At 44.7% G+C, this 122,605-nt stretch overlaps 4 protein-coding genes across 13 annotated transcripts; 2 read left to right on the top strand and 2 right to left on the bottom strand.

Moving 5' to 3' along the window:
• The first annotated feature begins 60,507 nt into the window (after positions 1-60,507).
• lepb (leptin b) lies at positions 60,508-62,800 on the top strand. The gene is made up of 3 exons (XM_018755714.1): positions 60,508-60,883; positions 60,970-60,982; positions 61,097-62,800. Exons 1-3 carry the CDS (start codon positions 60,561-60,563, stop codon positions 61,451-61,453), a joined length of 693 nt encoding a protein of 230 aa, XP_018611230.1. The 5' UTR covers positions 60,508-60,560; the 3' UTR covers positions 61,454-62,800.
• Positions 62,801-62,811: 11 nt separating this feature from the next.
• On the bottom strand, positions 62,812-69,027 carry rbm28 (RNA binding motif protein 28). The gene is made up of 19 exons (XM_018756115.2): positions 68,660-69,027; positions 68,070-68,216; positions 67,372-67,466; positions 67,209-67,284; positions 66,968-67,060; positions 66,697-66,765; positions 66,511-66,559; positions 66,078-66,253; positions 65,932-65,995; positions 65,721-65,830; positions 65,350-65,423; positions 65,132-65,267; positions 64,740-64,804; positions 64,498-64,656; positions 64,021-64,170; positions 63,751-63,825; positions 63,370-63,560; positions 63,164-63,281; positions 62,812-63,056 (listed from the first exon to the last, which is right to left on the bottom strand). The coding sequence occupies exons 1-19, from the start codon at positions 68,775-68,777 to the stop codon at positions 62,916-62,918; spliced, it is 2,106 nt and encodes a 701-aa protein (XP_018611631.2). The 5' UTR covers positions 68,778-69,027; the 3' UTR covers positions 62,812-62,915.
• Positions 69,028-74,720: 5,693 nt separating this feature from the next.
• prrt4b (proline rich transmembrane protein 4b) lies at positions 74,721-94,676 on the top strand. Of its 3 annotated transcripts, none has more exons than XM_029248864.1 (4): positions 74,721-74,808; positions 80,045-81,042; positions 85,831-85,947; positions 92,313-94,676. In XM_029248864.1, the coding sequence occupies exons 2-4, from the start codon at positions 80,139-80,141 to the stop codon at positions 94,262-94,264; spliced, it is 2,973 nt and encodes a 990-aa protein (XP_029104697.1). In that variant the 5' UTR covers positions 74,721-74,808; positions 80,045-80,138; the 3' UTR covers positions 94,265-94,676. The 3 variants fall into 3 exon arrangements, with proteins under 3 accessions (XP_029104697.1, XP_029104695.1, XP_029104696.1); XM_029248862.1 differs by lacking the exon at positions 74,721-74,808 and adding an exon at positions 75,121-75,281; XM_029248863.1 differs by lacking the exon at positions 74,721-74,808 and adding an exon at positions 75,121-75,275.
• A 1,782-nt stretch (positions 94,677-96,458) lies between these two features.
• Positions 96,459-120,327, bottom strand: impdh1b (IMP (inosine 5'-monophosphate) dehydrogenase 1b). 8 transcript variants are annotated; one of them, XM_018756081.1, is made up of 17 exons: positions 119,749-120,327; positions 115,122-115,220; positions 114,963-115,037; positions 110,156-110,204; positions 105,702-105,803; positions 105,019-105,093; positions 104,685-104,891; positions 104,119-104,206; positions 102,326-102,525; positions 102,012-102,102; positions 101,790-101,885; positions 101,558-101,701; positions 101,060-101,204; positions 100,834-100,977; positions 100,215-100,298; positions 99,460-99,476; positions 96,459-98,417 (listed from the first exon to the last, which is right to left on the bottom strand). In XM_018756081.1, the coding sequence occupies exons 1-17, from the start codon at positions 119,979-119,981 to the stop codon at positions 98,311-98,313; spliced, it is 1,956 nt and encodes a 651-aa protein (XP_018611597.1). In that variant the 5' UTR covers positions 119,982-120,327; the 3' UTR covers positions 96,459-98,310. The 8 variants fall into 8 exon arrangements, with proteins under 8 accessions (XP_018611597.1, XP_018611596.1, XP_018611603.1 ...); XM_018756080.1 differs by having other exon boundaries at positions 114,963-115,040; XM_018756087.1 differs by lacking the exon at positions 119,749-120,327 and adding an exon at positions 116,304-116,472 and having other exon boundaries at positions 114,963-115,040.
• Between the last annotated feature and the right edge of the window lie 2,278 nt (positions 120,328-122,605).

Genomic DNA, 122,605 nt, shown 5'->3' on the forward strand with positions numbered 1-122,605 from the left:
GGTATACAAAGTGTCAATGAATATAAGGGTAAGTGGGTGAATAAAATAACTGTACGCATAGCAGACATCTTTTAAAGATTCAGAAGGGCGAAGAACTTTGTGTTTAACCGAATCGGTGTTTTCTTGCTCAGAAACCTTTGCAGCTCAGTTATCCAGACCGCACCTTAGTCAAAAAGACCGCATGCTGAGACAGGTGGGGTGGGGGCTGATATTTTCAAGCACGTTAACTTTTCTTCCTCACTCCCGACCCCGAAATTGTGAGCAGAAGCAAAGTCATATCATAGCATCTTCTCTTCTCCCATTTCCGCCTCCGAAACGAAACAAATAATTAATGTCACCAACAGTAATACCATGTGTTCACAAGTGTGGAACATGCAGTATTTATTGAAACCTCAAATGCCGGGTGCCCCCCCACGCACTTTAATGGTTCTCTTGTTGCTCCAAGGCAGGCTCTCAACTGCAAACTTATAACAAGCCCAGATGAGTGGACATGTAAGAAAGGAAAATATGAAGGAGATCCAGCCTGAAGCTGAGGTGTTCCACGTTACGTTCAAAGCCTCATCGATCACATTCATCTTCAGTTTCAAACAGCACAGTGTTACTAATCCTCAGTCCGTTCGCTTTCCTCGACTTCTGCCGTGTCTCACAATTACAATATTTATGAGGATGATTTCTGTGATAGAAAGCCTATTTTTCCATACCTATTTTTTGTTTCTTTTCAGTAGACTTCTTTTAATGAAACTGCACCAGAAGAATCATTCAAGCATTTGTCAGAGTAATTGTACGTGCGACGACTTGAATAAATATAAGCTGTGGATTCCGAAATGCTGACAGCCTTAGAATAAATACATTTATAAAGCATGGCATTAAAGAAAGTCTTTCTCCTTTAATCCGAAGCAATAAAACACACTTTAATTGATTGAGAAGAAAGTGTTTGCTGTATTGACCTCTCATGAAAAATAAGGCAAACTGAACAGAAAGGATCAGAAGGGGGAAAAAATATAATTATATATACAGTGATGTGAATATACAGTGTGTTTTGTGTGTATGTGTATATAGTAAAATGGGAGCTGGTACTGTAATGGGTGGAGCTGCCGCCTTTGGATGCAAAGGACACGGGTTCAAGTCTCCCCTCCAGCTGTAGTACTGTTGAGCAAGGTACTTACCCTGAAATTGCTCCAGTAAAAAAAAAAAAAAAAAAAAAAAAAAAAGTACCCAACTGTATAAATGGGTAAATAATTGTAAGTAGCTTAAGACTGTAAGACGCTTTAAAGAGAAGTCTTAGCTAAATAAAGAAATGTAGTAAACGAAGTACTGTAGATACCAAACAATTTCTGGTTTTGTTTGTGTTCGGATTATCCCTTTCCACGGCAGTATTGCTTCGTGAAAAGTAATCAAAAATAATTTCAGAGCTGCGTACAGCTGCATATTACTACTATGCAATATTCTAACCTTTCAATCATCTGCTAGTTGATTTAAGCTGGAGGCAAACCACTGTTTGAAGAACAAATGTGACCCCACGTTAAAAGTACGGTGTGTAATTCATCATTACAGAAAATCAGAGTTTGTCATTATGAGTTTCGAGTGGTAAAGCAAGATTATAATACAATTATGTTCACCTGATATTTGCAGTTGCTGTATTCCAGCGCGTTATGACTATATGTGCTGAAGACCGTACTTCTGTTAGGTTGTCAAGAGCGCGCTACTTTTGTGACAAATATCGTTGGCTTGCAGGCAGCCTCATTGTTTGCATCAGCAAAATTTTCAGTTGTCAACAGTTGTCTGATCGTTCGTTTCATTTTAATATTCCGTTAAGTCATCAAATCACCTGTGGAAGTAGTCTGTTCTACATTCCACTACATGAAGAAAGGTGTATAGGCCATCTGTTATATTTCACGTTGCGGTGTGATAAATTACCTCGATAACTCACGGTTTGCATTTACCTAGGTAAAGGGAACAATTTTCAGCCTGTGCTAATTTCCTGAGTTATTGAATTTTCTTTCCTGGTCTTTCAGCTTGAAGCAGTTAGATGAGCTTTATAAATATGAAAATACAGTAAATTTCTGTAGGAGAGTCCAAGATTTGTTATGAATATACAGATCTTTTACAAGTGCCTGGTGGATTTCCATAAGCAGTTACCGCAGAGTAATGCCACGGATGAATCAGATGCAACGGTGTTACCAGTTGCAAAGGAATATAATAAAAATTTAATGTGTTATAGGAGGGCAGTAAATCAGGTTCCAGCTTTGGGTGGAGATGACCCCGCTAAATCACTGAACATCAGATATTTCATTGCCTCCTTCTTTCATGGCTCAGAGTCCAGATTGATTAACATTATCTCTCCTTTTGATTGCTCTGGGTCTCAGTTTGTGATAGAGTTTGGAGTGTCCTTTTTACAAAGTGGAGGTTTTAGGTGCCTGATTGTAGTGAACGGTTCTTCATTAGAACTCCCTTGGCCTGGTTCCAGAAAACAGTCGTGTACGGCGCATAAGGTTCTTCTTCTTGGTGAACAGCCACAATCTTATTTTCAAAGCGCTCATCTTGGATCACCTGAAATTGCACTCATAGACAAAACAACTGTTTACAGTGATTTTTTTTTTTTGTGCTGATTTTTTTTTTAAAACACTGGGTTTTTCGGGAGGCCATAAAATTAAAAGTCAATGAAAGAGGTGCTGTACTCAACAAAAAGGATGCCCAGTGAAGTTACAGCAGGGACTCTGTCTTTTTTTGGTGGCATTATATTATCTTGGTACGGTTTGCTGCCAACTAATGGCCAGTTGAGGCAGCACAGAAAAACAGACAATTTCGGAAAACTGCTAAATAAATAAAATGCAATTAAAAATAAATATGGGAAATATTTTTACCTTTGTAAACTCGCAACTCAAATGACTGTACCATGAGCAGCCAGTGTACTCCGTTTCATCTTGCCAGGAATGCCATGCCAGGCATCTCATTGCTGTGATTGTAGGAGCTGCCTCCTGTTTTCCCTTCCTGTAATGTAGTTAGAGGAGCAGAGCCAAGTGGATTGTTTTCAGCATCGCTGTAATTTTGGGACATAAAAGGTGCATCAGCAATTCCATTAAACCTTGTGTGGCATTGGCACTTGAAGAATCGAGCCCTGGAGGCTGCAGATAAAAAAAAAAAAAAAAAAAAAAAAGTTTCCATCATACATCCTTGAATAAGGACTCTCCTTACTGCATACTGCTGTGGAATTGCCCGGGTCACAGCACCGTGGCCATACCAAGGGTGTGTACACCCCAGCCAGGCCCCTTCGCTCATCTATTTCTGCTCGCTTGGTGGTCCCGCACACGAAAGGCAAAGCTCGGAGGTTCTCGGTTCTGGGTTCGTTGTGGGGGAGTGACCTTCCCCTGTCACTCAGAACTGCGGAAACTCTGTCTGCTTTCAAGAAGGCTCTGAAAACCCACCTTTTCCAGATTCACTTGGCCCAAGATCTATTCAGATCATCTATGGTGTAACTTTTCACACATCGTAACTCCATAAGCATCCCCAGATACAACCTTTATTCAGCTATTACTCTGGTATTGTACTGCTCATTTGTGTATCTTATAATATTTAATAAAAAAAAAAAATTGGTGTGGGTATCGGGATTTGTCTATCCTGTGTCTTATGCACTTACTTGAACGATGAACCTACAGAAAGTGGTAGGGAACAAACTAAGTTTGCTTGAGACTTTCATGTCTCCTCCTCTCAATGTAATGTATAAATTGTACTTTTTGCTGAGATGTATGTCGCTTTGGACAAAAGCGTCTGCTAAATGAATAAATGTAAATGCGTAGTTATACAGCAAATGCGTTGGCTTGCACGTGATTGATTGCCATGTGTCTGCAAAGATACGTACATCCAAAAGGCTCCCAAAGATGGAGCTGATCCAATGATCTTTGCATTTGTACAATGTGTTTTAGCCACACATTCAGTGCTTGGTTGTTAAACCTATAAAAACTGAAACCTGCTGGAATAATTTATGTCAGTACTATATATAGCAGTTATGGAAGCCGAAATAGAGTATCCTGTGGGAGCATGTAAGAGCAAGGATATATTTCTTACATGTGGGAGGGTACAAAGCAACTTATTGTCAAACTATTTACAATGATTTACTCATTCATACAGCTGGATAATTTTAGGAAATCTTTTTTGCAAAATTTTGCCTTGTTCAAGGGTGCTGCAGGAGGAAGTGGGATTCAAACCTGGGTCCTCTGAGTGGAAGGTGACAGCTCTCACAGTGCGCCCCCCCCCCCCCCCCCCCCCCCGCTGTCTCTCTTTCTGAAAGGGTGTACCGCCAACATATCATTTCTACAGGCAGAGGTAATCAACAAATGGCACTCCCTGCGCAGCCGGCTGCTTCCAGCGCTCTGGCATGAGTATTCAGCAGCTTGTTAAAAGGAGCTGGCATTTGTTACTGTTCTCCAACGACTCTCCCATCACAGACAGGCCCCTCTGTGGTTTTTCAGTCCATCCTGAGAGTACCCTTCAGCCATCTAGAAGATGCCTCTCCACTGGAACTGTGCGCAGCTTTGCTAACATCTGCCAACCTCGTCTTCAAGGCAGGTCCTCTCGTTGACGTGAGCTTTGTGAATACCTGTCACTGACAATTTCACTGATTTACATGGCGAGTCACAGCAGCCCTCCAGTTGGGGCCATCCTTCCATTCCGTAGTTCAACTTCTTGCCTCTTGCATCTCTAAGGTGCAAAGACGGAGATCATCCTTTTTGGTTCTCCTCTTTGGAACCCTATCTCTTATGCAAAGTAAATGATGTGTACATATATGTAAATAGCTCTCTAGTTCCATTTTAATGGATACTGGAAAAACTTACTGATTCATCCTTGTCCAATAGTCCTGTGCAGCTGACCACATTACAACTATTTTAGTATCGTGCACTGGTTACCTGTGAGGGTTCAAGTCTACTTCTAAGTCCTCATGATTGCCTGTAAAGCTCTACCTGGCTTGACACATCTGCACTGAATCTCTTTGACCTTCTACCAGTCTACTGAGTGATTTTTCTTTAACTATTTTTATACAAGTGTATAGTGATTTTACTGTGTCTATCATTCTTTCTACCAGTATAGTGATTTTGCTCTGCCTTCCTCACCTTCTATCAGTCTTGGTGTTTGTACTGTATCTTTCTGTTCTGTGTATCACTCAGAGGTCACTTATTCCTGCTACACCCCTAAAACTGCTATTCCCTTGCCAAAAATGAGGAAATCTCCTGCTCTTTAAATCCAGGCTTAAGATCCATATGTTAAGAATTGTTTTCGGCAAACATATTTCTGTGCTTCCATTCTTTTCCCTTTTTCCTCATTCTTTGACTATTATCTTTATTAAAAACTTTGTGTTAGTTTGCTGTTAAATTTTGCTGATGTTTCATAGTTACTATTTTTAATTTAACATTTAATATAATTAAGGTTCTTATGGCTCAGCTTATTAGAACACACAGTGTATGGTTTTCATCAGTTTGCTTTTCTGCAATTTGGCTGCTGTGAAAACATAACCAAAGTGACTGTCCAATCACTTCCTGATTTAAAAGAAAAAAAAAAAATAAATAAGATAATAGAGTAACTTACACTCAGGTAAATAGTATGAAAACCATTTGACCTTGAGCTCATACTATAAAATAAAACTTTTTGTTGCCCTGTGCTTTAGGCAATCAGTGTCCTCTTGTGCTGCTCTTTTCCCTTCTTAAAATCATAACATTAGTAGATTGGTAAATCTGTTGTTGCTAATTGCAGGGTTTTTTTTTTTTATTTAATTTTTTTAAACAAAGGACAGTTAAAAGGACCGTTTCAGAACATAGTCCTCACTCCCATTGGGCACGTCTCCACGCAACATGAAAGATTTTTCCTGCTGCTTTGAGCACTACTCCTTTTCGCAGTTACTATCTGCAAGGCCCTTGTTCCCTTCTTCATTTAGCTCATAAATGTTTTTTCTTGTCTGAACAAACGAGCCGTGCAAAATTAATTATAAAATATGACTGCCTAACATTGTTTCAGTGCTCTAGTGCACTACTTTACCAAAATTATAAAACATTATTTGTTTTTGCTTAATCAGTTACACTATTTGACACAGTCCCAGGAAAGTCTGAGATAAATATATGAATTATTTTACGTCTTCCGAAGCAGGCTGCTGCGAGGTCTCAGCCATCTGAACCAAATCCAACAAAAATGAACTCGACTGTTGCGGTTCGCCTCACATGGGACTTGATACTTGCACCCTGGTGAGGTCAGTCGTGCTCTCGGTAAAATGTCCTAAACTGTTCAGCCCACACGTCAAACACAAAAGACTGGAGAGCATAGGTCTATAATCTCTGACACTTTCTGCGATATTCTCTTTCTCCTCGGGTAATCTAAGGTGGCTGCAAAAGGAAATGGAAATAAAAGTATGACGTGATGAGACCAGACAAGTGACTTCCCAAAGTCAAGGCCATCTTTTTTAATTAATCAAGTAAGTGTGTTAAATAATTAATTCCGTTACACTGTTGAACCTGATCTCTTTGAAAAATGACAGATTTTTTTGACATAATGGTGGATTTTTGACGTAAAAATGATATGCCACACTGTTTATCGTTTGTCTAAACATGTTAGGATATCTAGTTGCCACACAGTGGCGTAGTGGTTAGCACTGATGCATCACAGTGCCGGGGCTGTGCATTTGGATATGGGTTCTAGTTTTTATGTTGTTTCTCTGCGTGGCTTTCCTTTCTGTCCAGAAATCATGTTTCAGGTGAATTGATGATTCTAAGTTGCCCAGAAAATGTGTGTGTGTGTGTGTGCGCGCGTTTGTGTCGGTGAGTTGTATGGCTTTGTTGTATAAATGGGTGAATGATTTTTGGGAGTTCATGTATTTGGCATAGCAATTAAGTAAATAGTTAATATGTCACTTTGGAGAAAGACGTTTGCCTAATGAATAAATGTGAATATTGCAGAATGTCAAGCCAGTTTCTCAAATCGTTTTCTAAAATATTTTTCTGAAGCTTGTGATTTCCATTGATCTTGGCAGAAAAAGACATGTTTGTGTTTAATATTTCGGAACTGTGTGCAAGTGTACCCGAAAAAAGCAGTTACTCCCGAGTCTCATCCTTGAGAAAAGGAGAAACAACATCTTACCACTGCGGCGAGACTCTTCCTCTGCTCACGTCGCGATGAAAGACTAGAGGAGCTGACTGGCCTCCCAGGTGTCAGGATCATGCATGTTTACGCTTTGTGATGCAAGAATAATCTCCTCTTGCATATATGTGTTTGACTAAGACGCAAGCGGGCCTGCTGCAAACACGGCCACCGACGGAACAGATCCCCTTTATAATTACACGCAGCTCCGACTGCAGAGAATTTCCTTTGAGATCTGATCAAGTGTAGGCTTATCTCTCGCATGTCTGCTCATCTGTGACATGTCAATGTCCCCCAAGGAGAAGGAAGCTGGGATGCGGTTGGGGGGCAGGGTGGCGGCGGGGGGGGGTTGTCGGAGGGAGTTTACCAGTTCATAAGACCTTGCTCACCTGACCTCGGCCAAGCCAGGGAGAGCAAGAGGTACATCCAGAAGTGTTTTTTAAATCTCATTCGATTAACCGCCTCATGTGCAATAAATATTCATGCATGGATGGGGTATGCTTTTGTCTGAAAGCGGGGAAGGAAAGGTGGATGTGTGACTGTGAGCTGGAGGAGGGGGCTGGGTTTCACTCCCGAGCCCTGGTCCTGATGCTAACAAGGTCACCACAATGCATTCCTCCGCCGGGACCATTAATGTTAATGCGAGGCTTATGGGATATCGTTCATGTTTCCTACCACATTTCAAGGCAAGCCTGCTGAGCTGTTTTTCATTAGATGGGGGAGGGAGGAGATGGGGTGAAATACAGTATATAGTGCCCAAGGTGAAGGCTGTTTCTTTCTATGTTAAACCAGCCCCATGAATTTAAATTGTATACATTCAATGATCTAAATGCATAGACACACAAACTCGATTTAAATTATTTAAATGCCCGTTTTTTGCATGTCGCCTATTCATGCAGAGTTCATGTTGACATGGGTCATGCCAAGGCTACCTGTTCAGGTTATTTCAATGCATTCAGACACCTGCTAGTGTGTTGGGTTCAAAATACATGCACAAGCAGTCCCTCACGATCAGTCAGTCCATCTTCACCTGTTGACCCACCCTCACCTTCAGCGTTTATCATCTCCTTCTGGATGAATGGCCTCTTGATGCAAAACACAAAGTCAGTTGGGTGGACAATAATGGGCCCATGCAGGGATGGTGTGTCCACTTCCTGCTTTTCACCAGGCTGCTTGTGCCCTTTGATTAGTTCTTGCATGTCTCACACTTTCTTTTATACTGAGCTCCTCGTTGGACCTGCTCTTACACCCCATTGCACTGACCATTTGGTTTTCGCCGTTCAATTTCCTCGCTCTTCTAGAATCCATGTTCTCCAAAAAAAAGCTTTTCAAAAAGTATTTATCATATTATATTGGCAAATTAATGGACCTTAAAATTCTAAGTTCTTAAATACTTCGAGGTGCAGAACTGTTCTATTGGTTATATCCAGTCAATACAGTGAATCATGTTCAAAAGGTTTTTTAAGATTGTCAGAAACTGCTGTTTGCATGAGCTGTTATGCTGAACGTTGTAATATCCGAGCAGCTTTGTTTAGCCCTAAAATGATTATGCATCCCATTTGTATTCAACTAGGCTATAATAATAAAAGTCTCATCTTTGTTCCCCTGTGGAAAAAATGTTAGTCAGGCTGTGAAAATGCTGACTGGACTGCAATTGCTCATTAACAGCTTTTCACCTCCTGGGACTAAAACCGACAACCTTCGGGTTCATTGTCCTTAACCGCTGCGCTAAACGCTGCCTGACTGACACGGAGACGGAAAGCTGTAGCTCGCCTTTCTGCCAAGAGTTGATGCATGTCGGCGACGTGTTTGTTTGCTCTCCGAGTCGAGGGTAGGTGCTGTTGGCGGCACCGCATTGTTTCGGTGTTTGAGAAGGATCTCTGTGACAAAGCGAGTGATTCACACTCCTTCTGACATTGTTTAATTTTCACACAAAGCTGCTGAGGGTCTTAAACGGTTCATCATATTAGGGATGTCTCGCCATGGCAACGCCTTTGCCTTTTTTCATCCAGGGAGAGGTTCCGTTATGAATGTTCCCTGCGACGCGAGACGAATGTTAGGGGCCTAATGAGAGCTGCCAAGCTGGAAGGCTGGGAGGCGCCCTGTGGCCCTGGCTCTTGATGGATTCCTTTTGTTGTCGAGTCCATCTTCAGCAGCAGAAAGGAGGTGGGAGACAAAACGGTGCCTCTGATGGACAATTTGACAACCCGGGGTCACTTTATCAGAGGACAGACTTGCACAGCTGTCCACGGGGTCTCATCAATCTCAGATTATTTTTTTCTGGAGCAGTCCGGTGGAAATTACGAAGATTAAGTAAGATGCTTGCAGCGCGCATGCTGAAGTAGATGCAAAGATGGAGAACGCTTTTAGAGGCAACCCTTGCAGACGAGCTGCAGTATGCAGAAGTATGAAGTGCGTATAGTAATTACCCAACAGGCCTCGTATAATTATGAAATCATAAAAATAGACTGAAACTCAAATTATTGTCCCTTTTTCCCCCTTGAATATTTTGTTGGTGTCAGGTTTTCTTTCTTCATTCTTTCAAAATTCTTTGGTTTAACAAGGCTCTGTATTGCAGAGTTACTGTCATGTACTACGGTAGAATTGTCATGCAACACTGTGATGTTTGGGGGCGCAGCTTTACACAGTGTAAGGTTTGGAGAATACGTGAAGAGCTATGGGAGTCGTCGAAACACCTGAACTGATTTTCATACAGCTTGTCTGTGGTGTTGTAAGTACATGTAGAAAACTCTTTGCACTGGTTAAAATGAGCCAAAATTTTAAATTTTCAAATTAAAATGAGTGGACTTTGGATTTTTACCATTATTTTAAACCAAATTGTGCATCCTCGTTGAGTCGGACCACTTGCGGAAGTGCAGAGTAATTAAATTCATATGCAATGCTTGCTTGTCAGTATTCCCAGTGTTGTGTTTTTTGAAGAAGAAGAAGAAGAAAAAAAAGGTCCAAACTATTCAGAACTGTGTAGACATGAGTGGGTACTAAGCAAGCGTTTAGGAAAAAACATGTTCACATTAATTACTCGCACCGAGAAGACAAAGACAAGGATGATGCGCCAATATTTTTTGGAGTAGCAAGGCTGGATCTCACTCATTATAAGGGAATGGAAGCGTGACACACTCCGGCACATGCCAGCACCGCCGCAGAAAACACTTCCTCATGAACACTTTTCCCAGTGCATTTCCATTTACATTTATTTATCGGATGCTTTTCTCCAAAGAACGCGGGGGGGGGGAAACAAAAAGTGCCCCTCGCCAACAAACGGACAGAGAGATGTACTTACCCGCAATTCACGAAGTACAGTCACTTAGCCCAATGCCAGTGTTTAACCAGCGTACATTACACTAATAGCTGTAGTAGTAAAGGCCATGTTTTAATTATGAAATTGTTTGCCTTGTCATAGGCAGTTGTTGAACTGTAATATTGTGCAATATGCGCTTCATTTTTTTTTTCCCCCCAAATAGATCCACTCAACTCATTTGCTTGTGCCAAGTATTTATTTGTCTGATATGGCATTTGTTTTCCCTCCATGTTAATAACTGTTTTATTCATCCATCGGGAGTATAACAAATGTGAGCAAAGTTTCCGCTCACCGGAAATGGCAAAAGAAAAGGTCAATAGGTTAAAATAAGTTCAATACAAAAGCCTAAATTCTAAAAGGAAGCTTTTGGCGATTAAGGATGATGTCATTTCCTGTTGTGTCATTTCCTGTACTGTGACCTAAGAATTGTTTATATGCCGCTCGCTGCACGATACGTGGGTACTCTGATGAAGGCACCCAGCCGAAATGCGTTTGTCACGTTACAAGAAATACAACTTTTAAGAGAGAAAGTTTGGGTGTGTTCTCTCATTTTTGCTTTAATTTTGCTCTGTTGGTTCAAGGTAAATACTTTGCAGGACTCTTCAGAGCTTTTAAACAACGCTACACTAGTCTAAAGTGATTATGGACTCACTGTAACGGACCTCCTGAGTGTTCTTGGTGAAATTGGAAAAAGTACATGCTTGCTTCTAAAACTGTCTGCGATTAGTTTAACTCTGTCGTCTTTATCGTTGTCCAAGGTGACTTATGATTACATGAATTCAGTTATGCAGCTGAATAATTGTTCCTGTATCCGCTCAGGGTAAGGCCTTTATCGAAGGTACAACAGCAGGTGCAGGCCAAGATTTTATTGCAGCGTTTCTTTGTACGCTGATGGACACCATGGGGACGCATGCTACCGAAGGCTGTTGGCCGAACGGGGTTGAGACGTTAGCAAAGAGACTTCCTGTGCGGGGCCGAGCCGAGCGGTTAAAGTGCACATCATCACGCTTGAGAATCTGATCGACCGTTTGGCCTGAAGCTGCATTTTAGAGCGACTTTGGCAATCTTGCAATGTTTACCTTGTGGGAAAATGTCCCAGTTTGCTGTGCGAGGCTGAACGCATAATTCTCATTTCATCAACCCGACAACGTACCAAACCGGAGAGAAGCATTGTGTTGCTGAGCTGGAAAGGCGCTGTGGCCCCCATCATTTCAGAGCTCTTTGGACCAGTTTTGTGTGCGTTTTCAAGGTAGCGCTTTCAGCGATCGTATGTTGTGTCCTTCACTGCCTGCGGACTAAATAGAAAAATTCATTTTTCTGCAAAGCAGGACGCACGCAGCTCACAATGTAATTACAGCGTATTCACTGGGCCGCGCGTTTGGCATCCGGCAAGACCGAAGGTCAACTTGAGAAATTGAATCGGAGCCTCTTTAGCGACAGCTCCTCTCGCTCTGTTCTACACAGAAACACGCAAAGAACGCAGAGAGTGAAAGAAAAAGTAAATTACAGTTTTCTGTGCTTGTTTATTGGATAATTCGCAATAAGCACACAACTCCATCCTGAGCCATTGTTCTCCGTGTTGAGGTTTTCTTCGCCCGGAGACTGCGGAGCGCTGTGTAATTGCATGTGATGGGCGCGCCGTGGTCAACCGGCCCATCCGCCGAGTTATTTTAAAACAGCAGGGATTTCGTAAACAAATGTAAGTTTATCTAACACGGTTGCTCACTTCATGGAAGTTCTTGTTGAAGGTCCATCTGATGGGTGGAATTTCATCTGACTGGATTTAATCAACTTTGGCTGGATTGACCTTGTTAGGGTTGCTTTTGTATTCCTCGTTTTATTAATTTTCATCGCACTTAATAGCGTGAAGGCCATTAACAGAGCTCTCCAGCCACAAGTAACCTTCCTTAATACCCGCCATCACATACTGTAACTGTTTTATGTTTTTCTATTGAATTTAGCTTAAGTTTTCATTTAATTTTCACAAAATGTTTGCTTTACTCTTCCATTTATTTCACAATGGTTCATATCCCACCTCCCACCCTAGTACCTGTGAGCAAAATATTTACCCTAGGTTCCTCTCGTAATAATTACCCAACTTCATGGAAAAGTAAATCATTGTACACAGTGTGTAACACTAAGTCACTTTGAACAAAAGCATCAGCTAAATTAATAAATATAAAGCTATTAACAATTTAGGTCACTTATAAATTTGAATTTTGCTTTAAGTTTTTACTTTGTAGGCTGTATCTCTGCCAATTATTTATATTCCCTTTTGATTATTGCAGTTAATAGCGTATTTAGATTCGGGGGGGGGGGGTGATGGAGTGTATTCCCTTTTCATTAAGTACCTTGTATTATTTCATCATGCTGTACGTTGTATATGTATACAAATCTTTTTCTAATTTTACCTATTGCGCATATTGTTGTGACACTGCATTGTAGAAAGTTCTAGAATCACCGGGGCGAAGCCCCCTTTTTTTCCATGTAACTCGTGACTAGTGTGTGTTGGAAAGTGAGAGACCTTGACTGGAGTAAGTTAAGGGAATTAGACTGAGAGGAATGTGTATCAGGGTTTGCTGAGAAGGAGGAGGAGGGCACACACTTGTGACACACAGTTCAGAGGGCAGAAGAGAACCAGGCAGCTGCCTGATGGGCAACATCTGGAGAGAAACACTGGGCATACAAAACATCTTAAATCTTTACTGCGCGTCATCAATGAGTCTCCAAAGAAGCGGGGCGAAAAAGATCCGTTCCAACGCTGTGTACAACCACAGGTCCCACTCCGAGAGAATCCCTAAGTGGGAGCATCTTCTCTAAAAGCAGGGGTTGGTTTGGAAAGGGCAGAGGAAACGGCACGACTCTGATATAACCTAAAGTGCTGTAAGCGAGAGCAGAGGAACAGCGACAGGCATTACAGGTGACGACGGCAGGCCTTTAGAGAAATGGCACCCTCCTTTCACAGGTCCGCCCAGCTATTTGCTCCGGTGCGAAGAGCCCCGAGGGAGCGCAGGCATTTAGCGGGAAGTGGCAGAACGGGCGTCGAGCTCGGCACGTCATCGCACAGAAGGTCAGCGCGCAGTCAGTGTAACGAGGCCATTTCGTGCGTTCCTCTCGTCCTCGATCCCGAGGATGCTTTCAGTTTTATTTTTTTTTTTTTTTATTTCCCACCTCCCAGCAGCACCGTGCTGCATTTTGTCACACTTTTTTTTTTTTTGTTAAACATTTAGCAAACTCTTGTGTCCAGGAGGACTCACGGTGTTGAGCAGTTTGCAATAATATAGCCATTTATACAGCTGGCTAATTTTTACTGTGTGTAGAAAAAACAGAAGACCTGCCCAACTTGGCGTAAGAATCCGGTTAAGGACTCGCACCCTTTTGTGGTAGTATTAAGGATGATGTCATTTCCTGTTGCATCATTCCCTGTAATACGATCTTAGAATTGTGAACATACATCATTCTTTGCAAAATACGAGGTGCTCTGATGAAGGCATCTGACCGAGACATATCTGTTACAAGAAACAACTTTTTTTTCCCCCAAAGTTCACGTCTCCTCTCCCACCTTTCCTTTAATTTTACTCTATCAGTTGAGGGTAAATACCTTGATCAATGGTGCTACAGAAGGAGCTGGGATTACAGCCTGGGTCCTTCTAGTGTAAGGCAGCGGCTCTAACCATTGTGCCACATGCTGCCCCCATGAACTTAAATGGCAAAGCACTTTAAAATTACAAACAGTATTTTTTTGACTATGTAATTAATATTTACATATTTTTTACCTGGGAAACTGAAATTGGATGGTTGATTGGAGGCTGTCGGTTTGCTCCGTCTCCACCGAATCAGTGCTGAAGAGTTGGAATACAGCGCCGAGTTAACAATCTCAAGGCAGCAGACAAGAAGAATATAAGTGACGATTTCTTTAGAAAATCTGAAGAGACCTTTTTTTTTTTTTTCCTCATCTCCTTTTTTGGTTCTCAATTTTCAGTGTATGAATTTCCAGCTTACAGGAGATGCCCTGCGTGATTCAACACCACCACTTTACAGTAAACAGGCATTCGCTTTTGAATAAAATATCTTGATGTTACTAAGGAAATGATGCTTAGAGGCACAAGAGTAAATGACGTGTAATTGTTTTCCATGGCCGCAAGACAAGCGCTGCATTCGACTGGAAGACAGGATGACGTGCTCATTTCCTGCTCTAAAATGTGTGTGTGTTTGACAATAAGAGCAAATTGTTTTGTTCAGGGATAGGAAACAGCGGTGACACAGAGTAAAGGACCTGACACCACACACAGTCAGGACTTTCTTTTAAAGGATCGCCATTGATCGCTATGGTTACAAAGGATGAATGTTGCTCTGCCCCCCCCCATTTTGAATGTACCCTCTTACTCTCAGCGGACCATATCCTCATTATTAGAGTTTTGTGAAATGTAAATTCAGGACGTCCTCACTGGGAAGCGAATCCCCTCCACGCCCCTGGTGAGTACAGCCCTTTGTTTAAAGATGAAGGCAGCGTCATCCAATGAGATGACAGCAACCTGAGACATGACCTAGAAGCGAAGGAGGACACGTGGCCGGCGTCCCGCTTCCAACCATACGCTGCACGGTGCAGATCATTAGGATGCATCTGGTGGAGATTATCCCGGTGCTGCACGGCCTCCGGCCAGTAAACGCTCTTTTAATTAACTCATGAGGTGATAATCGGAGCTGGCCGCCGCTCTGGCCATTTTGTCACTAGGGGTGCCAATGCTGATACGGCCAAAAGAAGAAGAAGCTCTATGTGTGGCGATTATATCCGCATCTGTTTTTCGGCCTTTAGCAAGACGCAGAAATTAAATAAGAACATTGGTGTCTCTTTCCGTAGCGCGCGTGAATCGTGGAGCTCCAGGGCGCAGGTCCCACACACACTGCGGCCATAGTCTCTTTATGCGCCGAAACACGGGTGTGTCTCGGAAGTATAAACATTGTGTTGCTAGGCAACGACACACATTCCATACTAATGAGCAGCCACACAAACTCTGTATTCATAACTAAGTACAAGTCTTCGAAGTAGCTGACTGCAATATTCTGTATTCTGAAAGTGTTGGTTATATAAAAGATGAGTACCTATGAGAAGGCAAACAAAAGCGAAACACACCTTCCCACAAGACTCTGTGATTCAGCAGCGGGAGGGCATGGTGAAGGGAGCTGTATGGAAAGTGAATAGGGCACTTCTTTATTTAGAATAAAACAATTCACTCACGTAACTGCATTGCAACAGGGAGGTTTGGACAGAACGTAATGGAGTCAAGAAAACTTTTACTGTCTTCGCGAAGGTGAAAATGAAAACGAGGTTTTTTCGGGGGTTCTGACGCAGCCGCACGCAAAAAAAAGAAATGAATAATGTCGTCAAGGGAACGGCGCGCAATTAATTGTTAATGTTTTCTTTGTAATAGAGACACGTTCATGTGCACTTGCAAGGCCATGCGTTCATTCTCATGAAAACCATATGACACACCAGCAGGGCTCCTTAAGTCATGTTACTCGAGAAGAATATCGCACGATTGTTCAAAGACAAACGAAACCTCCTTTGGCTTGCACAGGTTTTAGAGCAAATGTGTATAGGCTTATTTCCACCGCAGGTTTCACTGTGGGATCAAGCCCAGCCAGTGTTTTGACAATGTAAGATATCTGGCAGCAAGTTTTGATTTATCCGCCTACTCCGTGTGCGATTCAGACAGTTAAATGACACGAGCGTTTAGAATTTCTTTACTGCCAAATGTAACCATTAGAGAACGCGTTCAAATGGCAGCCTGTTTTGAACCCCTGTGTTCAGACGGTAGGCTATTCTGACAACTTTGTCCTACCTGTAATTAGGACTTAATTTGAATTAGTGTTGGAGCGGAGGATATTTGAAACGTAAATTTGACAAGAAAATACAGCTCGGTGTAACTGACTATGAGGAAAGATGAAATGTCACAGCCTTTTAGAAACAGGTGGATCAAATCGGTTTGAGGTTATTCTCATCTGTCATAAATGCACTGTGCGTACACTCTCAGATTATGCCAGGTTTACATGCAAAGACCTGGAGACAGATTGTGAAATCAAATATGCGCATGATATAATTTGCATATTATGAGGCTGATTCTTTCCCTCGCTGCTGAAAAATGCTGAAATTCCCCTCCATGTAATTGCAGTGCTGGCTGGACGCCTTCAAATGCACCATGTGATCCTCGAGAAATGAGCGCCGCGATAGGGTCGGAGCATCTTTGTCTCGTCGCCATCCGGGTGAACACAGGCGACTCTCCGCCATAGCGTCAACTTGGTGCAGGCCGGACGGAATAAAATGCAAGGGAGTGCGTTTTCGCGAGCCTTCGGACAAGCGTCTTGAAATCATCTTGGAAATAAACAAGAAAAATGCTGGGGGAAGCATTCAGGCGGGAGTGTGGTAAATGGCTGCCTACCTGCTGCTAGCTAGTGCGTAAGCAGGGTGCAATTTCACGCCTGGTAAAGAAATATTTAGGGGAAAAAACAAGCATTGATCTCCAGCATGTATTAGCTGAGGTCAACTGTGCTTTTCACGAAGACGACACTCTTTGTCACCGTCTTATACGGGCTGCGAATATAAATAGGCGGAAAGTGTTATCGAGTGATGCAGGAAACGGCGTTTTACCGGCCTGTCGCTGCTCAGCAGTAAGCAGCCGTATTGTGGTTCTGATCCACGCTCAGGCAGGCTGGTCAGGGAGTCTGATATGATAAAATATGGAAAGGCCTGTGCAAAGTACAAAGATCTGATTTAGTTCCATAGGTGACCAGTTAAGTTGTTCTCTGCACTTTGTTTTTGTTTATTGGTGCATAAATAATGTCTAGGTCACCAACTGTCCATACATCTGTCTTCCATCCCCAGTGTCATATTCTATGTTTTACTTGGCTCCTCCGACAAGTAAAAGTTTTGACTTCTGTAAGTAGAGCTGGGCGTCAAGAAGTTCTGTCTGTGGTTGTATCCGTAGTCCAGCGCAGTGATTTGTTACGCAGTTCAAGTGTGTGAACATTCCAGCTATGCGCCGTGAGGTATTAAAAAGCTTCGAATGTTTAATTAGGCGATCTAATGGAACTTACTGCCTTGGAAGATCTTCATAGTGTTAGCTACGTAATAGCAAGGAGGAGCAGCAAGTGGCACGGTGGTTAATTTCCACCTTTCAACTTGAAGGACCCAGGTCCAGATCCCTATGGTTTTGCTGTAGTAACCTTGATGAAGATATTTTCTTGAACTTGAACTGAACTTGTCCAGTGAAAATGACCCGACTTTATAAATGGCTACATCAGTGTAAGAGAAAAGAATTGGATAAATGAGTAAATGCGGATGTAAGAACTGGAGTAGCAAATAATTGCAGAGCTTTTCCAGTTCATGAAGCCTTTTGTTTCATTCTTGCTCTCCACGACTGGCACGACTTTAACTTTTTCAAAATAAATTAAATGCTTTCTGCCTGCTAGACCTCTGCAGGATCCCTCAGAACTGCAGCAAGCAGGTTCCGAAGGCAATCGGACAGTAGGCTTCGTACAGCTGGGCCCGTCTCGCTTCGGTTTCGTCCTCGCGCCTCCTCCCTTTATCTCTCCCGTTTGCCCCCGCGTCGTGAAGCTTGCGAGCAGAATCGGTCGCGGGGCTTCAGAAACAGCGGATTAATGAAGACAAATGCTGGGAGTCGGGCCGCAACGCCTCGGTTCCATCTGGTGAGGGCGGCGCTTCTGCCTCAATTAACGCGCCAGCTGGGAGCTCTCGACTCCACATCCATCCAGCAGGTATTAGAGAAGCAATCAAAGGCCCCCTTGTCTCCGATCGGTGGGAAGGGGCAGCGCCGAGGTGGGAAACCAGCTCAATAGAGGAGGTCCTCGACTGTTCAAAGATCCCATTAATGCTTTCATTAGTACTTTTGGGCACCACTCCCCGCCACGCAACTGGTGTTGACCTCTAGATCTTGCTCTAAACTGAGTGTTGGTGTTTCCTAGGAGGTAGCCTCTTTTTCCTGTAGTACAGTCAAGTACGAACATTGGGTAGCTGGTAATGAAGTGATTAGACCTGCTGCTTGTGGAGCCAAAGGACCTGGGTTCGAATCTCACTTCCTGCTGCAATACCCTTGAAGGTACTCTCCTTGAACCGACACGGTAAAACTTACCTTGCTGTATGAATGGGTGAGTCACTTTGGAGAAAAGCTAAATGTAACCTCACCTGGATTGCGTAAACAGACAAAAGCATTGGCTTAGCAGTGAAAGGAACACACTTCCATATGTGTCTTTGCGGGTCCATTAGGAAGCCCAGTAGGAGCGACGGCGGGCCTGCTGATTCAGTAGATCTTGTGGAAGCAGGGTTTCCATAAGGAATTAGTCATGGCTCATTTCTGCAGAGAGAGCCAGATTGAACCTCCATATCCCCCTGCCTCCTCCACGCATTAATTGCTTATCAAGGACGACGTGTGGGAGTTTCTTTACTCAGCTAAGCGGCGCTTTTTACATCCGACGCTTCAAACCTATGGCTGTTCTTGGGGATTCCAGTATCCCGTACATGATTTCCTCCCATGTGTCAAGACTAAAATACCAAAATTATGCAACGCGGTTTATCTAGAAAAATTCCCCACAAGAGAGAGCAGAAGATTAACATGTTCAGAAGCTGAGCGAAAAAGATATTGTAACAACCCGCGTTACTGTGATTTTGAGCGGGAAAAGGTGTTTATTGTAAACAGTTGACGTATGGGGGAAAATGCAGTTAAGTGTTCGACCGCAGAGGGGACTTACGAGGAACATAAGGGGGCGACACTGTTTGCCAGTGGGAGAGAGGAAAAGCCTGGGTGGCGCTAAGCAGGCTGGGAAGGCTGGATTGAGGTAAAGGTCCTTGAGGAATAGGGGTTCTCGGACCGAGAGCATTTATTATTTATTTCCCTGTGTGCCGGTGTTCTAATAAACGTTCCTAATGAACGCTGCCCGTGCGTCCTCCTTCGCCCCATCCGAACCCGGAGCGCTGCACGCCACAATATTGTGTCCCGAAAGTCACGTCTTCAGTGGAAGGGAAACCAAATGGAAACAAATGGTCTGGATGGCAAAAACTTAAAAACCGAGCCTGGAATCGCTGAATCCATAAATGCACGAATTCTTGTTTAAAATCAGACGTAACCCCGAATCCCGTTGCTCTACCGTTGTCGTACATTGCCGACGCCCAGTTGCGTGCCACCTCGGATTGCTGCAGCTGACCTCCAGCTTAACAAGCAAACATACCGAAATAACATGGGCCTTAATCACTTAATCTGAAGTGTGACCATAAGTGATAAACAAATGCACTTAATTGGATGCATAAATGAATCAATGCGTTAATGTGCGGGTAAATCAAAAGCTGCGCGTCAATTAAAATGTGCATCTATTACCTAGGGGAAAGCATGCCTTATTTCATGTCTGCTTTTATTTTCTCTAATTTTTTTTATTATTTGGCATTGTCTCCCCACTGCAAAATGTTCTCAGTAAGTGGTTTCGCAGCGGAAGGCCACCTGCAGCTCTGGGTGAATTGGCTCGTAAACGGGAGGCCGAGCAGACTGCCAAGAACGAGCTTTCGCTAACTAAGGGATGAAATATGTTGGGACTACGTCGTAAATCATTAATTAATAAATATAAGTGAGCACACATAATAACGTGACTAATAAACACTGGAAGACCTCGATGCCCTGAGTCGTGTATAATCCCGGAGCTGCGAGCCAAGGAGGTGGCCGGCGACAGGCGACGTTCTTCTTTCTGATATACGGTGAAGTCCAAGGCGCCCGAACCTGTATCCCATCCTCAGTAACTAACCTGCGGGCACCTTTCAGAAACGTCGGCTAGAGGCACGTGTTCCCCGCACGTTCCCGTCTGCGGGACAGTGCAGGGATGCGGGTAGAGAGGAATTTAATTCTGTGCTGGTGACCGATATGAGCTGCGGTGCCTGGTCGCGGGAGAGATGCACTGGTGCTCCATTCAAATTCAATTCAAAAGTCAAAAAGTACAGGAATATTTATGAGCGGGTTGCCTTGCATCTTTGGTTTTGCGTGTCCATGGTAACAACGTTGAATGTAGGCCGTGTGCGAGTGTAACGCTGCTGTTGGGGTTTTTTTTTTTTTTTTTTTTTTTTTTTTTTTGGACATAAGATGTAGCCTTACGGCCTGGCTCGTCATAACTTTCACTACAATAAACTGATTTGGAAATGGATGGATTGGTGTGCAAAGACCCTTCACCGTAAATCATGCATGCTTTATAACGCAAAATATATGAAAGTGCAAGCGTCAGACGCCCCCCCCCTCCCCCACTTAATTACAAAACAATATTATCGAACGACTAGATCGGGCTCCACAGGGTTTCCTCATAATGGCATCATTATTTAAATTACCGTTACTCTTCACTGCTGGGGACATTTCTATTTAACACATTGTCGAGACTGAAAGAAAAGGACGCGAAGAACGAATTTACTGTTACCGGTGTCGGCGTTCAGCTTTCCGGTGCGGCTGTGTCGCCAGCTACTGTCGGAGACGCCTGACTGGAAACGGACTCGAGTGTCTCGAACTGTATCTTGGTGCCGAACACTGCTTAAAGAGTAGAAATCCTAAAGCCTCTATTAAAATGCGGTGTTCACACGAGGCGTTGCTGTTCGCTGGTAACGTGATCGTCGGCAAAACGGCTCGATGAAGCCTGAGCCCGTTTCTAATTGGAAGTTGTTTGGGTCATTGCTAATTATTCTTGCATTGATTTATTTTTAAAGGGATCGATTGATTAGTCGGGTTGATGATCGACTGGCCGCTCAACTCGGTCTCAGCGGTTATATATGAAGTCTTTAAAAATGCACGTTTGTTGTGGCTTTTGAAGGAAGGGGTGTTTCGCTCTCTAAGCATAGGCTTTACTTCCAGTGGGTGGGGGGTTAAGTGAGAGGTGACTTTTTTTTGACATCCCGTGTTAGCTCACAGCCCACGTTGCAGGTTGGCACCGGCCTCCATAGATTGGCGCTCGTGCAGATTGCGGTCCTGGCTCTTTAAATTTAGATTTTTGATGCATCCTTATTGGAGCGTGTCGGTGCTCGGCAAAGGTCAGGCGCTTTAAAAGTCATTCACCCCGCCGGTGGAAAAGAATTCCGGTTTGCTATCCTTTTTAATAAAAGTATTTATTTCATAACCCTTCCACACCCTCATCCCACACAAATCAGACCCTGACATTACCAAGCGGCACACTTGGGGCCAGTTGTCAGATTGTAATTGTGCTACACCTTCAGCGCGGGGTCATGGCGCTCGGAGATGAGCGCGTCCGTGTGCCGCGTGGGTGAGATGCGCTCCGTGTGCAGACCTGCCGGACCTTGCTTGTTTTGATGTTCAAAAGCTGGATGCTCTCCGAGTCCGCCGCCCCCTGCCCCGACTCTGATTCACCCTTGATTTTTAGATTGATTCGGTACTTGGAATTCAGCGCTGCAAATAAAACTGGAGAAAAGAAACACCCTGTTGCTAGATCTCCTTTGTTTAAGTCGGCTCCTATGCTCCGGGCAGCCCGAGACAACGGCAGTCATCAAAGGCAAACATGGTGGCCGCAAACAGCTGTATCTTTGACGCCCCTCTCAGGTCAAACGCCGCAACTGCAGGCAGACTCGGCAGAGCGCCGTCCCGCGCGTCGCTCTCTCTGTCGGTCTCCCATCGCTCATCCCGCAGCCCTTGCCGATCGCGCGAAGAGCCTCGGTTATGCGAGAAACGGAAGCGTCCGGCCTTTCGGAACGGCCACCTATGAGGTCCGCCTTCCCTGCACCGTGAAAACGGGGGGGGGGGGTCGCTGGTGGCGGGCCGTTGGGCTCCGATGCCGATTCTCAGCAGAGTCACCCTGGAGAGGTGAATCCGGAAGGGCGAGTTGTGGAACAGGGTTGAGGCCGCTCTCCGTCACGCAGGAAGGCTCAGGGAAAGCCGCCCGCCGTTGCCGAGGTGCCCGCTAATGAGACGTAAGCCTCTGCGGTTTAGGCCGAGAGCCGCCGATGGAGCAACGGAGCCCCCCCGAACGGAACGAATCATCTGGGAGGACGGGGTCGGGATGAGGAGAGAGGAGAACTGGCAAACAAAGCATTATTAGCACATTTCTCCAGCTGTCTCTGTCTGCGGCGGAAGAAAACGACGTAACGTAAATTATTAATTTAAAAAAATTGCCCTTGTAAACACAGCGTGTTTGTTCGCAGATTCCAGCGCAGCATCGCCGTAGCAGCACACGTTGCCCCACCCCAGGCTTCTTCTCTTTTTTTTTTTTTTTTTCCCCCCCTTTGCTTTTTTTCTGCTTACAAACCTATCGAGCATTTTGCAGTAACGGTTACATAATCCGTCGGGGGTCCGCCGCGCCCGTTCGAAAGTGCTGCGGAAAGCAGGCAGTCCGAGCGGATAATACGGCGAGCGTTATTTTGCTTTCATCCCATCTTTCTTCTGTTTTCAGGAGCTCCCGAAACGGCACGAGGGAGGCCGAGCTCAATTTGTTCTTGTTACGCCAAGCCTCTGCGCTTGGCAGCCGCGCCAGTATTTACCAGTGACACAGTTAGCGTATAGTTGCCGCTCTCGTTTCGGTTCGCGTCCCCGCGTGTCATCTTTCTTCATCTGCATAATGGCGGTATTTGTTAATTATACGCCATATGTAAATATTAGGCGGTTTAGTAATGCGCCGGACGCGTGGCCCGCGCATACGCCGTTTTGTTTATCTGGGGATGATGAGCGGGACTTGGGAATTAATAAGGACATTTCTATTCTGCGCGGCGAACGCCGTTTGGACGGTAGTTGCCGAGCGGAGGATGGGCGGAGGCTGTTCGGTCAACGAGGGACACGCGGTCTCCGGGAGAGCGGTCTAGCCGGATACCCGGGGCCTGCGCCGGCGCCTCCGAAAGAGATGCCGGTGCTGAGTTGCTGAGGTAATATTTCCCGCTGCGCAACGGGGTAAAATCGTAGATCCCCGAAATAGTAGATGCAAATAATGATGGTAATACTGGCGATATTTAGGAGCTGAGGTCCACAAAAACAGCCTTTGCTGGGACCACCCCGCTCTTGTAAGGGATTCTGCGTCACGCCAGCGTGCGGATACCCCCTCCTCCCGGATCGCTGGCCGCGCCTGAACGAGGGGCGAGGCTCAGGTGCGGCCACAGTATGCGAAGGGGCCGTCGGAGGAAAGGATGGAGCCGAGTGTTGATGCAAGACCGGAGAAAACCCGTTCGGTGTATTTATCCGTCTTTTCGAGGAATTTTAAGTCTCTCACACATTGTCTGAACTGCTTGTCCCAGTCGGGGTCGCGGGGAGCCAGAGCCCAACCCGGCAGTACAGGGCGTAAGGCCGAAGGGGGAGGGGACGCACCCAGGACGGGACGCCAGTCAGTCGCAAGGCACCCCAAAGGAGATTCGAACCCCAGACCCACTGGAGAGCAGGACCCGGTCCAACCCACTGTGCCACCGTGCCCCCCAGGGAATTTAAGTATTTTTTTTAAATTAATTTTAAAAAATGTAAGATTATATTTAATACTTGTAATACACGGCCCGCCATGTACCGCCTCATGCTCGGTCACTTCTCAAACCCGGCGTGGCTCAGTGTACCGAAGACAACCTGCTGCGTCACTCTAATGTGAAGGACGACAGTACGACGGCAGCCCGTGGTTCTCCATCACTGCTGAACCCGTGTTCCTTGTTACCCTGATTCATAACTAGATGAGAAGATTAGATGAGCGTCGTGCCCAGGCTCCATGAGACAACGGAGTCGGGGCGTGTTGCGCTGATTAAATGTTTTCTCTGCACCATTAGTCCTGTGTACACAGCGAGGATGTTTGACGTGTTTACACCTCCTTCTGGGCTTCCTTCCTTCTCCTTCGCGCCGTCTACCCTGCCGACCCACGCGGAGACCTGCCGCGTGCCATCGACCGGTTCGATTGGTCATTTTCAGCTGAGAGAATAATTTCCAGTTCCTCGGAGGTGGGGCAATAAAAAAAAATAACTAAGATGCTGACATTCCGCTCACCGCCGCGGCACGCAACAGGAACCCGCCGTGAAACCTGCTGCCTCGCAGGCGAATCGAGGCTCAGCCTCCTGGATATAATCTCATATTTAACTCGTAGTCCATGCGACTTTTATGATGAGAAATAAACCACCGAATCATATTTTGTCCAGCACCCAGCTACATGTATATAGTGAATATAGGAAAAGAGGAGATAACGATGAATAGCGAGGCGCTCGGCCACAGCCATCCACTCCGTTCTTTGTGCAGCCACAGGCCAACTTGTCACGATGGAGCAAAACGGCACGGCGTGGCACAGCAGGGGCCCGGAAGAGCCACAGAGAGCCGTGTTTTGGTCATTTATTAGGGTTTAGTTTTTTTTTTTTTAAAAAAAAAAAAAAAAAATCCATCCCAGAGAAAGCCGCCTCCAGCTTATCGGGCTCAGGGAGCAGGAGGGGGTCTGTCGGACAAGATGTACCAGCGGATATCCTGGATCCCACGGAGAAGGGGAAACCGGCGGTGCCTAATCGCAGTTCGCCAGGCGGGACCTTTTTTCAGGCAGAAATTTCAGCCTCGCTACCTGCAACGGGGCACGGCGGCGGCGCGTGACGTTCCCTGCTAGGCGACCGCGTCTCGCCGTGTTGGCCGCATTCAGGGCACGGTATCAATACATCTGCTGAGACCGGGCACCGCAAGCACAGACGCTGCAAGATACGGACGTCCTCTTGGGGAAAATGTGTTTTTCGCATCACGGTATAATACCTGCTGTAGTGTTGCCTGCTTGTTGCTTTTCTTGGCAAGCTCCAACACACAATGTGTGCATCAATTTGCACCCGTAGAGGGGGGGGGAGTTCATCCAAATGTCAAGATCTGTGTGCTATGAAATGATGAGTGTAAAAGCTACTGGCAAATTCACACTGCTGAGTATAATACAATACTGAGCGTGAAAATGAGTATAAAAACGGAGGGAAATTATTACTTCTAAAAAAAAAAATGAACTAATGGCGAATATAGAAACATTTGAATTCATTCGTCGAGCTGACACTTTGTCCCAGCAAGACTTAAAACGTTAAGGTACCTACAGTTATTTACCCACTTATACAGTAAGTTTTACTCAACCAGTTTAGAGTAAGTACCTTGCACCCAAAGGTAACAGAGCTGAACGTGGAATTCGAACCCGTGCCCTTTGGGCCCAAGGGCAGCAGCTCTAGCGACTACATTGCCAGCTAGTATACATGAATAATGATATTAAAATCATGCAATTTGGAGCGGTTGTCACGACAGCAGGATCTCCTCGGCAGCCTAGTTTTGGAAAACGGAAACGTGGCGAAAAGCAGCCAACTGGCCAGTGACGGTTTTATTTGACCCGCTGCTGCTCTCTTGTAACACAGCAGCAGAGACCAGGAAGCTGTGGTTTCCCAGCATTCCTCACTTTTGATCCCTCTCCCTGGGATGGCTGCACAGGAGTATTGATCTCGCATAGTAACGAAAATCCCAGCTGTGATAAATCAATATTTCAGCATGGTTTGCAGTGATTGCCTGCCAGTGCTCTTTTGAATGAGCATTATGTTAATGGTGATTTTTTTTTTTCTTTTTTTATTATTTAGATTTTAGATTTCCAAGCCATATATTTCAGTGGGCTTATGCAAATTTCTTATATATAGAAGAAAAGCCATTCAGCTGTGGAATGGGATTTGGAAAATGCATTAAACCGTATTATTGCTGACCATTTTGTGCTCTTGCTGGGTGCGTCTGAGCCTCTTACACGTACGATCGTGTGTTTTAATTCGACCGAACACGAGTGCCTTTACCGGGAGCGTTAGAACCGCATCTTCCTTGGCCCAGCTTAACTTGCTCAAAGATGTTTGCTTTTCCGTACGCGACGCATATTTCATCCCGGATGCGAACGCCGCCAGGAGCTGTAATTAGTACGAGGCTGTACCTTGTCGTGTCCTGCTTTCTCATGAATGATTCCGACTGCTTTGTGTAAAAAATGCATGTCTTCGGGCCTTTCCCCACAAGTGCGTGTAATGAGAAGTCAACTTGCAATGAGGTGTTGATTAATTAAGAAATATGACTTTTAAATGCCTAAATACCTTTCATTTAGGTTAACAAGCGCTGCCAGATTTTGGACTCCGTGGGTGGAGTTGGTAATCCGTTAGTTGCCATGACAACACACCCAGGCACCCCCCCTCCCCCCCCCACCCTGCGCCCCCAGCCATTGTTTACCAGTTGCGAACGTTCGACTCTGCAGCCCTGGTAATTTTTCCACAGGGCCTTAGATTGCCAGAAAGGTATCCATTAACCCAGATTGGTTGTTTGCATCTGAAAACATACTCCTTTGAACATAGTAATTTATTTCTGTTGTTAGCTTCTAGGGCTTTGCAATAAGGCCTCATCTTATTAGCTGCACCTGTATCCGTACAACTCTGCCGCGTATAACCAGGTTAAACGGCTCCTTAGATTGGGAGCGGAGTGCAAATTCTGTATGTGCCATGCGAGCTTTGCCATATGTACAGTAATTGCACTAAATGTCCCAACCACCATATGATGTGGGGAAAAAGTTTCTCACTTCCACGAACTGTCACACTCTGAATTTTGTTTATCGACAAAAAAAGTTCTACAAGCGGGTGCCGCACGCTTGCTCTTCCCAGCATCTTTGGCGGTTTTTTGTGGGGATGTTTTCATTTTTTCTGGGGATGCGGAGCTGTACCGGCGTGTCCTCTGGATGCAATCGGGGATAAATTTGCTCGGCAAGTTTCACGGAGAACAGAAAATAGCCACTTTTTGAAGAGTGCAAATACGATTATCGTATTAGCGAAGCAAAATGGTGTTGGCTGACAGCTCGGCAGGTCAATTTGACTGCATTTTCTTTATTATGGGAAGAGCTGATGTGGTTAGCGTTCGCACATAGTGTACACTGTACACATGTATAACGTGCTCGTGGGTGAGCGGATATAACTGTGCAAAACCGACTGAACAAATCAAATTTCTGAGAATGAAACTTGAAGAAAAAGAATGCAGGACGGTCCCTAGAAATACGGCCGTGCTAAAATCCTCTGCATAACAGACTGCGGGGAAACGGGAACATATTAAACATTTAATACACCAACTGTTTGCTTAGCTTTGTGCCAAATCTTACCTTGGGTGACCTATTCTGTATCGTGGGACAAATTGGGATTCGCTCTATGGCTATTAGCTCTTCTCAGAAATGGAGAACCTCATTTCCCCGCATTTGTCAAGATGTCAGGCCTTTTTCATTACCTGCGCCTTAATAACGCCATGATCGAAGCTGGCTCGAACCCATGAAAGCAATGGTTAAATCATAGGCAACCGTAAATTGCAAACGACTGTAATAAAGCGGGGATTGAAATCGGTTCTGAATTTAATTTTCCATTTTTCTAATATCAGTGTAATCGTTTCCAACTAACACTGATTGAACTTTCTTAATTCTCTGTTCTGCACAGATTTTATACGGAAATCTTCCGTAATGGCTTTTTTCCCCACTGAGAGTGAAACGGTAGTTCTAACCTCAGGTGTGTTATACAGTATGTTCTATTTCATTAACTTATGTACCAGTTTTTACAACGGCATTTTATCGTTACGGCGGCAATTAAATTCATATATAAATCTATTTTTTAAAATATATTTATATTTAGTGTAGCAATCAAAAGTTTCAGTGTACAGGACCAGCCTGGACAGCTGAGAAAAAGCAAAGCAGCCCACAAATGCCCCCCCGAGGAAACATCTCCAGGGAACTGATTTAGAAAATACGGGAAAGACATGTTGACTGGTTTCTTTTCGAAAGCAAAGGCCTCATTTGTCTGGTTTACAGCAAGCGCTCTCAAACTTTTGACTGGTAGTCCTTATATAATGTAGGTGGTAAAATTCAAATGGTTTATTCGCTATTGTGCGGCTAGTAGGTGCGATGCAGTTTGAGCGTGAGCCTCTTGTTTTATTGTTGCTTCGCGGATTCCGTGCCTTTGTATGGATCTTGTGCTTATAAATCACAAAACCGCAAATCCTCAGATATCTTCCCCTTCTCGCACGTTCATCGCTGCTTCGAAATTAACCTGACATCTCTGTCACGCGCTGCTGTTAACTATAGCCCTGAACCGTTCACATGTTAATTAACCACTGTTCTCCACTGGGAAATGCAGAAGTACCTTTCAAGCAAAAGAAAAGTGATTTTTTTTAAACACAGGCGATGCTGAAAACACATGGTGGGGTAAAAAGGCGATCCAGCAGCAGAACCTGTCAGATCAAATCCCAGATCCTGCTTTCTTATTCCCCCCCCTTTTAGGGAATGGGCATTGTGTTTATCATCTTGCAGTCACTGCTGAACATTTGCATTTATTTAGCTGATGTTTTCCCTCCACAGGGAATTAGTTACTTGCAGTGATTTACCAATTTATGCATCTGGGTAGTTTTCACTGTGTCAATTTGGGCTAAGTTCCTTGATCAAGGGTCCTGGAGCAGGAGGAGGGATTCAAACCTCGATCCTCTGAGCACACGCTGACAGCTCAGATGTTGCTGTGAGAGGCTCGGTTACCCAAACACCCCTGTTTCTCCCATTTTGGTACAAGGTGTGGTTCTGTGGTTAGGGACAGGATTTGACTCGTTTTTGACTGGATGTTGCAATAGGTGCCGTGCCTCTCCTGCTCACCCCATTGCTGTTATGGGTGTGTCGTGGTAACCATCTGGACGCTGCTTCGCACAAACACTCGTATCCCTCTGGGCTGCTGCGTTATTGACACCGGTTCTGTTACGGGACAGAATAACGTACACTGTACCAGTTTGCACTATTAATTAATGGATTCCGAAGAATTGGCGCTCGAGAGCATTTTGTAGTGCCTCCCAGCACTCTTGCTTACTCTATGTTCTCTTTAGTTATTTGGTACGTTATTTATGGTGAGGATATCGGATCTATTCGCTAACCTGTCGACGCACTGTTTCTGGGTGCCTTCTCCCTCCATCCCTCCCTCCTCCCCCAGCAGCAGCTGATCCACCTGACAGGTAGGCAGCGCACTGCTGCTCCTATGGGACCCCTCTGTGGCACTTCCCAAAACCAGATGTGAGTGTCATTCGGTATCAGTGACCTGGTCAGTGCGGCAGTGCCGCCGACACCAGATGATGCTTAATAAGGCAGTAGTTTATATGCAAGGAAGTTTCAGATTAATGAGCCAACAGTGAAACCGAGGCTGCGTTTTCCGAAAGGTCCCAGTGTCATTTCTGTAAATATTGAAAGAGCCGATTATATATACATAAACGTCACCTAAAGGAGAACTTGTACATATCGGTGAAGTGCGAGCAGATGTCTTTGGTCATGATTGTGTGGCTGGAGGAAGGAAGCTGTTCGGCCAAAAGAGGTTAAAAATGAGTTGTTTAATTTGCATATTAATAACATAGGTCATATTGAAATTTATGAGAGTAGCTGTTGTACCTTTGTTGCAAAAATGATGTTTGCTTTGACGACAGGACATGCACCTTGCGGTGAGACAGTCGGGGAGGAATGAGAATTAATGTTACTATGGAGGCGATCTGCACTGTCACCGCAGCACCGAGAGGAAACGTTCACGCTGTCCCAGCTCATCTATTCCGTTGACATGTTATTTATTGAATCAATATTCAAATGGCTAGAACCTTACAGTAAAGCATCTAATCAAAGTGTGAGCTGTGGACACACACAAGCACTCATGCGCACGCAAAGAGGTGTGGCTGGTTATGAGTTGAAATTCCCCGGTGGCAGCTTGAACGTACGGTTCGCGTACAGCTTGAAAGCGGTGCTTTGTGACATCTCCAGATGAAATAGAAGTTTAGGATACCTGAAAAGAAAGTGGGGAGATGATCTCTTCTTGCTCGAAGAGGCGGACACACAGCGGGGGGGAGGGCGTAATGTTGGTAGTGTTTGTCCTGCACGGGAAGGTGATGGGATTCAATCCGTTGACCTTGATTGACCTTCTCCCTCTAAAGCAGCTCCCATTGATTCCAGCACGGCTGGAGGTCCATGCAGGCAGAGAGGGGGGTCTCTCCTCCCCGTTCTTTCGAGAGGACCGGATTGAAATCCCTCTCCGAGAGCCGTCACACAATGGAAACGGCTGATGAAACACCGAAAGGTCACTCGGCGCTTGTGCTCCCTTTCTTTCTTCCAATCGCTTCGCCGTGATTGGCTGTGGGCAATGAGCGTGAGAAGATGGTGAAGTCTGTGTGTGAGGTACGGCGACGTTCTGAGTAGACGTGTCTCTCAAGTGCGCCGAACTTCACCCAAAAAGATTGAGTTTCACAAGTAATCTGTGGAGTAATATCACCTTCGGCAATGGGGTAAATCAAAGTCACGTGTGGCTGCTGTTGGTGTCATGATGGGGATGATGGGTTGGCCAAGCAGCCCCCATCCTGATTTCTCCACTGTCCCTCCAGCCTCGCCGGCTCCCTCAGCGCTTTGACCCGTCACATTACCGGCATCCGTCTACTTTGGGCAGCAGTAATCTAGATCTTGGCATCTCTGCAGTAAATGAGATTTACACACGGCCCATAAAATGCTGTGTCAAGGGAACGTTAACCGTTCTGGGCATTTACAGTTTCCCCAAGCAAATGGCTGCGCTCTTCTTTTTGAACGAGACGGTAATAGCACAGACTGACGTGTCCTACCACTCAGGCCCGGACTAATTTCACCAGTGTAACGAGTGCCCGTGTCTACTTCACCCATGGCTTTGGTAAAGCTGAAACAAGCGAGAAATACTTTGCGAGCGTGGCGAAATAGACCGTGTGCCAGCTTTCCGAGGACGCGAATAGTTTCCAGTGCGAGACTTGCATTTGCATGTATTTACATAGCGGATGCTTTCCTTCGAAGCGACTTAGACCGCTTTACCCCTTTCTGTGGCTGGGTAATTACCGGAGAAACTAAGGACAAATCCATTGCTCGAGGGAACGATAGTGGGAGGTGGGATTCGCACCTGGAGCGTTTGAGTGGAAGGTGGCAGCGCTGATGATAAAGCTACTAACCTCAGCCGGGTCTTGGGGAAGTGTTCTGTCTTCACCCGTTTCCCGGGTGGCAATTACCATCATTCCCAGGGTAAGGTACATCAACTAGAACTTGTACCTAAGTGAAGTGTGTGTTACCTACTTTACAAAGAGGCTGAAGGAGTCAAGGTGATGGCGGATTTTAAGACATTTTTTAGCACATACCCAGCGCTACAGGAAGCCCGATCCAGACCGCACACCTGAGCTGACAGTCAAGGTGTGGTGTCTTTGGTTTATTGCTTCACGCGGTTGGGTGTGCGCATGTCTCTCTCTGCCTCATCTCCCCCGTCAGGTTCCGTCCCCCTCTCGCTCTCCATCCTCTCCCGTTCCTCTCCACGCCTCTGAAACGAGCGGGCAGCATTTTTTTGCCCGTTGCCACGGCAACCACCGTGACGCTACGCGCCCTGCGTAATATACACTAATGCGGCGAGATCTATTTTACGGATGCATGAAATGGCAAGTGATTTAGAGTGCTCTCTGATTCCGGGCGCAGTCAGGCAATCACTCTTGCCGGTTTGACCCGTGTGCTGCACGTCGCCCTGCTGAGAGATTGTCGTAAAAAAAATATTGACTCTGCACCGCTGACCCTCCCGTGCTCGGCGTCGACTCGTGCCAGCGCTCCAGCCGTCTCTTCATCATCCAGAGCTGGGCCGCCGCTGCGCTGGGCCCTCGCTTTAGCACGCACCTTCCCCGCACCCCCAACCTTCGCCTTTTTTCCGGGGAGGGCGAAGCATCCAGCCCTGTCACTAATTCAGCCGTGAGCCAGCAGCCCCGGGGTGGCCAATATTTTCCAGCTGTAACTGACAACTCCTTCTTAATTCCACGCCGCAGTGCACCGTTTCATAAGCAGGAAATAACCTTTATGGAAATTGTGACAGGGTTGTGGTACTAAACCCAGTCTGCCAAAATGAGGAATCAATAGCCGCCCGACGGCTGCCATTATGTTTCTGATGATGGAGATAAATAAAAAGCTCTTTCCCTGGTAGGAAATGGCTTTTTTTGCTCGTTTAATTTTTGTGTTCGGTCCCCCCCCCCCCCCCCCCCCCCCCCCCCCCCTTGTTTTTATTTGTTACGTTCATTAAAAATAATTGACCAAAACTCTTGACCCTCAGAACTGTCCGGAACATCAAACTGGGTCGTGTTGGAGAGTGTATGAAAAGGGGGCAAACTGTGTGTCAGAAATGAACTGTTTAGGATCCACATATCGGTGCTGTGCTGCTGGCAAAAAAACACGCCGATGTGGTAAAACACCCGTCGTCCTCCAGTGCGAGTCGACGTTTAACGGAGCATAACGATTCCGTGAATGGCGGTTTTAAACAAATTACTATATCGTGTCAGACATTTAATTTTTATAGTTTCTTTTTCTGTACCTCTCGCTCTGGGAATCATGGCAGATCCCTTAGCCGAGATAATGTTAGTGAATCGTAGTACAGTAACGCGATGTATACCATGTGTTTGAGTCACACGTTAGCTGTTTATTCATTTGCCTCTTTCTCTAGAGCCACTTGCAACGTTAAAGTTGTCTGAACTACTTATAATTATTGATCACTTTATCTGGCTGGGTAATTTCTGCTGCGTTAATTCAGGGTTAGGCGCTGCTCAAGGGAACTGCAGAAGGAGTTGGGTGGCAAACCTGCAGCACCATATTCCGAGCTTGTTTTTTGGTTGCCTGCTTTGTTTTTCTATCGAGCGGTGAGCGCCATTTTTTTTCCCCCCTCTCACGCAAATCCTCGTGCTTGCTTGTACGCGCAATAAATCTGTTACGGAGGAGCGGCTTCGCTGTCGATGGGTTAAGCAGAGGAAAATTAACTGAGCGTGCAGGGTCTGACCCGCGGGGATCTCGATTAGGTCAGCCGGTGGTTTGGCTCAATGCCCCCTAAGTCCGCATGCATCAGAAACCCCCCTCGGCCATTACCGCGTCGTGACTCGGCTCCATCCCGCGAACCCCAACCCCCGGAATACGGCTATCCTCATCAGCCACTTAGCTGAGCCAAGCGAGTCCACGTTCTCAAAGGAATCCTTACTCACAGCTACCCCAGGTTGGCAAAGAGCCGCGGTACGAGGTGATGATGACCAAAATCTCTGCTACTCTCTGGGCCGATCCGCCGCAGCCATGCAGTATAATGTCTTCCTAAGACCTCCGAGTCGGCACTTTCTCTTGTGTCACTTAAGGAGACAGTTAATCAGATATAGGGAGACATCCTCATGTCTTTTGTTTGCTGCCGTTCTCCATCCCATATCCTTCTCATCAGTTGTTTGTATTGTGTAGCCACGCTGAATTGGCTGTAATCTGCTTCACATTTTCATGAGGAAATTACCGCCGGTGTGTGAGGGATGTATAAGAAAAGCTGTGAAATATCACGTGACGCAGCAGCACGTCTCCGGTTAGGGGTGTGAGGTTGCGGGGTTCACGTGGTTCTGTTCTTTCGTTCGTGTTCAGAAAACGAACGAAAGTTCAGAAACGTCATCGAACATAAAAAGCAAACGTTCATCTATAAGAGCAGCAACGCTTAGCCCTTTCAGCGGCTCCTTTGGCCGCACCTGGCCCTCATCTCTTACTCGTGTGTTGCAGACAAAGCAGGGCGTCGGGGGGTGATCCGAACTCCAGCAGGATGTGGCAGTTAAAAGGGCAACTGAGGCCCAGGGTAGACATTTCAAAGCTATTGGAAATTTGATGTTGGACTTTGAGAAGCTGAAAAATGAACTTTGGTTTATTTTTCTTTAATCTCCCAGCATGGTGCGCGTTTGCCAAAGCGGGGCCATGCAGTTTGGTGTTTTTGCAGAAACCGCGTGCGGCACATCACCGAGGACGGAGCACATCTCTCGCGAACGGCACCCACTGTGCTGAAACCCGTGCGCGAGTTATAATGAGAGTTGATATTGAAGACGTGCCACTTTCTGGGGCGGGGGGGGGGGGGGGGGGGACCGAAAATGCAAGGCGTACGTGGTTAGCCCACTGTGTTTACGGAGGGCCTTTATTGACACAGGTCACATTCAAATGTGCCTGCAAAGGCACCGCTGAAGCTCACGACATGTTTGTCACATGCGCCACTTTTCCCAGCTGACAGAGGAAATTAGCATTGAAATGATCCCTCTGACAGACTCAGATCTTTGTTATCCACAGCTTCCAAAAATACTTCATGAATCTTTAATAGTGTACGCGGGGGGGGGGGGGGAACACATTGTTGTATGAAAATGATACCGCATGCCATTCGCTCAATGAATGATACAAACATATTTACAGAATAGAGGTAGAGTGTGTCAGTGCTGCCGGTTGCCATAGAGACAACTAGTGTCAACTTTTCACTCTTACACAGACTGACAAGCTTGTAATTAAATTATCAATTATCACAAATGTGCTTTATGGATTGATCTCAAAATTCTGTACCTATTCTGTAAGGTTTTAATATTTCAGTAACAGCCCCAATGGCCTCAGTTTAAAAAAAAAAAAAAAAAAGTTCATTCTCCGCAAATTAACAGCGCATTAGTACGGGAGTTGCAGCGGGGAAATTAATGGTAAGGAGTGCGTAAATATGATGGAAATATGATAGAATTCCTGCGATCAACACCATCGGTCACTTAATTTTAAACCCCATCTTCACATTGAGTACCCTAATGCTTATTGATTGCAATCTCCTGCTCCCCCCCCCCCCCCCCCTTCTGCACTTTCTCATGCGATTCATCTATAGCGATGGGGCTCAGATTCTGCACTTTACCAAAGGTCCGCTCCCGCTGCTGCTTTAATCATTCATCGGAGAGTTCGTGTTCCAGGCCGCCTGATTCTGCCCACGCAGCATTTTCATATACGCGGACTGTTAATTTCTTGAATGATATTACCACTCCCTTTTATACCTTCATTTAAAGGAAAGCAGGAGCTAATTGAAAATGAAGTATGCTTTTTCTCCCCTCCTTGGCGCATTTAAATTTGCACATTAAAGAACAGGATAAAACAGTGCAACTACGAACGTGGAATATTATGTATGAACAGGCGCCGCTGACTTTCCTTCTCACATTGTCGTTTTTTGCAATGCTGCATCTAAGCATCCATTGTATTCAGACACTAACGGATGGGCTTTATCTAGAAAAAACATGACCATCCTGACCAGGCTGGATGCATCATATGAGAATGATGTTGATATGACATTGAAAGAAAGGGCAATTTTATCTGCTGGTTTGTATATATAAGCGTGAAGCCGCTGAGTGAATTAAGGCGATGGGGAAAATACTGAAAATGTATTCCTTAACTCTGTTTAGCCTCTGTGCTGCCACCAAATGACATGAAATCAGTGCGAGTGAAACATAAGGTTGTTTTATTATTGAATAAGTGGTCAGGCAGTGAAGTACAAATAAATGTGTTAGGTTAATAGTGATTCTTTGCTAGTGCGATTTCTTGGTAAGTGTTTTGTACTTTAATAGGAAAGAAATGAAGCTTTTGTTAATGTTTATGGATGACACCCAGCGGGGGCTGTTCCTGCATTTAGATGAGGTTCGGATAAGTCCGACTTACTTATTGCTGTTGGGGCTGTTTTTTTGGGCCACGTTTATTGTTAGCTGCAGCGAAGGCTTCCCTCCACATGTGCGTGAGCCGCAGTCCCGCTTCCCCTTCAGAAGCTTCGAACAGATGCTCTTTGCATTTTAACCATAAATATAAACTGTGGGAAATTAAGATGTGATTTTTTTTTTTTTTTTTTTTTGGGCCCCACAAGCTTTGATTCATAATGCGATCCTTATCTAAGTAAGGAAAATGAGTTCACAGAAATGAAATCCCACTTTGATCTGTGCGACGGTAGGGTGCCGCGGTATCCCATGGGGTAAGAGAATACTTTAGCTGTCATATTATTTTATGCAGCTATTGCTTTGACAACTCTCATCATATCAAATGTAATTAGAGCATTGTCACTCCGGACACAGCAGACGCACGGCAGGCATAGAGGTGTACGAAACATCACCTTTTTTTTGGAATGGTTTTTCACTGACGGCTCTATAAAAACGTTTAAAATTTATGAGAAATTGGTAATGAGGCAGTACAAGTAGCGTTGAGGAAACTTGGTTATTTCTTTTCCTGCAGATTAAAAGAAATCCCCAGCGGAAGGTTATATCCAGTACACTGATTTACCCTGACAAAGGAACATAAGACCTAAACTGGCAGTTAATTAAATTAAATGATTTTATTAGCCACAAATTTCCTTCGCTCGGCATTAGATATTCAGCATTTTGCAATAGGGGTCCAATTTAATATTCAAAATGACCTTCACATGACATCACGTTACGAGAGCAGCACAGGTGGGCTTGTCGGCACCAGAAACTGTGGATGGTTACGCATATTCGGCAGGTGACGCACATGAAATATACATGTGACAGCCCTGTTAAACACTGCACGTATGAGCTTAAAGGGGAATGACCGAGGCCCGATTGGAAAGGTGCCGTCCCCAAGTGCGGTATACGCAGAGGAAAACCCGCGGCACTGCCGTCTACCTGTTGGTCGTTGGACGGAAGTGTGCAAAGTGTCCCACCGTGACCTCTGTCGCTGTCCAAACTCGTGTGACCCCAAGATGAGCGGATGTACACACACACACACACACACACACACACACACACACAAACTCTGGTCGCTGTGGGTGTGTTTTTTTTTTTTTTTTTGAAAACCTTGACTCTCGTTTCAATGCAATAAACAGATTCCATCCCAGCAAGAGTCTCAAAGATATAAACGTTAATGAGTGAAAGCCTTTAAGGCATTCAATTAAGGATAAATTCTGAAGGAGGTATTTTTGTTTCTAGAGAAAGACCATCCAATGTACATTTTAAACTTGTGCTATTAGCCATTCTGATTTGTGTTGACAGCTCTACTGGTGAAACACACCCACCCACCCACCCCCACGCCCCCAGACGCCCCCATTCCACCCTGTATTTGTATGACTTTACAGCTCTGCATTTAGATTTATTGACAGGTTCATTCTGAGGCACTTGGGGCTTCAGTTGGCGTATTACTTGCAATCAATATGTTGTTTGCTGGCTGGACAGCATCCTTATCGGAAGACTGGTAGGAAGAGCGTTTGGGAATTCCTTATGTCCTGTGCGCACCGAAGCAGCTGCGAGGGGTCGCTGTGGAGAGCGAAGCAGCGAACAGGAAAAAATTAATTTTCTGGTTAACGTGCAGTGGAAATAAAACCCATCTGCAGTCCCCTTTTTCGCAGGGAGATGTTGTCTTATTCCTTTAATCGTGAAGACGTCAGAAGGCCGGGTTGGTTCTCAAGCCATTTAGCCTCTTGATCGAGGGTCCTTGGTCTATGAACGGCCTTTCAAGGTTTTGCACGCTGATTAGTTTAATTCTTTTAAGTGGCGTGCCGCATTTGTTTGTCAGGGGTGCTGCGTCTCTGGATTATAATCCGCAGTTTGAAGTTGTTGTTTTTCGATAATACGAGAAGGATGTTCAAAGATAGCTGCTATTTCCATCGCCCCGAGATGTCGCTTACTTATTATGGATGGCATGTGAGTCACTTCTCAATAAGGGCATTAGTCATTGGCACAAATTACCTTTCCAATTTTCCATCTCCATGGTACTTAAGCATTACGGACCATCACGTTCTGAAACTGAAAGGATACTTTGATCAAATGCATTTTTTTTTGTCTTGTGAACTACATGTAGAAAAAATGCCTGTTGCTGCTGTTTCACACTTCATTAATTTTCACCCAGCTGGCTTTTACAAATCACAATATTTGTTTGGTTTCTACGTACAACCACATTTAACGAAAACAAGTACTGCTTGCACAAAAAAAAAAGAAAAAAATTGCGATTAGCAGAGATTTGTTTGCCTTAGCGCGAATATAAAAGTGTTTAATAAAGTTTTAGGCACAGTGTGCAATCTGCACTTGGACATGCTGTAGTATTAGGGCTTGGGCTGTAATCAAAGCTCCCTCATGTTGTTGTTTTGAAAGGCTCCTTGCTTCCCTCTTTGGAGTCGAACTGCCCAGATCCAGCTCCCGCTTTACCGCTTCGCGAGCGACACATGGCCGAGCCCACAAGGGCATTGCCGAGTGCCAGGCTGCGGCTGCTTCGGGCCTGTGCGCGACACCGGGAGCCAGACGCGTGGAAAACGAGAACATTTGCCTCCCTCTTCATTTCACAGCCACATCTACGACGATTTTCGATTAAGTTCCTCTAATCCGAATTGGAAGTAGGAGTGGGAATAGCTGCCATTGGGAGGGACAGGTCCCCCAAGGAGGTACGGGCAGCTGGGTGTCCTGTCGGACTTTGACGCTAAAGAGACGAACTCGTTTCCTCCACCAGACCCTGTGCCAACATAAGTACGATGTAAGTAAGGTGCACGATTAACGGTCACCACGTGGAATACAGCTAGCACATATTAATACGGTGTTTGAACGGACTGTCGCCGGTTGTGAGTGGGTACCCGTGGCTGTCCGCACCGACCTAGTCACCAGGATGTAGGACCCTCCTCAGGCTGCGCGGGCACACAGATGCTCTCAGTCATCAATAAAGCATCAAGTGGCTGCTCAGAAGAGCGACGACTCGCAAGGTTAGCGGCTGGGTTGAGGTGCACCAACATTTTGCTCGGCCGCAGCGAACAAATTGCCCAGGACGGGCAAATAAAATGCCATAAGAAACGTCTCCAACGTAGCGGCCTCAACTTCATCGGTTTCTGATGTCGTTTAGTCCTCGCCGCCCCGAACGGGCTTGGACCCCTCTCTTTGCACTGCGGACACGCCAAGACTCTTCGCAAAGCTGCTGCGGAATTGATTGACCTTGATGTCAATCTCCATTCCCTGCCTCTATGTATTACTACACCCAAGGGCAGGCAGAGACGATCAAAAGGATTTCATCGATGTTTTATTCATATCACCCGCTGCGGCACCATACATTAGCTAAATGTGTCTAGAATGGGATGCAGTCGCGTTATGCGAAGGGACTGCGTTCAACTTCAGTTGCAAAACGGACTGCCTTTGCAGTGTTATCCGCAATTAAATGCGTCGTCTTGACTATAGCTCCTCAGCCAGGTCTCCTCCTCCTGCTCAATTCCAGGGTTTGGCCATAGGCACTGACACACGGTGACATCATTTCATGCTAATTCGTATTCTCCCAGTATTTCGGCAAAATACAACCGCTATGCAACCGGCAGATGGGCTGTCAGCGAGCAACGGAGTACATGTCATCTTTGAAATAATGTTGTCATGTTATTCTGCGGGGTCATATTCGTTTCCCCCCGGCCATGAGAATGAGCGGGAGAAAACAAGGCGCAAACTTGTTGAAGCAGAGCTACGTCAGACATGGGAAGAGCGATTAGTTTCCAGTCGAAGGGTTTGGGACTCTTGTGGAGTTGTGAAACGCGGCAGGCGTCACCACGGGTAGACGGACGGGCGCTACCCAGGGAGGCGGTGACCTGTGACTTAGATGCGGGGAGGGTGATCCCCCCCCAACCCCAGGGCCTGTCCATCACTGGCTCGTACGGTTGACAGCGAACGGAGACCCGTCATCTTCAAGTTACCTTTCATCACACAGTTAAGTTCGCCAAGCCCTTGCAGTCAGAAATGTTTCTCCATCCACAGCCCTATTTAGGGTGCTCAGCCAGTGCCAGGTGCGTGTCTGGTTGGACCTACAGTACTGCTTACAGCGTTCTACCCATTTATACAGCTTGGTATTTTTTTTTACCGTATCAGTTCAGGGTAATTACCTTGATTAAGGGTACTACAGCAGGAGGTGGGCATTCAAACCTGTGTTCAAGCACAAGGCAAGAGCTGTAACCACTATGCCCCCTCCTGCCTCCCTATACTACAGCAGGCAGTGGTTAGAGCTCTGCTCCACCCTAAAACCCCCACAGTCATTTACCCGTCCATACACCAGAGTTTACATACACACGCATACGTGCTCATTATGGATGGTTTAGTCATCCTTCCAGCTGAAAGCTGTCTTTGGGGAGGAGAGCACGAAGAAGAGCGTGCAGATTCCACACAGTGGAGTGGGCATCATATTCAGGTTCAATCACGCTACCCGCTGCTCCGTCGTACCACCCCCAGAAGCTCACCGAGAGAGCACGCTGCAATTCCAGCAGCGGAGGGTAGGGTGTCGCAACACACGCACACGCGTGTGCGCTGGTAGGTGCAGAAAACACGAAGCGCTGACGGCAGAGAGGCTCTCGTCTCCGAGTCACTGGAGGGATCAGCCTTAAAAGACGCAGGAAGGCGGAGTTGGGGAGAAATACAAAAGCTCTCAAAGCAGCACTTAGATGAGTGCCGCCATTCTCCCCCCAGCGCGAAGCGGACGCACTCCTGCTCCATGGCGGCCCGGCGCTAATGGCAGCGTGTCTGTTGACTGCTGTTAGCGGGGGAGGCCGACACCATGAATCAAAGCTGCTGGCGGTGAAGCGAAAGCTCCGGAGAGAGAGCGAAAGCTCAGCTGCACAGCCGGGCCCGGGTTCAACAGCGACATCGCTGCTTTATCTACTATGCCATGATTTCTGGGGGCGCCTTTCAAGGTCATCAAGGGTGGGCAGGGAATCGCAGCAAGACACTATAAATTGAGACTGTAACATGTGAAAATGGCACAGACTCGTCCATAACCACTGTTAACAAGACCAAAGAGAGTTGAAGAGGCTCCAGAAGGCAGCTGCCGAGGCTGTGCGAGATTCTCCAAGCCCGGAGTTGTTCTCAGATCAAGAGCAGAGCTGGAATACGCAATAAGACGTTGCAGTATAATTGCTTGTTGTTATAACTAAGTGCATAAAAGCATAGTAATAAATTCCAGAGTAGGAAACGTGTTACATCAAGAGTTTAAATTGGATTTATACATCAGTCAGTGACACCAGTACTGTTTAAGGGCTACGGTGCCGTATTCAGCGTGAAATTGTCATGCCAAAGATGGGCAATGTTAATGATTTCTTGTGGGGAATATACACAGTAAATGTTTGCAGACATTTCCAGCCTGGAAACTCATCACTGAAGAGACTTATGGAAATCGAGTTGTTTGCAAAATGTCCCTTTGATGTTTGCCAGCTTTGATACTAATTCTGGATAACCAAAAAAACCTCGGTCGGTTCGCTCGCTGGGCAAATCTGAAATGTTATGATAAATAAAAAGTAAAACTACAAAGTAAGTGTACAGTTTGCACAGATGTTCCTATGCTCTCGTTTGAAAAGGCGTAGTTTATTTGTGAATGAGTGGTCCTGGTCAAAGCTAAGCAAACGAATAAAACCCATATTTTATAGCGTTCCCTTTTTCTTGCCATGTTGTAGAATGTGATGTGAGACCGGCGTCACTCTGACCACCTCGAAAGTAGTATGTGTGGTAATGAGGAAGGGGCCACCTATCCTGTTATGGGCTACCATTTCCCAGAAAGCCATGATCCAGTCAGCTGCCTGCTTTTGCAACACTCTCAATAAGCCTTTTTTCTATAGGGTGCATGAATGTCACACTGTTAGTAACCTGTGTTCCTATAGGGTGTCTGCCCTTAACACCTCTAATAAGCTGTGTTCCTATAGGATGGCTGCCTATGTTACTATGGGCCACCTGTTCCCACTGTATGGTTCCAACGGCAGGATTTCCAGACCACCTCTTAAGGTTCGCAGCACCAACGTTGGCCTTACACACATTAGCGTGGAGATGTTTGTGGTTTAGAAGGAACGAGGTGGAAGTTGCTGCTTAGTGACCCCTTTTCCGCTCTCTGCTGCTTATTTCTAACGGCTCTTTAAATGGAACGGGGCATCTGGGCCGGCGCCAGACGGCCATGAACGCAATTTTTTGTTTACATTTACATTTTACAATTATTCTCCCCGAAGTATACACGGTGCATGCTGCAGCCCGTGTGTTTCTCACTCTGCTTCGGTTCCGCACAGCTTCAGGGTATTCCGGATTTTACAGAACGTGAAATGTGTCAAATCTGAAACGCTCTCTCTCGTCTGATTTTTATGAAATCCCGTGTGCTTCTGTGCATACATTCATATTTCATCAGGTGCTACAGTTTCTTTTCTTTATGGATTTCACTGAAGTTTTAAAAAAGGTGGCCGGAAGCGGGCGCCTGCATAGCTCCACTAAAATGTTGAAGGACTGGGAGCAATGAGGGGACCAGATGTACAAGCCTGACGTCCATCCTTTGGTGCCGCAACTTGTACTTGTGCCACTTCCCCATTAGATGGCGCCAAAGAGCAAGATTCATCCAGCTTAAGGGAGCCGCGCATTTCAAATCAAAGAGAACAACACAGAAAGATTAAATATCGATTCAAATGAGGCAAAAAAAAAGGTTCTGCTCCTCTATCAACTAGGGATTTCAATTCATTACGAGAACATGGTCAATTAATTTCTCATCTTGTCGCAATTGTCCTTTCTCTGCAGACATGCGGTGGGGATGTTGTGTGCTTTGTACGTCTGGAAATGAGATTTTTAAGAAGCTGACTTAAGCGCAACTACCTTGTTCAGCGGAAAGACAATTTGAAAGCAGTTCACAATGTTTAACATGAGTATACAGTATATGATAGATTTTTGTGATGTTCAGCCTTACTGCTCTTGAACCTGCACAAGCTTGTCAGCAGGGGGTGTAGTGGTTCAGAGACACTTAAAGGGATATAATTATTAAAATAAAAAAATTAAATGTGGAAAAAAACAATCCTAAATGAACTGCAAAATCAGTAGGGAATTTATTCTGTGTGTGGGATCTGTATGGGAGGTTAGATTCACAAAAATGTTCCTGTTTATTGCCAGCCCCCCCCCCCCCCCCCCCCCAATGGCTCTGTGTAGCCTGCCAGCTCACAGATATTCTTGCATATGCATATGAGGGAGTGGAATGCGATGTGTGCCGAGACTTCCTTCGAGCTGCCTGCGTATGTTGCGGATTTGGCTCGATGCTGATCAAGGCTGTGGCTTTAGTCACTTCTCGGGGAGGTTCCACTGCATTTTTTCCACTGCGCTTTCTCTCTTCTGTTTGTTCCTGAGCCAGGAGACACTTTGAGCGGCGGTCACTTAGAAGAATTTACACTATATTTCAATAGACAAGAAATATTCCGATGATCCATTGAATATCTGCATAAATATTACTGCCCTAGAAATGTTTCTGAATACATTTGAGTATCTTTGGATATTTTACTGTTTCCCATCGATAATAATTTGCCACATTGGTTGGTCTGCGTGTGGTAGTATCATCAGTACTTTGCATGACCATAATGAACGACTATCGGTCCCGAAATAGCTGCTACAGTAGCAAATTATATGGACGTCTACAATTAATCTGCAGTGCAGTACAACGTGAAGTCGGTGGTTTTTGTAGACTGACCTTTAAATTACTTGCAATCCCATTACGTGTGTTTGTTGTCTGTCGGTTTATTAGCAACAGCGGAGAAACAGATTATGAATAGATCTGGCACGGTGGCACAGCGTGTAGCGCTGCTGTCTCTCAGCACTTGGATGGTGCAAGAGAATGTGGGTTTGATCCCCACTCAGTCTGTGTGGAGTTTGCATATTCTCCCCGTGTCTGTGTGGGTTTCCTCTGGGTGCTCTGGTTTCCTCCCACTGTCCAAAAACATGCCGTTCAGATGTATTGGTGGCTAAGTCACGATAGCACGAGCGACACAGAGAAACACAGTGTGTTTCACTCATTGTAAGCAGTAAATAAAGTAACGTAACATACATCCACGTATTTAAAAGAAAGACACTTGGATTAGTTCAAGTGCGATTGAGTATCGGTGTCGGAGACGTCCACTGGCCATAAGGGTGTCCAGCGTTCGCAGGAGTTCCCATACAGATGAAACGTTAATTTTTTTGCAGCAGAAGGAAATCCATAAATTAGGCCATCATGTACAGTTTTTTCCGAGATAACTTTAGCTATAGATCACAACAATAAAATGTTACTGCTGAATTGAGGTTGAAAGTAGTAAAACTAACACAGGCCTGATACGTTTTGACTAATGTATAATTTTTTTTTTTTTTTTTTTTTTTAAATGAATTTAATGACTTCTCTGTGGGAGTGTTGACTTGGCGCTGTCCAAACGCGGCAATGGGACCACCCAGGCTCACACTCACGCTGTCCAAGCTCTGTGACTGTGTCATCGCCGGATGACCCTTTTACACACAGGAATTGCTGACATGTCCTGTCATATCTCTCACTCTTTGTCTTCCCAGGTTCCGCTGCGTGTCTGTGGACTAAAAGGGGGTTTTTCGTGAGGCCGCTGCATTCGTGTCTAGATGAGCGTGTAAGTCTCTCTGCTGTATCTGGAGCCTCCCAGATCAACAGGTAGTAACATTAACTCCACCCAGGTATCAAACCGCTCTCCACTTTGTGCTCTCAGCCAGAGTGTATTAACGTTTATTCATTTAGCAGACACTTCCTCTCAGAAGCAACGCACAATAATTCCTAATTTCTAATAATTAGCTTTTAGGTCATTTCTAGGGTGTCTTATATGGTAGATAATATATGGTACACTCCCTAAAATTACTCACTAATCTGTACACCACAGTAATGTAACACCTATACATATGTACCCCACACACACCCTGCAGTTTAGAGTAACCGATTGACCCGAAACACACTCTTCCTGTCCAGATTGTATATCCAGAAAAATATTGTTTCTTGAACGATTCTGATCCTGCTCGCTGTGGGTACAGCAGCACTTTTGAGGACCTTCTCAACCTCCTCCTTTATAGCTCTTCCAAGAGCTAGTCTTCCATGAACCTCTTCACTGCTCGATCCCAAAAATCAGAAGCATGTTCTCTGTGTTCACATGGGTTTGCTCCCGCAGTCCAAAGGCGTGTGTGGCAGCCTCAGTAAGTTTCCCCACAGGGATTAATAAAGCTTTTATTGTTTATTTTAATTCTGGGCAGTGTGCTGATCAGTACAGTATAGAGAATATAACCTTTAGTTAACTATTCCTGAATTCTATCGTAACTGCATGGCTACCAGGGTAAGTCAGAAGGTGCCTGCAATCTGATGTCTGTTGTTCTTTTTGATTTACCCTTGTTTAATTATCGGTTGCTGTCCGTTTTCTTCATATACCGTAGCGTACATTCAGATGCAGGGGGAAAGGAAGAGAACTTGAATTCCGGACACTTCAGGTTCATGACATGAGAAAAACACACGTGGACAGAAGAGACTCTTCCCACACAAAGACGTGTTCGGTCCCTTATCCTTTGCGGCCTGGGGCTGTGCAGCAGTGCTGCTTTTCCTTTAAAAGGACACGTGGGCTCTCTTGCACAGCCGTGTTCCACCAGACGCCCCTTCTGCGTCACGAGGAGAGGCGAGCGCTCGTGCGCACGTTCACACACCTGCAGAGGACGGGCATGTTTCCGTTTTCCCTTTACATCTAGTCATCCGTTTTGAAGAATACCCCTGCGTGGTGCTGGAAGGGCAACACAGCACTAGCCCACAAAATCTGAGCAAGACTTTCAAATCAGCACGGCTATGGCGTGGAGACAATGAATGAGAATGGGAATGGGTTGGGATGAGTGAATGTGGGGGTGACTAAATGGGGAATGGAGAAGTGAATGTAGGGGGTGGGGGGTGAGCAAAAACAATGTTTTCTGTAAGTGTGTGTGGGGGGAGGTACATTTTTTTCCCCTCTTCTGATGGATGGTGTGTAAGCGCTGTGCCACCTGTTTCACACACTCACACACTCCTCTGTCTTGTAATAAGTAAAGTATCAGTTCATTGTCCCTTAGTCTCTGGATATTGGGGTCATTGTATATATATGCGGGGACACGTTTCTTTGATTTCTCTCTGTTTGGTGCGGATTGTTGAGTGTATCTCCAGCTCAGCCGCTCCTCCCTCGGTAAGCAGGTAGGTCTCTATACATCTTTATGGCCAGACTGTGCTCTGTCATGGTTTTCCTCGGTCTGCTGTCCGTCATCATGGCCAGGTAGTGCTGCTGTCTACTGACAATTTGTTGGGCTTTATTTTTTTTTTTAAACATTTTTCATCTCAGTTCAGTGAATGACATTTTCCTTTTGTTTATTCGTAATTTGATGGGACCGAATTCTCAGATGAGATGATGGTTTACTGTTAGTGCTCCCGATTGGGTCAGTCTGCTGAGCCTCAGGACCAGTTGGGGGAGAGATCATCTCCAGGTTCACTTCCTGGCTTTTTACGTCTTTCAAATGATGAGAGTCAGGGGGTCGCTCATTTTTAGGCAATTCCAAAATTGTTTGGCTCTTCTTAAATTATTAATTTCCAACACCACAGGAACTGGCTGCACTTGGTACAGCAGCAGTGGTTTTTTTCCCCCCCATGTTTTTCATGTGTCCTGCACTGTTATTTTTCTTCAGCCTTGATTTCATTTAGTGTTTTCCATTAGTCTTTTCCTGTTCCTTTGTTCCTTCCTGTCCAGGAGGTTAGGATAGCCAGTCAACATTAGTGGCCTGTATTTTTGACAATGTTGTGCAAGTTGATATCTTAGAAGTTCATCTTTGCAATGAACGCAAATAGAAATGGAAGGATGAGTCAGTTTGGTAGATGATTGAATGGGGGATAGTGACTGCAGTTGATGACTGAATGGAGGTGTGTGACTGGCAGGAAGAGTGGCTGGAGGAATGGATGCATCAGCATGTTCGATGACTGATGGGGGTGAGTGACTGCAGTTGACAATGCTGGTGTGTGACTGAGAAGAAGAGTGGTTGTGGGGAATGGATGGATGGATCAGGGTGTTAGATGACTGAATGGGGGTTAGTGACTGCAGCTGATGACTGAATGGAGGTGTGTGACTGGCAGGAAGAGTTGCTGGGGGAATGAGAAAATTGATGGCTGGATCAGCGTGTTTGATGACTGAATGGGGGGGTCAGTGACTGCAGCTGATGACTGAATGGTGGTGTGAGGCTGGGGGAATTAGAGGATGGCTGGATCAATCGGCGTGTTAGATGACTGAATGGGGGTGAGTGACTGCAGTTGACTGAATGGAGGTGTGTGACTAAGGAAGAGTGGCCTGGGGGGGATGGATGGATGAGCATGTTTGATGACTGAAGGGGGTGAGTGAGTGCAGTTGATGACTGAATGGTGGTGTGAGGCTGGGGGTATGAGAGGATGGATGGATCAATCAGCGTGTTTGATGACTGAATGGTGGTGTGTGACTGGGAGGAAGAGTGGCTGGGGGAATGAGAGAATGGATGGATGGATCGATTGAATGTGTTAAATGATTGAATGGGGGGGGTCACTGAGTGGGGTTGATGACTGGGGTGGATGACTGAATGGGGGGTGACTGGAGTTGATGATAGAAGGGGGATGAGTGACTGGAGGCAGAAAGAATGGACTGATGACTGAGTGGATCCCACGTAGTCTTATGTAAATGTCTTGTCCTGGTAGTTGTGCTATTCATTGATTATAATTTGTGTTTCATTTTTTCCACATATTTTGCTTTTTTTAATTAGCTGTTTTCCTGGAATACACATTTCTGAAACTCTCTTTATGTATCTGTTTTGAACAATCGGCTCCTTGCTTTCCATGTAGGCAGTTCCGGTTTTTCTCTAAACGAATATTTACAGAATAATATATGTATATGAAAATATTATTTGCTGACTCTTCAGCTGATTTAGGCAATAATGTTTTCCTTTTGCTGCATGTATCCTGTCATACTTCAACAGCGTCACAAACATGAAGACGAGATTCTCAGTTACCAGGTGGCCTCTCTTGCTGATGTGACATTCTGGCTTCCGTTCCGCAACCCACATCGAGCCCTTTTTCCACGTCCTCGTGTTTCGGGCTATCGGAGGACTTGAGATGTTCTATTAATGGCCAGCGGCGAGTTGGGTCATTCACGGCATCTCTGGCGAGTTTAGGTGTCAACCGGGACATTATGTACAAGTAGGATCTCAGATTGCTCTCAAATATTTCTCTAGTTTTGTGTCCATCTGTACCACATCAGTGCTGTACTGCGTTTACTCTTGTCCTCTTTCTCTCTGCTTCTGTTTCTCTCCCTCTCCTCCTTGCACTTTTTTTTTCCATTTTTCTCTCTTGCTCTCCCTGTTTGTCCACCCCTCCTCACTCCCTCCCTCCCTCCCTCACTCACTCTCCCCTCTCTCTTTCAGTCTCTCCCTTCATCCCCCCCCCCCCAAAATCATCTTTGTGTCTTAAAATAGCCAGTGCGAGTCGTGATCAGCCCGCCCTTGAAAGCTGCATGTTGCAGAAATAAGATGAGGGATTATGGATTGATTCAAATAGTGAGAGGCACCAGCCTCGCCGGGCTTGAATTAATGTGTTACTATTTCTGGAGCCCCAGTGTTTCCAGGGGAAACCTAATGACGCAATGACGTCAATGCAGGTCAATAGCAGACTGGAGGAATTGAGTGCTTCCATTAGACTTTGCAGTATTTCCACAAACGAGCGAAGGATAAAATGGATGTGTTTCAAATGCACGTGGGGAGATGAGAGCACAGTTTTAAAAAAAAACAATAATAATAATAAAAAAAAAAAAAAACAAAAAAAGAGGGCGAGAAAGAAATAAGTGATGAGCAGCGCTCGGCGGAAATCATGTGGAAAGAATGACAAGGGTCGGTGCGCGGCGAACGCTTCTCTCCCGGCTCCGCTTGCGCTGGATGTCGCCGATACCTGCGTGTCTCCGGGTGCGAGGAGGTTGCGCAGACTTGGGCTCTTGCTTTTCCACGCGTGGACTGTCTTATAAAGCGTGGGCATCCCTTCAACGGCGAAAGGTAACCCCATCTATTATTATCATCATCATCATTATTATTATTATTATTGTTGTTGTGGGACCGTCAGAGTGGAGTGGGAAACGAGCCATAGGAGTTCAGGAGACATAACGGATATAGTCTATTTTTGCTCTGAACGTTTACACTGAGCGAGTGTTCTGTAGTTTTCACTCATCTCTCTCAGCACTGTGTCACGACGATAACGGCACATGACTCCCCCCCCCCCCCCCCCACCCTCCTCCTCCTCCACTCCCGTGAGGCGCGCGTGGGGTCTAGAAAAGGTGTTTCTTGCTGCGCCCAGCAATGGCAGCGTGTGACGGAGCCCCGATGTGTGGTGCGAACGATTTATGCAACAGTTAGCTGAGCTGCGAGGGAAAGCGCGGCTCCCAAATACTGGGCACTGTGTGCAAACTGTGTTTGTGTAAATGTTGTGTAACAGTGTTTCTGAACATGTGTGCTGCACTTGCGCCAGGTTTTCCATAATCTCACACACACACACACACACACACATTTTTTTTCTTTCCCTAAGAGACTCGTAGTAGTAGGGAAGGGATGATGGGGATGCCAGGTGGTGGGCAACGGACGAACAGTGTAAAACTAACACCGGTGCGAACGCACGAGGTTCTCTTTCTGTTGACCAGTAGTGACCAAGATCATCAAGAAGCGCGCGCACGTTAAACACACACACATGCAAACGTGCGTAACGGAGACGCGCGTTCTGTTCCGGATGAGGAGCGCACGTTGCAATAAAACGTCTTTGCTGGCAACTCTTTGAAATATGGTGCACACACACACACACACACACGCGAAGTGGTGCACAATAATTTCACCAAAAACGTGTGTGTGAGGGAGGGAGGGAGGGAGGGAGGGGAGAGCGCCCGCACCATCGGGCTCTTTGACTGGTAGGGCGTTGTTCAGCACCGCGGGTGAGTTTGATTTCAGCACCAAGGACAGCTCCCCAGATAAGCTCTTCTGCCCAAAAGACACACGCGCACACAACATTATTAAAGGACCGAAAGGTGCCCACGTGATAGAGAAATCCTCTAAGTGATGACCAGTGACATGTGAAGCAGCACTCGGGAGTGTTTTACTAATAAAGTCGCGTTGACAGCACAACAATCTAACGTTGGTCCATATTTTAACATTTTGTGTTGATGTTTGTGCTGTATTGGATTCGCTCGGACTGAGGGGGCGACACACTTAGAGATGATTTGTGCCACACCGGTGAAGTAGGGCATCGTACTGTGGCGCAAACCCAAAGGGGTCGAGCTGTGTCACAGGTTCGCGCGTGACGCATTTGGGGAGGCGAGTCTGCTGGGACCCCCCGCCGCGTCGGACCCGAGTCGCTCTCTGGGAAACGGGCTTCGGTTTCAAGGTTTGCCAGAAAAACAAGTTAAAAGCCAAATGCCTCGAAGGCCTTAGCTGTTCATGAAAGATGTGAACCTTAACATCTGTATTATATATGATGGTCATATATTTTTCTGATTAATGCTGTAATATGGTAAAAATTTCCCTTTTTCCCTTTTAATTTGTACAATAGCTGATTGCACATTACTGCAAGCAGCAAACCTGAGATAAATAAGGTGAGCCGTAGTTTGCCTCCTGTGTGTCGGTGTCCTGCAGGCCACTCGTGTGTACAGTGTTATTTACTGTAAATACAGCGTATGCCGTGTTAAGCTCAACGATGATACGTGAACTGGCAGCGCTGGCACAGCGTCCAGGGCCGGGCCTTAGTCTCTCCAGCTTGACTCACCTGGTGACCTCCGCTTCGGGTGCCCGAGTGTCACCGGAGATCTAGCTTGATGCCTACAGGATCACGATACACTAATAATAAAACGGAGACGACAAACGCTGTTGCGACTGATGCACTATCATTATGCTTACGGTCTGAAAGAGAACTGCTTTTAATATGTTGGTTAATGAGGCTTCTGATTATCACTACATACATGAGTGTGCAGTAAATATGACAAACTGTCACAGATGGCGATGACAGACATCAAGATTGAAACTGCTTGTGATATCAATTTTTTCTTTAAAAGTTACACGATAGAATTTTTCAAGTGTTACGTTAAATTAACCACATTGATTGGTTCAGAGCTGAAATTAATATCTCTTACAGAACTGAATGTCTTTTTGTGGAATTTATGGACATCACATACTGTCTCTTCGGAAAAGACACTTGATCTACTTCATGCAACAAGAGCTTGTGAATGTATAATAATTTGAGTAGAAATAAGAAATACAAAACTCATTAGATGTTACCATGTCAAGTGTATTTCTAACAGGATGCATTGGTCCTTACATATTTACAAATTTAAGATGTTTTTCTCGTAACTGCATGACATATTCATAGTATATACGTATATATAAATATTACTTCTATATACATAAAATATGTGCAACTTTAGATATCTAGCGTGTTTTATGCATGGTGTGTGGGGAAAAAAAGGCAAGAAAATACTGATACAGAACTTGCCAAGTGAATTAAATTTTTAATATATTTAATACATAACCATCTTGAAAATGTTCAATGCTTTCACCCTTGATATTGTTTATTACATGGAGCCAGAAGTGAATATTTTGACCTCATGACATCCTTAATTATATAAATGCCATTAAAACCAGATTTTAAGCTTTAGTTCATTAGTCCCATAGAAGAGGTGAGGTGTGATAAACTAGTGTCCTCCTGCTGAACCTCAGGTGTGCACAAGCAAGATGAGTTTTCAAGGTAAAAACCGTTCTTTGTGGCCATAAAACTTTTGACATTACATACGGTATTTGGCTGTAACTTATTTTTAGAAGCGGCTACCCTGTGCAATACTGGAAAATGCTACATACATAATTTATACTATGGGTGGTTCAAAATAAAAACTGTCACGTAAATCTTTGAAAGTTTGTGGAAACAGTAGTTCCTCCGAGAAAGCAACTGAAATTTTGATGTATATAAAGCAATAACCGAGGAGCAAACAAATGGTTTAATTTACTTTTTTCTTGACAATGGGGCTTTAATCGGCAAAATCTGTTACGTGGAGTCGTACGACATGCTCGTCTGGAGAGAGAGGAGAGGCAGAAGGGACAAGATGAGTCTAGATGCAGATGTTTTTTTATTTTTAAAGGACAACTGTGGAATGTTTTTTCTAAAATGTAAAAAAAAACCAAAGTGTAATGTATGCTACAGTATTATTTGCAAAATTCTAAATGCGCACAACTGTGCACCCATTCTGCAGAAGCAGCATTTGCCACCGGGCACTAATGATCCGCCAGATGACATTTCACCTGCTGTTATGCACTACGTTTTACATGCTTTCGTCATCTCGCTGTACCGGTGGCGTCCTCTCGCTGCTTATTCCTCGGCTGGAAGATGCCAAAATTGTGTAACGCAATCATTTGTTTCTATCTTTGCAGACTTTGTGCGTGTGCAGCATCCTGGGGCACAGAGAGCAGGACCCCCCCCCCCTTCCTGTCCTTTGTGGCTCTTTTTGCGGTCTGGGCTTGCTGTTCCTTGAACCAGTAGCCAGGAAGCCCTTACCCCAAAAAGTATCTGCAGCGGACACACCGTCAGACTCTGTCCTCGGCCCCGGGAACAGGGTAAGCGACTGTACGAACACCTTCTGGTTTTTTTGTTCCGGACGTGTGCGTATGATTCGTTTCCGCCTACCCTCTTTTGCGTTCCCTTTGTACCTCCTCCGATGGTGTACCAATCAGCACTTGTGCAAAAAGAAACATTTCACTTTCTGACAGTAAAAATAATTTAAACTCAGGTGATACAGGTCAGCTTATAAAGGCAGAGGTTTTTAAAAAATTCTCTACAAAAATTTTAGTGATCACAAAACTTGTGCTATGTAAGCAAAGGGGAGAAGTAATACTTGCTTTGAATTTTCTTCCTTGGTTTGATCAGCTTCTTCAAACAGAATAATATATGCTTATATAGCTGTGCAACTGATATATGTTAATATTTGAGACATTTTGTTGGTCAGAGGTCCTACCAGAGTGATCTAGATGCCTTTCGGCATCTCTAGAGTCCAAGGTCCTGTCTCGCAGTTCAAGGGCTGCAGTGTTGGACGTGGGCTCAAATCTGGCTCAGATAGTGTGGAATTGTGTGTATCTGGGTGGCTTTCCTTCCACAGTCCAAATACAGGTGGTTCGAGTGAAATGTAAATTTACTCTACTTAGTTAATTTAATTTACTTAATTTAGTTTACTCTAAATTGCCCTTAGTCTTTGGGCGTATGTTTGTTTCCCAGCGTTTGCACCCTGCGCTTCTGGGATTGTACCACCCCAACTTTACATCGGTTATAAGCGGTTACTGATAATGAATGCAATTTAATCGATTAAGCTTCGCTGCTGTTAATTTTCTTTATTTGGCTAGCTGTGGCTAATGTGACTTGCAATGTTATGTTTGAACTGTGTACAAGTTTTGTCGTGCAGCAGAATATGACTGGAATATCTGTTAGTGATGAGAATTCTTGTGTCATGTGTCAAAAGAGGTTTGTCATTTTCCACCAAACAGGCAAAATTCCAGCTTTATCTTGAAACGCTAAAAATGTAATTCAGAACTAAGTCCACGGTACCAGAACTGCTCCGGATACCTTTAAATCCAGGGTTAAGACCCTCATGTTTAAAATCAGTTATACATGAGAAATATATGCGTCTTCTCCCATCCCCTTTTCCTGTCATTGTTACATTGTTTTATTGTTTCTTCTTTTTATTTTGTTTTAGCCTTGGATGGCACAGTGGTGCAGTGGGTACCTCCCAGCTCATGGGTTCAAATCTGACTCAGGTTTTGTAGAATTTGCCTGTTCCCCCTATTTTTGCGCAAATGTTTTTTCTGGTTTCATTGCACAGCACAGAGATGTGCTTTAGGTGCACTGGTGATTCTAAGATTTTATACTTTTATTATTTTTTTTTTGACACGTACATTTGCTGATACTCGGAAAAATGTTCCTATTCACCGCATCTTGCTTTAGAGGTGTAACCTGTAGTTTTATTCCTTCTTGTGAAGTGTTTTCAGAAGCGGTGTTTAAATGTGTTATATAAAATAATATATTATTATAACATTACTTAACTGGGCAATTTTCGTAATCACTCATAATGCTTGTAAGCCCTCTGTGCTGAGCTATTTGTAAGGTATTACGTGCAATAAATGAATAGTTAATCAGGCCGGTCACTCATTTGCATATTGCCTTTTATTATTATAAATGGTAAAGAGTCCTGAGATTTCTGAGAGGTGCGTACGAACTGACAAGGGAATCTGACTAGTGATGTACACAGGTGAAGCCACATGGAAGGGGATCCCGTTCGCCCTTTGTGGTGCTTTACGTCACCAAGACAAGTATTTTGGATTGAAATGTCAGTTTTTATTAGGATTTTCTCCTAACTGAGCGTTAACAGCCTATAGTGTGAATTTTTTTTTTTCCGTTTTCTGTTTTTGGCGCACGTATTGTATTTCCTCATAACTTTTAATTCTTGAAAATGGAGTCTTCATTATATGAAGGGAAGCCTGTACTCTTTTAATGTGTAAGCGTTTAAAACGGAGAATATTGAAGAGGAGAAACCGGTATTCAGAAAAAAAAAATCCTGATCAGATTCAAAAGGCAATGATTTGATATTTGTATTTTGGAACAAGTAAAAAAAAAAAAAAAAAAAAAAAAAAAAAAAACGTGCTATTTGGAGATTGAACACAAGAAAAATAAGAACCGAAGAGGAATTCTGCTGTTGTCACTCTTAGAGTTCAGTGTGTCTTAGCACACTTTGTTCATATTGTTGACTAATTCATTGAGGACAAGAAAATTGTGAATGATGTGTTTATACAGGTTTTGCATATTAGTACGAAAGAGTTATGTCATGAAATAACCGTGGAAGCATGAATGTGATTTGAAAAACAAGTTTAACATAAATGCAAATGCGCTGCGAGTGCTGAAGAATGTCTGCCTGGGTTTCCTTTGATGACCTTGGGTATGAAAGCATAATGAAAGACTTTGTCTTGTCTCCGTCTCCAGAAAATGACAAAAAAGATAAACTGTAGGACGGTTTGTACACAAATGGGCCCGATGAGGGGGAAAAAAAGAATTTGAGATTTTCTGGCAGCGATAAAAGGATGACACAGACCTAACTTTTGAAGGAAGCGTGATTTCGTGCGACGAGATGCCATCCGATCCAACGGAAGTCGGCCTGGGAAACGACTCCAAACGCTTGAGGAACTCAAACACGTGCGCTCCAGACACCAGTAAGGCTCACTGTCAAAAATTAGTCTGCTGGAATACTCTTCTATATATTTTATATCGTAATATATACACACACACACACACACACACACTTTCTGAACCGCTCGTCCCATACGGGGTCGCGGGGAACCGGATCCTAACCCGGCAACACAGGGCGTAAGGCTGGAAGGGGGAGGGGACACACCCAGGACGGGACGCCAGTCTGTCGCAAGGCACCCCAAGCAGGACTCGAACCCCAGACCCACTGGAGAGCAGGACCCGGTCCAACCCATTGCACCATCGCACCCTCTTACCATAATATAATTTTGACTAATTCTTTGCTGTTGGTTCCGAAAGTAAAATAACGGCTTTTTAAGCTACTTTACCATAGAAAGGATATTGGGGTTCTGGGGTCTTTGAGGGCTCAGGAAGAATAACTTTGATTCGATTCAAGATGATGTTCTTGTTGGGTGTTAATGATGGCGCTCAGTGAAGGTTAAATGAGTGTCATAATTAATAAAAAAATGCTGTTTTAAAAAGTTGCAATGAGTAAATTTGCTTTCAGTCGCTCATGTTTTTCCATCACTGTTCAATAAGGAGCCCAAATGAAAGCAAAGTCTCTCTTAAAAATACAGAATATGCAGAACAAGCCAGCACAGACAGGCCTCCCTGGGTGGGTTAACCGCAGACCTTCAGTGTGTGACAACCCCGCATTTCTCACTGACCCCACACACACACACACACACCGTCACGCACGCACAGATGCAGCATTTCCCGTCCGCGAACTCCTTTTCTTGCCACCGATCCGCAAAGAAAAATGGATGTTTCGCACAGACTGCGCTCCAAAATATTCCGAATATTACTCCGTTCCTGCGTAAACCGAAAACATTTACTTTCAAGTCTCTCTAAAGAGCTTTGAAGGATCACGAAAAGCAGTGTATCGTGACAGCGTTTCTCGTGTGATTTACAGCAGACAGTTAAGAGCACAGATGTTATAAATTTCATCGTGATATCCTGCAGGCGGCGGAAATACGCCAGACTTTAATTATAGTAAAATACGGGCGGGGGGGGGGGGTTATTTCACAACTCATCACGGAAAACCTGTTGCGGTGTCTATTTCTGGACGAGCATGTTCCGTTATATCGCATTACAGTTGGGACCGTGGAAGATTATCAGAGTATTCATTATTATGCTGTGACCTGTTCTCGGCGCAAGACTCAGTCCTCATGTCCAGATTGGCATCACTAGTTATCAGTGGGACTAAAGAAAAGGGCAGCTTGGATTTGGGGGGGGGGAGAGAGGGTTCTGTGGCGGCCGACAGGCAGCATCATCCAGGTCTGTTGAATGCGCACGGCCGTTTGGGAGGCGGCGGCCTATTTTTCTGACGTCAGGCTCCGGTTACTCTCACTTTCCCAGATGCGAGATGACTTATGCAACCCATTTCTTCTGGGACGTATCTGTGAAACACGACAGTAACGGCAGTGGAGGCTGGATGAGAAATTCTCAATGAGTGATATCCATTGAAAGTGTGTGTGTGTGTGTGTATGTGTGTGTGTGTGGCTGGCTTCCTCCCCAGAGACTCAGCAAATAATTAAGGATCTCGGGTTTGTGCAGATAAGTAAGGCTTTGTTTGCCATAGTAATATATTTAAATGTGTGGATTGGGGGGGAGGGGGGATGTAAATGGTTTCACACTATTTTCTTCAAGTTTTGTTAATTTATACTTACTGTATTTAATATAGTTTGGTTGCACTCAATGTGTGTAAATAAGCATCCACCACATCAAATTATTTGTAATCGCAAATGTACTTGGCCAATAAATTTATATCTTGTCTACATATTATGAAGGAAACTCTGATTGTCCTTGAATAATATGCCGCTTTTCCAGAATTCCGTGAAGCCGGAGTCGGTACGCTACGCAGAACGTGCACGGTCGTCAGACGTGCAGCGCGCAAAAACTACTTGGGTGTGGATTTCAAAGTGTGAGACATCAAAACGAATAATTTATGCATCAGACGTCAAATCAAATAGTTTCTGTATTAATGTTTTTTTTTTTTTTTTTTTTTTTCTTTTTGCTCAAAGTGAACTTTGAAAACTATTTTGAGTCGTAGGCAGTTTGAAGAAAAGACGGGGAAAAACAATGAACGGCGTAACACTCTTTTAAGGCTTATGTGTGGAGGTGTTTTAATTCACTTGAGGACATTGTTTCGCGCGTGAGGTTTTCGACGGTTGGGTACCCCCCCTCCCCGCCACATTGGGGGTGTCTGGTGCAATATGTACAGTTGAGAAACACAGACCATAAAAACAAGCATTCCTATCAGAAATGTCACAATGAGGCAGGATCCCTAATCCGTCACAGGCCCATGTGACAGTGACTAAAGCGTGAATAGCGAAAATGCGCTGCAGTCAGCATAAATAAAAATATGACGTTTTGAAGCTACGATCGGACTTCAAAATATGAGTAACGACGGCTCCTGTCCGCGGGGACGGCGCGCATCCGGTAGCGGAGGTGACTCAGGCCTCACCCCAAAGCGAGAGTCTTCTCCGTACCCCTTGCGTGAGCGGGGCGCATTGTGACACGGCGAACACCGCCGTGAATCAGGACCCCTCCCATTTGTCGAGTGACTCAGCGGTCCCATGTGGCATCACGCACACAACTTTTGTCTGTCACGTGTGAACTTTGCGAACCCTTAACCGACCCCCGTCCCAAGCCCAAAGCGTCAGGGCTTCGCCGGGGGGGCCCCGCGCCGATACGTCCCGGAACAAACGTGGTCCGGCAGAGCAGCGCCAAACCGACGACGCAAAACCAGGTAGATGGTTCAATGAAGGTGAGGCCACTGTGGTGGAGAACTTTGTGTGTGCGTGTGTATTTATACAGCCTGTTACCTGTCTGCTCCCACCGGGCCTTTCGCTCCAATGACTGAGCTCCCGCAGCCTCGAACCCAGAGCAGCTGCTCTCAGGACTCCCTTTATTCCCACGATGACTCGCACGCTGCAGGTCAGAGCAAAAAGTAGTTAAACGCCATGTGCCAAAGCGCACGAATCCCGCGTTCACCTACGGAAACACCCCCGGGGGGGGAAGTGCTCATTGTACCAGGTGAACATGGCACGCTCACGTGGAAACGCTCCACATTGTAGCTTAAAGCACGAATCTAAACAACAGCCTGCTGTTTGTTTTTTTGTGAAGGTTTGAGCTATAAAAATAAATACATTTATTATTTAAAAAACGCTTTAAAATATTACAAAACATCCTCCGCACATGTGGCGGTAGGAAAGTGTTTAGAGCACTGCGGTGTATGTTGCTTACTGTGATATTTATGTAAAGATAAAATATCAGTAGTCCTTTCTGTGAATAAAAACAGCTAAAGGTTGTTGAATAGCACTAGCTGTAGTATGAGTTCTTATAAAGTTGCTAAAATTTAAATGACGTTTTGTATGATTGGTACTTAATTGTTTGTATAAAATTGTTGTTGCACAAATTACAATGTTTTAAAATTGCTGTGTCGGCACTATATATATATGAGGTCAGAAATAATTGATTTTTCAAAAATGTCGAACATTTCCTCAAATTAGCAATTTCACACTTTATGATAAATGCAGCAGATGTGAAAGAAAAAAAAAAAAGTGCTGAAGTGTACTTGCAGGAACTGAAACTATAGAATCAAACCTACATTTAAAAAAAAAAAAAATTCTGTATTTTCCCCGCACATTACTCTTAAGATGAATAATGCCATGGTTGTCTCAATTAAGAAATTATTAAAACATAGTCTATTATTGAATCAAATTTTATGCGTGAATTAACTAAAAGGTAGATGGACTTTTAAAATTCACTCTTCAAATATAGTTTCAATTATTTGAAGAGCAAATAAAACTAAATAAAGGGGAACATATCTGAACGAATAAACCTTAGTCCACCACTATTATATATGTTACATTAATTTCATTACAGCTGTGTCATGTGTAGGGCTGGCTGGCAAAAAAAAAAAAAAAAGATATAAAATAACTTTAGAGTATAATATATAAATCTGTGCTCTGCTATTCCACATTAGACCTGCTGTGCCACGACAGGAACACAGATATTCCGGGGAGGGAAAAGATTGAGCTGAGTGTGTGCAGTTTGACTGCGTTACAAGCATGCTCCCTTCGGGGTGAGAGTTTACTCATGTGCATTAAGTACAATGCAAAGTATTACTTTGCTCCTGAAGGAGAGGAGAACACAGGAGTCCTGAGCCGGGACAGTGATTCACCCCAGAGTGAGTCAGACGACCCGACACACACGCACCGCTATATAACGGCAACACACATGGGGTCTCTCGACGACACGGGACCCGAGCCCCAAGAGGTAAGGTGGCTATGCAGACTTGTTGTTGTTATGATGATGTTTTACTCTGTCTGTCTGGTTCTGTTATGCATCGAAAGCTCTTAATGTCACAGGTAGCCTGTAACTTCTAGGGGAACAAATTATAGGAAAATGAGGAAATTGAGATACTGAAACACTGCGCTGCGGATAAGGGTGTATTTCAGTCCGTGAGACTTGAAACACAAGATGTGAATGTATATAGTTGGTCACCATTGAATGAGCCACCGCAGGAGGTCATGACCCTCGGACATGGGACACAAGGACAGGAAGAGGCCAGCGGTGCTCAGCCCTTGTTACTGTATCAGTGGCTTCACTTTGTTTTATCTACCTTTTTATGCTCCATTCATTTCTACTTCTGATTTTTCCTTTCCCAGATAACAATGACCATACAGGGTAAATCATGTATCCTACAGTTGGATTTTTGCACATTTTACTTCCTACCATGCAAAATAAACTTTGCACAAGTTCAGATTATGAGATTTTTTTGCACTTTTTTATTTGTAAAAGTCTGCAGCCCACATGTTGCATTGGTTTCCTCTTAAGTCTTGGTATGAAGGTGAGAACCATTCTGGTCACACACTGATTACCTGCCAGCTTGAGTTTTACTGATTTTTTTTTTGGAAATGGTAAACAATCTTTGCAGGAAGTCTATTAATTAAGAGCATTATTTTTGGAAGCATTCTCATTTTACAGCTTTCCTCTAAAACTTTTGCACATTGCTGGTGCAAAAGTAGTGAAACTTGAATGAAAAATGAGTTTTGAGTATTCTTGTGCATAATCCATGTGAGTCTGTATACCCGTATGCCCACCAAGTTGGAATTAGTTACAGAATTAAGAAAACAAAATTACATTAAGTAATTTTTATTGACAGTGCTTTGTGGTTTTAAAAACATTTTCCTACTCGTTCAAAAATGCAGATTTTATGAGCATAAATGGTTGATAATTTATGTACACTTTAGAACATAAAGTGATTGGTGTGCAGGTGATGCCAACCTATTCTACTGTGGCTGTGTTCTTCAGTTCACTTGACATTTTTGATGACTATTGTTTGACTATTAGTCTGTTTGCAGGAAAAGGGTTAAAAATGAGGTGTGTTGCTGCCCTCATGTGCTTCACCCTGCTCACATTGCTGGCCACAAGTCTGGGTGGCCCACTGTCAGCAGAGATTGTGAGGAACCATGTCAAACTGCTGGCGCAAACCACAATAGTGAGGATACAGAGGCTTAGTGATGAGGTAAAAGTCCCTGTTCGCCTTGTTTTTCAGTCATGGCTTTGCTAGCAAAATCTGAACAAGTAAGGCTTGCATCACTAGATACTGTGCATGTCGATACAGTATAAAATGTCTTCATGGGCAGCTTCACACAAGGGGTTGCAATTTCAAAGCAAATAATGACATAATTCCATTAATAGTTTTTGCAATATTTTATTGCAAAAACAAAGGTTTTTTTTTTTTTTCTTTCCTCTGATGTCTCCCTGTAACAGTTCCAGATTTCACCAAACATGGTTTTCAGTGGCCTGGAACTCCCCCTTGACAAGCCCATCAAGGGTTTGAGCTCCATACTAGAAAACCTTGACACTTTCCAGGTGATTCTAGTGCATCTGCAGATGAGCAGCACCAGCCAGATCCATGCTGACATTGCCAGCCTCCAGGGTGTGGTGCGCTCTCTGGCCCTGCTCTTGGACTGCCCATCCCACAAGGCAGGAGGTGATGGCCACCTGGAGACCTTCCTCAGATCCAGCACAGCCTTCCATGTCACCATTGGGAGCATCACACTCAACAGGCTAGAGATGTTCCTCAGCAATCTCACAATGGACTTGGACCTCCTAGAAAAGTGCTAAAAATTGGTGTCTCTTTTTAAAGAATAAAATTGCTCAGCCATACACTGTTATTTAACATATTTATGAAAGCAAATGTTACATTTTTTAGCAAGTATGTTCTGTGCCTTTAAGAAGGTGGTAAATAATAGCTACCCATAAGGAGCAAATACTGCAAAGCAGCAAAAGACTTTATGGCATTTTGTTGTGTGAGGTCCTACAGATATGCAACTGTATTACAATGTTAGTACTTTATCAGCTTTAATTTAATTGGTACAGGGTTAATTATGCCATTAACACCAGTCTTTCTTTCCATCTTAAATAGCTTTTCTCCAGTTGCACATTTACACTTTTTGTAACAAAACTACTTTTCTGCTCTGAAACAGAATAAATTTCTCTCAACTGCAATGTAACATTTTTCTAAGGACTGTTGTGAAACATAAATAAATGGTGCTTTTCCCTATATGGAAGCACCAATGTATTTTACAAATTTGTAAGAAAATTATTTGTGTATTCTGTTAAGAGTGGTAACTTTGAACACCAGTGAGTGCTTTTTACCTTTTGGGAAACTGGGAGTCAATGGAGGTAAGTGGTGTGTTTTCATGGAGTGGTTTTCATTTAGAAGAAGTGCTTCACAGGTGAGTGGTATTTATTTCTCTTTTTGGATTAGGGAACCCATCAATGTATTCTTAGCTGCGTTTTATCAGCACAATTGCCCTGGAGGTTAGAAAATGTGTTGGGTTTTGAAGGGATGGGGGGGAGGAAAAAAAAAAAAAAAATCCTTCAAAAAAAGGCTGTGCTGCAGGGTCCAGTGTCTAAATGTCAGTGGAAAGAAAGACCACAATTTGGCTTTAGAAACACTGGGATCAATTACATTTCAGTAAAAGTATTATAATTTAAACCATCATTTCCTGGGCAAAAAAGGTCTGCTTCACAGCAGCAGTTCCATTAAGGAGGACTCTTCTGGTGTGTTATTTTCTGAACAATGGAGGCATAAACAGACATTTGCTTGGGGCAATAAATTATTGTACAGTTTAACTTGTGACATTGCAGTAACAGGAGATGCTTGGTAGCTTCTGAATGTTTGGAGGGGCAATTGACTCACAAACACCAAGCCTATGGGTTCAGTTACCCACATGTGCTGCGCTTCTGTTCACAGACCAGTGTGTGGTTGCAAAAAAAAAATTACAAAACAGTCTTTAAAAATGTCATGTTGGCATAACAGATGGTCCCCTGAAATGACTGGAGGACCACTAGCTGTGGTGGAGTTGTTACACCTCCCATCAACTACAATCTGCATTCATCACGATCATGTCACATTATATGGTTTTGTGAGAACCTGCTCTACATGTGTTTAAAAGCCTCACTCACTTTTTTTTTTTTTATAAAGTGTGTCCGCATAAAAAGTCTAGAAAATTACAGGCAGACCTTCGCTTATAAACATCTGCAAAAGACAAGGATGCTGTTGGGGTATACAGGAAGATCTTCAGCTGCAGAACCATTTCTTCTTCTTCAACATCTTTGACACCTTGGCCTTCCCAGAGTCACCCAGGATCTTTTTCTTGTATTGTTCCACCAGGTTATCAAACTTGTCTTCGTCTTTGTTCCTGAGCCTTTTCTTTTTCACCTGCAAGTGTGGTGAAAGGACACTTCTCTGCTCATTCATGTAAGTAATGTGCAGTTGGTTACCTGTACACTTTGCAGAGTTCTCCCACAATGCTGTGGTGGACTCACCTGACCCTTGGGCTGCGTCTGCTTCTCCATGTGGTGTAAGTACGTCATCTCCTTCCTGGTTGGCCGCTTGCTCACTTTCTTTGGCTGGACTGCCACGTGCTTCCCTTTATCTCTCTTTCTGAAGGGTTTCACCAAGAGAACAATATGACCAACAGCACCTTTTTTTTGGCAATGTGCACCTTGGATGAGGAAGGGCATGCTGGTACCTGATCTTAGGACCTCTGTGTGAAGGCAAGTGCAGGACCTTTTTCCGCTTCTTCCCATCAGGCAGTTCAACTTCCTCCACCTCTGCTGTTGTCCTAAATCCCGAGAACTGCTTGATGTCTGTCTCCTCTGGGTCAGGGGCAGGTTTGTGGAGCTTCTGCTGCTTTTCCTGTTGTGCCTGCTTACTGTGATGCTGAAGAACACATGTCAAACCTCTGTGTGTCTGAAGGGCACATTTCTTTCTCCCATTTAATCAATAGCCTCCAGCCTTCAAAGTAACACTGAACTGTCTTTTCTCTCACAGATGGACTTAACACAAGAAGCCATGGTGACAGAGGGAGTTCATGTAACTAGGCTGATAAAGTGGAACCGGTGCAACATACCTTATTTTTCTGCCTTCGCATTTCTTTGATCTTCAGCTTTGTGCTGTCCTCCAGAGAGAATTCTACAATGGGTCTCTATATGGGGAGAGCACAGGGGTTTAAACAAAAGAATAAACCATGAAACCCTTTCTCATGAGGGACTTATCCACAGTAAAACACATTAATCCCCAATGAACCCATACTAAGCAAGAGAAAAAAAAATTTTGTATGAACTAATAAATAAGCTCTTAAGATGCAGACATTGTACATAAAAATGTATGAGACACCCACCTTGTTGGGCCCAAACACAGAAGGGTTGTTGTTGAGGTAGCGCAGGGCAGCAAGGGCATGCTCGTGCTCCTGGAACTGCACAAATGCAAAGCCCAGTGAGCGGCCCATCACTTTCTTGCCCTGGGGCTTCCGGTCATACATGATGCGGCACTGCGGGGACACGGAGGGCAACAAAATGCGTGTCAGTGGGCAGAGCTCAACCCTAAAAAAAAAAAAAATCAATCCAACACCAAAAATCAAGTGGTTCACTGCAGCAGGTGGCAGACAAAACCCTCATTCAGTATCAACTCTGCTGTCACTGGAAACACTAGGATGACTCAGGAGTCCTTCACAGCACTCTCGCACAGTTATAAATCTATGAGGAGTGACAGGAGGGGTACTGAACACCAACACTGCCCCCTCCTGCTCACTTTCGGCAGGACACTAAACAGCACAAAGCATGAACTTGGATCCTGCAGGTTTAAGGCAGCCGCTCACCTCCACAACCCTCGCATCACGGCCTCCGCCCGCTGCCTTCAAGCACAACACCCGCAGCTGCTTTGTGTCCACCGACTTGGGTAGGTTGTGGACGCACAGCCTCGTCTTGGATACAAAGACGTTGATGTCTCGCAGTTTCAACCGCTTCAATTCTTCAAACTGCAGTGGGACAGAAGATCAGCTTTCACACATACAGCACAAAACATGCACGGGAGAGGGACTCTGTACCACGATACACTGACCCGTTCTCTCTTCGCCATATCCGCAGCCGGCACACCCTCGGCCGCTTTGGTCCCGGCGCGAATCACTGTGGAGAGGAGGGCAAACAAATGAGTTTCGAGGAAACTGCCTTCCCATTTCCAAAATCACTTTAAATCCCTGTCACGGGGCTTTGATCATTATCCCCCCCCCCACACAAAGTTCCCATTAACTGTGAAGCGTCACTTTTCCAATGAACTACTTAGCACATCTTCATGTACATTTTCCATGTCATTAAGCAGCACTGCCTATCTGAGACTCGGCAATCAGGACAGCGATTCCTTAACGATCGAAAATCATTCCTTTTAATGTCTCATTTATTTCTGTGCCCCAAACTTTAACATATCGCATTTTGACGTCGCAAAGGCGCACTCACAGCCCTCTCTGGCCAGGTACAGGTTCCGGGTCCCCGTGTGCGTCTTCACCTTCTTCTCCTTCAGCTTGGCGGCGTCCTCCCGACTCACAGCAAGAACAACATTCAGCTTGCGCCCATCCACCCTTAGGCCCCCATTCTGGAGGACACGCATGCGTCACAGGCAGTAACAGAAAAACTCCAGCTGGAGCGAGCAACCGACATTCAGGCAACCGCCTCACCTCCGATTCGTCCAGAGAGGCAGCGATGCACCTTTCGGCCGCTTCCTTTGTCTTAAACTGAGCGAAAGCACAACCTGGAAGACAGAGCAGCGCCAACATATGGCGTCCGGACATCTCGCAATTCATCAGAGTTCTCGTGCAGAAAAACACAATCACAGCACATTATTGACAAACATCAGTTAATCTTAGAACAGCTAAAATCCCTCGACACTAGAACTGAGACTCAAATACAAAGGAAATTAAAATTATATAGAAATACATAAAACTACTACTGCAGTTTTGGAGGAACAGGGAAATTATGCAGAGACTCAAACCCGCAACAATATTAAGTTATGCTTCATGTATTCATAAAGAGGCCACACAAACGGCACCTTTCGAGTGTTCTGTGTCTGGATGAAGCACAATTCGGATGTACTTCAGCTCTCCAAACTTGAGCAGAGCTTCTTCTAGGGTCTCCTCTTCGGTGTCAAAGGACAGATTGCTGAGGGGTAAATTAGAGACGTTAGACAAAGGCAAAGAGGTCCTGCCTCCTATGTCTCCCCGTCCGTATAAACAGCCGAACGAACGTACGCCTCCGCTCACCGAATGAAGATGGTCTTCCCTTCACGAACATCAGAAGGTTGTGGATTCTTTTTAGGTGGATGTCCTTTAAGGGGAGATCGAAGCAACAAATTCATAAAAACAGAAACATAGTGACTAGGCAATAGCCAATGGAACTGATTTCTCACCATCATCTTCGCTGCTGTCATCGCCTTCATCTTCATCTTCGTCGTCATCATCATCAGATCCAGCATCACTGTTATCAGAGTCTGCTTCATCTTCCTCTTCAGAGTCATCCCCCTCCTCTTCATCCTCTCCTTCACTATCTGTCTCGACATCCTCGGCAGTAGATTTGGCACCAGGCCTGCGAACACAATGCAAAAACGAAGCGACTATTTTTTACTAATAAATATACATGTAACGTAAAGGAAAAATAAAATAAGGACAGATCAAATCTATGACACTAAAATGCTACATAGAATATGGTGTGGATGTTCAATAAACATCTCAAGCAGCCCACATACAAGCAGCGGGTCCGCCGCGTGGACGCCACAGTTGTGATGCGGCCGTCTAGGACCCGAAACGGTGGGAAATTAACAGAGAATGAGACGGGACTCGTACTTGCTCCTTGGTGGGGTCTCCTCAATCTGCGCCTCCTCTCCAGCGGAGCCTGCGGGGCAATTTCAAAAGAACCACGTAGGTACCCGGGTCACACCTAACCTTCTCAGTTCGGAATTTGAGTCACGAACCACATATGAACTATAATTTATGGGACTTGCTCCACTGTTGAGCTGTCAGGTGAGTTACCTGGGGAGGCCTTCACTGTGGAGACAAACTTGTCCTTGGCAACAGCCCAGTCCACAGCCACCTGCCTCCCTGTGGAAAGACGCCGCAACACCCGATCCCAATCACTCAACTCCGGCGGTGTTCGTGCGCTAAAATAAACTAGAGTAAGTTTCTGAAACCATTAAAAAGCTAAATCTAAGATCAACAATAAAACAGGTCAGCAGAAACTACATTTGGACATGTTTGCGTCAGCGTGCTAGTCCGCGTACGCGGAGTTCCCGCTCACGCGCACCTTTTATCTCTTTCATGTTTGTGGCGCTCAGTGCTTTTCCTGCCTCCAGGATGTTCTTGAACTGGACGAAAGCAAATCCACGCTTCTTCCCATCTGCGGGAAACAACAACGTCCGTGCCGTTCAACGCGAAACAGTTACAAGAGCACAAAACAGAAAGTGACAATCGGCTGTGCTCTGAAGGACGCCGCGTTTTGGGACGTCCCGCGCCGAGCAGGGCGGTCGGCAAGGACGATTCCTCACCTGGTTTCAGAGGAACGTTCACTTCGAGGACGGTGCCGAACTTGGAGAAGACCTGCTGGAGGTCCTCTTCAGAACACTGTGCGAACACACAAACTCCCAACATTCAGCAAACGCACTAAAGGACGAGACTCTCGAATCTCCTTCATTGATTCTGCTAATTTACCTTAAAGCTAAGGTTTCTTATGATCAGCCTTGCTTTCTTATTCTTGTTTTTCAGTTCTTTGGTTTTTTGCTCTTTTGGAGTTGGTTCCTCTGTAGCTGAAATAATTACAAAAGAGAAAGTTCTTATGAAACGCAACTACGGACTTGCGGCGGCGAGCGCTCGTCACTAAGTAATCGGAACGTCAACAGTAAACTTACCTCAAGAAAGAGCGTCTCGCGAGGAGAACAGCGGAGTGACAGGGTTAATGTATCGTTACCGCTTACGGAGTGTTTTTAGCACACCTTTGCATTTATTCCTAAGTACAACATATTTCTCAAACATATGTTTATCATCACATGCTCTATTCATGATGCTGTCATATCCCACAAGGTTTCTATGGTGAACCGCGATTTGACTAAGCGCAGTGTCGGTCCACAAGTTCCCACGAGACATGTCTTTTAAGGTGAGCTAAAAAAAAATTTGAATAATTAATGAATAATTTCAGCAGGGGGAAAAAAAGGGTGATTTATTAACCGCTGAAACATAAAATTGAGCAATTTTTCAAGAGCCACCAAACAAAGGAAATAACACGAACGTATGTGTGTAAATGTAAGTGCACCCAGCGCTGACAGTAGATTCTGAGCAGTTCCGCGAACCCTCAGCGGCTGCCGCCGGGCTGTTTCGAAGGCACGAAACCGTTCGCGGAGATGCGGTCCCACCTTCCTTCTTCTTGTCGTACGCTTTCTTCTTGGCCGCGGTCACGGACAGTTTGCGGCCGTCGTATTTTATCGTCTCTTTCAAAGCCTTCCGCGAGTCCTCCTCCATGGAGAAGGCGACGTAGCCGAACCCTCGGCACCTGTCCGTTCCTGAGGACGACGAAACACCACAGGGCAGCAGAGCCGCCGTGAAGCGTCACCTGCTGAGATCCCAGAGGAACACAAGCAAACAACACAAGCAACGGCAGCACAGAACACTCAGTCTGGGAGCATCTTCATTCTCTTGGCTATTGCAATTACACAGTTAACTATGTGTTAATGTATATAATTTATACAATTCAACTGTTTCATTTTAATTCTCTATCCCCAAAACTCAATCTTTTCATCGACTACATTCAACTATATTTTTCAAGTTCACATTAATTAATATCAAACGTAGCAAATTAACAATAATGACAAGTTCATGAATCATAAATTACACGTCTTTTTGGTACATCATCATGATGATGATTCACGATTTTCATTCATGAATTTGCCACACACAGCTGCTGGAATTAGTAAGACAGAAATTAATAAAGTTTGCGCTTGCTCACCCTTTTCTTTCACAACAAAGCACTTCTTTAAGGGTCCGAGTTCCGAAAAGACTTCTTCCAAACGTTCGTTGGTGGCCGAAACCGGTAAATTTCGGACAAATAAACTCGAAACAGCCATGGTTGTAGCAGAACTCGAGAAACAGAAAAAGATTAAAGAACTCAAGAAGAAATATAATAATTGCTCCGACTAGAGACGCCGCCGGTGTTACCTGCAAGTGTAACCCAAGTAAATTATTCCCCTATCTCGATTTATTACTTCCACCGAGCGTAAAAATGTAACCGTGTAAATTATTCAAACACTTTAAAGTGAATTTAACAGTCAATTGTGCAGCCCGTGTACACCGCACGTTTTGCACTGGCGGTCGCCATCTTTGCGCTAAACCGGAAGGTGTTCCCTCAGAACGAGGCCCTACGGAAACGGTCTTCCGGTTGCAAAATGGAACGCGCGCACATCCAGTGCGTCCGGTGTGACCGGATCCGGTGACTGAGAAAAATAAACAAAATGAGCCGTACAAATCCACGTGGCTCCAGAAAATCGTTCCCACCGGAAACAACACGCACGCACGCAAAACCTGAATCCTCCTTTATTAAGGGCAATAAAAACGAATATACTGAGTAATATAAACTATTTGTAAAAAAAAAAACTATTAGGTGGAGTGGCCAGCATCTAAAATATGTTGGAATGAAATAAAATTAGACGCAAGTTGTGGATAATCCGTGTCGACACTAGATGGGGCTGGTGTTCCCCACACACACACACACATCAGCAACACAAATAAGAACAGAAAGGTTTCTGCTGATGTTGAACACCTTTTCCTTGCTAAATCCTTTCCAGTTCTGTGGTCCTGGACACAAAACCACCACCGGCTTTATTACCAACTTGCATTTCTTCAAAAACTCCTGTTCTTTCTGGAATTAAACACCGATAGGTGAATTGAATTGTATTCTGTAAACGGGATCTTTACCCAATCTTTGTGGTTTTGTTGCTCCAACAGGTGTCATAGTGCTTCTAGATCTCTTGGCTCTGGCCTTGGGGACCGTAGGTTCCATGTAGTACCCTTGAGCGGGATACCATGAATTGACGCGGAAAATTCAAGGCCACCCACCAGTACAAATGAGTGGGAAAAATGCAAATCGGTGGAAACAGCTTAATGCTGCAAGTCACGTTGGAGAAGAGCGAAGTGAAGGTTTCAGAAAACATTGAGAACTGAAAATGAAAACATTTACTAAGCTGTGAATCGCAATAACCTCATTTGTCGGGGTAAAAAGGAGCAGAGTCAGGCTCGCGCCTTCGGCCGGGAGCGTCCGGAGGGGGGCTGATGCCCAGAAGGACCACGTTCGCGGTCGGCCAAGCGGGAGGAGAAACACCGGACTCCGAGAGCCCAGACACCCCCACCCCGTCCCCCCTGTCCCCCCTACGCTGATGTCATATGTTTGGGCAGCCCTTGGGGGCCATTGTCCCACAGTGGGGCCCATTGTTCCGGGGCGTTCTGCGCCTTCCTATTCACTGATGAGATTTAGTGTGAGCGGCTCCACCCGTGGAATCCGGGCCGGCTCACGCCCCGCGCCTCTCGGCCCCCTTTTCATCTGCCCCGCGCGCAAAAGAAACGCTTTTTATTGCCTCACCTCCTCCGCTCTCCGACACCGCGACTTTAGAACCGTCATCCTTAGTCCCGCCGAGACGCCCCCCCCGTCCGATTGTTTATGAATGCGTTCATTTATTTGCCGTCCTGTCCTGGTTTTGTCACCCAACACCCCTCTGCTTCATGGAGACGGTGTGCTGCCTCCTCTACCGGGCCCTCGGAATACCCTCAGCCCCCCTCGTTGTTCGCCGTGTGCTTCTTCTCTACGTTTCCCTACAGCCGCAGCGGCCGCATCCTGCCAGAGAGCCTCTCGTTGGTGCCGAAGGCCGTAGGTCAGCCAAGGTCACCCGTTTTTGCATGTTCCAGAAGGCTGTGTGCCGCCGCGTCGCCGGAGGGATCGGGTCAAAAGAATCGACCCGACAGCCACCCCCCACTATTTGACTTATATAATATATGATAAAACCTTATGTAACATATGATATATAAAATACAATACATGCAAAACCATTAACGGATCTGCTGCTGATCATCCGCGACACCCAGTGGTTCTCCAGCTCTGTCCGCTTGGCGGTCCCACACACAAGAGGTCCGAAATCAAAAACACGAAAGCTTTCGGTTCTGGTTCCGATGTGCTAAAATGACCTCCCCCTCCCACTCACAACTGCTGAATCTCTCTGTACTGTATTTGAGAAGGGTCTCAAAAGTCAAGTCTTTGGGAATCGCTTCTCCCCGATCTCGTAAGTGCTCGATAAACGCGTGCGTCTTCGTGCTTAATCATTTTTTAATAATTTGTTTAATAACGGAAATGTGATGTACACTGGCCCACATGGTGGAATGTGTCGGATGGTCTGTACAGTGGAGGGACATAACTAATAATGGATACACACCAGCCGGGCTCCTTCAGGCAGGGCTGTGAATCCCGGAATCACATGTTTGTATCCGAATCTCTCCTTCTCTTGATGCTCTCATTTTATTTTCTATGAGATGTACATTGCTTTGGAGAAAAGTGTCTGCCGAATGAGTACATGTAAATGTGGATGCAAATATACTGTATTATACGTAATAGAGCTATAACAGAGGGGTTTAATAAAAGAAAATTGTAAATACAAATATATATGCAGCGTGTTCTGTTTGTCTGACGTCAGTGTCATGTTGTCATCGTCCCTCTGACGGAATAATCCGTGTCTCCATCATGCAACATTGTCCCACCCGCATAAATGGTCTCTACTTAAACGGATGGATATGGAAACGGTTGCTTTACAGGGTGGCCTCTGTAAGGTATTGACTCGTTGATCCGAATCGGCAGCAGCGGCAGCCGCGAGGGTCTGGGCCGGCCTCTCTCGCCGCGCGTGTGAATCTATAGCGACGAGGAACAGCAGCTTCACACGGCTCCAGGGCAGCGGAAGCACAGAAGGGCCACGCATGAAGGGCCCAGACCACAGCATCATCCAGCACATGTTCACTGCAGAATCACTATTTTAATGGCTTTGCACAGCGGATCCATCCTAAAATTTATATTTAGCTCACGCTGCCCTCAAAGCAACTTGCAATTATTTACCTACTTAAACAGCAGGGTAATTTTACTGCAGCAGTTTAGAGTAAGTACCTTGTTTAAGGGTACTACGGCTGGAGGTGGGTTTGGGACCATCATACCCCCTAATCACAGTTATCCTCCATATAATCAATAATGAATATAATATTATATATACGCAGTATAATATGAAGGGCCTCAGCTTGTAACACAGTTTTCTTTTTTTTTAACTTTGCAGCTTTTGTAAAGAAATGATGAAATATGAAAGGTGCTCTCGTCTTCTTCCTCAATTCTATGTTAGACCCAGTAAACTTCTGGGGATCCCTATTTCGGGTCCGGCCGCCATCCTGCACTTGCCCTACACTCTTATTATGTAGGTACAATAATGCTTATATAGGTTTTCTAGAGTAAAACTCGGGACAAACAGTGTAAACTTTGCCGAGAGTGAAAGGCTGCAGAATACCGCACGTCCTTGTGCGTTTGGTGGACAATCGAAGCGATACAGTGGCCTGTATTGTACGCCCAAAACAAAGCAATATTATCTCCTGACAGGCAGCAATTGTGCTCATTTCCGAATCCGGCGACTCGGCCCAACGTTCCTGCCGCTCCACCGGACCGTGGAGATGCCCGTAAAACCTGATCTTTCAACGCCTGCCTACGCACAGATGGTGGACAGAACCCAGACAGCCAATTCACGGCACCGATGTCCATCGCGTCCATCCGGAGACGTCCTCATCCATCTATTTATTTAGCGGACGCTTTTCTCCAAAGTGACTTGCAATGGATACTATGTAGTGTTGTCAGCCCACACACCTTATTCACCACAGTGACTTACACTGCTAGATACATGACTTATCATGGGTCACTCATCCATACATCAGTAGAACACACTCTCTCTGTCACTCACACACTATGGGGAACCCAAACAGCATGTCTTTGGACTGTGGGAGGAAACCAGAGCACCCAGAGGAAATCCACACAGACAGAGCAGGGATTGAACCCATGTCCTCTCATACCACCCAGGCGCTGCGAACAGCAGCACTACTCGCTGTGCCACCAGGCCATTCTCACAGAATAACCCGCACCCCCATCACCGCATCGTCGTCCCACAACGCAAATGATCTCTACTTTAATTGTTTCCATTTCTGCAAACACATATATTTGAAGAAATGGTTCCGGTTGTCTGTTGAGGCATCAAAACAATACCAGCACCAGCACATGTGCTGCAGAACAGTACTTGGGCTCCTCAACTTACAAACACAACTGGGAGTGCAAGTCTTTTCATAACTCGATTTGTTCGCAAGTCACTTTCACCACCAAGCTGCAATTAATGACAGCGGAATATTATATAAAGCCTCATTTATTAATAGATTTTGTTCTGCAAAAGCCTCAGAGGAAGCTGAGCTGATAAAATAAAGTAGATGGAAAATACATTTTGTCAGCTGATAGGGCAGTGGACTGAGTGGCTGCATTTGGATCTCAGTTTTGCAGGTTTGATTACTTTTTACTAATGTAGTACCCTGGGTCAGGGTACTTACGCTGAATTGATGCAGTAAAAAATTACCCAGCTCTATAAATGGGTAATGCTTTGTAGGTTGCTCTGGAGAAAAAAAGACACAAATAAATTTAAAGCAAAAAAAAAAATCCTTGTAACGCTTCCATCCATCTGTTATCGTACACCATTCGTCCGGGGCAGGGTGGCGGAGTCCTGAGTCTATCGAAGAAATGTAGGGTGTGAGGGAGGGTACACCTGGCTGTGATGCCCCAGCGCTGCAGTGTAATACTATGTTATTTCTATTGACCGAAACAACCTTGAAACTAAAATTTGTTTAAAAGCGCAGAGACATATGGAAAGCATATCTGCGAGAATAAAATATTGATTTGGAGCTGGAACCGTTGCGAGGCCGTATTTGCCAACTCATCAATTATTCGAAACGTCGTAGAGTGTAGCTGTTTGATAGCCACACTCTTGAGTTTTTCAGGTTCATTTCATAGCGTGACATAAACCTATTATCATGTATGATCATAACTGTATTGTATGTGGGACTTGACGCAGAAAGCGATAAGGGTTTTAACTCTTAGTTCTCCTCACAGTTCTGGTTCTTTTCACATTGTGCAGAAAATCAGATTTGAGAATTTCGAGCTGCGTAACAGTTAATTTTTTCCAGAGCTGTGATTTTTATGTGATTATGAGTTATGTGTTATGTGCCTACAAAAATTGTTCATGTTTTTCATATTTTTAGGTGATGTCAGAATCAGTGCATTGCTTTGGAGAAATGTATAGCCTGTCAAACTATTGCACTATTGCTATTAATAAGTTTCCTGTACTTGACAGTGAAAGTGGAGAGACAAGACCTTTTGCCCTAGAGAAAGCTTAAAAATTAGTTTTAGAAAGCAATTCTCTGCGCAGGAAATTGTTTCTCCTCCGCAGGAAAACGTCTGATTGTTTCTAATTTCAGCAAATTCTTTGAATTGCAGAATTAATAAGGACTGGAATGTTTGTCAGGCCCCCAACTATTTAATAGCTATTATTTCACCGACTGAGATCCTGACAGTTTGCACCACCTTGGAAGGGCTGATTCTGATCAATTAGATATAGATAGATAGATAGATAGATAGACTGTCACTGTGATGGACACAGGAGGTCAGTGGTTCTCCTTCACCTGTGACTGACATTTCTTAGGGTCCACACTGTGTGCGTGTGTGTGTGTGTGTGTGTGTGTGTGTGATATCGCTATGCCTATACATCAACCCGCCCCGCTAATGAATCATCTGCCTAGTGAGGTGTGACCACAGTCATTGTGTGTGTGAGTTTCACAGCGGTCAACTCACTGTGCGGGGGAGGGGCTGGGGTGTGCAACCAGGAGCGAGACCAATGAGGGTGAGAGAGAGAGAGAGAGAGAGAGAGAGAGGGAGAGGGAGGGGAGCAAAGAGGCTGAAACTCAATTTCACGCACACACACACTTGCGCAGAGAGGGATATTTACCACATCATTCTGATGGAAGGGATGTTTTCCCTTCTGTGTGCCTGAACCAGTGAGTATCCCTCCCTTGCTCTAATAGCTCTAATAGTTTGGAGGTGGGGGGTGAGTGTGTGTGTGTGGGGGGGAGGCACACTCAGGTTTTATGTAACACATGAGAGCCTCTGTAGCGCTGCAACAAGCAGGGAGAACCGGTGCTGTGCCTGTCAGTGCAGCAGAGGGACAGCCGGCTGGGGGGGGCAGGAGGAGCTGGAGGAGGGAGCCCAGCGGAACACCGAGCTGGAGCACGGAGCTGTGCGTTGGAAGCACTGGGGCCGGAGACGACCAGAGTGGGCGTGTTTATTTACCGCGCTTTCGGAGCGAGCGTCTCAGGGTGGCTGCTGGGCCGTAGCAGGCAGCATCGAGGACGGCGTGAAGGAAAGAGGAGGGCGCTGGTAAACAGCACATACGCCGCACCGGCCACGAGAGCAGGTCTTCTGGACTAATGAAGAGGATGGGATGTGGCCCTTCGCTGTCCAAATGGTAAAGGTAATGGCATGAGGATGGTAAAGCTAGCAGTAACAGGACTGTAAAGGTAGTGGATCCAGAATGGTAAAGGTAAAGGTAATGGTAATGGAATGGTAAAGGCAGTGGTGAAAGGACGCTAAAGGTAACGGTGACAAGATGGTAAAACAGTATGGTAAAGGGAGTTGTAGAGGTAAAGGCAGCTGTAAAAAGATGGTAAAGGATGGTAAAATTAATGGTAACAGGATGGTAAAAGTAATTCACAGCATGGTTGAAAGTGTCACATTCAAAATAAGAGGCTTCACACAGTTTGGCAGTAAATCACGGTAAATAACAAGGTGACAGTGAGCCGGACGTGCGGCCTTCAGTACGACCCGGGCCTGCGGGTGCAGGAATATGTGAAAAATACAGCGTTCGGCCCTTTGCGTACCTTTACTTATTCTAAGTGCACTCAGACGTGGCTCTAGATACCGATCTCGATCAATCATGGGAAATGATCAGCTGAGGTCGTGAGGAGTTAATTGAAAATGTGACCAAATAGTTAACCTCTGAATGTCCGGTCTGGGTCGCTGGGGGTCTGGTATGTGGCACACGGGGCGTAACGTGGACACGGCGGGTCTGCGACTTACGACGAACGAGCCTTTCAGAAACCCAGATTCACGACACCCTTTCCGTTCATGTCACGCTAGAATCTCGACGTTCGGTCGTAACGTCTCCGGGCGACCGTTCTATCTGCTGTACGATGACATCGACTGGGCCCAAATTTCTTATTGTTTGGGCGTTCGGCAGTGGCCGCGTTTCATTCGCAAAGCTTTTCGTTTGCGATTCCTTTCAGGTTACTTTTTATTTAACGTATCAAACGGAAAAGTGAGTGTTTCTAGCGGTGATGAAAAGAAAAAGCAAAAGTAAACATCTTGAAATAAAAGTGAAAATAACAGTGCAGCATGAAAATGTGATTATAGAAACATTGTGTATTTATATTATTATTAGTCTAAATCAGTGTAATTTTCATCAATAATGTGTGAAATTAGTCAAAAAATATAAGAAATATAACAAAGCCCTGTTATGTAACATTCATGCATGTTAGTTGTTTATGGTTTATATAATAAACTGTATTTTATATAATAAAAGGGTATTTTTGACTTATGAGGAAATCGATTTGTGGTTGTGGTAACGGAACCGCGTCGTAAGTCGAGGACCACCTGTGTGGTTTGGAAACAGGGTTTAGACAGCCGACGTGTGCGATGGATTCCCTTCTCGAACATAGCTCTCAGTTCACTCAAAATATTATCCGAATCACGTTATATATTGGAAATATAGATCCGAAAGATTTAAATGGCGCTTCGGATATTCTTTCCCGTAAATTTCACCCTGCATCTTAATTCATGAGTGAAACTTAAACCCAATAATTTTTAACGATCTCACGAGGCCCGGTGAGCAATGTAGTATAAGAATGTAGAATAACAAAATAAAAATGGAGAAAAGCCTAAAAACCCAGACAACAAAAGTTCAAAGTAAAATATGAAGGTGGTTTAAATAAACGATCGATTGGTTTTACAGTCGTATCACAAAGGCGACGCGTCTCCGCCGCGCCGTCGTCGATCGCTCGACGGCCGACTGATCCGCGGATTTATTTCCGTTCGGTCTCCCGCCGTGGGTCTACTATTCAGAATGAGGGTAATAAACGTCCCCCCGGTGGAGCACGTGAAGGAGTCAGGAGCACCGCTGATCAATCATTTCATTACTTGCGCCATAATGGAGATGTTTCTTAACTGCCTCGAAATCGACTAGAACCAGTACCTGTGGGGCTCATTGGAGATGAGAACACATCTGTACTCATTGAAGAAATTATTATTCATATTCATACCAGAATAGAGAGGTCCTCAGGCCTCAGTCGAGACACCGTCTGATTGCGTGCTGAGAAGCGTTAGAAGGGTACAAGGAGTTTTGGCCTGTGATCGTCCACAGCGCGTCTCGGTCGAACGTTTTTTTCTTTTCGTTCTTCAGAATATTACTGTCAAAAAGGGGTTTGGTGCTTAATAAGGATTTTGAATACCATTTTCCCTCTGCATATGAGAACTTGCCTTTTACATAACATTTGACTGTGGTGCATAGCATCGGTGCAGTGGTTAGTATGTGAAAAATACTATAAATATAATAGAATGCACACCATTCGGTATGGAAACCATTCAGCATGGTCATCTCTGGCTACCTGGCAGGATTCAGTATTTTTATTTTTTTTTTTTAAATTTAATTTTATTTTATTCAGCTGATGTTGTTGTCCAAGTCAACTTCCTATGCCGCTAAGAAAGAACGAACCAAGATTCAATCAAAATATTGCTCAGATTGTCAGTTGCTCAAGTTATTAAAAATAAAATGAAAAATTTAGTGTGCATATGAATAAATGCTATTTTGGGTAACAACTGATCCTTCAAATTTAAAAAAAATAGCTCCTATGGGGCAGCAGGTGGTGTAGTGGCGAGCGCTGTCAACCTGCAGTCTGAAGGTCTCAGGTTCCAATCCCACCCCTGCTGTAGCGCCCTTGATTACCTTCATTTGACTCAGTAAAATTACCTTGTTCTATAAATGGGTAGATTGTTGAGGTTACTAAATGTAGGATACCGTGCACAACGGCATCAGCAAAAATAAAGAAAAATAACGCAGTAACCTTGTACCTGTGGGTTGAGTCTCGGAGAACCTCTCTTCCCCAAAGTTCCCTCTATCTGTGGGCCCGAGGACTTCTTGTACGGACCCAACATCCACCTTTGCCAAGCCTCATGAGAGCTAAGGGAAGAAAGTTAAATCACAGTTTTGTAATATTGCCCAACCCTCTGGCAGTTCTGAGAGCCTCTGCATGGAGCAATGAAAGATGGCCAGGGTGGGACCTGAGCAGTCGCTCCTTGCCAGTGCTAAGTAGGGCAAGCTGATGTTGCAGCAGGGTACAGAACTCCAAATGAAGGACATCGGCTTGCATTAGAGCACATATATTTAACCGACAGTGTCTGTAGGCACTACGCTATGTATACACTCAGCCCTCCTATATTGGGCCCATTCAATGAAAACCATTCCTAGAGCTTATAAAAACATATAAAACGTGCATATGGGCTAATACACATTCAGTACATCACGTGTGTTCGAATGGTGATTGTTGGACTTCCCTGCTATTCCCTATTAATAAACTTCATGCAGTTTACTAATGCAGGCGCATAACAAAACCAGCCAAGTACTTCCTAGTTCATTCCTATCACACTGACAACCTCAACCACTAATTAAGATAAACAGTAAAGTAAATCTAGTATTACAACTAAGCAATATAAACAACTGTTTGGCCTAGAGCGTAACCCGGTAACACAGTGTGCGAGGCTGAAGGGGGAAGGGAGGCACCCAGGGCGGGATGCCAGTCTGTCGCAAGGCACTCCTGGCATAGCTCAAACCCTAGACCTGCCAAATAGCAGGCACCAGCCAAACCCGCCATGCCACCTCTATATTACAACTACTTATTGTTATTTTCGGTGTCATAAATTCATTTAGGTGACACGTTTCTCACTGTTATGTAAACAATAAGTGTATTTTTAGATATGCCTCAGTAAACAGTAGACCCGTTAGAAGGGGCATTAAAAAGAAACATTAACGCAAGTTATCTGTATAAACACACATTTAGTCTGCTATTAAAGTAAAAGAATAATATAGAAAATGGATGTGTATATGTATCCGGCATCCAGAACAAAAAACAATACATTTCTTTTCATTTCCATTTCTGCAAACAAAATTGAAATGAAAGCATCAGACTGAGAATATCCATGTTTTTTCTCTCCAGAACGTTCCAGAAATGGTTTCAAAGCCAGGGAGATGAAAAGACGTTGGGTACACTAAAAAACACCAATTTTCCACGAGGATCAAATGTACCCTTCGCAGAGGCCTTTTCATTACTTCGAAATCAGTTTGCCTGTGTAATTTGTCGTGGTTGGAACCCTGTCTGCTGACTAATTTCGCTGAGATTCGGGACGCGAGCGGCACCCTTGTAACTGATTAGTCTGTTATTGTTGCGAAACTAGATGACAAGTAATTGTATGGCTATCGACTCGGCCCGCGATCGGGATTAGCATTCGGTCCTCGGGGGAGCGCTCAGGTCGGCCCCGGTTCGAGTAGATGGCTGGAAAGTCCATCAGCTTTCCCAATGGAAAAAAACGCAGTAAGCAGGAGCACAGAGAACGAATCAATCTTCGATCTAAAAAGAGACCGAGGGAAGGGTTCGGGGCTACGGGGGGAAACGGCGCAACTAGTGAACCGGCAGCTCGACGGGAATAAATTCGGCGTGCATTCAGCCATGTTAACAAAACGCCGTTCCCGCACCCTCTGTGGCCTCCGCTTTTGTTTCCTGAAGGTCCCTCTTTTCTGACTCGTCCAATTCACAATGTCTTCGGCTAAATATACGGCACGGTAATTCACAGAGGGCCCGCGCCGGTTCACACCTTCTTGGTGCTGATCCGCGCGGTCCCACGACTTGAGGACCTGCACATTCCGATGTTTTCGCACTATTTGTAGGACCTCTAATCTAAGCGATAGCAGTGCCCACCTGCCCGGGCTGTTGGGTTACTGCTAAGCCAGCAAAATAAGCAGTGCGGTGCTCGACAAAACGCAGAAGCGGGAAAAAGTAAACGGCGTGTAACAACAAGCACAAGTTTAGAAAAATATGTACTCTAATATTTACATGTAAAGATGCTGCAGCCGCTAGAGAGGGAATTTTGCGTTTAAGTATGTTTTTGTCATGTATTCTTGTCTTGTAGGTGACTAAACAATAACGGGTAGAAGTCCCTCATGCACTACAAGCGAAATGGAGGACATTGTGTGACGGCCACTTGATGTTTCAATAAGAGCACCATGCTATTTCCTAGCTGGACCCTGGCACTATGTCTTTGGCACTCTATTCTTGGCTCCCTTCAAGCCATGTCATTGGCCGGAATTCAGGGAAGGCGGTCTTTGTCTCAGCCCCAGCCAATCGCAGAGCCTGGGAACTACAGGTATGCAGATTCGTTCGGCAGTCTAAAGGACAGCTTCTTCTGGCCATTCTGGACACCAGAGGGTGGAACGGGAGAGGCCAGGACTCCCTCGTTCCTTTCGCTACCCTTCGCCTTGCCCTTTGACTTATGGAGTTCAAGCCCCAAGACTGAAGAAGAAGCCAAAAGTACCCAGTGGAGCTTGAAAGTATCTTCCCCAGCCACGACCACTGATTCAGATCCAGGCCTGGAGGACAGGAAAGATGCATCACCTAAGACAGCAATAGGTACCTCTTGGAAGAATGCTATGTCAACACCAGGGATGACCACAGGAGTGGTCCTCAAAGGGACAAGGCTGCTGCCGTCCACTACGTCCCACAGCATTGGTCACAGTACTTCACATGAACATGGGACTGACCTGCCTTGGCCATCAAGCAGCTTCAGCAATGATGGTGACTCTTTCCGAGCGACTCCTACAGTCAGAGACACCACTTTACACACCGCCAGCACTGTGAAAGCCATCACGAGGGAAGCCACACACAATACGGTTTCAATGCAGCCTGGCCTAGATAATAGGAGCACAACGCAAACTATATCTGCTGTCGATCAAGAGGCTACAACATCTCCAGGGAGGGAGCGGACAACAAGCCCAGAGTTGACGGATAAGCCATCCAGCACATCAAAAGGACAAACAGGGCCAGAGACAATGACGGCTGGTCACAGCAGATTGTCTGAAGAGACAGGACAGCCACCAACGGCGGCGCCATCCGTGAACACCAACTCTCCAGGTAACAGCAAGCAAAATCTGCTGCCACTTACATTTACTTGTTTTCATTCGTCTAGCTTTTTTCTCCAAAGCGATCTAGTGTTAAGCTTCTTACAGTGATTCACCCATTTATACAGCTGGGTAATTTTTACTGTAATCAATTCAGGGTAAGTACCTTGATCAAAAGTACTACAACGGGGGTGGCTTTTGAGCATTAACCTTATCTCTGAAAATACTATCAAATATGAATATGAATTTATGATTTGGTCTAGTAAATCTAGAAAAATAGGTAAGTCAATTTGTCTTGTTCTTATCGAATTTGTTTGGGTTATGTTAATGTCACTTCATAGATCATCCTTGGCGCCCATTGACATTGTGGCAACTCACCTGGTTCGACCTCTGAGTAATGGCCTCCCGCCCACCCTGCCCCCCGCTGCCTTCCCCCGGGGCTCACATTGAGCTCACTGAAGTCCCGCATCGCATGATTTGAAAAGAGGTCAAAGTAGAAAGAAATACAATACAATGCCCTTATTTAACATTATCATGACTTATAGACTTAACATCCCAGACATGTGAGAAATATATGCAGTCTTCGTGTTGCAAATTCACATGAAGTGATATTTGCGAGACATACAACTGTGAGGAATCCAGTAAATATAGACCAAGAAATGATATATGCAGCGAGTGTTTTAAGCACATAAAAGAGTTGAGGTCATCTGATGCTGATCCTTGATGAGAGATGAACAAAAAACACACATTATATGAAACCGCTTGTCCCATGCGGGGTTGCGGGGAGCCAGAGCCTAACCCGGCAACACAGGGCATAAGGCTGGAGGGGGAGGGGACACACCCAGGACGGGATGCCAGTCCATCACAAGGCACCCCAAGCGAGACTTGAACCCCAGACCCACCGGAGAGCAGGACCCGGTCCAATCCACTGCGCCACCGCACAAAAAACTTATTTATTTTATTTATCGTATGAACAAAGACACATCTTCAGTAACATAGGGCAAGCTTTAAGCTGTAAAATTGCCTTCACGTAGCCAGAACAAAAAACTTAAAGGTTGCATAAGACAACGGCCTTCCGAAAGACTGATGCTCTTGATTATTATTTCATAAAGGAGGGAGGCCCTTGTTGGTAGCTCCAGCGTGACTGGCTGAGCCCGGACCGGCGGACCGTCGGTGCCGCAGCACGGATCAGTATTCCGCCAGCAGACGCGACCATTTATACGCCGAACCCCTCGGGACGCTCTCTCCCTCTCGTGAATGCTGAGCGCACGTCTCGCTGTCTGCAGCCCCTCCCCCCAGCCCAATCCTCTTTACGCCACGATGTAAACGCACAGCCATTTTCGCACAGAAACACGTGACCATGAGGCAGGAGAGGAGACGGTGCTCTGAGGACAACAGTTTTGCGGAGGGAAACGAAGAGCTGGGATCCAAATGAGGAAAATAACTCGGTGCCGCTCACACTTAATCCCCTGCAGTTCTGCTGAATCCTAGAACAGGTTTAAGCCCTACATTCCTTCTGCATTCATTAGGATTCTCACATGAGTAGATGTGACAGATGAATGCAAAGGGACACTTGACATGTAGATTTTCATTTACATCAAGGGCAATGAATAGACACAAATTCATACATGCTGCTCAAGAAGAAGGACCATGTATATGAATATATATGTGACACACAGATATACAGCAAAGGGGCAAAACCTTTGGATTTTAATAAACTAGAGCATGAATTCATATGCTGGTACTTATATACAAAACATGACATAACTGGTCTGTAGGTAGTCACTGATATAAAGGGGCAAAACCCCTAGATATAAATATGCATCAACGTCTTGGGACATATATTTCAATGAATGTGCAGAAATTCACTTAAGTTGGTAGTCAGACGTTTTAGATGTGGAATCAATCATATACATGTGTATATATATACACACACACACGAGGGTCAAGGTGGGGGAAAGCTGATTCTTGGATTAAGTGGGTCATCGTTTTGAACCGCTCCGGGATATTATTCTTTCTCCTCTTCCTCTGTCCTTAACAGAGTTATAAATAATGGACAAATTGGAGCAGGACAGGAGGCTGGCGATACCAGTAATGTGCTTGTTCCATTCAGTTGCCTACACCTTTACTTATGTCAACGTGATGTAAATATCAGCGCAAGCAGGAGAAGCAATTAGGGTTAATGGCCATCAGGTGGTCATATATTGGATGGATTTTATGTTGGCTTAACCACTGTCTGTTTGTTCCCGCCCAGCTAGAGAGAAATTAAGACTGCGATCGACCAACACGCTCTAGTAAGGTTGTCAGGGTAACCCTAATTGGAGCTGGTTAGATGGAGGAGGACCAGTGGCTGTTTGGTTTTTACTGGAAATATGGATTAATATCAGCTTGTGTGGAAGGGAACAAATCTTGCATCTCTCATGTGGTATGCATGAGAAGAACATCGGTTTTCGCAATTTAATATTGTGGGTTCGGCCTTTATTAGAAATGAGTTGCGTAATCAAAATCTCATCCCAGAGCTATAAATATAGTAGTGTTTAGAGGGGGGAGGCTGGGGTGGTGAGCGCCATCAACAGGCCGGGCTCTTGGCAAAGTTTCCATACTGTAACGGCTTCTCCGCACACCTTCCCCGCCAGTGCAGGCTCTGATCACATTTCTGACACCAGTGTGGTGCCCAGTAGGCCTGAGGCAAAGCCCCATTTCCACAGGCCTCGCATTTCTGCCAAAGGTGCCATTCCAGAATTAGCACAAGCACACATTGAAACTGCACGTTTTGTATCAGTTAATCATTTTAGAGTAACGAAAATAATCCATCATTTTTGGATTCTTTTAGAGACATGATACCTGACACTATTTTTATCCATCAGGGTACAACATTTTCCACAAAGTTTTAAGCTATATCTTCAAAATCAAGGCATTACTCAATCTGGGACCATTCGGTTTATATTATATAACAAGAGATACTTTGCGTAAAGCCCTGCGATTTAACAGAAGAAAGCTGACGCGCTAGAAAAGCTTTTTCAAATAAAAATCTGGTACATGTAAATGGAACCGCAAGCCTTTATAGCCGGATCTCCTGAGTGGCATTAAAGCATGCTTCATATGAATAGCTTCTCACATTTGCAAGCCATCGGTGTGATGAGCACGCACAAAAGACAGGAGAGTAATTGAGATGAGATTACGTATAGAGGGTGTAAAGAAGACTGGAATACCCTGATCTAATCTGGGCTCCATTACCTAAATTACTGATGGGGAGTTAAGAGGGGATTCATATTAATCACTTTTCGGTCACTGTCCACGAATGCACACGGGTTCCAACTGTTACAGAACAGGGTATGTTGACTCGGTTAGTGCGCAGAAAGCCTGAAGTATGGCAGTGACGGTCATAAGAATATTGTTCAAGTCATCTTAAAATAAACTGACGTTAATGCGAAACATCAGATCGGAATTGGTTACATCATAAATCGGAACATCGATGAATAAAATATATTAAATTAATGAATGGGAAAGCTGCCCGGGAACTATTGTTTGATAAGCATAATTCAATTGCAGCGATCTAAATTGCTCTGTATACTTCCAGTTTTCAGTACGGTACATTATTTGTCATTTCTTTCTCGAAATCCAACTCGCAGTCAATGAGTGGGCCAACCGTATTTAACTCCATATGGTTATAAATTGTTTTCAGAGCCATAACTGTAAGAATGCCCATGAATTTAATGAATACACGCAGATGAGCCATATCAGACCCCCATTTCATCTACTTTACTGTCCTTTTTAAAAAATAAATCACTCCGACTCATTATAGAGGAATGAAATACTAGAGGCAGCACCCCTTTTCTCAGTTAAATTGCGTCTGAAAAAACATGTATGTATTATGATGTTTTATTGTGATTTTGTTGCCACATTAGCGGCGCCGAATAAGCACAAGATGACTAGGAACAACATGATAATTCATGGCATCAGGACCCAACAGTGGGCGAATCTTGTGCTTCTCACAATGATTTGGAGTTTTATTTTATTATATTAGGTGGCTGTGCAGACCAGGCTAATCCTTTTTGTCTGTGACAGATGCTCTGGTTCGTCAAGATGAAGTACAGATGATCAGTGAAGGACTAGCAGTGCTCTGGGTTTCGCTTCGGATGTCGAACCACACGTGAATCCATTGATGAGGTCCTCATCGTCTTCCCGCTTGCGCCTTTACTCTTCCGCCTCCAGTCCAGCTGATCAGCTGACATACTGGCCACAGATACTGCAAATTCACATCAGAATATTTTTCTTGTTAAGATCCTTGAATGAGCAAGTAAAGTCTCCTCGAAGTTTTGCTCCTAGAGGGATTTGTTTCATGGGTCTGGAGTTCAGTGGAGAGGAGGATCCCATTACCTGGAGCGCTCAGCCATGTCTAACCAGCACTCCCCGAATGGCCCTATGCTCGCCGGCAGTCTAGTTCCACTGAAGGGTCCGAGCATCGCGCCTTGACCAAACGCGGCAGCTTCCTCCTCCTTGAAACAAAATAACACCATTGTTTGCCGTGTGGGATCAGCAGGCCTTTTATATTCCCCCAACACTCATCCAAGATGACGCGAAGACAGCATAATGCATCTAGCGGACGTGCTCCGTGCAGCCAGGGAGCGTAATTAAGTGGGGGCTCAATCCACGGCTGCGAATGCCCGTGTGTTGGGCTAAGTGGCTGAGGAAGATCCGTTTGACATATCTGGGTTAAAGCTCCATTTCCGCAGCAGCACAACTTCTCAGACAACCAGGGATCGTGTTGCATGACCAGAATGTGTTGAATCTTTTTCAGACGTGTCCCGGGGGTTCGAGCGGAGGGGCGGTGAAGGACGTGTGGAAGGAGAAGACCCCGGCATCCAGTGGACCGCCACAGTTTCCTCCATCACTGCCCTAGGGCCACTCTTTGCAGGTAGAAACAGTCATCATTCATGCGTAGAGCAATTCAGTGCCCCGGTCATGTATGTTCCAGCCAGCCAAGGAGAAAATACAAATAAAATAAAAAAGAATCGTGAGACATTTTTAACTGAGCAACTGGTCTGTAGGTGGAACATCTGCTGGACCAGATCAGCTTTTCAGTTCTTAGGCACTGTGGTCCTCTGTCGATGTCCATCGCGAAAAGTAGATAGAACGTTTATGTCCACCTTCCTTTCCGTAAACCCCCCCCATCCATGCCTTTAGGTCCTCTTTGAGCTCATGCTCTAACGGTGACTCAGACAAAGATATTGCCGTTCGCAAACTAATGCTGAGATCTTCAGCTCAGACCCTGGTCTGAGTCCGAGCCACATCTGGCATGGGAGTTTGGCAGCTGCGGGACATAACTGGTATTGTTCCGCTACAGGAGCTTCAACAAATCATGGCTAGACTCAGCAATAAATACCATCTATGGTCTTGTTAGGTGAATCTGCCTTTAAGAAAGTATTTCACAGTCGCTAGCCATACTTTCCACCAGCCGCTGCTTAGCTAACAAAGTCGGAGACACATCCTTGGCAATCCATAAAACATCCCATTCAGAACAAAGCACTTTTAAGCTTTGTGTCATTACACAACACAACGAAATTTTTCAAAGTTGTTATTCGCGTTGATTTTTGCGATGATTGCGATTATTTAAAGTTTATTGATTACAGAAATTCCACCAGTCCTTCTAGAGTGTCAGTGTTAGTTTGGTACTTCCCAACCATTGGAAGCCTCTAGAAGGCCCCAGAACATTCTAGAAAGTACCACAACACTCCAGGAAGCATCATATCCTGAAAGGTACTGGAATATTCAGTACTTGGAACCTGGTGTCAAAATCTGTTAAAATTGGCTAATTTCAAGAATGTGGACTATTTCTCTAAACCTGACACATAGTACAAACTAACACCGAGAAATATGCTTAATCTAACAAAACGGAATGGAAAATGAAAAAAAAAAATCTAAATAATAATCATTGTTTTATCAGTCTCCTCCACGACCATGTCCAGGTATTTCAGTCGTAAACACAAACACGGATACAAAAAATAGGTACAATGTTACACATTACAAATATGATATTAGCATCTCCATGGTAAATATCGTCCAACAGCGAAGAACAGCATTCGGGATTCGCTAATTCTCATTAATTGTCATTGTTAAGCTCTTAGTCAAGAAAATCGGAGCCATTAGTGCATTAAACACACAACACGCTAAACGGCAGAGCCTCGTAATCCCCTAACCCACACTCCGTTTTTAGAAAAGTAATAAATAGCTGTGCCACTTAAAAGCAGGGCAGCGTGGGGTGGCATTTAAGATACGAGCAGCACAGAAACCTTCCTGCAAAGGTTGCTTGAAGGACTGAGCCTTGAAGGCTTTGATCAGGCTCACAGGTTAGTCTTTAACATATTTAAATGCTGCATTATGTTTTAAAAAATAGAAAAAGGTAATATAATATTGTAATATAATTACAAGGTAATATATATTACATGGGGAGTGCGGTGGCGCAGTGGGTTTGCCCTGGTCATGTTCTCCGATGGATCTGGGGTTCGAGTCCCGCTTGGGGTGCCTTGCGATGGACTGGCGTCCCGTCCTGGGTGTGTCCCCTCCCCCTCCGGCCTTATGCCCTGTGTTGCTGGGTTGGGATCCGGTTCCCTGCGACCCTGTATGGGACAAGCGGTTCAGCTGGCGTGTGTGTGTGTGTGTGTATATATATATATATATTACATGGTAAATGGGTACTATATGGTAAACCGGACAAAAACATATAAGGGGTTCTAAAATGAAAGACTGGCCACTAAGCCTCTTGTGATTATCGTTGTTATTGATTCCTTCTCGTGTTCAGAGTTCCGTCTACGACGCAACACAGCCCTTGTGTCGGTGCCTCCGTCCCTAACTGCAGGAGGCCCATTTGGCAGGAACAGCTGTGCTCGGTTACGGGGTCGCCAACGTCCCCCCTAATGAATCGCACCGTTACAAAGGGATATCGGCTTCAAAAGTTATTGTATAATATGTTCTTCCAAAAGGATGAAGCGCAGGCTTGTCTGCTCACAGTGAGTTTATATTAGAGAATTACAGTTCTGGACAAATATCAAGCCTGGCAGCATTACACATTCCCTTTTCCACGTGATATTCTGCTTCATTTCACCTGAAGTGCATTTTTTTTCAAAGGTCTGACCTCCTCTTCCTTTGCAAAAAAGAGACTTTAAAGTGGAGGAAAAAAGGCTGCTGCGGTTGTTTAACTGTACTGTACAAGACTGACGGTCCGTAACATGCACGATGTCGGAAAAATACGGGCGATCGGTAAGAAGCTCAAAAGCGCTGTGCCTTTTGTCATCTCCATAATTGTGTATCATTTCCAAAAATACATGTAACACGCATGTAACAGGTCAAGTTAAAAACCTTGCGCAGTATTTTTCCTGTCTTTCACAGGTCTGATAGATGCACATATAATCATATAATCACCACATAATCATATGATGTATATGTATATAATTTCTCATTTCTGACACAGTTATGTGTGGATGATAACAGTGAGGTTCCCTTTGCCTTAAAAAATTACACATATAATTTCCATATATATACAGTATGATATATATATATATATATATGGAAATTATATGTATCACAGTGTCTGGGTGGTGCGAGAGAATGTAAGTTCGATCCCTGCTCAGTCTGTGTGGAGTTTGCATGTTCTCCCCATGTCTGCGTGGGTTTCCTCCAGGTGCTCTGGTTTCCTCCCACACTCCAAAGACATGCCATTTAGGTTCACCCATAGAGTGTGAGTGACAGAGAGAGTGTGTTCCACTGCTGTACGGATGAGTGACCCATTGTAAGTAGTGTACCTAGCAGTGTAAGTCACCTTGGTGAGTAAGGTGTGTGGGCTCATAACACTACGTAGAGTTGCTTTGGAGAAAAGCGTCTGCTAAATAAATAAATGTATATGGATATTTTATATTTCCATATATATACAGTATACACACACATAAATATAAATGATCATAATTTATACATGTATTTACTAAAAATATAAAGTATGCATTTATTTGTGTGTGTTTAATGAATCCCGAATGCTCTTCTTAGCTATTGGATGATATTTACCATGGAGATGCCAGATATATATATATATATATATATATACATATATATATACACATATATGTGTGTTTAACATCCTTCGGAAAACTGTTGTTCATCCCTGCAGCCACATTAAAATAATAATAATTGAACATGGCCAATGACAACACCACTGTACAAGGAGAAATTTGCTCATTTCCATATCATTAAGATTAATTTAAAAAGGATCGGGCTTAATTTTAAAAAAATACCAGCGCCTCGGTAATGACTGCTTTCTCACTGAGGAAGTAAATCAACACTCCACACGGTTAAGTAAACAATGTTGCGGCGTCAGATTTTAAGGATGGTTAATATCCTTCCGCCTGGCACTTTATTGGGAACGTCACACTGAGAAGTAATGATAACAGTTTAGAGCCCCGCTTGGATGATTGCATACCGTACGAACGTCACTCAGGATGATGAATACGTTCCTAAATTTTCTCTTAGCTCTTCTATCCGGGGGGGGTGCGATGGTGCAGTGGGCTTGACCAGGTCCTGCTTTCCAGTGGGTCCGGGGTTCAAGTCCCGCTTGGGGTGCCTTGCGATGGACTGGCATCCTGCCCTGGGTGTGTCCCCTCCAGCCCCATGCCCTGCGCTGCTGGCTTAGGCTGCGACCCTGCATAGGACAAGCAGTTTCAGTTGATGTGTGTGTCTTCTATCAGGTAGCAGCCACAGACACCTAAAATGCATTGGCTTACAATGGTCACAACACACACGCATTGTTTGAACCATTTGTCCCATTCGGGGTCGCGGCAAACTGGAGCCTAACCCGGCAACACAGGGCGTAAGGCTGGAGGGGAGGGGACACACCCAAGACAGGACGTCAGTCCGTCGCAAGGCACTCCAAGCGGAACTCGAACCCCAGACCCACCGGAGAGCAGGACCCGGTGCAACCCACTGCGCCACCATGCCCCTCTCTGGTCACAACATCATTTGTGAAATTTTGCAGTTTATAATTACAAGGAATTACTATAAGGGATGCAAAACACACTCAGCTTGCAATCAGCGTGTGTTCGAGATGGGTTCATCTCCGGAACCAGTCTTCGTTTCCTTTGGCGCATATTAAACCTTACGTAGCTTATGAAGATGTGACTCACATGGGCTGCTATGTATAAAGTAAACCGCTCAGCAAAGAAATATGCTCGGTATGTATAAATAGCCCTCCGTAATAAAGACGACCCCCAGAATCCCTGCGAAAACCCGAGAGCGGCAGGAGTCCCGCTCTAAGGGATCCCGAATGACCGCACAGCACCTCATTGTAGGGTGTAATTGTACAACTCATAGAGTCTTAAGAGCGACCCAGCGGAGTGTGTTTAAGGTCTTCAAGAGGAAGCAAAGCAGTCCAGAAATAATAAACCCACCCATAGGAGTTGCCAGTACGCGGTGGCCAGAGCTGCACAAACAAAGCCGCGGTTTCCCGGCAGGGACCGGGTGCGGCAGAGCGCAAAACCACTATCGCACGAAAACACCCAAATCGAGCCCTGTTTTTAATCCCGAGAGCTCAGTATAGCGCTGATTTCAAATTAATACCCTTTAATTAGATTACAATCCATGACGTGCGCGTTGTTTTTCGATTTACATGGGGCTGCGAACCTGCTTTGTAAATTATTCACACTTTTCCGGTGTGTGTTGAGGTTCTTGCCCACATGGGAATTCACAGACCACCCATGGACCACCGCACTGGTTCCTTGGGGATTCGATACCTTAATGTCATTAGTTTAGCCTCTGGACAGAGAGCAACGTGAGAAAAAAATGTTCTCCATCATACTGTATTTCATATAGGCTTGCACCATGCGGGTGCGATGAGAAAATAGTTTATTTAACATTTTTCCCTTTGAGAGTCATTTTTTGAAAGGTTGCAGCTGCAGCCGAATTCATACGGTAATCAAAAGGGCCGCACGACAATCCGTCGTGTCGCAGAGGGCGATTTTTATTTGAGGTTTGACCTTGCGCGTCACGCGTTTCATTTCCTGCCACTTGTCTAAGGCCGCATATTGGGACACAAACAGCTCTTGAAGATATTTTGCTCTACAAAATGTATACCAGCAATTCATCATCAAAGCTGAGATGTCAGATTTCATATTCACACATTTCTTTTCTCGCATATGTAGACAATTTCATTAAATTACCATGCATGGGCCACAGGAGGATATTAAACTTATTATTATTCTACTTTACATATTTTAAATGTGTTTTGGGGTTTGGAAAAAAGACATTACAAGTATTTTGAAGAACGTTGTGTTATATTTTATGAGTACATTGCATATTATTTCAAGGATAAAAATAGATGTTATTGGTATTATTGTTTTATGCATAATTTTATTGATTTAATATGAATTTTATTTGTGTAAATGTTTTTATGCTGTCTGAAAATTATTATGTATCTCAGCTAAGAAAAATCCTGCATTTTCCCTTACGGTTTCATAAATGAGAGCAGCAATGATGTCACCCTCCCTGATCTCCGAGTCTCCAGTTTTAGTGTGTGACCCATTTAGGAGTTACCTACTTTCACATTGTTTCTAATTTAAAAAAAAAAAAAAAAAAAAAAACAGTTTACAGAGGAGTTTTAGTGGTCAGGAGACATATGAGCACTCAATCTTTTCTTGACACTTTACACTCCTTACAGTGATTTACTCATTTATGGAGCAGGGCTGTTTTTATTCTGTTCAGGGTTATTATAGCAGAGGCAGGGATCAAAGTGTGTATCATCTTGTAACCTATCCAACGGTGAAAGACTCCCCACCTTCATGACCCTACATTGGAAAAACTGGTACCGACAATGAATGAATGAAAATATAACTTTAAAAGACAAGCCTGAATTTTATTTTTTTTTTTTTCAAAAAAAAATGTTGGTGCTATCATTGCTGTGCATAATAACATGATTAACTGATTGATTGATTTCTGGTATTTTGGTTCATTAACCAAAATGTATTAGCTGAAGAAATAATGGTAATTCTGCCCACTCACTATGGGAATGAGCCTAAAGGGGTGATTTTCTGGAAGAAACAGACCCCTTGATACGAGGACAGGCCGAGCACCGTTGCCGTGGTACAAATCCCTGTGGGACCGCTCGAAGTCCGTGTCGACTAGAAATCCTTGGATGAGCCATCGAATTTCAGTAACACACGGTATATTGATGTGACAGATGGAGGTACATCCCTAAAGTATGCAAACATCCCATATGAAGGCGTAGCGTTGCTGTGTTGACAGGAACCCTCCCAGATGAGGAATGGCCGTCAGGGATCCCAGCCAACGAGTCGTACTCCCTGCCCGACTGCAACATGGATGTCAGCGGGGACTGCAACGCATCGGATCCCTGGAGCCCCGCCTTCCCAGATGAGAACGCCACCACGAACCAGTCCTACAACCCCTTGCTTCTCCTGACCCCTCCGATGTTTGTTCCCCTGTACTCGGACTGGAACTCGGCCATGGCGACGTGGGGTGCGGCGTGGGAGGCACACGTTTATGGCCTGGGCTCAGTCTTCACGCTCGTGGCGCTCCTCTCGGCGCTCAACCTGCTGTGCCTCCCCTACCGCTGCCCGTCAGGTTGCGGCTACTTCGCCCTGGTCAACGTCTTTCTTCTGGCAGCCGGGGCAAGCAGGGGCTTCTCGCTCTTCTACGACGCCTACAGCCACCAGGACAAGCTGCCGTTCGCCGGCACGCTCCTGCTGTACGAGGCGCCCTTCCCGTGCCTCACCGGCGCCTTCGGCATCGTCTTCCTCCTGCTCTCCATGCGCTCCCGCATGCAGCTGTCCCACTCGGTCCTGCAGCACCCGTGCTTCCTGGCCACTTTGGTTCTGGCGCACTTCATCACCACGTTTGGCTCCGTGGCGCTGCTACAGGTATTCACGCAGCAGCCCTGCCTCTTCTTTGTCTCGCAGGGAGCCTTCGTGCTGCTGGCTGCCATGCTCGCCACCACTTACTTCATTTTTTACTGCTACGTGCGGGCCGACTCGAAACACATCTACCACCTGAACAATACCTCGCCTCCAGTCGAGCGCTACAACCGGTGCCCCTTTGCCGACGCAAAGGACTGGGAGCGTGCCGCAGCCACGGCCGTGTTGGCGGCGCTGTTCGCGCTAGCCTGCGCCGGGCTCCAGCTGTACGCCATGCTGCACGCGCTCGGCCTCGGGGCCACCGAAGTCTTCCCACCCTGGCCGTGGTGGGCCTTCCACCTGAGCTGCCGGTTGTGCGAGGCTGGCGTTTGCCTCACCCTGGCGCTCATCGTCATGCACCCGCTTTACTGCTCCAGCGATCCGCCTCACATCGGTTGCTGGCCCAGAATGTTCCGTGGACACCTGGCTGTGAAGTCCCCGGTGCTGCCCAACAACTACGCCTGGTCACAGCAGGAGAAGCTGGTCATCTGCGACGCCATCGGGCGCGGCGAGTCTGAGTGCCTGCCACTCTACACGCTGGTGGAGCACCGGCTCAGCAGCGTGGACGGGCTGGACCTGCTGTACCGCAGTAACCGTTCCCTGGCTGCCGGAGAGCTGGACCTCATTAAGGCAAAGGCGGGCTCTCTTAGGTCCTCCCTGTCCAGCCTGCGCTTGGACAGCGACTCCACGGCCGACCTGCGCCCGCCATCGCCCATCGACCTGCGCCGCAGCATCGACGAGGCCCTCTTCGGTGAAGCCCTCTTTCCCCAGAGCCTCTTCAGCACCTCCAGCAACCTGTCCCTGAACGCGAACCCCGGCTCCGAGCGCCAGGCGCTCCGGGAAAGCTCGGCCGACCACAGCCTGTACCGGACAACCTCCTGCGGGGAGATGGAAGCTGCGCCACCCAAGGCCCTGGAACCTCGGCTCAGGGGCTCCTCGGACGCAGCTTCGTCCTCGTCTTCTGCGGGCCGCTGGCAGGACAGCAGCTCAAGTTCCATTTTCAGGGCATCGCTGGATGGCTCTTCGCTGGTTCTCTGCTCCAGCCCAGAGCGGTCGGCACACGGCCACGCCTCCTTTGGCAGCAGTCGAATCGCCCCCGGCCACCTGTCCCAGAGCAGCCTCAACCAGGTGGCGCACCTCCAGAGGGGCTACCAGACCCTGGGCTCAGCCTCGCAGGAGAGCCTGGAGCAGCCCGGCTCGCAGGACCTCGCGGTCCAGGCCGAGTTCATTAGCGTATGCCGGCAGATTGACGCCCTGAGCATCTGCAGCGACACCATCGACCTGTAGGCGATGCATCCCGACAACCACGAAGCGCAGGAACTCCTTCCTGCTTCGCGATGCCCGGAGCCTTCACCTGCACCTTGTCCACAGGACGTCTTCACGAGCACCCGAAACACCGGGCCGGGAGACTCGTCATCTGGATAATTACTACGGTAAAGCAATTAAGAGCTTCGGCAGAGAAAACCAGCGCACCCAGTAGCTGAGACCCACAAACAAGGTGCTAATCTCAGCTCGGCCGCTCCTCGGACAGAAGACCAACCAGCGTTCTCTCATGCACTATGTAGCAGTGCCAAACTCACCTTGAAAGCTTCTCGGATTTGAACTTTGCGAGACTTCCCAGAGTTCCCAGGGGTGGTTTCACCCTGTGGGCTTAAGGCAAGCGGGGGGGGGGAGTGACGTCAAGTGCCACAGAACGACAGATGCCAAGAGAAATTTTATAAAATGTATTGTTTCGAGTTGATAAGGGACTCCATTTGCTATTCCCTGTTCATTTTACAGATGTACACTTTTTGCCAAGATTTAAATACTGTGATTTTAATCAAGCACTTATCAAAGATGCGTCGTATCAAGTATCCATATGTAACTAATTTACATTGTATTTAAAAATTATTAAAGAGGAAATATTGTCGATTGAAAAGATTTACCACATAAAATTACCATTGCATTGCTGTTATCTAACAAAGAACACCATTTTGTCTATTCCACATAGTCATTTTCCAAACGTGGGTATTATAGTTATTTTTGTAACAGTTCTAGTAATGTAGAAAAGTTTAAAGATCAGCAACATTGTAGCAATTTACCAGCGCCACCTACTGGAGTGTGGGGGCAGGACATTGTATTAGCCATGTGTAGCAAATACAGATGTTTTCTCTAAGGACATCATCCATTTCTAAATACTTATCTCCATTTATGAAAAAGCTGACCAGTACATTTTTCGAAGTTAAGTTTATAGTGTCATTTGTTTTTCCTTGCAGCATAAAGGAAAAAGCACTGAATATTTTATACTTTGAGGGTTAATTTATTGTGAATTTCATATGTGCATGTTTTAAGGTTATGTTTGTGGAAAAATAACCAATTTCTATTGTTCTAAGAATGTATATGGAGAAAAAGTTCATTAATATGCTGCTTTGGGTGCAATGTTCTATGTTTGACAGAAAATTGATAAAAAAATAAACAGTAAACAGACGGATCCCTGACCTTTTTCCCATGGTTTCATTTTTGAGCATCGGACTATCATCTAGGTACAATTTTGTGCATGAAATATTCAGTAATCTCCCAGAACATTAAACCATGAGTTATCTACAAGTTAAAATGTGCACTGGGTCTTCAAGTCAAATTGTTCACCACTAAGTCATTAATCAATAAATTAATGACACATATCCCATGATATATTCATGGGTTATGTGCTGTAAAAACCTCAGATTTACAATGAATAATGAATGAAAAATCCACTTTAAATCTTTAGTTTTATTATTTTCTATTAACTTGGAACAACATATTTAACATTTTCAAGCATCTGGCCAATTTCAGTTTGCTTTATCCAATCAATAAAGGTACAATAGAGGCATACGATCAATTATTTGCTTAATGGGATAGGTAACAATCTAGGATATAGCTATAACTAAAAAATATGCTTTGAAATTAACTTTATAAATATCAAGTCACACTTATTCTATAACTAATTTAAAAGAGACTGAAAACTACCTGGTCTCCACAAAATTGTATTCAGTGTTCAGTGATGACATATTGCTGATCAGCTGCAAACGCTGTGGAAATGAGATGAATTAATCCACTCGCACTTTCATACTCTGTTTGGGGTGTTCTTTACTGGCAAATAGCAGCTGGATATGGAAAAGCAGTTGATTTAACATTTCTTTTGAAAAGAGAAGGAAAGACAAATGGAAAATGTTTGTATATCCAAAAGTGTGTAACTTGAACAAGTGCAACCTGAGGACCCAGTGTATATTTGAAAAAAAAAATGACAAAAGAGTGTGAAGACTCTCTCTGAACTGGTTTTTGTTGTAATTAAAGCATTTACAGTGCACCTTTTAAACCCAAGTAGCAGAGCTCTTCACCCTGCTTACATGCACACGCTACATGACTTATCTCAGTGTTCCCGCTTCTTCACTCAATGGAAACACAGAACGTCCAAAAACTGAAGCTTTTTCAAATAAATGTTTATTTTCACATTATTGGAGAGCATGAGCAAGTTTAAAGCTTTACATATCCCATGTCATAACCAAATTGGAGCAACACGGAACATACACCGCACTGTGCTGATGTGTGCCAAGTGTACAAGAGCTGTCCATGTGGACGTAGCCAACACCTGGGACACTGGACCAGTCAGAGAAGAAGCAAGAGCAAAGTTCAGCATCTCCTTCACCAGATCTCTGCCTCCATCTACAAGCCACAGGCAGAGAATATCTACAAAGTCAAGTATTATTTAACCCTAAATCCAGCATCTTATTTTCTCCTGCTTTGGTTTCACACTGATTTTGAGCATAAAATCTAACAATGAGCATAACAGTGAACCATGACAAAAATTAGTGTTATTTCAACGTTGGTTATAGTTGTTTTGGACGCTACTTTCTGAGCAGGTAGAGATGAGTGAGAGGAAGCACATCTTGAGGAGATGGGAAACCAGCTTCATCAAGCAATACACCATTGTAGGTGTCAGCCATTGGTCTTATTAAATTAAAAATACAGAAGCAATAAATGTATAATGCGAGCCAGCAATGACAGGAAATGTCTGCTCTACATTGCCCACTGTGAAATCAAACCATCATTCTCCTTCCTCCAATTAAAATATACCATTATATCATCATCCAAAAAATATTGCATTACAAGTTTTATGTTAGATGTTCCTGCATGTAGCATTTAACTAGGAATCTATACTATATAAAATATCCCAGAATAAAACTGATGCTATTTAAACTAAGGTCTATGAATAGCATGGGTCCAATGATTTATGTGTATTTATTTCAAAACAAAGGTAAGAACCTCATTATATAGAGCAATCCTGTGTCGTACAGATTTCCTGTCAAAACATTTCACAACTATTTCACACGATTTTACTCTGGCTGCATTATTAAAATGAAGATATGTAGGACATATGGTCAGGTAGCACATCACTGAATGTGGGCAGGAACAGCAGCTGTTTTTGAACAAATGAGACAGGGAGAGCTAAGAAAAAAGGTCATTTGAGTAAATAGCACCAACTGCCAATTTTTATTTGAGTGTGGATTTTTTAAAATTTTTTTTTATTATACATTGCATGAAAGCAATGAGGTTCCAGCCTGGGCTTCTCAGCACGGTAGAGCCAACAGCAAACACAACCTGACCCAAACCCGAACCTAACCGTAACCCTAACTCAACCCTAACACCCTCACTGTAACCGATAAGGCTCTCTGGTAGAGCGAATCCCTGAATTAAGGCTAGCTTGGTTAGCTTTTGGTCCCAACTATATTCATGGCAGCGAAGCAAATGGCCTGGCAAACGGCGTCAAAGTTCGGAGCAGCGCGTCCCGGCCTGAAAGCTGCCTGTCCTTGATTACCACGCAGCGCCATTTTTGGGACCTGTAACAAAAGTACAACGGTAAAAATCCCTGCACAACTACAGCGCCGAGAAGATCGACAGCAACACAGTCAACGTTTCCTGTAACAACGTTTGGTTTTGGTTCAAGTCAGAAAAGTGCACGCCATTCACATTTAACCATATCCTTGCAGGGACACACTGCCACTGTACTCAAAGCATCAAGATGGACACGACCTCAGCTGTGACCATGGAAGCTCTGCAAGGCTTCCAGAGGAAACTGGCTGTAAATACACTATAGGAAAGGACAGAGGGAGAGCTGCTCCTCTGTCCTTCCCCTGAATCATTTACTGTAGCGCTAGTAGTGTGTGAAGATGAGGGCTGGGCAGTTTGTCAAACCCTGGTAACCCTTGGCGGCTGGTAGTGCAAGTGTGCAACCTCAGTCACAGATGAGTCTGTCACAGGGGGTAGGCGAAGGGGCAGCAGGCAGTGTAGGGAGGAAAGGGAGGAAGGTATGAGCGTCAGATGTGTCCGTTGTGATTGGTCACTGCTGGAGCCGGAACACTGGGGGCTGTCCGCGTGTGGGTCCTGCCTCCTCCTCCTCCATCAGTACAGCCGCTTCTCATAACTAAGGAGAAAAGAAACAGCCGTGTGGCATAAAATTCACACTGGAACAGATCAAAATTTAAAGTATCATCAATCAATCAAAACCAAGTTCATCAGGTTGAGGTGCAGGTGTCCACAGCATTCGGAAAATGACTGGCACAGAGGGGTTTCCCAGAGAGTGAGTACTTTCTCCATCTAGAAAAGTAGATCATTAAAAGGTCCTGCACAGTCCTTTCCACCTCCATCTTAACACTTTCATTTTTTTTAAATAATTTTTAAAATAATATATTTTAAAATATAACCCAATCTCAATACCCTTGCCACAAGAATTCTGCGCTCGGGATTGGCAGAGAAAACTCTTAAATAATCCTCCATATTCCTCGTGGTCATTTTTCTGGCCTTTCACCAATTTTAATATAAAAAGTCAATGGTACTGTAAGGAAATAACTTCAGCATTAATTAAAGTTCAGCTGCAGTCAGTTCCAGATCAGGTGTACAGTGGACGATATGAATATTAACGACACCATGGGCTGTAGCTCAGTGTGTGAAATTTTATCATTATACAAAAATACTATTTGAGTTTCTCAGTTTCAACAGATTTGCGAATAAACAACAAGTATTTTTTATGTCCATTAACTTTGAAGAGGACCCATGACCGTTGTGCAGGACCTTAATAACCTAAATACCAATTTCAGACAAAAATTAAATGGAATAAGTATATACTGAGTGGGACATATGTGTAAGGAGTCACCAAAGAATTGTATGCAACGAGCAGAAGCGTGTGGTTTGGCAACAGCAAATACCCTACCATTGTGTATGAAAACAAGTATGCAACAGGAATCCTGAAAAGGTTAGTGTCAAGGTGAGGAGTGTAATGTGTGACAGAAGCACTGAGTGGACCACAGAGAGGGGATATAGTCAACACAAAGGGCAGGGACACCCAGTCAAAATAAGCAGAGAACACAACCCCGTATCCCAAGCATTTATATAATATGCACACAAATGTCGCCTTTCCACCCAGAAACTAGGTAATTGTTTTATGAACACAGGACTGATGTACTTACATGGCACAAATGAATATCTATGATGAGTGCATGAGTGAGGAAAAACAGAAAAAAGAGGACATTTTGATGTCTAGTCACTAGTTTGGTAAATATCATTGCATATGTTAACTCAGAATGTAAAGCACCCATGTTTCTGTAACTCTGAAGATGAACTGGGGCAACTATGGTATATTATGTAAAAAGCATCTACTAAATGAGTAACGTATTATGGTACTGCACTGTTACCTACAGAGCATGGGATCTCTCTGGGCAGCAGTTCACTGTTATTATGGGCACACAATTCCAATACTAATACTGATTATCCGCAAATAATGAGGACAGGGTGGTTCTTCTGCAGGAGGTCTATTCCAAATGAGCCGGCTAGCCATGGGATGAGTGGGACGTCCTACCCAATGAGCGGACACAAGAAGCTTAAACTGAGAGCGGGATATGAGCATAAATTCTCAACTGGGCAGCAACTATCAAACATCATCGTTTCAGTGTATTTAATATGGGAAGAAGGGAAAAGGTTATGCATTTGGATTATGTGAAAATCTATTAAATTAATTGCATACTTGTACTGCAGAAAATAGAGGTTAAGTTCTACAAAAAACGATAATGACGGACATGCAATTGCACTGATGGAATCTACAAACAGCTGGCTAAAAGTGAGAGTGACTAACAGGAGCTGAGGTATGGTGTTGCAGACGAGGGCAGTGGCCATCTACAGCCTGGGGGGGCGGCAGCGGTGGTGGACGGAGGGAGAGGGCGCTTACGAGTGCAGTCCATGCACGCCTCCTTCCACCTGGGCCGACATGGTCCTCTTCTCAAACTTGAGCTCTCCAGAGTACATCATGGAGCTGAAAAAAAAAAACACTGTACGTATTCACCTGAACCCAACTGTCAGTGAAGCAGGTGCATGTTGGTGGGATGTGGTGGCACAGCAGGTAGCGCTGTTGCCTCACAGGTGCTGGGCAGTGCGTTTGGACATGGGTTCGACTCTGGCTCAGTCAATGTGGAGTTTTCATACTCTTCCTCCAGGTATTCTGGTTTCCTCTCATCATCCAAAGACATGTGTTTCATGAACTGGTCACTCTAAATTGCCCATAGTGTGCGTCTCGCTAAATGAGTGAATTACATTGCTCTTCTGTATAAACAGGTACATTTTTTAGCAGTGCATCAACCCATGTAAATCACCTTGGAAAATGGCATCAGCTGAATACAGTAATTAAAAGTGATTACATCTTTTGATCATTTGAGCTTCAGAACCATCATAATATGAAGTGGTACGTTTTAAAAAAAAAAAGGAAACAATATTTACACATTTTGACTCCGATGGAAAGTAAACGACATATTTTGCATTTCCAACACAAAATATTTTCAGTAACAATTTACCGCAGGATTGAGAGGCTCTTGGCACCGATATCTTGACAGCCATGCTGGATTCCCGCAATCAGGTAGGGAACAAACTTGTGGATGGAGCCCTTGTCCTGGACGGAACCGGACACACCCTGCGCCACCTTCACCTTGTCCCCCTCGCTGCGGACAAGCCACCAAAGTGAGAAGCCGAACACAGAGATCTGGTCAGTTTGCAGAGCACACAGGGCTTGCAAAGACAGACCTGAAGTAACGTTTCTGACTGCTGCTGTTCTTCTCCATGGCATCCAGAGATCCCATGCCGCGGTATTTTTTCAGCCGCACACCGTCAGAGAAGAAGTACTCGCCAGGGGCTTCGGTGGTGGCAGCAAGCAGTGACCCCATCATCACTGTAGACAAAGATGATTATAATTCAGGCTCCTAATCCCATGAAATCAAAGCCCCAACTGGCTACTTCATGTCATTATCGGTAGAGGATAGGGTTAAAATATGGTGCATGGCAAACCCTCCATTAAATGCACTTTCACTTAGGGGACTTTCAGATTTAAAACATAAAAACTGTCAATTAAGAGGTCTTCTGATCTGCAAGAAATGAATGCCATACTTATAAATACCATTCCTGTGAGTAAGGGTTACCTTGTTTTTCAACAAGGCAAGGAAACCCCATTTCTGCTTTAACAGTCATTCCACCCACATTTAGTCTGTTCAAGAGAAGATTTATTGTGTTGGTTAAAACAGATACCTGTAGATGCTCCCAGGGAAAGTGCTTTGACCACATGTCCTACAGTCTGGATGCCCCCATCTGCAATGACCGGGACACCAAAACGGCGTGCATACTCTGCCACCTTGTACACCGATGTCCCCTGGGGTCGCCCACAGGCCATGACTGGGGATGGAAAGTAACAAACAGGACACTTTTTTATTTCATATGATCACAGAAGGTTCAAAATTAGGACGGTTCACCACACACAAACCTTCCTGTGTGATGCAGATGGACCCACAGCCCATTCCCACCCGGAGTGCATCCACCCCTGCATCGATCAGGTTCTTAGCCTGTGCTGCGGTCACCACTGCAGAAAGATTGAAGAATTGGTGACTGGGTTAAGAATGGAGCACCGCACTTGGACATGAGTCCCCAGATGGAGGACTGCAGACAGTATCACATGAGAAAACGTAAAGCACAAGCACTGACTCACCATTCCCTCCAACCACCTGTAGATCTGGGTACTTCTGTTTAATGTAGTTGATCATATTAATCTGATAAACTGAATTGCCTTGTGAGGAGTCCTGAGGGGAGGAATACGATTACAAATGTGACATTTGCACACTTAAAGGTCAGCTCTCTGGAAACAGCTCTCACCCTACAATGAAACACACACCACGCATGATCATCCCATGTGGTGTTTGTTAGGAAAGCGTTTTACATACCAATGTAGAACACTTGAGTAACAATACCAGTGCTCAGTGAGCTACACTACTAGCTACGGTAAAAACAAGTAAAAGCTCTCACCAGAACCACGACATCCACCCCAACCTGCACGAGCAGGTCCAGGCGGTACTTGTCGTCCTCACGAGTGCCAATGGCTGCTCCACACAGCAGCTGCTTGCGCGAGTCCTTGGAGGCTAGTGGGTAGTCACGGTTTTTCTTCAGGTCCGTTCGAGCAATGATGGCCACGAGTTCATCATTGTCATTCACGATAGGCAGTTTCCCTTAGATCAAATGGGAAAATAAACAAATGCAAAACACAGGGGTTGTGGCAAACAGAAAGGTCACATCATGAAGCAGTGCATCTGGAAGCTGACTTTCAAATGAACCTCCTAGAACAAAACAATGAGGCCTTAACTTTGTCCTTTCGAATGATGACCAGCTCTCTGTGGATGTCTGAGATCTCTATACTGCCAGAAAACAGTTTCAGCTGCATTACTGGGTCTTATTGCCTTATAATTAGAGGTAAACCACTGAGAATATAAACCAAGCAAAATCTGAAGTTGCTTAACCTGGATTATACAAAGTATAATGAAATATAATGAAAAGCTACTGTTCCTTACAACATGTTACAAAGTAACTGTGAACTCAGCTATAAGCATAGCCGTCTCCTGACCTGCCAGCTCAAAACAGAACAAACTGGGAGGTCCATTAAGGCTGTATGGGCTATATGAGCAACTTCAGGCCCAGTGACACAACCCTCTGGCACTTAAATTTTCAAAGAGTTTTATATATCTCTTAATACCCCTTAGGGGCAAGGTTTGACTGATGAAATACAATCATATTTGGAAAGGTTATCACTGCAAAATGTCTGCAACAAGCACTTATTCTCGTCTGCAACAAGTACTTCTGTAAATGCCCCATTCATTCCCAATAGGATCTGGGAAAATATCCCATCAATGCCTTTGGGAAAAACTCCAGAGCTTTATGGTTATCCTGTAGAATAAATTAATTTCTGGTCTGAAGCACACACCATATTAATACCAGCAGTTAACCCTGACTCTTGGAATGTAGTCTTAATTGGTTTAATTTTAAAGTAACATAAAAATCCATCCTCATTTCAGAACTTTAAAACCATAAATAACTCACATAGACTGGAGACTCTGCCAAAAACAGGGTTCTGTAAAAGCCAGGTCCTGCTCTAATAACAGCTATAAAGTCATGGTTTAAATATTATAAACTTTATTACTGAGAAGCAGGTGCCTGGTTTAGTTATTTCTCTTGATACAGAAAATGTATTTATCGGAGAAAAATAGGGTTTCTTATTTCCCACTCTGGAAAAGTTAATGATGGGTAATAACCTCATTTGGCTAATTATTGCTTTTATGTTATGTATACTGTATATTTGCAGTTTCTCAGGTTACTTTTTCTGTCTCTATGCTGCTATGACCCACTGCTGTTCTATTTTGGTGTTGATCAATTAAAAAAAATGTTGCATTTGTTTAGATGATCAATGACTATCCAGCCTGTGCCACCCAACACACCACTTGCAGTAGACAGTTACTGACATTTTAGGTCAAGCAGACTGGGTGATCAGATGGCTAGGAGAATTAAGCCAAAACACTATGGAGTTCATATACACAGTGAACCAGTCAAACCTAGCTTAGTTATAATGTAATAAAAGAAGATCACATAATAGCTTTATAATTTTTATTTGGAAGCCTCGCAGAGAAAATTAGCTCGGTGCCAACACTTCATGTGACAACAAGTCATTGGCAGCAACATGCAAATCTACTATTTCGGGCAAGGCTGAGGTACACTAATCTGACATATATTTGGCTCTCCGCATAGACAGTCTAGAACGTTCACGGCCTTACCTTTCTTACTCCTCTGCAGAATGTCATTAGCCTCCTTCAGGGTCACCCCAGCTGGTGCAACCACTAAGTCTTCCCTCTTGGTCATTGCCTTCCAATATAGACCGTTATTAAAGCATAAGGACCAAAACTTAATAATGCTATCATCAAAAACAACCAAAATTTTTCCAAAAAAAAACGTGTATTCTTCCATCAAGATTTGTTGAAAATAATTAACTAAGAATAGGGGGCGCGGTGGCGCAGTGGGTTGGACCGGGTCCTGCTCTCCGGTAGGTCTGGGGTTCGAAACCCGCTTGGGGTGCCTTGCGACGGACTGGCGTCCCGTCCTGGGTGTATCCCCTCCCCCTCCGGCCTTATGCCCTGTGTTGCCGGGTAGGCTCCGTGACCCCGTATGGGACAAGCGGTTCTGAAAGTGTGTGTGTGTGTGTAATTAACTAAGAACAGGTTAAACTACAACTAACTCAGAAGCAGGAAGCCATTTTTTTTGTTTGACAAACAGTTGGCAGCACTAAAAGCGGAGTATACAAACAGCTGTGAAAAGGATGAATATAGTAAAGGCTCCAGAACACCTCTTCGAGGGGCCGGTTGTAGTCCTTCTCCGTGAGAAAGTCAATGTCCCTTGAGGTGACAATGCCCACCAGCTTACTGCCCATCTTGCCCGTCTCGGTGATAGGAATGCCGGAGAAGCCGTGACGGATCTTGGCTTCAAACACATCGCCTACTGTGTGGCGCGGGCTCATGACCACCGGGTCTGTGATGAAGCCCTGCTCAAATTTCTGTAGGGCAAAAAAAATATGGAAGTGAAAACTGCTATATTTCGATTGAGTAATTATGAATTCGCTTGATCACATCAGTCTGGGGAATTACAGTTTCCACCCTGTTTTACAACCAGGCATCATTTACCTTGACTTTCCGTACTTCGTTGGACTGGAATTCCGGAGTGCAGTTGTGATGTATGATCCCAATCCCACCCATGAGCTGATAAAGAAAAAACAAAAGCTGACCATCGTCAGATCACGTTTTCTGTGATCAAACTCATGGGTTCAAATGTTAATTTGTTTAGCAACCAAAAAGATGCAAATTAAGTGGTTTCACTAAATAATGCAGGAAATAACAAGATGGTTACATTAACTTTACGTAGGTGCACTGAAATGAGCAACCTGATGTAAAGCACGTAGCTAGCTACAGAAAAAGGTTTTAACTTGTCTCAAGTGGCTAACATAACCTTGTCAAGCTTCATTCAGTTCTCTTTGTTTAAATATCATTTAAATTTAACTCTTATTTCCTAACTAGCTAGTTATAAAGTGATTCAAGCAAAGAATCAACACATTTAACAGACAAATCTATATCTATACAAATCTAATAGCACTGCTAGTTAGCAAGCATTCCAATTAACAACCTGAGGCACCAAACTCTACTAATCAACAGGACTGTGGCTGCATGCTAAAACTTCACCTTCAAACTTGTAAAAAGCATAGTAGTCACACATTACTGAGTGAAATATCTGATAAATGCAATGGCATGAATATTTTTTCACTGGACACCTATGCAAAAAGGCTAAAAAGGGGTTTGAGAATGAAACTTACTGCCATAGCAATGGCCATTGACGACTCTGTGACGGTGTCCATGGGGGAGGAGATGAGGGGGGTCTTCAGTGTGATTTTCCTGGTAAGGGCAGAGGTCAAGTCCTGCAACAGAGGATGCAGACAAAGACAGAAAGCATTTATTCCTGGTAAATTTCTTGGATGTACAACTAAAGATAGCTCAAGTGTACAATTATAGAAGTTAAACCAATTTTCCAGCCAGATGCTTTCATAAGTGACACTAAGCCTTGTTTTGTAAATTTGTCTATGCTTACTCTCTCACGAGAGGACGGATGTGCCCTGAAGCACCAGGGTACCGTCGTTCTGCAGTCATCAATGCTGCCTCTTTAGCATGAATGGGCAGTTTCCAATTTCCAGTCCAAGAGCCACAGGGTGTGCCACACAGGTGCTTCGCGGTGGCAAGTTTTGCTGTGGGTGTTCATCTGAGCTCACCGCTGCAGTCAGGTATTTATTTGGAGCTTGTGGCAGCCAGGTATTTATTTGGAGCTTGTGGCCTGATCTGTTTGTGTGGGCCAAGTTTATAATTCAATTGCCCACTTGGACTGGCCACCCCATCGGAAAAGAGCATCCCTGCAGCAGGCAGGAAGTGAAAGTGACACTGATCCTGATTATTAACAGCCCCATTTGCTGACCTGCTGGAGCTCAGAAAGTTTCCCCTCTAACAGATTACTGGTCCTTATCCAGATTTTTTAAAAATCTACTTAATACCAGGGGGGTGTGGTGGCGCAGTGGATTTGGCCTGTGCCTGCTCTCTGGTGGGTCTGGGGTTCGAATCCCGCCTGGGGTGCCCTGTGACGGACTGGCATCCCGTCCTGGGTATGTCCCCTCCTCCTTCAGCCTTGCACCGTGTTGCTGGGTTAGGCTCCAGCTCACCACAACCCCACTTGGGACAAGCAGTTTCAGTCAATGTGTGTGTGTACTTCATACCATGCCTTTTGTATCTATATCATCATTTATTTATTAGTGCAGTTGACAGCAAGATACATACAGCAATATATCTGCAGAACACGTAGAAAGAGAACTCAAAATACACAAGTGTAGAATCTACTCCAGGATAGAGTAAGTCTTCATCCAGGCCAGCAAAGCCAGCAAACTAAAGTAATGCTACAGATGCATTACTTTTTTGAACCTCTCAAAATCTCATAACTCAACAGCAGGAATTACACTCTTTGAAGATACGTCCATAAAATATGCATAAAAGCAGGTCTATCAGCAGGCCTGACACCGAAGCTATAATCTGGAGCATTCAAAAATCACTTTACGTAAATATAAATACATATACAGATTGACTGTCACCAAAAGTGCAGCCTCATCTCATTTGTCAATGTGAATAATGATTTGTATGAAACACCATACATGTAATCTAATATGGGACAAGCGGTTCTGAAAATGTGTGTGTGTGTGTGTGTGTGTGTGTGTGTGTGTGTGTGTGTGTGTGTGAGATCTTAGTGCAAGGGCTTCAACGAGTTGTCCCTGGCCCGTCATTACGGAATACAACCAAAAATTTCCCGCTAAGAACTCTTTCTAATGAGAACTAATAGCTTCCTGAAATTACACAGGGGTTTGTTCTGAAAGTGCCCAAAATCCAGGCAGCTATACATTGAGCAAATACAGAGGAATAACAGCATATTTACGTTGTATAGATTTGTACACTGGTGTGAGGAGACTGAGAAATTACGAGAATTAGAAAATTCAAAGAATTAAAGCTTTTCCTTATGAAGTGATTATTAAAGTGAACAGTGATTATTAACAAGGGGGCGCGGTGGCGCAGTGGGTTGGGCCACGGTCCTGCTCTCTGGTGGGTCTGGGGTTCGAGTCCCGCTTGGGGTGCCTTGTGGTGGACTGGCGTCCCGTCCTGGGTGTGTCCCCCTCCCCTTTCGGCCTTACGCCCTGTGTTACCGGGTAGGCTCCGGTTCCCCGTGACCCCGTATGGGACAAGCGGTTCTGAAAATGTGTGTGTGTGTGTGTGTGATTATTAACAATATGGCATGGTAGCCCTCTTCAAATAACACACTAAAGCACGTGGGCATTCAAAGGGGGAAAATGATCCGAATCAGGGCGAAACGGAGTAGCTTCCCGGGCAGCACACACCCAGCTGCAGCTTGGTGGACCTCGAGACCACAAAGATGTCTCATACAGGCCTTACTTCAGCATATCGTCAGCAGCATCCTGCTAAAAGACAGTACGTCACAGAGGAACCCGCCGCAGACGTGTGAGTTTATGCAGCCGGATCTAGCCGACACCCGGAGGCGACAATGAAAAGACAAGTTTAAAAAAATATTGCAGCACCTACAGAATTTTCCATGTAGGGATTACTAAGGGAGTCTTATTCTGTTGGAAAAAACCACACACACGCACAGAAATTCATCTTTTTAACCGTAAGAGGCCATACATGCCAAACCCAAGGGACTAAAAGTTAACCGACCCTCAAACTGAGAGCATCTCAGCAATCATCGTGACTTTGGAAATGTGTGCCTAGCATGGTGCTGTACAGTATACTGCATCTCTAGATGAGCGTTATGGCTTTACAACTTATCCACACCCAGACTTCAAAGTTGAGCCAATTCATTCCGCAGGAATCCAGATAAGCCCCAGCTCTGAGGGTCAAGATCAGACACAGATTTTTCCCGGCACAAAATGAGCAAACTTTCTGATGCAAAAATAGACATCAATTCTCTGAAATGCATGAATTACACTTGGAAACCTGCAGAGAGACTTCAAAATTTGCCACTTATATATAACTGGAAAAGCCAAGGGATTTGACAGAAAGCTCTAGCACATCCTTACTGGCGCAAGCTGACCGTCTACATGAAGAGCCACTGGTGCAAAATATGGAGAATTTGACTCCAGTCAAGCACGCAAATTTAAATTAAACAATCTGACTAAAAAATACTGAAAATCTGGGGAAAGGGGACATCTGCCCACGATTCCAATCTCAGAACCACTATATAAGCCACATTCTGTCTCGGACTGAATGAAGGTGGTTTTCATTCTGTCGCGCAGACTGTAACGCTCCCCAAATTGGTTAGACAAACATTACTATCCTTGAATGCAATCTTTAAAAAGACAGCAGAAGTCCTCCTCTCAGTTAAAAATAGAGCAACCCGTTTTTCTGGGCAGGAGAAGTCAAAAACAGGATGTTCTTGGGATGCGAGGGCTGTGCGACTCTCTAATTAAAGACAGTCATAGTTTGGGGCCTCTCTTTCAAGTCTCGGAGGACAGCACACCATAAGCAGCCTGTGTAAACATGCGTGCTATGGCACATCTGGGACACGACGGCCCGACACTTCCATCCCCCACCCACTCACACCCTCAACAGGTTCATTTCAGTGGAAGAGAAGGTGGACTCTAAAGGTGGTACTCCAGCACTGGTGCAATACTCCAATTAGACATCAAGTGCAAGATGTTCACCTCCAGCTTGTTACCCAGCATGCAACTCCATCTCACTGGCAAGCCCGGACCCCTGGAGACCGCCCGTCACCATGGAGAGCAAGGCTCACCCTACATTGATCTTGGATCCTGCCTTGGACAAGCCTGTTGCTTCTCATGCAACCGTCGTTGCGGCTAGACTCCTCCACATTCACATCTGTGATGTATAACCTCTGCTGGGATGGAGAAAATCCCCATAAACATTAATCTCCATTAAATATTTGCTGTAGTCTCCTTAAGGCCAGTTGAAATATGACAGCAGACGGCTTAATGAAAGTTTTGGCCTGTTTCCACCAGTGACAAGATGCCTAAGGTCTGAGAAAGCCCACAAAACATTCAAAAGTTCAAAACCCAGAGAAGTGAATGTTCCTCTAGCACAAGTAAAACGAGAAGAAAAACCATTCTTAGGGAAGCAAAAATCCACCAACCTGGACAACAGAAACTGCACAAGATCCTCAACAAAGCAGAACAAAATTACTAAAAAGGCACAGGGTTCAGTCATTTTGCTATTTGCATCATCTGACCCTACACTTTGAAATCCTCAGAAAGTTCTTTATCAGTCGATTGAAGAAAACTCAATATAAATATACAAAAGCACATGCTGTCAAAACAGCATATGGAGTCACATGTCCCTGTTTTTACACAACCACTTTCAAGTCAGCCGCAGATATTGTTTCACTAAAACCTCCATCAGCACATTCTCTGCTTGGGTGGTGAGGAAAACCTGTTCAGGCATAAAACAAAGATGATTAACAATGAGGTGCAAGTCCAAGCCAAGTGGGGGAAAAAAAATTCTACTTTCAAAGACTGATCCATGAAGCGTATTTTCAAGCAGGATCCTCCTTCTCCCTGTCTCCCTGTTCGTCCGGAACACAAAGGACCAAACACACATCTCGTAGGGCTCAGTTTTACTACACGTTTGCCCCGTAGCTATTGAGCACACGGTTCCACCCTTTCTGGGTTCACAAGGGGTGAAGGCACACCTTAGCATGGAGGACAGTACTCACCACTTCGTCGGAGGTGAAGTCGATGAACCCCGGCAAGATGACAAAATCGCTGTGGACACAAACAGGAGATTGGGTCAGCAAGCAGTGAGTCAATCATCAGTCAATGGGACATCCATATTTAAGAACTTGACAAATGACAAAAAAAAAAGCAGTATTACAGGAAGCTATAAAAATGCAACAGATGTGCTATCACCTCTTAAATAAATCATTTTAATTTGTTTGGCGATGCATCATAAAGGCCAAGAGGAGCGTACAAATTTTTACACGTACTGTGATGCACCACAAACCATAATGGGGACGATCAGCCGAGTTTGGGACGGGGAGCCCAAGACACAAAAACCATTGTACAAAGCGAAGAACAGCCGCACTGGACAGGGCACGAGCAGAGCGAGCCAAGTCTTTCCGGAAAATACCGCAAGTGCCAAACCCATCCTCCACCCTTCGGGGGTACGCCAAACCGGGGCTGTGTTTTTTAAAACAAGGCACATAGTTATTTGAGGAGCGGCCGCCCTATTCCTAAGCGGTATGTGGCCAGATTCAACGGTTTAAAGCCACGGGCAGTGTCAGTGCCTCAACAATCCTGGGTCAAACGTACGGCTTGGCAAGAGTGCAAGAACCTCTTTTGGATTAGCTATTTCTTTGTAGAGCTCTGACGGCTCATTTTCAAGAACCCCACAGCAATAAGACAAGTTAAGTGGATAAGCTCAGCATCTCCTCCGTCAAAGCTGAGCGCTCACAAAGCAGCCCTTCCAGAAACAGCTCTGACATCACAGCCAGGTACAGCACACCGGCTGAGCGAGTTACGTAAGTGTGCAACTCAGTAAGGTTCAGGGGGCCGGCTGGGGTGCGGAACTGGTGCGTCAGGAAGATCTCTAAAAAAAGACTCCAGGATCTTAAAAAACCAAGATAACAGCATCATCTGGTATGGATTACCTGACAACAAATTAGACTACTTCCCAATTAAGAAGGAATTCAATCACTTACGTTGCACAGATGGAACAAACTTAAAAGTCATCATTTTAAAAGCCCACTGCCCATAAGAAAGACCAAATAATACACACGTTCTAAAAATGTCAGCATCAACATTTGCACCGGACCAGCAGCTATTTGTTTGCCCAGTACATGTGACATATTCACATCACACGTGTTTATTCAGCTGAATGTTTACACAGTAAGCACTGCAGTCGTATATTCAACTGGATTCACGTGTATTATGGCACCCCCCGCCCCTCGGGATAATACCCTGCAATGTTCTGGCACCAGGAGCCCACAGCTTGGCTCCTATGTCCCTGCAGAGCACACTTTTCAGCATCCTGGATTATGGAGAAATGAGGGAATAAATTCATACGCAACAATATTTTTCTTATTTTCTAGCAAAGGTTTAAAGGTTCAAATACATTTACAGTTATGCAGATTAGTAAATATGACTCAAATGTTATTCAGTGTTATACTGATGTCTTCACTGTAATGTGAGAGTGAAACCTTTATTACTTTCCCAAGATTCATGTGGTATTCCTCTACGGAGTGCTAAAGCAAGGTAAAATGTCTAATAATTTAGCAGTAAGTGCTTTTAAGCCCAGTGAAAACGCGATGTAAGATAACAGGGTATTTAACTTTACTTAGCTGCCCATTAAAGGTAATAGAGCTGCTGCGGCCTTGTGGTCTCGCTGTAACTGAGAGAATCATTTCTAGTGGGATTATTGTCTTCTGCTTAGAAAAGGTACCAAGTGCTGGGTGATTTAAATACGTTTTACTTCCAGTTAGCTGACCTGGTAAACAAGGAAAAAGACACACCCGAAAGATCCCTGCAGTGAGGAAACAGACCACCCCATAACCCACCTACACACACACACACACTGCCTGTCCCAAGCAGGGTCGCGGCAAGCCAGTGCCTAACCCGGCAGCACAGGGTGCAAAGCTGGAGGGGACACACCCGGGACATGACGCCAGTCTGGTACAGGGCACCCCAAGGGGGACTCGAACCAGAGACCCACCGGAGAGCAGGCCCTAGCCAAACCCGTTGCGCCACCGCACCCCCTTCACTCCATAACCTTCAATGTGAAATTAGGAAACATTAGATGTTTCACATTCCATCTAGACTGGGGTAAAAGAATTTGCAATGAAGCTGCTTCTTGATCTAAAATATCAGACTAAGTCAAAACTTATCCACGATATATCCGTGAAAAAAAATAAAACCATTAATGCAGACAATTTTTGACTTACCTCTGTACATTTAGCATCAGCAGGTCGCATAGTGGATGGAGCTGCCACCTTTCTCTAGAGGGACCCAATTCTGAACCCCAGCTCCTGCATTGGACCCCTCATAAAGGTATTTCCTCTTATCTGATACAGTAAATATTACTCCACTGTATAAATAGCTAAGTAATGAGTAATGTAACGTAAGTCGCTTCACACAAAAGCATCAGATAAAAAAATAAAGTTGCAGAAAATGTCATTTTTCTCATCTAAAAGCAGCACATTCACGTTACACAGACACTTAAAACTGTGCTGCTTTAACAGATTTTATTAATTTGCTACCATTATTGTATTGATAGAAATTCATTACATATATATACATAGGCACATGGTCCAGGTACGAGTAATTGGGGTTCTACAGATACCTCTAAAGGGTTGCTATGTGGCTGGCTGAGAGCGACCTCAGTAACACCTGCCTTGCAAGGTATTTGTAATAAAGGTATGGAATATCCAGCCCACACTTCTGCATACTGAGCATGCCGTGCAATAAATAAATCCTCTCCAACTGAGCAGCTAACACACATCACTTTGGCTACACCCAAAAAAACTAGTTGGACATACACAAGTGTTATTTAATTAAGAACAAGAATGCCAACACGGTCACCACTTTAAACAATTTTTCGTGTATGTATTAACAAGCGTAAAAGCAGTACTCGTTCATAAAAACAAATGTTTTATAATTGGTCTCACTATTTATTTAGTTGAAATCTTTTTCCAACAAAATTGACACTGTCCGGTTTGTATAAGAGCCTGCTTAAAATGATTTACCTATTTATACAGCTGGGTAATTTTTACTGTATCAGTTCAGAATAAACACCTTGATTAAGGGTATGACAGCAGGAGTTGGGAGTGGAACCTGGGTCTTTTGAGTGCACAGCAGCAGCTCTAACCACTAAACCACCTGCTGCTCCATGACAGTTAATGCTTCCTACATACAGATATGAACAAAATGAATAAAAAGACATTTAGATCGCTTTTAACTTAATTCATTTAAGTGACACTTTTTTCGAACGCAACCTACAATGGTTTACCAGCTTATGTACCTCGGCAACTCTAACAACACCAATTGCAGGTAAGCCCTTGATCAAGGGAATGACAACGGAAGAATGATTTGAACCAGGACTATCGAGCTGAAGCAGATGACTAACTGCTACTCTATATGTATTACATGCGTCAAGATGTCTTGGAGAGTAAAAAGTCAAAACCTCATGTTGTAAATACACCTTATGTCATAGCACAGCTGTAGAAGTTAGGGTTAGTTGGTTAGCGTGCAGTAGGCGCACTTTACTGCTATTCAATTTAATTGATGAATGGAGTTCCATCAGGTGATTCAGATTAGTCACAAGGGTCAGCGTGACAATCTCAATGAGTTGTGCGTGTTCTGGGGCGTACAACTCATAAGCGAATTAATAAATGACCACCATGTGACCACCCATGCAGCCCACCCAACACCCATCCTCACTTTATGGAGGGTGGCCATCACTGTACCCAGTACATTCACATTTATTCCTTTAGCAACTTACAGTGTTGTCTACAATTATTTACCCATTTATACAGCTGGGTAATTTTATTGGAGAAATTTAGGGTAAGCACCCTGCTCAAGGGTACTAAAACCAGAGGTGAGGCTCAAACCTGCAACCTTTGGGTTCAAAGGCAGAAGCTCTAACTACTACACTACCAGCTGTCCTCACACTTTATATGTAACATACCATCCACAGCACCAAAAATTCAACTGACAGAAGTCCCCTTCTAATCTCAATCTTTCAACAGATCCCCTTCATAACGAACCCAAGGACACACACACTATCTCTCACCTTTTTAAAATTAAGGATATTGGACCAAGTTCCAAAACACATGCACTCAGCTACTTTACCCATTTAAAATTTTTATACAACACTTTACATAGAGCTGATCTGTTGTACAAGTCAGCTGTAATCAATTTCCTTTTACAAGCGAGTCAGCAAAAAAAAAAAAAAAAAAAGAGAGCCAAGTGTCAGCAGTCTTACAGACGCAGTCCTTACCTTCATAGTGACAAAGGTAATTATGCATAAAGCACTATGGATTATTCACAAAGCTTCCTTCATAGGGCTCATAACAGACACGGACTCAACGTGAGCATGAAACGGGGGCATGGAAAGTGATTCGTTTCGACAAGGTGGGGGCTGTCTAGATAGAACAGGCTGAGATTTCATCCGGGTTTTGAGAAAGGCCTGCGGGTGTTATCTATCCGATTTGAAACCAAACCACGAAGCAACATTCATAATGTTAGTTAGTATGGCAATGTGTTATTTAGCAAACCGCAACTGAAACATTTCGGGTTGTGAAGGTTAAATTTCATTTAACGTGGCTGAAACGCTTTTTTTGTTGGGTCTGTTGCACATCACTAAATATATTTTCAAACATTTCACCTCTTTATGTCCTCCAGAGTTAAGTACACAGTCAGACAGAGATGTGCCAGTGCATTATGGGTTGATGATAATGACTTCCCCTACTGTGACCTCTTCTTTATGAAGAGTGTTACAGGACAGCACAACGCTGGTCTTTTACTCACTTGTAGGTCAATCCACGCTCTTTAGAGCAAAGCTCTTCTGCTGTGAGTCCATCAGCAACAGACTGCTGAGATGATCTGCTGGTTTAAAATGTGTTTCCCATTACATGTGTGGATCACTCCTTCAAGACAGGGAGCAGAACGGATCTGTACTGGACTTACTTGTAGGTCAAGCCGTCCCCGATGGAGAAGAGTTGCTGGGCGGTGAGTCCATCTTCGGGGACATAACCAGTACCCCCGCTGATCAAGTAATCCGCCATGCTGCCACAGAAAGAGGGGACAGATTCCGAGTCATGGAGATGGAAATGTACAAAGTCATCTTGCGTTCGAGTTCGACGTCTTGAAGGGGTGATCCCAGTTCTTCACACAATCTTGCTAAAATGCACTGAAATACCTTTGTCACATAATGCATGTTGATGCAAATGTAATACTTTCACATACATACTAACAACCAAGATCACATCTGCATGCAAGTTTGCAGAAATGCACTTGCAATTATATCTCATGTATGCATCTTAACACCTTAGAAAAATTGATTACTTCCAACATCTCGGTTTCATTTGCGAGTTTGTTAAAAGAGCTAAACTGCTCTTTCGGACAGTTTATACCATTAAGATGTATTACTGGCAGAAATAAACCTCCAGACCTCAGTTCTCCATGTAAATTTGCTGGTACACATAGCATAGCTCATTCCTACATTTTATGCTCCCTTATTATCACATTCACTGGTATTATTTCCAGGGATGAGCAGGCAGCAAGAGCAAACCGTGGTGAGGTTCAGAGGCCTGGTGTCCAGCACAGCAGCTCGAGCAGCGGCTCTAAACGGATTCCCTTTTTCCTTTAAAGAAAAAAAGGTGCGGCAGCGCTCAGCCCGCAAACACGCAGCACGTGGCTGCTAGCGACAGAGAAACATCGCGTTCAATTACTGATCGCAATATATAACTGGTTACCTACATTCTGTGCAGTTATTGGACAAACATTACCTGCTAAACAGGCTTTAAGTTTAAGAAAAAGTGTCACAAGCAAGGGCGAGACGCATCAGCTGCCCATGGCATGTGCCATGTCGTGAGCAAGGAGGAGCGACATTCCCGTTTGTCTAGGCTGTCATGATTAAATATTCAATTTTGCTCTTATAACCGCAGCGCGGGACTGCTCGAGGGAAAAAGAGGCACGTGAATTTTTTTCTTTTTTTTTTAAAGCAAAAAGTCACGTCTAAAGCTCCGCAGCTTCCAGTCTGCGTGGCGCCCAACTTTCACCGTCCCCGAAACAGGCGATCGAAGCGCCGCGTCGATCAGCGCCCGACGGGAGCGACACGGAAGTGAAGCGCGATCTCGCCGCGGGTACCCGATTGCGCGCGTGCCCGAGCGTGGCGTCCCGCGGTCACGACACGAGGGAGCTCGTGCACAGGAGGTCTCCGAGGGCCGTTGGATGAGCGACGACTCTCGAGCTGTCGAGACACGATGTCCGTCCGCAGCGGGACTCCGGGTTCTGGAGAAAAGGGTCCATCGGGACGCGTCACATCCTCCGCCCCGCCGAGCATCATCACACGTGGTCGCACACAGCCAGGGCTCCGTTAACTCTTTGAGCACAACTGGACTCCTCCTGCTAAGTTCTGAAGAGCTTCAGACCCGCTCCAGAGCAGGCAGGGTAGTAGAAGAACCAGTTCCCCCCCCCATCGAGCATCATCATCATCATCATAACCACACATCGTCAACTTATCATCTCATTGTCTCATCACCATATCACCTCTCATAATCATCCCATTACATTTACGCACAAACATTTTCAGAACCGCTTGTCCCATACGGGGTCACAGGGAACCAGAGCCTACCGGGCAACACAGGGCATAAGGCCAGAGGGGGAGGGGACACACCCAGGACGGGACGCCAGTCCATCACAAGGCACCCCCAGCAGGACTCGAACCCCAAACACACCGGAGAGCAGGACTGTGGTCCAACCCACTGCGCCACCGCACCCCCCCATTTACATGTATGTATTCATTAATCAGACACTTTTATCCAAAGCGAAGTACATCTGAGAGAACAATACTGTACAAAGTGTGCATCACATCAATTGAAGGAGTGGCTTGGATGCAGACAAGTGATTCTAGAGTACAGTCTAGGTCATCCTCGTTGCATCATACTGTAATTGACATTGTCGCTTCATCTCATCTATGAAATGAACAAGATCACATGGTCATCTTGTGTTTGAGATTAAAGGTTTGTAAACATTTCATCGCCATCTCCATCATCTCATCCTAATCTCAGCATTGTATCATTACATATCATTGCACCAGCTCATCATGATCTCATCATCATGTTTTGCCATCTCATCGCTTCACCAAGGGCCCAAAGTGTCTCTTCAGAACCGGTGAGATGTTTTGACTATGTTAATAGTACCTAGCTAACTGTGCACTTTTTGGTTTTTCTATTTATTTGATTAGTCTACTTGACAACATTTCATTTTACTGGCACAGCACTTTTAATGTAATGAAAATACGTGAGTTAAAACTGTATATTCTAGCTGTTATTAACTTCATAACATTTATGTGTTTGCTTACTTTACATGTGTATGGATGATATATGTTGCTGCAACCAAAATTATAAAACAAAGTTAAACAAGTGTCATTCATTCATTCATTAATATGACTGAGTTACTTTTTCAGCACATTAGAAACCCATTGTGAGTAAAAGTAACTAGACACAAGTAATTTTTTCACCTGAAAATTTTTACTTATTAAAATGTACTTAATTTTCAGACTATTACCTACTAGTAGAACTGTACTTTTATTTATTTTTAAATAAACAGGGCGTTAACAACGTGAGAATTGTGTTTGACAAGCGCACCCACCTCTGAACGCCAGCTGTGATCCGAGAGTGCAGGGATTTTTTTACTTTTTCGTAAGTGGCAGTTCAAACGTTACAGCAAAGCTCCATGATACTGCAGGGCCCTCACTCCACACAGCTGGACTTTAAGCTGACTAGATGATGGCGAGAGGCTTTTTAAATGCAGGATTTGTGGGGGTTTGGGGATTTCAGGGTTCATGTACATTAAAAAAAATGCATATATTTTATACATACACATTCTCCACCGTGACCCTCAGCAGGACAAGCGGAAGGAAACAGAACTGAACAGAACATGTATTTTCCCTCCATATCTCATTGTGCAGCTGTACAATACAAAATATATACTTTGCAGGAAGATTTTCTGGTTCCAGTGTGTAGCCATCGCAGCAAAAACGCAGTGGTGCTCAGACGACACAGCCTGTTAGTGCGCAGCCAGCAGAAAACATCCCGGCTGTCCTGAAGGGACACTGGGCCCTTGGTGAAGTGCAGTAGAGCAGCACTCTTCACAAATGTAGGTCACCAGATATCGGGCAGCAGTTGTCCATTATGAAGTTTATTTTAAACACCAAGAAGGGCGCTTTTGGATTCTGTTAAACATTTCACTGCGTTCTTATCTTGAAAAAATTCGGTATCCACAATTTTCTATGATATTTCTATACAGCTCAGTCTGTCTGGACATCACGTTTTATTAGTGGTTTAAAAATTTAAAAGCCTCTCCTTTTCTAGACAAATCTTTTATACTTCTGAAAATAAACTTGCAACATTGTTGAAATACCCATCCTGGGTGTGTCCCCTCCCCCTCCAGCCCTGCTTGTCCCAAGCAGGGTTAGGCTCTGGCTCGCTGCGACCCTGCTTGGGACAAGCAGTTTCAGACAATGCGTGTGTGCATTGTTGAAATACCTTTCAACAGAGCCCAGAAAACGCACCCAGTTATGTTTTCTCAGTTAAACTTCTCTTATATTGTATCTAGTAACAGGTTTATAATTACAGGACTTGTTTATAGGAAGCCTTTGAAAGTGGCTGACATCCAGCGCATCATTTTGTACAAGGCTAAATTTGAGCTCGATAAAGACAGCGAGTTCTGAGACTAGACCCTGCGCCCAGAAAGATGGAAGAAGTTCTGATCACTTATTAAAAATGATTTATAAATGTTTCAGTTAATATTTACCATAGAATATGCTAATTATATCTTTAGTTAAAAAAAATAGAATACACAAGAGCAGGTGCTTGCCCATAATCATTAATAATTAATAATTCATTAATAGTTCAGTCATAACAGTCCAAGCCATTTAAAGGAAAACCATGTCACTATTGTGTAACTGTCTCACATATTCTTTTACACTATTGTCATTGTAAAGTGCTGTCACTCTGCTTTACTGTGCTTGTTCTGAGGAAAGTAATGATGACTGAAGTGCTACATTATTTATCATCACTGTAAACATTCAGCACCATGAAATACAGTATTTTCTTATTTTTAACACAGGGCTCAACAGGTCTGCAAAAGTCGCTATTGGTTTCTATAAGAAATGAGAAACATTTTCCTACTTTCTGCTTTTTGCCAAGAAGTGAAAATCTTAACTGATTACATATTTTCATAAGGTCAAAATATGTAGAATTAAATTTTGGGGCAACTGGCTTTTGGACCAAATGTCACTGGTTCAAATCTCACCTCCTGCTGTAGCACTAATGATCAAGGTACTTACCCTAACTTGTTCCAGTAAAAATGACCCAATTGTACAAATGTAAAAATTTGTAGGGGGTCTTAATAATACAGGTCACTTTGGAGGAAAGTGTCCACTAACTGAGCAAGTGTAAGTTTCATGAGCAGCATTGGTTCTGCTAAAAACTCTTAAAGGGGTGTGCTTTATTAATATAGTCTTTGCATATGTTTATGTAACTGGCAGAGAGGCAGTTCCCCTCGAGTGCTCTGCAATTTCACCCACCTCTCAGGCTCATAGCCGGCCAGGATGCGGGTGGCACTGTAGCGCTGGGCCGCAGTCTCATGCCCATGCACATGGGGGTGCAGGTGGGGGGGTGGACGGTGGAAGTGATGCTCTCCATCTCGAGACAAGCGCCGCAGCCTTGCAGGCTCCGTGTCTCCCACGATCCTCCTGTAGTCCACCTGGTAGGCCTCGCGCTCGCCGTCCCCGAAACGCTCATAGCCGTGCTCCTCCATCTCTGGGAAATCCAGGGCGATAGATTCTGCTTTGGCCACTGTCGCAGCTCGGCAAGCTTCCCTTTGGCCTTTCCTGCTGCTCTGCCGCCCTCCAGATGGAGAGCTCTGTGGTTTGAGGTCCTCTGCCGACGGTCAGACCAATTCACTCATGGGACCCAAGGAAAGTGCGCCAGCAGAGCCGAAGCACAGAGTCAAGCGAGAATACGGGTAGCAGAATGGCCTGCTCTGTCCTCCAGCACAAATAAATTTCCTACATAAAAAGACAGTCTTGTTTTGTTTTCCACTGTCTCTTTCTCCCAGGACTCCACCTCTGTTATCAGCTTATCTGCCCATCACAACAGAGCCTGCAAACAAGAGCGGGAGCCCAGGAGATGAGATCTCAGGGCACAGTGGAGAGAGGGAGCCACAGACAGGAACAGAATGTTGCGTAGCCTTGGCCCAGTCGCAAGTCCCAGTAGTGCTGGCGAGTGGCGCCTGGGGCGAGGCTGCCGTACCGCTGAAAGGGCCTCCGGTGTAGCAGGAGCAGCCAAAGAGAGCCTTCTAGCTGTGGTGGCCACACTGAGAGGCTCTCGCTGAGTTTAGTTGTGCTCCTGACAGGAGCAGACGTCACATTCACAAAGAGGATTGCAGTATTAAAAAAAGGGCGGTGGAGTGTATGTTGTGGGGGTGGGGGTTAAAAAAAACACTCAGAGACACTTTTCCCCGCCTATCCCTGTCACCGTGGTGAGGGATCAAGTACATGCGCGTGTGTGAGCGTGCATGCATGCGTGTGTGTTTGTATGTGTGCGTGACGGTCCTTTCCTTGGATACGCTGTGGAGAAAGGTTTCCCCCTGGGGGCAAAGAGAAGCTCTCGGTGGTAACCTGGAACTTAGCATGATGCAGGGTGCGGCATTAAATCAGCTGCTCAGCTATGAGCTTTGTACCTCTCGGATGCAGTTACTTGAGATGGTCTTGCTGAGGCGCAGCTCACGAGTCACTGAAAAAGCATCAGTGTGAAGACGAGCAGGTTTCATGGAGTCACCATAAAGTACACGTGAGGGAGGAAGCCCTTGTCCAGCGCGTCCGGCATCCCATCTGATTTAAACAACATAGACTGAGTTCACTGCTTACTTCTCCGTTTTCCAATAAAAGAGAAAATAAACAAAAATAATTAAACATCAGATAATGTTTTCCTGTCACTTGATAGCAGCTTGTTATTTTATATATACGACAGCAGGTAGCATAGTATTTTGAGCTGCTGCCTTGTAGTAGAAGAGCCCAGGTTTAAATCCCACTTTCTACTATAGTACCCTTGAGCAAGGTATTTACCCTGAATCACAACAGTAAAAATTACCCAGCTATATAAATAAGTAAACTGTAAGTACCTTGATATTGTAAGCCAGTTTGGAGAGAAAAACTAGCTAAACAAGCAAATATATTTGGCAAAATACTACCTGCTGTTCTTACTTGAAAAGATCCTAATAAAGAGCGGTTGTTGACTGTGAGACATACGTTTGACTTTAAAACTTTGGAATTTTCAACGTGCAGCAGTAGTTAATTGTCAGTGTGTGAGGTCAGTTTCAGAGTGTTGTAGCAATGAGTGTGAGTGATTGCACAGTGCGGACTGGCATCCCATCTAGGGCTTGTCAATATGAGCATGTCAGATCCGTCTGACGTCCATCTTATAATCAGTGTGAATTAGCATTAATTAGACCACACATAATGCAAGTGATTCCTGTCTTGTAAATAGCTTTAGAGCTTTTTACCGTAACGAAACTGGGTTCTTGTAGAATCATTGGGCCTCAGCTACTTGGCACTTCGAGGAAGCGAAACACGTCATATCAAGGAGGTTGATGTTGCTGGAGCCCATCTTGTCGACTTCATCCGCAGGTGACTGACTGCCTGTGACAGTTTCCGAGGGATTAGAATAGAAAAGCCTCTTAGGCACCGTCTCCTGTCCCTCAAAGAAGCCAAGGTTACACTAACAGCAAGACAGAGGAGAAACGAAACAACCTTCATCTCCCACTCTGTTTCCCAGGGACAGACTGGAGTTCCCCTGTATGGCAAATAACACACTACAGCACAAATAATTCACATGGTGCAGCTGCTGACATTTAGAATAATACAAAATACAGCCATTGAATTTTTAAAAAACTATGACAAAGTACTTCCAAATCGGTCCAAACAAGTATAAAGCAAATTATTTGGTTTCTCTTTTTTTCCTTGCCTACAGCTGCTTTAAAATAAGATAAATACAGTAATATTTAAGTATGATAATGTTCAAAAAATTCTTTACTTAAGTTACTGAGCTGGTTTAGTACAAGTTAGTTAGAACAGGGTTAGTTTACTACAAGAAAGGTGAGACAAACTCATACACATACATTGTGTGAAACCACTTGTCCCAAGCGGGGTTGCAGTGAGCCAAAACCTAGCCTGGCAACACAGGGCGTAGGGCTGGAGGGGAGGGGGACACACCCAGGACGAGACACCACTCTGTTGCAGGGCACCCCAAGTGGGACTCGAGCCCCTGACCCACCCAAGAGCAGGACCCGGTCAGACCCGGTCAAACTTGCTGCGCCACTGCACCCCCCATAAGACAAACTGATTTCACTATAATAAACAACTCAACATATTTAACACAGAG

The sequence above is a fragment of the Scleropages formosus genome, chromosome 24 (genome assembly GCF_900964775.1).
Source record: "Scleropages formosus chromosome 24, fSclFor1.1, whole genome shotgun sequence".
Lineage (NCBI taxonomy): Eukaryota > Metazoa > Chordata > Actinopteri > Osteoglossiformes > Osteoglossidae > Scleropages > Scleropages formosus.

Bases quoted from the DNA above. Each gene is read 5' to 3' on its own strand.
- impdh1b (XM_018756080.1), bottom strand. From the start codon at position 119,981: ATGGAGGAGCACGGCTATGAGCGTTTCGGGGACGGCGAGCGCGAGGCC. The intron at 104,892-105,018 runs GTAAATGATGCC...TTTGCCCTACAG, and splicing joins ACGAAGTACGGAAAGTCAAG to AAATTTGAGCAGGGCTTCAT. The intron at 100,978-101,059 runs GTCTGTCTTTGC...GCTTGTCCGCAG, and splicing joins AGTCAGAAACGTTACTTCAG to CGAGGGGGACAAGGTGAAGG.
- lepb (XM_018755714.1), top strand. From the start codon at position 60,561: ATGTACACTTTAGAACATAAAGTGATTGGTGTGCAGGTGATGCCAACC.
- rbm28 (XM_018756115.2), bottom strand. From the start codon at position 68,777: ATGGCTGTTTCGAGTTTATTTGTCCGAAATTTACCGGTTTCGGCCACC. The intron at 66,766-66,967 runs GTGCGCGTGAGC...GTCTTTCCACAG, and splicing joins AAACATGAAAGAGATAAAAG to GGAGGCAGGTGGCTGTGGAC. The intron at 66,560-66,696 runs GTAACTCACCTG...ATTGCCCCGCAG, and splicing joins CACAGTGAAGGCCTCCCCAG to GCTCCGCTGGAGAGGAGGCG.
- prrt4b (XM_029248864.1), top strand. From the start codon at position 80,139: ATGCTATTTCCTAGCTGGACCCTGGCACTATGTCTTTGGCACTCTATT. The intron at 81,043-85,830 runs GTAACAGCAAGC...AATCTTTTTCAG, and splicing joins CGTGAACACCAACTCTCCAG to ACGTGTCCCGGGGGTTCGAG. The intron at 85,948-92,312 runs GTAGAAACAGTC...CTGTGTTGACAG, and splicing joins CCTAGGGCCACTCTTTGCAG to GAACCCTCCCAGATGAGGAA.